This window comes from Nilaparvata lugens, chromosome 7, assembly GCF_014356525.2.
Source record: "Nilaparvata lugens isolate BPH chromosome 7, ASM1435652v1, whole genome shotgun sequence".
In the NCBI taxonomy this organism is placed as follows: Eukaryota; Metazoa; Arthropoda; class Insecta; order Hemiptera; family Delphacidae; genus Nilaparvata; species Nilaparvata lugens.
This window is the reverse complement of record NC_052510.1, coordinates 41,012,073-41,156,251: the sequence shown is the minus strand read 5'-3', so window position 1 is coordinate 41,156,251 and position 144,179 is coordinate 41,012,073. Positions and strand designations below refer to the sequence as shown.

At 33.8% G+C, this 144,179-nt stretch overlaps 4 protein-coding genes across 5 annotated transcripts; all 4 read left to right on the top strand.

Moving 5' to 3' along the window:
* The first annotated feature begins 27,301 nt into the window (after nt 1-27,301).
* Nucleotides 27,302-60,539, top strand: LOC111051810 (excitatory amino acid transporter). Its single transcript, XM_022338372.2, has 11 exons — nt 27,302-29,067; nt 41,777-41,900; nt 47,231-47,429; nt 48,605-48,812; nt 49,870-49,933; nt 50,559-50,649; nt 51,903-52,029; nt 52,504-52,737; nt 53,911-54,105; nt 55,326-55,460; nt 56,385-60,539. The coding sequence occupies exons 1-11, from the start codon at nt 28,991-28,993 to the stop codon at nt 56,629-56,631; spliced, it is 1,701 nt and encodes a 566-aa protein (XP_022194064.2). The 5' UTR covers nt 27,302-28,990; the 3' UTR covers nt 56,632-60,539.
* Nucleotides 60,540-63,998: 3,459 nt separating this feature from the next.
* Nucleotides 63,999-84,729, top strand: LOC111051814 (ATP-binding cassette sub-family E member 1). Its single transcript, XM_039432790.1, has 10 exons — nt 63,999-64,142; nt 64,621-64,855; nt 66,923-67,138; nt 68,788-68,995; nt 71,376-71,562; nt 72,532-72,653; nt 78,348-78,514; nt 80,985-81,218; nt 82,038-82,234; nt 84,360-84,729. Exons 2-10 carry the CDS (start codon nt 64,643-64,645, stop codon nt 84,712-84,714), a joined length of 1,899 nt encoding a protein of 632 aa, XP_039288724.1. The 5' UTR covers nt 63,999-64,142; nt 64,621-64,642; the 3' UTR covers nt 84,715-84,729.
* Nucleotides 84,730-86,814: 2,085 nt separating this feature from the next.
* On the top strand, nt 86,815-99,015 carry LOC120352204 (ATP-binding cassette sub-family E member 1-like). The gene is made up of 5 exons (XM_039431936.1): nt 86,815-86,841; nt 86,956-87,189; nt 87,978-88,174; nt 96,358-96,507; nt 98,646-99,015. The coding sequence occupies exons 1-5, from the start codon at nt 86,815-86,817 to the stop codon at nt 98,998-99,000; spliced, it is 963 nt and encodes a 320-aa protein (XP_039287870.1). The 3' UTR covers nt 99,001-99,015.
* Nucleotides 99,016-118,761: 19,746 nt separating this feature from the next.
* Nucleotides 118,762-143,412, top strand: LOC111051815 (cytochrome P450 4C1). Of its 2 annotated transcripts, XM_039432789.1 has the most exons (14): nt 118,801-119,055; nt 122,031-122,179; nt 127,084-127,252; nt 129,639-129,742; nt 130,452-130,542; nt 132,705-132,893; nt 134,033-134,102; nt 134,399-134,525; nt 135,294-135,369; nt 135,681-135,790; nt 136,669-136,737; nt 138,297-138,468; nt 140,773-140,952; nt 141,967-143,412. In XM_039432789.1, exons 3-14 carry the CDS (start codon nt 127,090-127,092, stop codon nt 142,122-142,124), a joined length of 1,509 nt encoding a protein of 502 aa, XP_039288723.1. In that variant the 5' UTR covers nt 118,801-119,055; nt 122,031-122,179; nt 127,084-127,089; the 3' UTR covers nt 142,125-143,412. The 2 variants fall into 2 exon arrangements, with proteins under 2 accessions (XP_039288722.1, XP_039288723.1); XM_039432788.1 differs by lacking the exon at nt 122,031-122,179 and having other exon boundaries at nt 118,762-119,055.
* The last annotated feature ends 767 nt before the right edge of the window (nt 143,413-144,179 follow it).

Sequence of the window (144,179 nt, the reverse complement as noted above, 5' to 3'; positions counted from 1 at the left end):
CAAATAAATGTCCCCTTAAGAAAACGTCTAGAGGATTGAGGTCAGGTGACCTTGCAGGCCATGCTACGGCAGTAAGGGATCCTTGGCCAATCTATCTGTTTGGATATGCTTCATTTAAAAATTATTTTGTAATGTGTAATGAGCTGGAGCTTCATCCTGCATGAACCACATTTTGTTGCGTGTGTATAGTGGCACATCTTCGAGTAACTCATACAGATCAGTCGTCAAGAAGTTTAAATAATTTTTACCATTGAGTGTATCAGGTAGAAAACGAATAAAAATGTTATCACCTATACAAGAGTAGCAGCCCAAATACGTTTATAGAAAACTGATATTGGTGACGGTTCTCTAAAATAGCACGTGGATTTTCAATTGCCCACATGTGAGCATTGTGGGTGTTAAGAATAGCCATTCTTAAAAATTCTTGATGAATTTCTTCAATTCATCCTCTACGAGCTCAGATGCCTAAAATCCATCTTGTATCTCTTTTCCTTATCATAGAACAGCCAAAACCGTTAATATGAGAAAAGTATCTACAGTTTCCGGATTTTTTTCAACAATCAAATCTCACTTTACGGACATATTTTTTCATGAATCGTTTACAGCAGATGAAAGAGAAAATTCTATTGTACATTTCAAGATCAAGTAATTATTTTTGAAATGAGGGGTTACCGAGATACATAGCTTTGAATATGGAAATTGGCCATTTTTTGTGTACACTCAACAATAAATTTTCCATTTTTCGACCGAATTTGACGTATGATGCATAACTTTAGACCGCCTCGACGAGCCGAGAAGAATGAAGTGTACTACGATGAAATCTGAGCATTGTGTCAAAAGTTATAGGTTTTTGAAATTTTGATCCTTTAGGTGTCCTTAAGCGCGCCTCTCCACTAGGAAATATTGAAATGAAGTGCATCTAATTGGTGAATCTCATAGAACATAATCTCATGAACTTATGTCATTGTGTGAGATATCAATGTGAGGACAATGTAGTTGGTGATGATGGTTGAAGCTGAAAATTAGGTGTTTTTCACAATACAAGGAGCATTGTTGTCAGGTGTACCTGGAAATCTATATGAGATAGAGCGCTCCACCTGATCTCAGATTGTAGAGCACAAAAATATGCCCAGAGGGATTTTGAATTATACATCTTAATGGTAACAATCGGAAGATATTGTTGATCAAAAACTGAAATCCATCAAAATTGATTCTTTCTTCAAATTTCACTCGTTTTGAAAAATCATAACTCAGTACTCATTGGAGATAGAGAGTTCCTTTCACTCGTTTTGAAAAATCATAACTCAGTACTCATTGGAGATAGAGTTCCGAATGATCTCATTCCATTCAGAATTTTATAATCTGAAAAAAGGCTGAAGCAAATTTTTCTGTCCGATTACGAGATTTGGCAGAAATAGCTGAAAACTAGAAAATGAGCCGAAAATACGAGGTTTTTGGGCCACTCTGTATCTAGCACAAGGAAATTCTGCATGAATAAATTGGTTCTAGACTTCTATTATGTACCCAAATAATATATTGAAAAATCAGAACTACAATATAAATTGCACGCACACCCCCTTCTTCATGTCTATATTGCCTGGACTATAGCTGAACACGAGGAAAGTAACTCATTGATTTGTTTTAATCCAAACCTTTCTTAATTTCAATATTACATTTGTAGAGAGCTGCGTTTTTTAAGGTTTCGTTTGTTCATTATAGATTCATTCTACATCTTTCTCTACGAAATTGAATTTTCTACACATTCTGTAAAAATATTATGTGTTTATTGCACATTTAACATAGAAAATCTGCTTTAAACCTTAAAGAAACTTGTTTTACTGGAGGACGTTTCGCGTATTTCGTTACATATATTAAAAACTACTGTAGCTACAGGTCTGAAAACGGTTTAATTTTCCAGCTCATTTTACATGAAGTACACTAAATTGTGCATCTTAATCAACAGCCCCGCAAGGGAACTGAAATTCTGACGAAATCTTTCATCCTGTTTAACTTGGCAACCAAGCATTTTCGGACCTATGTTAATAAATTGGGACGTTTTTTCTTCTTTTGATGTGAGAAATCACGCCCTGAATTATGGGCACCTTTTTCAGAACACTTTGTATGATACATACGTCATGAAAAATGTGGATTTACAATAAAAATGCAGTTCTATAAAATAATACTATGAATGTATATTTGGTGTACATAATAACATGAGCACACGGTTGTAAATTCTGTGCTCACTCGTTAAGATGGCGACAAACTTTCTATTTATGTATGCTTATCAACACTATATTTTTTGAAGGAATGAATTGGCTTAGATATGACGCCATTATTCAAGTATCGTCACCAAGCTAAAACGTACTACATTCACAATTGACAAAATAGTCAAATGTTTTAATCTTGATGTATCCCATACGATGCTATCTGTATCAATCCCTTCGCTCTCTCTTACTCACTCCCTCTCTCTTTCCTTCGGTTTTTCTCATCCCTTCAATTTCATTTTCTTATTATCTACCTCATTTTATGCACCGGATATTTACTACTTTCTTCTAATATCTCTCTCTTCATCCACCTTTTTAGACAATAATCTTACATAATCTATGTGTATTCTCACACAGCTTAGTCCTCTCTTCACATTCTTCTCTCTAACAACCGTCAACTGCAATTTGAAATCAATCTACTGATTCATATTTCTCGTTCTTATTTTCCATCTCTCTGTACACTGTCTTTTAATTGTCTATCCTCTTAATGATACTCATATACTTTCTGTACTTTTTTCTGCTGTGTTTCTGCTGGAGTTTTCTTTCTGTTTTCAGACCTGGTTCCTGTGACTTCTCGCACGCGCTCTCTCTTGCCGCCGCCCTGGCTCCCTGGCACCTGCTCGCTCCCATCAGCATCTACCACTGCAAACTGCCCACCACATTGGATTATCTGCTGGACTCTGACATGAATAATTGAATCTGAATCTGAATCTCGCTCTACCTCCACTTGGACCCGATTCTTCCACTACCGGATACCTACTCGCTCTATCTCAACTTGGACTAGATCTCCCACTACAAGTTCTTCCTCAATCTTCATCTTATTCACCATTAGGATTATTCATCACCGGAACTCCACACATCTACATATTATTGTGTTTAGTGAATTTTTTGAACTAGTGCTATAAATAGTGAAGGGAGCCGAACTGCCAAGGCATACTGAATGCACTCGAATCAAGAGACTTTTTCATTTAGGTTAAGTTTTATCCCCATTTTCCCCGTCATGTGTCGTTCTGAGGTCGGTTCACGATTGGTTTGCTGCTTCCATGATGCCTCTCACTGACACGTCAGCTCACTCGCCCTCAAGTAGGTATGATTATTTCAATAATAGTAATAATGACGCAGGTATGTTTCTAGCAAATAAGCTCCACTCTTTCAAAAAACTTTTCAAGGCTGCTCACCTTAACGTACAATCCCTCAGCTGCCACATTGATGAACTCAGAGCAATCTTCCGTTTTCAGGACTTCAATATAATCGGAATTTCCGAATCATTTTTGAAGCCTAGTATTCCATCAATTTTGTTGCTTTGCCTGGATATAATCTTTTCCGGAATGATAGATTAAATAAAGCTTGTGGGGTTGTAGCAATTTATGTGAAAGATGGTATCAAAACAAAGTTTCAATCACATCTAAACAAGAGTATTGTTCCAGACCAGAGTTTATGCTACTTGAATTATCCTTATCTAGTACTGATAAATTACTCGTTGGTATCTGTTATCGCCCACCAAAAATAGGTCATTTCACAGATTTCGAAAGTGCCTTGCTTTCTCTTATGCCTTGTTTAACCGTATACTAGTTATGGGGGATATGAACACCGACTTGAACATGACAAATCGGAACTTTGACTACTTTCAACTGACTACAATTTTCCAATGCCTAAACATGACTATTTTACCTCTCAATCCAACTCATCATACTAATGAATCAGACACACTCATTGACCTTCTCATTGTTAGTGATCCCAATGAGGTTGTTCAAGCAGGCCAAATCTCAGTCCCAGCTATTTCTAGACATGATTTGATTTACTGTGTACTTTCCCATAAGATACCCAAGCCAGAACAGAAAATTATCACTTATAGAGACTTCAAAAACTTTGATGAAGCCGCCTTCCTGACTGATGTGGCTCAGACTCCATGGCATCAAATTGAAGCATTACCCTCAGTTGATGACATGGTCAAGACTTTCGAGAATTGGACTTTGACTTTGTATGACAAACATGCACCTCATGTGACAAGGAGGATTAATAGAAAACGACGAGTACCGTGGATGACTGAAGACATACTTAAGATGATGGGACGTAGAGACAAAGCACATAGAAAATTTAAAAGACATTTGACTTGGACAGTTTGATAGAGTATAGGAGCCTTAGAAATAGAGTTAAACAGGAATTAGGGAACTCAAAGATTAGGTACTTGAATTCGTTTATGACAAACAATAGACAAGACTCTAAATCACTTTGGCAGGGGATAAAAGAATTCGGGCTTGGCAAGCAGAAATCGAATCCACAAATTGACTTACCATTGAACAATGTAAATGACCATTTCGTTTCACACTCTAACCAACGCGACGAAGTTGTCATTGCTAATCATATCGATGATCTTGAAGAGCAGGTTACAAACTTAGATTTACCAATTACTGATCAATTTCATTTCCATCCAATCTCAAAAGAAGACACTTTCAGAGCAATTCAATGTATTCATAGTAATGCTACGGGTGTTGGCAAAATTCCTATTAAATTTATCAAGAAATGTTATTTGCTGTTTTACCAACCATTACATACATTTTCAACAAGTCAATTGAAGAAGGCATTTTCCCTGAAAACTGGAAGTTTGCTCTGGTTCGCCCACTAAATAAAGTTCCATCACCCAATAAAGTTGAGGATTTTAGACCAATCAGTATTTTACCTGCATTGTCCAAAGTGCTAGAAAGACTCATTCATGGTCAAGTTGTAGAATTTCTAGACAACAATAGTAAGCTTCATAACTTTCAATCAGGCTTTAGAAAATTCCATTCAACTGAAACAGCTCTGCTTCGTGTCACTGATGATATAAGGTTAGCTATGGACCAAAGAAAATGCACCATCCTCACCCTATTTGATTTTTCTAAAGCATTTGATACTGTTGATCATACAGTCCTTCTGAATAAGTTGGCTATTCTTGGTTTCAGTCACAACTCGTTAGTTTGGTTTAAATCCTATCTATTAGGTAGGAAACAATGTGTATCTGTCGGTGACAAAAAGTCTACTTGGAAAAACGTTATGCATGGAGTACCACAAGGTTCAATTTTAGGCCCTCTCCTCTTCACTTTGTATGCTAATGACCTTTCTTCCATTATCAAATTCTCCAGTTTCCATACTTATGCAGACGACCTTCAAATATATTTAAGCTGTCCCATAACAAAAATTAACGAAACAGTTGGAATAATGAATCAGGATATCAATTCGATAGTAGAATGGACAAAGAAAAATGGCCTTAAGCTTAATCCCATCAAAACACAGCCCATTATAATTGGATATTCTCGTCTTATAAACAATATTGACCTTGAATCGATTCACAAAATTAGTGTAGATGGTAATGACATTCCTTACTGTAGCTCAGTTAAAAATTTAGGCATTATTATGAATAATACTATGACATTCTATACTACAGTAATGACATTCCTTACTGTAGCTCAGTTAAAAATTTAGGCATTATTATGAATAATACTTTTGACTTGTCAGGACAAGTGAACAAAACTTGTTAAAAGGTATTCTCAGCCATGCATGCATTGAAGAAAATGCACGATATTTTCCCTAGAAACATTAAATTATTATTGTTTCAATCTCTCATCTTCCCACATTTAATGTATTGTAATTCTGTTCTTAACGATATGCAAGTCACTCTGAATGATAAACTACAGCGTTGCCAAAATTATTGTCTACGTTTCGTCTACTCTCTCCAACGCCATGATCATATCACCCCAGCCCACATTGCTAGTTCAACATTAAAGCTTCCCAATCAAAGGCTTTTTCGAATAGTCAAGCTTGTTAGAGATATCTTGAAATACGGTAATCCGAACTATTTTAAAGATGATTTCAAATTTGTCTCTGAAGGTAGGAGGATAGATGCTTCACATACTAGAACCGGAGAAAGTACTTTAAGGATACCCAATCATCGAACTACTATTTTCACAAAATCCTTCTTAGTCAGTGCCTGTCGTGCATGGAATGCACTTCCTGTTCTATCAGGTCCATCGAGAGCCGAGCGAGCTTCATCCTGACTTTAAAAAACATCTTTTGGAACAAATGACTGAAACTGTCCGGCCCTAGAACGATCACATGACAACCATCCCCCACCCATCCCACAAATACAAACCTTTAAACCTGTTATAGAACGAATTGTATATATATATATATATATAAATATATATATATATATATATATTAAATAAACTCATGTTATTTCAATTATCCACTGCATACTGATGTATATTACTGAAAGTTGATTACCCTGATCTACTTTCAGCCTACTTCATTTTATTAATCAATTATTTGATCTTATCTACCTATATAATTATTTTACTTTATAAATTTTCTGTTTTTTTTCTCTCAAATATTCATATTGATTAAAACTTTCACAATATTTCCATTAAAAAATAAATCCTTAGTTTAAATAATGAAATTAACGTTTTGGTAGAGAGTTAGTGGGGAGGATATTTTTAATATTCTTCCCGAAGAATGGACATTGATATGTCCAAACCTCCGCCAATTTATGTAGATGCATAACAATATAATTATTATCTATAGTTATTATATTACAAATTGCTTTTTCATATCATATACAGTTCAACAATTATTTTCTTAGTCTATATCATGTAAATTCATCTATAATTTTGCTGTATTGTAAGCTATTGTATATAAGTGTATAAGACAGTATATATTGTAATCTACATAAAGTACTAAATCAATCAATCAATCAATCAATCAATACGAAATACACGTTTGATGCATCATCACGTCTGAACTGATTAACTTCAATTGTCGCAAAAAGATTCTTGATTTACCATGTATGGTTATAGGCATTTTTTCATTTTTATTGATCAATCAATTATAGTTTGAATAATGAAAACGAATTTACTTAATTTGTTATACAAAGTTTACGTAAGATAAAAACCCAATCGTATATTTTTTCTATTGTAAATTATTACAGTTAATACTTTTGATATCAGTATGGAACTGCAAAACTTAATTCAATCTATTTGTTCTTTTAACAGAGCCTTGCGGAGCACGTATAACACCTGCTAGTACTAAGATAATACTATCATCTGTCAAGTGTGCCGTGCTATGAATTTAGAAAGTTAATTTGGAATTTAGAAGCACACACAATATAACTTAATAAAAGGGATGCTTGATAAACATACTTAGTGCTAGAGAAAGGGAATCCAGAAATGACAAAAGAGACAACGAAATAGAGAGAAGATATCAAATATATTGTCGCCTCTTACAGTTGAATTCAACAGTCAATAAAACAAAAATTAAGTTGCATCATGAGAACCGAAAATAGAATCACTAAATTTAGAAAGTTATCTCCGATATAGCTAATTCGGTAGTAGCCTACTCTGTCTGCTTTACATTGAAAACGTTTTAGATTGAATCATAAGACGCTTAAAGGACTCTAATTTCAGAAAGAAGAATTGGAAGTTATCATAGATATTTCTCAGAAGTTAATCATAAATAACAATAAATATTTAAAAGAAAGATCAACATGAAATTCAGAAAACTCCAAGTGAAATACTATCAAAAATATTATCAAATATCAATAATCCTCGATAATATATATTATGTCTTTATATTATGAAAGCAGCAAAGAGAAATATTCCTAAAGTACCACATCACGGAATTCTACATGGGAAGATTATTCAAAAAATATGTGACATCAGAATAAATTTAGAAAAAGGCTAGGGTCCTCGAAACTTCAATCGATTCTTCACAACTTTAAGACAAATCATTTTAAAACATTTATCAATAACGGACCTTTAAACATTTCATATACTAGTTCAACTCCAAGTAGTTTAGTAGATTATAGAATATAAATTTGATATTAATTAGAAGAAAACTGGAATTCCCAGCTGGATCCTTACAGAGAAAATATGGCCACATATTTCAATGTAAAGATACAACCGAAAATCTACTATTCAAACAAAAATAAAATTTGTAATCTAAAATCTCAAAGTTACGATTTAACAATAAAATAAGAGTCTAATTCAGCACGTTTTAATTGATTAAATGGTTTACGTTTTAACCCCCTTTGAAAGTTTATAATCACTGAAACCCATTCTGCCACATCCGGAGTTCCTGGAACGTTTGTTTAGTTTGAAAAAAGTTGTTACCTCAAAGCTGTTTCGTCAATTTAAATCTGGGATCGGTGATTGAACTCTACATGTCCAGATGGGACAGGAGACAGCAGACCCCAAGCTTCTAGGACTGCCATCGATTCAGAGGCATCTCAGCGGCTTAAAGACACACGTTCACAAGACATTCATGGACCCGTACATTGATGAACCCGTACATTGATGGACCCGTACATTGACCGCTGTTAGAATAGAAAAATATACTAGGATAATGCAAATTTACTTAACTTCAGATATATCATAAAATCAACATTATTTAGGTTCAATAACATTAGGTAACAGGTGAGTACATAGTATTCAATACTATCACTTTTCATAATAAGGTCTTTCGAGTATTGTTGTTATTTTCTTCAGTCTGTTCTCTTACATAAATTACATATAGTGTAATTTAAAAGATAAATTACATGATAGGTGTTCCTCAAGAATCAAGAAAGCTTTTCATTAGAATCAGCAAAACAAATAGTATCTATATCACAAAATACATTCATTTAAATTTAGGTTAATAGCTTCCTCTTCAGAAATAATATCAAACAAAAATATCTTAATTCCTTCTAATAGGTACTCTAAATTTCTACAAAACATACCGTTCATTTTCTTCCATTATTGACAAGTTTGAAAGACTTTATAAAAATTACAATTAGCATCTTCCATAACTAGAGAATCGAAAGAATTATTTGATTCACAATAAATTTAACCCTTTGATGGAAGCTTTCATAATTACTCAAATTATATTATAACCTTATTTCACATACCTTAGTAGCGGTAATTGGAGGAAAATCTCCATCGTAAATTTAGTTGTCCGTACCTTAAAAGGCGACAACTTTTGATACTCTCTCTTCTTCTTACATATCGTAATTAAAGCATTTACTTTTGAAGAAACTTATAAAACACAAGCGAACTGAACATGTTACTGCAACAGAAGGTTGCACAGCCAATAAAAGGAAAGACTAAAGCAGCGAAATAAATGTTCATAACAGGCTGACTTCTCATGATAATTCGCATAATCCTCATCATTCACAATTTGAACAATGAATATTGTTACACAAGACTTCCAAGTGAAGGGATTCTCAAGTTTTTGAGGATCAAGACTTCATAGTGAAAATCTTATAGATTAAAAACTTATTGACTATTCAGTAAGACTCATTTTTTGCGGCGAGGTCTAGAAAATATCATTTGTTTCCACAAATATCACTTGATAATCTTTGTATCATTATCATTGATAGAAAATTTTACAATGATAAGCAAAATGCAGATCTAAAACAAACTTAGTGGAATAAAAACTATCAAGTATAATCTCAGCTAAAGAGTTAATGCAGCCCAGCTTCTACTTGTATATTATAACTGAAACAAACAATTATTGATAGCCTAGACTCGTCAGGGGAACATCCCAATCTGCCATATCACCACACAACGTTTAGCTACTGTACAATATTATCGTCTCATCTCAATCGTCCTTGCATCTAATCTAAAAGCGTTGGACGCGTTTCAAACGACCGGCGGCCGTAACTGTGATTGATGCTTCAAGTTAGGGACACACATTTCTGGGGTACCTTTTTCAACCGCCCTCACCCACCACTTCTCTAATCATGAGGTCAAACTCAACAGGATATTTTAGACAGTAGAGGGAAAATGGTTGGTACTTCTGTAGTGAAATCAGCTTGAAACTGTCAGCATCAATTTAATGGGTGTTATTCTGAACGAATGCTGCCAGTTTAAAGTGAATTTCTCTACGACACCGCTTTCAACACCCTCCCCCCTCCCACTCAATCACGAGGTCATAGACAACAGGATATTTAAGATCCTGAGGGGAAGAGTGGAACACTTTTACAACCGGATAATAAATATATATGAGTAAATACAGTAGTAGATATATAGCATTAAATGTATAGCTGGAGGAGGCTGTAAGGCAGTTTTACAACAGGATGAGGGGGAAATTGTACGATGGAGGGGAATAGAGAGGTGGGAGAGACGTACTGTTTGTCCGGTTTCCACGTTAATTTAGTAGTGGCTTAGAGTGGTGGGGTGGAGAGGAGAGTCAAATCAAGTGGTAGCTTCCTGTAACAGTGCAAAGGTATTTGTGCGTGCTTGTGTGATCTTGCGTTTGTGTGAGTGTGGACTAATATTAGTGATGGGTCGTTGATGATTAGGATAAGGTTGAGGTTATGTAGGCCTATTCGTCAACGAAACGAAACGGTTTTTGTAACTGGCTATTGAGAAATTGAAATGTTGCTTCAACAAAAAATATGCAGGGGTGAACCACCCACTCACCACCACAGCTTATCAACACACTCCCCATCGAGATACAGGAGAAATTCTAATAAAAAACAATAACATGCTATGATCAGATTTATGTCGTGAAAGTTGAGAAAGGTAGTGGAATTCACAAAATAACGTTCAAAGTGTACAGAGATTATTGTATACAATTCATTATTGTATGTTGTGGCGTCACTTTTGGGGTGTCCAATATTGATACTATAATCCCTATCATGCAAATAAATTTGCAGAAATTGAAGGCCGTACGGCTCACAAATATAATAGGGTTCTAGCCACAGCTCTAGCTCAGTGATAAATGCATGAGTAATTTTATAATAATGGACCATGAATGGTCTAGACGACTGATATTTGTCAAGTCTTACTGCCGCTCTCTTGAAGGTATTGTAGAATACCAAGAAAGAAATCAAAAAGATAGTCGGTGACTGGAATACAGTAACCATATATCCAATCAAGAATAATGAAACTCAACTATTATTTTTCTAATTGAGCTTCAAAACACTCAGCATGAATATGGTGTGCACCAATTTATCCTTTTGAAATTCTTTATTACTTACGACGCCAGTTCTGGAAGATCTCTGGAACCTTATGTGATATATAGCAGATTTATTATAAAATTATCAATAAATATTTGCTGACTGAAGAATGCGACTATCATCAAAGGATGATAAGTAATATTTGCTCAAAATGAAACTAATTTTTAACGATTCATTAATTGTATATGTTGCACAACAAAAATGCTTGGTACCAAGACAGCACAGACTGTATATCACGAGATGGATCAGGTTAAGAATTAAAATTTCTTAAGACTTTGTATGCTGACAAAAACACAAATATATTCCCATAAATAAACACAACAATAAAATATACCAATGCAAAATGAGCTTTCCAATATTTTCAATATCACAGGAGCTATTATCATTAACAAGTATATTTGCTATAAAAAATATTCTTAATACTGATATATAAATTCGGATTGATTCAGAATTTAGCAAATTTGAACATGTTCAGTTCATAGATTTGATAAATATATTTCAACCAATTATGAATAATCAAAAAAAAAGTGATTGCTTCGAATCTCAGGGGCATGAATTCGTGCTATGCATGGAAATAAGCTTCCTACATATTTCAAAATATATTTATAAAAAGAGTTCTTAATAAATGTATTATAATGTCTAACACATTGCGAAGTATTCATGCTTGCATCAAAATTTATATAGCACTTTTGAATAATTCTCCAATTCACTAAAAAGGCCTTATTAATGAGCTCATTAACTATCACTCACTCAAAAGACGGTCGCAGAAGTTCTCAATGAATAATTAATTATCTCTGACAATTAATTAGCCAAATCCTTTCGACTCTGCTGGGCTAAGGTATGGTCCAGATCATGAATAATTTTTCTATCAGTATTAGCTCCTGAATGTGAATAATCTACAGTTAAGAGCTCATAATATTCATTGAGTTCACAAATAATCAAAGAGTTAATATACATCAATAATTTGACATTAAAAATGGGCTGGCTTGTTAATTTAAAATACTTGGAAAGGAGCCCTATTTTCTGATGCATCTATCTTCCACGATATCTCAAGCCAGAGAGATTTATTCCTAGCAAAATTCTCATCTTCTTCCTCTAAAATTTGTAAGCCCTTGCCTGATTGGTTTTCAAGTCTTTGTAAGACGTTATATGATTGGCTATTCAAGATTCAGGGTTTCCCTAGCTCTTTGTTACACAACAAATATATAAAAAATAACTATCATCAATTATTAACATTTATTGTAGGCTACTAAATTGTAGAGTAGGCCATAAGAATTACAATTAAAAGAATATTATTAAACAAGGGTGCAGAAACTGTACAAATTCCATACATTGATCTGTATATGATCTCTAGTTACTCTTGTTTTTGTGGTTTTGTAGATACCAATAAGTATTCGAATTATCACAATAATCGATGTCTTCATATTTACATTTAATATTCCCTTCCCTTCCCTTCCCTTCCCTTACATTTAATATTTATAATAACAATTATATTGAAAATAAAACATATTTTTGTTACAATAACTGGTTGGTCAGTCAGCTGATTAATTGAGCATTAAGTTGAATAAACTGTCGGGTGAACTGAGATCATGTGACCTACAAAATCATAACAAAAATTCCAACCTCCAAATTACATTAATGTTTTATTCTTGCGTCTGCCACGAAGAAATCACAATATTTTCCATAATTTTATTGACCGAATGAAGTGAAGTCTAAGATTTAAGTCGACGGTTTGGCATTTCTCATAATGTTTAAATGTTTTATTGTTTGGCATTTGGAGGTTTGGCATTTCTCTTAATGTTTATATAAAATGAATAAATAAATAAATAAAATGTTTATTTCCCAAAAAAAACTAAAAATACAACATCAATTACACAAAATATTAGATAAATTACAATATTACATACAATAGTTAGTTACAAAAAAATTTTTATAATGTGTCCTCTACTTGTTTAGTTTTTTGTGTGGAAATTGACCTACTCCACTATGGCGCACCATGTTCTAGAGTAGGTTTTGTTACTTTTTTTGTGCATATTATTTAATTAGTTAGTGTTTGGTAAGTCATTAGACGGTTAGTTGTTATTTGAAATAATGTTTTCTATGTTCTGTCTTCCTTTGCTCATCAACCAATTGTGTACTATTGTTTTGAACTTTCTGGGATGATTAATCTGTTTAAAGCTTGCAGGAAGTAGATTATATAATTTTGGTGCTAAATGATTGTAATGTCTCTGGTATAGTGCCTTCCTTGCAACACTGGTGATGAGAAGATTCCTGTATCTGGTGTTGTGGTTGTGGTTTCTGGTTTGGAATGTTGTTGGGTTCTTGTGTAATCTGCATAGTATCTCCTTGGAGTAAAGCTGTCTTGGATCCATCATGTCAAATTCATTGAATAGCTGGTCTGATGAATAGCGTGGAGGCTTCTGGTTGATGACCCTCATGATCAGCTTCTGTACCCTGAGGAGCGGTTCGATGTGCAAGAAGCTTGCACCTCCCCATCTCACAATCCCATACATCATGAGGGACTGTGCTAGAGAGAAGTAGATAACTCTTAGACATCCCTTGTCGACCAGTGTCCTCAGAATCCTGAATCTGCAGATAGTCTTCCTCAGTCTCCCGCATAATTCATTGAGATGATGATCCCAGCTCAGAAAAGAGTCCATTTTAACTCCCATGTATTTCTGTGACTGTTTCCTGCGAACTGTGTATGAAGTGTTATTCCATTGATTCTTGATTACTATCTCATCTCCTGTTGGCTGTCCATGTTGAGTCGCCGAAAAGGTCAGAAAGAAGGTTTTCTCATGGTTCAATGTTAGCAATTTTCACTCAACCAGCGAGACACCCTCTGAAGTCCAGTCTCGGCTTCTCTCCAGGTCATCTCCCAGGTCGGCTCAGAGAACAGTAGAACAGTATCATCTGCAAAGGTGGTGATTGATCCATTGATTTCCATGTTGCATAATGGATTTATGTAAAGAAGAAAAAGAATTGGTCCTAGTACAGTTCCTTGTGGCACTCCAAACTTTACAGTCAGCTTGTTGCTTATACATCCATTGACTCTGACACATTGTGTTCGGTTTGATAGGTAGCTCTTGAAAAGATTCCATGCGACTCCTCTTATTCCATAGTTATCAAGCCTTGAAAGAAGAATGTCATGTGACACTGTATCAAAACCCTTCTTCAAATCTAAGAATACTGCTAATGGTTTCTCTTCAGTGTTTATTTTATCGGCAATCTGAGTGGTCACATAGTGGATAGCATCATTTGTACTGCGACTAGATCTAAAACCATATTGGTTTGGCGATAGAAGATTATGTTTTTCAAGAAAGCTGATCAGTCTTGTTTTGATACACTTTTCAAAAATTTTTGATAATGTACTTAGTAATGATATGGGTCTGTAGCAATCCATATCTTTCTTATCTCCTGTTTTGAAGATTGGACAAATGACAGCTTCCTTAAGACACTGTGGAAAAACACCTTCCTCAAAAATTCTGTTTGCAATATGTGTTAAAGGCTTGGTAAGTATAGTATTATTCTGTTTGAAAAAATCTGGTTTTAAATTATCGAGTCTAGGTGCACTATTAGCTTTAAGACTATTAATGATTTTTATCATTTCGTCCTCACTGACAGGTGTAAAGAATAATGACCGGCAGACTATCTGATCAGCTGCCGCATGCTCATCTGCGCCATTACAATCGCTATTTAGAATGTCCTGGGCCAGTTTTGATCCAATACTAATAAAAAATTCATTGAAAGAATTTGCCATAATTATCTTTATCATCATCTCCCAATTTCAATTCTCTCCCTTCCAAGTTGATTTGGTGGATTTGTGTTCTTGGCTGTTGCACTTCAGTTATTTCTCTTATTACTTCCCATGTTTGCTTAGAGTTGCTGGAAGTTTCAAATCGCCTTGAAAAGTATTGTTTCTTCGCATTCTCTATGACAGTTGTTAGTAGTTTTCTGTACCTTCTATAATACTCTCTAAGCTGTAGATTCGCTGTATTATTCTTGCTTTGTCTGTGTAATTTATCTCTCTTCCTTATTGATGTAATTAATCCATTTGTAATCCAAGGCTTAATTTTTCTTTTTGTGTGCAATACTCTATTAATAACTTTACATTCTTCTGTGTATTTCTTCAGTATTTCTATCATTTTCTTCAAAGCACTATCAGCGCATTCCTGCAGGTACACGGAATTCCAGGTCTCATTTGTTAGTGCTAATGAAAGTTTATTATAATCAATACTTTCATAGTAGGGTTTTCTTCTGTTGTGATTGTGTTCCACCGCATCATATTTAATTCCCAGAATAGATATAAAATGATCTGTAATAGAATTTGAGAAAACTATTGGTATTATATATTTTTAAAGTTTATCAGAATATGATCTATACATGAAGCGCTATTATTTCCAATACGAGTTGCCTGCTTTATACAATGTGGGAATCCATATTCACTGAGTAGATTATCATAGTCTTCCAGTTGCCTGTGCTGATTTGGTTCTTTTGTGTTGATGTTCAAATCTCCTAGAACGATGTGAAAATACTTCCCATTATCATCCAAAATCTGCCTCAGATCAATGAGAAATTCTGTTAAGTCCAAGTGTGATGGAGATCTATATAACGCTGTTATAACAAAAGTATCTTTCCCAATTTTTAAATGCATATTCAGACAGTTGGCTTGCCCACCTGCAATTTCTTTTATTTCGACAAAATAGTCGGATTTGACATAAATTATTACTCCATCATTCTGTAGAATATTGTTTTCTGTTTTGTGGCAGGTATAATTATTAATTGATTTCAAGGAAACACCACCAGCAATCCAGCATTCCGTTAAGACTATCACGTCGAAATCCACGTTCAGGTCTTCCAGTTGAATAAGAAATTCTTCAAAGTTTTTATTGTAGCTTCTGATGTTGAAATTGATGATTTTAAAGTTGAAAGGTTCTATTGTATTGTTGACATCTTGTGAATTTGGAATCGAAAAGTCTTCAATGTCTAATAAATCCAAATCCTCCATCAAATCAGCCATTTTTGTTTCTGTGTTTATAATTATTTGTTTGCCAATTGTAAATATCCTTGTCATCAACTGATTGTATTTTTTGAGTTAATTACAGCATGAGATCTTGCTGGACAGCTTCATCGATGAATACGCGCTTATATTTTTTGTGGCAGCCATTAATTGGAAACGAAGTCACGGTTCTGTAATTTGAATTGATGATTGAGTTGAATTCATTTCCGTGTTTCTCCTGTATAGTTGATCTTATTCCTTTGATTGCGGCTCTTGTTTGAGTTAGTATGAGGTCTTCCATTGGTCGATGTTTATCAACAATTAGATGTGTTTTTCCGCTCCCTGGAACTCCATCAATCCATCTGATTCTCGGTATCTTGCATCGAGATATATCAATTTTCGAAACAGCATCCAACAGTTCCTCATTAAGCATCACTTGAGTGTCTCGACTAACCATAATATATTTTTCATTGGTTCTAAATCTGCGAGAACTGTTGTCAAATGATATGTAAGCTCCGCCTCCCTCCATACTGAATCCCATTCTATATTTTGAAGTAGTTGGTAGAAGGAACATTTTCAATAATTCATTATCATAAACATTCATACTCCTCAATTCAATTTCTCTGAAGACCGACGATGAAGCATGAAGATTTTCGGTTCGAAGTGTTAAAAGAGCTTCTTTGAAAATATCTGCGTTTATTTTATCATATTGCTGTAAAAGATTTTTCAATTCAATCATGCAATTTAGAAAGTTATGGTGCTTGCTCTCTTCTGGTAGATAACCTCTTGGGCATACTTTTTCTTCTGGCCGATCTAGTTCTGGAATATTGAGAAAATTCATGCTTTTAATGCCCCTATGATAAAATATATATTTCAAATGATTAGTTGATAAGATAAAACTGAGTAAATCAATTGAGGATAAATCTGCTAGCTGGCTGAATTCATCTATGCCTACGACAAGTGGATAATTCATTGATGCCCATTCATTTATTTCCAATAGCACTTTTTTAATTTCTTCTAGAGCATTATAATCATTTACGGGCAACAAGTAATTCCGAATTAATTGTTTACTGTCAGGCGTGTTGATCGTTTTCAGTAAGATCGCCGAGCATTTATTCTGTAGACTAATTGGCTCAAGGCTACACCACTCCTCTGGTGTCTGCGATTTTAACTTTAGTATGTGCGAGAATCCATCTGAGACTCGAATCTTATTTTCTCCTACGTAAGCAAACGCTAAATTAATATCGGAATATTCACCGTGATTCTGAATTAATGATACTCTACTTTTTGACGTTTGTTTATTTACATGTAGCTTATTTATCTTTTTTAGAGATTTTTCAATAGTCGACGGCTCTCTTTTATTGATACTAGGCTTAATTAGAGTTTCTTTTTTCAATATCCTATTTTTCATTTTTTTAAGCAATCCCATAGTTTGTTCTATCAATAACTTGTTGCAGTGCTCTTCTATAACATGGGCAATTTGCATCATTGGCTTTATATTCTTTTTGAATATAATAAGCTGGCTTATTATTCTTTTTACAATAAACACAAGTTGGAATTTCCTTTTCGGAAGGGCAATTTTTAGAGTTATGTCCTATAACTGAACAGTGCCCGCAGACATCCTGTTCTTTTTTACAATGCTTCATCACATTTAAACCCATGGCACCGGAAGCATCTCTGAGCTACAGTATAGTCGCTGGCTTTGCAGCATGTAAAGTCGATAAACAGCTTTACCTTGTTAATTATTAGCTTCCTTATTTCAGGATCGCATTCAAACACCCAATGAAGGGTATCTTTATCTCTTGGGCCTAACTTGAATGATGGGACGCAGCCTTTGACAAAGTCTTCTTTTTGGATTCCAGAGTTATAGAAATTCTTTTCATAGATGATCTCTGACAGCTCCTCTTTATTTACATCTGATGGGACATCGTACAAGATTATCCTTGGCTTCTTGTTTGCAGGCTCCGTGATTTTTATCCCTCCTTTTTGTAAGATTTTGTTTGTTAGTTTTTGTTTCTTATCATCCAATGTATCCAGAACAATAAGAAGGCCGCCGCCTTGAACATTAACATTTTTCTTTACTCTTATATTTTCTTTCTTTGGAATGTTTTCCTTCAGACTTTCCCTTATTTTTTCACTACTCTGCTTCTTATTATCTCCTACCAATTCCAATTTTGTTGGTTTTAGAAGAAGTACATGCTCTTTAGGTTGGATTCTTCTTACGTTTCCTATTTTTTCTGCTGTTGATGCCTTCTTTGGTAACTTAATCACTTCAGCAAAACTGGGTGGTTTATTACTGATTTCCTGCATTTTTTTATTTAAGCTGACTATTGTTTCTTGTAACTTTGGCGCACCTGAATTGAGATTTTCTGTCAACTGACTGATAGTAATAGCCCTTGTTTCGATTCTAACGACAGATTCCGTTGTTTCAACTAACATCTCTGAAAATCTATCATAATCTACTCTTAAAAGTTTCTTTCTCTCATATTCAACTGCAGCCCATTTTTTAAAATCCAAGAGTTTATTATATAGTTCCTCAATATCCTTTTTGAATTCATTGGCCATAACTTCACTTATAGCCTTTAGCTGCCTTTTTGCAGCTCCACCTCCTGGTTCTGTTTCTGCTCCAAAGGGCTGATAGTAACGTTTTGTTGAAACGCCTCTCCTTCTTCTTTCTCCTCCTCTTCTTCGTATTCTGGAATCACTCAGAATTCAGAGTGAAAATTTTATTGTGAGAAAGATAATGATATTAATTTTAATAATATAAGTCATGAGCCAAAGTATGTTGTACGCTTTTTAGGAGTGAAGTAAACTTTTTTAGAAGTCCAGTTTACAGTGTACAGTATTAGGCCTACGTGTATGCTAAGTGTTATCAGTCAGGCCCTTATGTTGAACAATACGCAATGGCCGAGAGCGTAAAGGCGTAATACATCAGAACTCAAAGCTCAGTGAATAACAAACATGATCTAGGTTCGAATCTCGGTCAATGACTTTTTTTTTTGTCGATGAATTTCGACTTTTATTACCTATTTTTTATATTAGTTACCGTAATTTAAATTTCAATCAATTTTTTAGATATATTTTGAAACAAAACTGTGAAATATGCAATTATATTAATTTTTCATCACATTATTTCAAAATAGTAATGAAAATTCTATTCATCCATCTATCCATGATATATTGCACCGGGTGCAATGCTTGCGCCTAATATTAATAGTATAAAAATATGGTCACTATTGTAAATTATTAATTAGTAATATTGAAATTAATTGACAGTAAAAGTTGTAATAACCAAGATTCAAACTTTTAAAATAGGCTGTTTGAATTTTATTTATTTTTTAATTTCTTATATATTGGGAAGTTTTTTTTGGTGTGGCGAAAAATAGCGTTCGCACCATGGGCAAAAATGCATTTTCGGCTCTCAATCTTTTCTAGTCCTCGGCCTACGGCCTCGGACTTAAAAACCGATTTCGAGCCGGAAATATCTCATTTTCGGCCCTAGGTGCGAAATATACTATTACATGTTGCGCATTTACGGCGAAACGCGGTAATAGATTTTCATGAAATTTGACAGGTATGTTCCTTTTCAAATTGCGCGACGACGTATATACAAGGATTTTGGAAATTTTGCATTTCAATGATAATATAAAAGGAAAAAGGATCGAGCCTCCTTCATAAGCCAATATTAGAGTAAAAATCAGACTATAGAATTATTCATCATAAATCAGCTGACAAGTGATTACACAGATGTGTGGAGAAGCCAGTCTATTACTGTATTTGTATAAGGTATATAGTTTCAATCAAATGGACAAATCACCTGCGCCGTATGCCACCAACTCGTCTTCCACTACAAGCTTGGAAGTTACAGTTGGATGGGAAAAGGGACGTCGGAAGACCGAGGAAGCGGTGGACACCGGAACAGGCTTTACAAGCCTAGTCCATGATGGATGATGATGATGATGAGTTTCAATCAAAGACCTTGAAGAGGTATGCATCTTTAAGCTGGGTTTACACCAAAGCTATTAATAAAATGGTTATAACTTAATCCTTATAGATTCTATTAGATTGAACGGAAGTTGACAAACACATATGTTCATCATGTGTATGATAAGTTATGTTCAATCTGATATAATCTAAAAGGATTGAGTCATTAACATTGTTTTAATAAATTTGGTCTAATCGCAGCTTTAAGGTATTTGGTTTCAATATTTTGTTTTGCAGTCATGGTATTATTATGCGTGCCCATCAGTATCAATATTCTCACATTCGAAAAAACTAATTCAATAGGTGAATAAAAATAAACAAATGAACTAGATAATGCTGGAGGAATTATAATATTTTTGATTCTAAAAAATTAATTTCCATCAGATAGAAAGATCATTACGGAACTGGATGAATTATACCATATGAAATACAAATTCAAACGTGAACTGAGTTTGTTAACATTTAAAACAGTTGACATCTGGTACTTGTGGATGAGAATACTGCGTGAGGTCTACTGTTCACAGAACTACTAGTTTATGCCAAAGAGTTTAGACTAGCGTATAATTAGATCTTTCATAGATCTCTTATCGCTTTATCGATAATAGCTGTACCTCTTATCAAAAAAGAAGATTCGATTTTATAATAATTCTACCTTGACTAGGCTGGTCGTTTTCAGTTCGCTAATTCTTTCTAGGATAATTTGTTTTATTCAATAATTACATCGTGAGTCTTACGTGACGTCACAATGTCCAGTGTGCTTGCTGACTGACAAACTTACACAAGAAAAGTCAGTGTAATGCAGACAGACGTAGGGATAATCTCTTTCCAGGTGTTCGAGCCGGGGGTTCAAATATAGCAACGCAATGCAGATGTCTGTCAGTCTGCATGCGGACGTTCTATATTTTTCCATTTGTGTGCTTACATCTGTCGTAGCAGCAAACAGACGTCTAAAGACTGATGATGGAGAAACACACATTCCTAGGTGTTTGAATGTTGCAACGCATACAGACCATCTGTCACCATAATATATGTCTGCATGAAGACGTTTGATTTTTTATCCGTATGACTACAAACGTCTGTCTGTCTGCATACGCTTTGTGCGCTGGTCTCTACGCCCACAAACGCACTCTTCAGATGCCTTAAGCTATGCTTATTATATCTGTATCTTACTTCATGCACTCAGCAGCAGACATTCGTATGCATACAAATGGAGGAAAAATAAAACGTATGCATGCACAAGAGAGCAGACATATAGAGGAAGATTAACGTCTCTGTGTGCGTTTCAACATTCGAACAACAGGGAAAATTTTCTCTCTGTCTGCAGACGTCTATTCTGCTGCTATATGGCTTATAGACATATAATGTGTTGAGACACATGAGTTTGAGTTTGTGTTGAGACACATGTGTTTGGGTGTTCAGACACTTAGTCCGATAAATGCGTTCGCTTCAAGCCAGTAGACAGCTATATAATTACTATGTCTAGTGGATAGTATAGAAAGAAGCAAAACGTGTTACGTCAACTGGTTAAGCAAATGCAGTTGAATCGTTGACCAACAATCAACTAGTCTGTTTAGATAACGCTTATCACTACTACATGTGTGTATGTGTGTTAGGCTAGTTTTCAATCACCGGTTTCCTGTGTATAGGGGCACACTCCCCAGGGGGATAGCAGAAGGAGAAGAATGAGAAGGAGCGGTGGAAGAAGGAGGAGGAGGAGGAGGAGGGAGCGTTTCACTACATCCTGACATCCCAACACGATGCATTCACGTGTTTGTTTGTTTCAATATAACATGTAGTTAAATTCATTGTCACCTTCCTCAGTCTGATAATAGTAGGCCTATGCTTTGGGAGGGGTGAGGTTGTTCCATTCATTTTATGTACTGTATAATAATTGGGAGGGGACAACAGGCTCAGTTTAAGACTGCCCCTTACCAGAATTTTGAAAGAATCAAAAGATTTCAAGAAAGGGTTGTTTCCTCTTTGAAAAACTATCTAATGAGGGTTTCTGGGTTTCCCGCTGATTTCTTCACTTACGGAAAGGAACTCTTCAAAACGAACTCTATAATGATCTTTGCTCTTTAGGAAGATGGAATGAACTAGAAAGAATATTCGATTTCTATGTTTATAGCACTGAACGGATTAAGATATTCCACTTCATGCATCACCATATACTAGAAAATTTTTAGTTATTCATTCTATCTCAGTCTATGAGGAGTGTGATGTTGGATTCAATTTTCTTGCAATTTCCTCATTAAAACCCCACATTGCAAAATATTCTCAAGCTACATAGAAAATGTGTAGGTATATAAACCTAATCATAATTAGTTCACACTCAATCATATTTAGGTATTAATATCATTTATTCGTATTTGATTGAAGGGATGCATTATTTCATATTGACGTAGCTACTAGAGACATGAAGTTTAAAGAATTGAAAAACACAATACTGTTTATAGTTGGCTAATCAACTGAATCCATTTTATTATGTGGAGAAAATATTTCAAACAGACCTTTAAACTCTACAGATGCTGGACCCAAACTTTCTCATGAAGTTATTAGAAATAATGAATAATATGAGAATATTCAAATCAGAAACTATTTGACGCACACTACAAAATCAGCTTTTTTTCAATTTGTTTATGTAGAAATGAGGGTTTTCTCTTAAGAATGATACAATGACTGAATAAGGTAATAATGAAGTAAAATAATATCATATTATATATATATATATCATATATATATATTATATATATATATATATATTATATATATATATATTATTTTACTATATAAATAGTAAAATAATATCACCCCCAAAACCACCGACAAACACAACCTCCCTGGGGTATATAAGCTAAAATGTAGCGATTGTGAAAAAGTGGACGATCATTCAAACTTAGATTTAAAGAACATATCAACGCACTTTAAACCAAGACAGAATCAGCTTTTGCATCAGATTTAAATGAAACCGGGCACTCCTACACAAACATAGATACCAACCTTACAATATTGAAAGTAAAAAGAAATGGACATGAATTAAATACAACAGAACAGTTTGTAATTTATAAAGTCACCATCCTAGACAGTAACAACATACTAAATGAACAGCTGAATTTCAAATCCAACAAACTTTTTGATCACATAATAAACACAAGAAATCTTCCTAACCATCAGAACATTTCCGGTCTACACTGTTGAAAATGATCGCTAGACGATTGAAAGTACTCCAGTCAGTAAGTAAAAGTTTTTAATATTTACTTAATAATCGACTGCATGTCGTGTTCAAATACATAGAAAAAGTGTGTTTATACAAAGCAGGAATGGATCAAGAAACCATCACCTTTAAAATAATATTCATACAGTCATTTGGTGATAAATTCGAAATAATATGAGTAGGCTTATCTTACATTTTTCAAGTGATTGTATTATTCTACAAGACTACACAATTTCTACAACATTAAAAAATGAATGAATAAATAAGACTATACAAAAACCGTGATTCCACTCAACACCAGGCTGCTAGATATGACCCAGATTTTTACAAATGTGTATAGCCAGAACACTATCGTATTTTCGTATGTGCACGTTAAATTGTTGGTCCTAGTTGAAGTAGAAACCTCTTTTGATCCGACTTTAAATTATTATAAATAGATTATATTATGATTATCGACTTGAAGTTATAGATTCAGGCTAGGTAGAACCTTCTCGTAAGGGACTCTTGACTAACAAAAATCACACAGATATATTTTTTATTTTTATCAAACCGCTCTATAATCTATACATCTAGAGAGTGCAGTACTATATTTCTAATATTTCAACTAAACACTAGACTGCTCTGTATCTGTACCACTCTAGAGAATAAAATGAATTTTCTTCGGTAGAACGATGATTCACTTCTAACTGTCAGCTATAGTTGAACGGGATGGATTGATGATGTTTAAGAGGAATGTGGGAAGTGTAAAATAAATCTCACTATAGCCCCAGGGAGCCGGGAACTAAAACCGTTGTCAAGCCTTTAAAATAAGCATCACGCTTTTTCCGCGTTCGAAAATTCTGCCAACAATGCTAAAAACCCGAGATGGAGCCGGCTCAACAAGCGTGAAAAGATGCGCAGCCTGATAATGAGAAGCACGAAAATAAGTGAATGTGGTTGGAGAGAGAGGAGTAAGCGGCAAGTATTATGAGGGGGAGAAGAATAAATGAAGAGGAAGAGGAATGATAGGTGAGTCATTCAAGGGAAATCGAGTAGCAGCGAAGGAAAGCTCTCACTTCCTTTCTATGTCTCACTCAGAATTTTTTTCTCTTTCCATTTTCACTCCGCCTTCCCTCCTATATTACTTATCCTTCTCTTTCCTCAACTCATCCTTATTCACCTCTCTATCTTATTTCCTTATCTCTTCATCTGTCAATGAACTTCACTCTGAACTTTTTATCAGAATCTACTCGCTTTCCTGCTTTCCTCTTCTTCTTTCTTCTTTTTCATCATCACCTTTCTTTTCCTTCTCCATCTTTCCCTCCTTCTCTACCACTACCTCTCATCTATATTATTCTGCCAGTAACTACTTTTCTTCCCATCTACCATTGTTCTATCTTGTCTGTTAATTATCTTTTCTTATCTCTTATATCTCTCATCTTCTTATTATAATCATTAAAGCTATTTTTCTTCTTCTATATCAGTCGTTCTCCTCGTCTAACATTTACTTCTCCTTCCTAACATTTTCCCTCCTTGTCTATCACTCTCTCACTTCTTGTCCACCATTCGTCCTCCTTTTCTAAAGTTCTCTCTTTCTCTCAGGTTTCTCTGAAAATTCATCGGGGAGCTGAGTAATGGTTGCTATGGAAACCGTCAAAGATTCCATCAAAGAGCATCTGGCTGAAATTGGTTTACAATGAGAAGAGAGGAGAAGACGAAATAGAAGGAGGAGGAATAGGAGCTTTGAAAGCCATCAGCCAGTTTGTGCTGATATTATGGACTACCGCGCCGCATCTTTGAAGGAGAAATTTTTGATGATGCTTGATTCAAATGGAAGCGTCCACATAGCGAGCAAAGGATCAGAATTTTGGTCACCATGGCAACAGGTTGGGGCGCCCACACACACGCCGCCGATCTTCAAACAGCAAATCAGATTTCCAATAGCCATGCGCTGCTTTCAGTTTGTTACTGAGTTTGTGGAACATTCATCTGTGCTCAAAAGCTGGATTTACAGTGAAATTCATAATGAAATATCAGTGGAAATGATAGAGAGGCATTGCTATTATTTTTCTTTTTCCACCATCCTCTTATGTGATTCAAGTTATCCCGGTAAATATGGTCTGATATCAATTGTTGAATCTTGTTGATAATGATATTTTGGTAGTTCATCATAGTTCTACTTAGACTTCAAACAATGTAACAACTATGTGGAGTTAAAAAAGGATACCTATCTTTTTTGTCTAATGACAGACAGGGATAGCGACACCAATGTTAATCAAGTGATGACTTCATAACGTGAATCTTCTCCCTGTGGAATTGAATCCCGAGAAAAATTATTTGAAATATTTTATAATATTTGCGTAATACTTATAATTTTGATGGATGAGTGTATGTGAAGTTACTCATTTGTTTGTTTCAAGTCAGTTTCCAGAAGATTTAGAAGCCAGTAGATTTTTCAAACTGATTGTAATGAACGTTCCATTTTCAAATGGATAACGTTATAAACTTATTAATATAAACGCAATAATCATTACGTTATTATTGTATATTATATTCTAACGGTGATTGATTAATGATAACTCCCAGACTCATTGAGAAATATCTGAATCCTTGAAGGCATTCCATTAATGATCGGATATTTCCCATAATATAAATAATAATTTGACCAAAGATTATGAATAAGTACCACATCTCATACACTTTTCCTCTAACTGAAATTACGGACAAAATGAATTCCCAGAAACTGTTTTAGAGCATATCTTCTCAATGCTATCCCCACCCCCATTCCACCAACATTCTCATCTACTAATCTACATCCTCACGTCACCCTCCTTCATCAGTCCTTCTACTCAAATCTTCTATTAACGCTACTTCTCTTCAATCTATTCGGAAAGGAAAATTTAATAAGGGAAATTATTTCTCCCTCTCATTAACCTCTTCATCATGCTTCCCCGCCTGTCTTCCCACTCACATTCCCCGATTTTTCCAAGCAATGTTTCTATTCGTCTACTTCACGATCATACTTTCTAAATTCTCGTATTTCTCTTTATTCCAGCTACATTCCTTTCTATCATCCTTCTCCAAATAACTTTTTAACATTTTCATGAGCTCCCTTTACTACAACATGTTACCTCCCTCTATTTATTATTTTCTCAGTTACAAAATTCTGCTCTCCATCCCCTTCAAATCTCTTCCTATTCAAATTATTTCTGCCCTCCGTGATATCCATTATCTGCACCTTTCTTTCTCCATTTAATCTGTCTTCCAATCTCTTTATCTTTGATAATATTCTCCCTCATTCTCATTTCATTCTTACTAATCTAATCTTCTCTCTTTTCAAATACCGCCACTCACATTCTTCCTCTCATCATCTTTATACCTATACCTATTTCCGTCTCACTCATTATTTCTCCCCTCAATGTTCGCACACGTCATTTGCAGCGGCGAGAAATTTGTCCTCCGGCGTGCCTCCTCTTACTCATCCCTCTCTTCACCATGCTTCGCCACTCCCATCTACTACAACTCTTTCTCCTCATTTTTTCTTCTTTTTATTCTGCTTCTTCTTTCTCTTCTTCCCGTCCTCTACACTTCTTCTACTTCCTCCCTCTTTCTTTTTTCTTATTCATCTTTATCATCGTATGCTCCATCTCATTCCTATTCCCTTCTTTTCTATATTCTTCTTTGTCGTTTTCTTTTCCTCACCCTTTCCTTTTCCTGTCCTGGCTCATATTGCCCTCCTCATACTCTTCGATCACCTCCTCATTCTAGCTTTCTCGCATCACGCATTCTCTCTCCACCAATTCCCCTCCTTGTCACCTCCTCATCATAGCTATCTCTCGTCACGCATTCTCTCTCCACCGTTTCCCCTCCTTTTGCTCGCATTTCCCCTCTGGTCTGAGTTGACTGGCCGAGGTCGGTTGACGCTGCGTTACGTAACGCTGCGTCACGTCACGTCACGCGGCCGCTGCTGCTGCTGACATGGAAGCCACCACGCGTCTCTGAAAACCCCGGGAAACTCCGAAAAAACCCTCGGAAAAACCATAATTTTAAACCGTGAACATCACATACAGCGTGACATCATCCGGAGTTTTGCAAAAGTAAAACGTCTCAAAATGTGCGATTCAAATATGGAATAGAACAGGAATTTGTAACACAAATATAACAACTCAGCAATAGATACCAAAAACGGGATTTGACAGTTTCAAAGTTACAGGAAGTTCGATTTTCAACAAGTAGTGGTATTCAACAGGTGTGGAGCAACGCTGATAATGTGCGGTTCCGTCATTATGTCGTATACAGGGATCTTTTCATAGATCATTTGATCATTTCTTATCATTGTTCATATTCATGATTAGGTAGTAATCATTCTCATCAAGTCATCCTTCATCGACCATTATTTTAAGGATAACTATCATATAACAGAAGACAGTCACAGGTCGCAAACTAGTAGTATTCAACAGGTTGAAAGTTGCTGGGGAATAGTTGGATTTGAAAACTATCCAATACATGCTAAAACAGCTAATGATTTGGTAATTTTTTAAGGGTTTTGGAAATAAATATACAAGTGGAATAACAGATAAGTGTGAGAATAGTAGTTCCATTGATCGATTGGTTGGTATTTGACTATTGAAAAATAACTGGAAAAACTGGAACTGGTAATGGAAATTGCAAAGTAACACTGGAGAGCTAGTAACTGATAGTCTGATAAGCATGATATTGGAATACTAATACTAATCAGTGAAGATTCAAAAAACAATTGAGTGATAAGTTGATCACCTCAAATATAGTATTGTTTGCAAACATCAGGGGTGGAAAGGTAAGGCTACAAGCTATTCCCACAACTACATTCTTGACTACAATAGTAAGCTATCCACTGGAATGGATACGAAGTAAGCAGTGAATAAAATTGCAAAAATCGGCCTACATTTGGAAGAGAAATAACAACTTCAATTGGATACTTTATAAAAACCTATAACCATTGTTGGCATTAAATATTAAGAAGATAGTCCTAAATATAAGAGTATACGAGCCAAGTGCAGTACAAATTATAGAAACAAGATAGAATTAGATGAAATAAGGTAAAACATATTATGTGGTTACCATGAAGGTAGAGAGCAGGTTCAATTCATGAGTGAAGAAGAGGATTTCTGTATAAATGTGCAATTGAAAGTATAGAACAAGTATAAGTTGGAACTATTTCCATAGAAATATCCAGATGCTAATGATGAGAAGTTCAAGAAACCCATTTAAATAATATAGAATGCTTAAAAAATGGTAAGAATTGCTACACAAGTAAAGTAAACAATAACTTCAAGAATGCAGGAGAATAATATTGCGGTATAAGCAGTTATAGTGGAACCTGTGATAGCAGATCAGATCAAAGCAGAAAATGGTAGTACTGAAACTTGAATAAATACAGTGAAAATCGTTAATATACAGGAATTTTGAATCGGATGAAACTCAACAGTGGGGAATCAACAAGTGGATTCTCTCACACCAGTTATCACAGCTACAGTTTTTTACCCTTTTAACAGTTTGGATTTTGAGTGAATTGAAGGGGAACTTTAAGAAGTGATAGAATGTCAAGTTCAGAAAAAAAAGAATCAGCGCCAGTGGAGGAGGCTACTATTGAGGAGCAAAATACGGCTGCAAGTGGGTGAGTACCAAAGCTATTTATCTCCCAGAGTTACAAATGTTTTTCAAGCTATATTAAGTAAAAACTTAGGAATGATAGAGCTTTGAATACATTACATATTAAATCTATGAAACATGTAGGATAGCATTTATTAACTATTTTCAAGAACAAAGTCAGCCAAGTCTGTTTTAGTTGTCTTCAGTCAAATTCACTCCATCATGAGTATCGGTTGGCTGGAAAGCATTAATGTAATTTTTAATAATTTTTGCTGACAGTTTGGAGTAGGACTCACTACAGGATGTTTGGGGATGGGGATTCTGTATTATAAATGTACAGCTCTACATGCAAGAACGTATTAATAAACGAATTTTAGAATCGAACTTAGTCAGCTTAGGACCATATGCACCATCCACGATTAACGCTAAACCACGTTTACTAGTAGATATGGCTACATTATTATTATAATGTTTTTCATACGGAGTTTAAACGAACAGCTGACATTTCTCCGTTCAAACCGAGTATTTGCATACGGGCCTTAGCCAAGTATGATAATTATAAAAAAGAAAATCCAATCAGCATTCTATCAAGGGTTAATGCACCCTGAAGACTTATGCAACTTTAAATATTGGCAACAGGAAAGAGCTTTGATGAGTATTGGAATTGAAATGCTGAGATATAGGCCTAGTGGTTTGCTATCAATAATTGCAGTCGAAGTGATAGCATGTCAATTTGGATTATTGTTCAATGATCATTATTTTACCTTATGAATTAGAATAATACAGCGATTGTAATAATTGTATTGATAAGCATTTGAGAAATTGCAGTATCATATTTCTTTTCATTATAAGTCAAGTATAAATTGATTGTCCAGCAGGAGCCAATCAGAACAATCCTAGTTTATGGTTGTCAGGCACACAGAGCACATTTGGCCAAGTTCGTACTTGAGAATTATTGTATGTGCATATGTAAGCTCTGAAAAATACATGTGAGATGTGTTATCCAATCAGAAAACTGCAAATCTAGAGTTTCAATTCAGCTGATTTCTAATCAGATTTCTGATTGGTTGATTTAATTCACTACTGATGACGTTGCAACCTAGACGTAAAGCACCCTGAATTGGATTTGATTTGGGTGATTGGATTTTTTTTATAATTATCATACTTGGCTAAGGCCCGTATGCAAATCTCGGTTTGAACGGAGAAATGTCAGCTGTTAGTTTAAACTATGGCTTTGTAACCTATTCGCAAGCTATGGCTTTGCAAATCTAGGTGGTAGAGGTTTAGCTGAATCCCTACATATCCGTATCATTGTATCTTCTCCCTTCTTCCTTTTCTCTCCTCTTCTTCTTCTTCTTCTTCTCTTTCTCTCTTCTTAACCTTCTTCTTCTTCTCCCTTTTCAACATTCTTTTCAGTTTTCTATAATATATTATTTTATTGTGATGGAAATTTCGTACAGTATCAAGTTACCTTCCCACACACCAATATCCGTGCGTCTGGTATAAGGAAGATAATATGATTCTCATGATTTCTAATGGGACTATTGCCACGCAGCCCGGCCGAGCAAGTATGAATAGCCCCATTAGGAATCAGTGAAATTATTCTCAATGTACCGGATGCGTCCACTGATACTGATATGTACGAATCCAGCTTAAGAAATGAGCAAACTAGACAGGTTATAGTGATTTGTTAGCTAGTGTGTGAAATCACTAACACAATTCCCCATTCGTCATTTCCCAATATGTTCAATTCAACTTTGATATTCAGTTATTGATAAATTTGAATTTGATCATTCTGCTGGAAAAGTAATTTCATTACATTTGAATCATTCCACACATTATCTTCTTTGCGAAATGCAGACTGAACCACTGTCTGAATAATTAGAGTTCATACTCAATTCTTAATACTTATTCACTTGAATACTTCATTACTAAGTGTCGGTTGCACAAAAAAGTTAAATTTTAACCGTGATTAATTCCAGGAGAGCCAATCAGAGAAGGCTTCTTTGATAATACGGCTACTCTAATTGGTTTAGTGAAATTAATCACGGTTAAAATTAAACTGGCTTTGGGCAACCGGGCCTAAGATGTATTAATACAGAGGAAAACATGAGTGGCGTGTTGATTATTAGGTACTGAAGCATGAATTTGACATTAAGATATTGAGAGGAGAATTAATTATATTTTTCCAGTTTCAACAATAAAACATGTACACGAATATAGAAGAAAATTCCATTGTGAATGTAATAAAATTTGTGGATATTCCATAAGCATGATGCGTTACTTAATCTTCCGGTAGTCGCGCCCTACTCAATCACACGAGCATGCGCGTGTTGTATTTTGTACAACATCCAATTTTCCAAGTGTTATTATGTACTCTCTTTACTGTCAAAACATATTAGTTAATTATATAATTACTTTTTCCATCTTCTTGGATTATTTTACGCCTATGAACATTTGGATCATTACCATTTCATAGCCCAATAAGGTATATCTAGCAAAGCCATCAATTCTGTGTTATTGGTTCGTTTACAGTCCCCTAGACAGTCTTTCCTATCTTATGCACTGTCGCGACTAAATGGCCCCTAAAGACTGAACCATTGCTCAGTTGATACTGCAACTCAGTGATGTGATGGAGGGAAAGCTTTGGAATGCATAGGTGACTCATTCACTGATATCCACCCCATTCAATAGTTTTGTGCAGCAAAAAAACTGACACTGTTGTCCTTTTTACAAAAGCGCGACTGCCGGAAGGTTATTCCTCTTCTGCTGATCAGAAATATAATGCAATTGGTTCTTATGTTCTTGTGAACATGTTCACATGTTTCTGTATTGTTATTATAAATATTTTGAACGATCTTTTCAAACTAAGATGGATACTAATTCAGTATTATCTCTGACTCTGTCAGTGACACTTTGTATTATCTCTGATTTTATATTATACAATATTGAATAAATAACTTTACCACTATTCCACGTTGATATGCGGAGTAACCTTGCGCACAAATGCATTTACGTGACACTGTCAATCACTGTCCAAAAGCAATAAGGCTTTCTCCCGTTGCACCAAAGCAATTTAAACTACATCTCCAACAATGCAACTCCAATTGCATTATCAACAAAGCAGTTTAAATTGCAATGCAACTGAAATTGCATTATGTAGGCTACACTGGAGTGCATCTCGATTGCGGAATAAACGTCATCACTATCATAGTCATAATCATCGACATCAACAACAACAGGATTGTGAACAGAATTGAATCAAACAAGTGAGCTTCACTTTGAACAGTTAGCATTGGTTGAATGAGAAGCATTGGAATTGAGCTGACCGTTTGAAGTGGATCTCATAGACCGAAAGGCTGCGTTGGCCTTCATTCAATTATAGACCGAACTGACATCAAAGTTCTATGCAATAGAGGTCAATTTTGTATGCAGCAGTTTGTCGAAGCTTGCTTCTAAAGTTTGAGTTTTGTAGAGGAACTTGAAGTGAAAACTTTGTCAATAGAATTTAGGAACCTTCGAAAGTTTTGCTTGGGAAACTTTGAAATTTGTTTTTTGGAAGTGAGGCAGTATTCCAAAGCTTTTTCTTATACGTTTGCTTAAGCAACAGAACCTATTTCAGAGACTTTTACCTTATAGGTTAATAAGGAAATCATTATTTTCTTTAGAGAGAATTGAAAGCAGAATAACTTTTTTTAATGAAAGCACCATCTTTCGACTGTAGATAGCTTCAATCAAACTGAGGATTCAAGCTTTTCTTGTCGTGGGCCTGTTACTTTATGATCTCATTTTCATTTTGTAATGAAGGCCAATAGAATCTTCAATGTGAATAAAGGAATAAACATGATGATTATTCACTTCTGAGTGGATTTTCACTTTCAAAAAGAATGATATCATAGCTTTCAAATGATCTCTCAATTTGGAATCTGATAAATATTGGTGGTAAAATATTACAATGGTTATTATTGTTATAATAATAAAATACTGTACTACAGTAAAATTGATGTAATGTAAGAAACATACGTTCATATAGGGTTTTCATAAGATGTCATAAGATATGACATCTTATATCATAAGATATAACTGTGGATCTCTTTGAAAATGGGTTATATAACTACAATCTAAGTAATGTCTTTCTCTACACGCAGTATTAGTTGGAAATAATTTTTCATTCTAGACTGAATGAAATGATCAAGAATAGGAAAATAATATCAAGTTCTTCAATGGTACTAATGGAATAGATGAAATGACTTGAAATAGACTCAAACATTTCTCTTCAAATCAAAAAACTATTATCGAATTCTTGTTTCATAATCTAAATCATCAATTCCTATACAAAATTACACTGAAACACTTTGAAAGTAGCGAATAAATTCATAGGAAGAGATTGACACTGAAAGCTGCTTGTTTAAATCAATATTGTGGGATTCAATTTTTTTGTATATGCTTCTGAACTGTCAGCGTTGATCTATATATATAAAAGCGAAATGGCACTCACTCACTGACTGACTGACTCACTCACTCACTCACTCACTCACTCACTCACTCACTCATTCGCAGAACTAAAAATCTACCGGACCAAAAACGTTTAAATTTGGTAGGTATGTCCAGTTGGCCCTTTAGAGGCGCACTAAGAAATCTTTTGGCAATATTTTAACTCTAAGGGTTGTTTTTAAGGGTTTAAAGTTCGTCTTTTAGCATGTATATTCTTCTTCTCCCAATCTCTTAATTATAATTGGAATTTCCATATCATATGTTACTATAGAACTATAATCTAGATAGAGTACCTCTTCGAAACAGTTGTTAACTGGCAACTAAATTAATAATTTTGTCAGGTTGGCATTAAGTTGAGTTGACTTTGTTAGGTTGGCACCAAGTTGAAGATTTAAATGCATTTATCGCGGAAAAATTGATTGGGCACTGCTACTTCAATCCTGGGAATATTATATTACTAGCCGTCAGGCTCCCTTCGCTCGCCATATCCGTTTAGCAAGACGTTTAGTCTGGACCCCCGACTTGATTCTCCTAACATATGATAAAAATGCTCAAATGAAAAATGCAGGCGAGCGAAGCGAGCCTGCTGTTCTCATTCCTGAACGATCCAGACGGTGGTCCAGAGGGCGGAGCCCCCTGGCTAGACGGATATGGCGAGCGAAGCGAGCCTGACGGCTAGTTATAAATAAAATCAATATCGATGCTGCTCAGTCAATCGACGCCAACAGTTTAAAGAGCGCTCACCTCCAATGAGATTGGTAGATGCCAACTCTATCGCCAACTGCCTTCTTGTATGTCAACCAATCAAGTACAAGCAGTCATTTTAATTTGCTGAACGCTAATTGGCTGAGAAAAACTATCATTTATACTCTATTTCTAAGTACAGGAAAAACCATGCTGTTACTTTCTTCTACGTTTGAGTGTTACCTAAACTGAATTTAATACAATTGCACATCAATGGAACTCATTTCTGTCAATGAATTAATTTACTGGAAAATTCTGGAATGACTAAATTTAATAGATTAATCAGCTTAACTAGATATTCTAGTTACCATAATATAACTATAGAATCATGTAATTCTCCATCAGTACCAACTTTCCAATTAATTCCTACTCTGCTGATCAGAAATAAAACAGATTGGTTTATACATGAGTATTAATACATTTTTTGTTGTTAACACTTGTTGTTTAAGTCGCAATTATCTTTGTATTTTCTGTTAGAATTTAAACTAAATTATTGCGATCCAATAAGAAGTGAAGAGAGCTCTCATTATCATAGAACACCGGTTCCCAACCCGTGGGTCGTGTCCCACGAATGGGTCACCAAGTCATTTTTTAAGATATCCCAATCATGCTTGATATTACTAAAATTCTTTAGTACTTTTGAAATTACCCCAGCTTTTTTATGAATGTCTTCGTTGAAAATGGATCAATTTGTTATTGAGAGATTGAGTATAATATGTATATATAATGTTCAGTGTATGTGTGATGAAAAGGCCATGAAGTGTTTCAAGTTCTCAAGTAATAGATAGTTGGATAATTTGAAATTAAATAATATATGGGCAAATAAAATGTGTCTCGCACCTAGCATAATATGTATAATGATGACTAATAGCTGGAGAGAGAGGGGGTGTTTAAATGGGTCGCGAAAAGTGACATATACCCAGAGCTTATTCGCCAAAAAGAGAATTTGGTTGGAAACTTGTGTCATTGAACACCAATTCCTTGCTAGCATAACTGTTTACCTCATTCCAGTCCAATCCAATATCTGTATCACATCACATCATCTACTAATGTTGTGAGATCTATGCTTTTGAGTCATGATTAACATTGGTTTGCTATCCTTGTCTGTCATTAGACAAAGCAGTTAGCTCTATCCTTTTCCAATTCCGCACCATTGCCAAATCGTCTGTAGCCTCAATCATAGAAAATTTATATTTATCTGGCAAATTAAATATGTTTGAGGTATAAGTAATCATTATTGATTAACAATAATCAACTAATCGAATGAACGCTAGCGAGTTTTTACTTTTGAGTTAAGGCCAGAATCGTTGTCCGTTTGTGTGTCTGTCTGTTTGTATGTTTGTCTACCGAATGTTTACCAATAACTTTTGAACAATTTTATCAATCAGCTTCAAATTTTGAACACGTATTCTTCGAACCTCTTCACATGTCAAGTTCGTTGGACAATGAAATTAGCTCACCACTTCGTCCTTTTTCGACATAAATAACAAAATAACATTGAAAATGAATAAGAAAAAAATTGTTTGGGATTTATCATCCAGTCAGCTGGATTAATAAAGTAATTTCTAAATTTTTTTCCATTCATTTAAAACAGCTTATGTTATTTGGGAGTTATCAGACTGGCTGTGTTTTATGCGCCGAAGCATGATTTCAGCTGAAATCTAACATAATAATTGACCGAGCGAAGTGAGGACTAAGATTCAAGTTGACGGTTGGGCATTTCTCTTAATATTTAAATGTTTAAATGATTAAATGATTAAATGTTTAAATGTTTAAATGTTTAAATGTTTAAATGTATAAATGATTAAATGATTAAATGATTAAATGATTAAATGATTAAATGTTTAAATGTTTAAATGCTCAAATGTTTAAATGTTTAAATGTTTAAATGTTTAAATGTTTAAATGTTTAAATGTTCAAATGTTTAAATGTTTAAATGTTTAAATGTTTAAATGTTTAAATGTTTAAATGTTTAAATGTTAAATGTTTAAATGTTCAAATGTTTAAATGTTTAAATGTTTAAATGTTTAATGTTTAAATGTTTAAATGTTTAAATGTTTAAATGTTTAAATGTTTAAATGTTTAAATGTTTAAATGTATAAATGTTTAAGTTTAAATGTTTAATGTTTAAATGTTCAAATGTTTAAATGTTTAAATGTTTAAATGTTTAAATGTTTAAATGTTTAAATGTTTAAATGTTTAAATGTTTAAATGTTTAAATTTTAAATGTTTAAATGTTTAAATGTTTAAATGTTTAAATGTTTAAATGTTTAAATGTTTAAATGTTTAAATGTTTAAATGTTTAAATGTTTAAATGTTTAAATGTTTAAATTTTAAATGTTTAAATGTTTAAATGTTTAAATGTTAAATGTTCAATGTTTGAATGTTTAAATGTTTAAATGTTTAAATGTTTAAATGTTAAATGTTTAATGTTTAAATGTTTGAATGTTTAAATGTTTAAATGTTTAATGTTTAAATGTTTAAATGTTTAAATGTTTAAATGTTTAAATGTTTAAATGTTTAATGTTTAAATGTTTAAATGTTTAAATGTTTAAATGTTTAAATGTTTAAATGTTTAAATGTTTAATGTTTAATGTTTAAATGTTTAAATGTTTAAATGTTTAAATGTTTAAATGTTTAAATGTTTAATGTTTAAATGTTTAAATGTTTAAATGTTTAAATGTTTAAATGTTAAATGTTTAATGTTTAAATGTTTAATGTTTAATGTTAAATGTTTAAATGTTTAAATGTTAAATGTTTAAATGTTTAAATGTTTAAATGTTAAATGTTAAATGTTTAAATGTTTAAATGTTTAAATGTTTAATGTTTAAATGTTTAAATGTTTAAATGTTTAAATGTTTAAATGTTTAAATGTTTAAATGTTTAAATGTTTAAATGTTTAAATGTTTGAATGTTAATACATTTTTGTATTCTTCCAGTGTGTGAATACTCCCATAAGCTCTAATAGTATTCTTTTTCTGCCCTACTGGGTAGCACCCCTTAATGTGGGATTATTCTGCATTTTTCAAGACTTGTTGTTTGAGTCGCAATTATCTTTGTATTTTCTGATAGAATTTAAACTAAATTATTGCGATTCAATGAGAAGTGAACAGAGCTCTCATTATCATAGAACACCGGTTCCCAACCCGTGGGTCGTGTCCCACGAATGGGTCACCAAGGCATTTTTTAAAATATCCCAATCATGCTTGATACTACTAAGATTCTTTAGTACTTTTGAAATTACCCCAGCTTTTTTATGAATGTCTTCGTTGAAAATGGATCTATTTGAGAGATTGAGTATATGTATATATATGTTCAGTGTATGTTTGATGAAAAGGCCATGAAGTATTTCAAGTTCTCAAGTAATAGATAGTTGGATAATTTGAAATTAAATAATGTATGAGCAAATAAAATGTGTCTCGCACCTAGCATAATATGTATAATGATGACTAATAGCTGGAGAGAGAGGGGGTGTTTAAATGGGTCGCGAAAAGTGACATATACCCAGAGCTGATTCGCCAAAAAGAAAATTTGGTTGGAAACTTCTGTCATTGAACACCAATTCCTTGTTAGCCTAACTGTTTACCTCATTCCAGTCTAATCCAATCTGTATCACATCACATCTTCTACTAATGTTGTGAAACTTATGCTTTTGAGTCATGATTGAAATTGGTTTGCTATCGTTGTCTGTCATTAGACAAAGCAGTTATCCCTATCCTTTTCCAATTCCGCACCATTGCCAAATCGTCTGTAGCCTATAGTTCCATGGATTCACATAGGCCAACAGAATTGGTGAAAATTATGGAAACAGCTAAATATTTCTTTTCCAAAAATAATTTGACAGTAGGTTTCATTGACGATCCTATTTGAATTGAATAGAAAAAACATTTTTCTGTAGCTTCAAAATTTGGATCGGCATCTTGGATCCGGCATATTGAATTAAACTTCATTTTTCAAATGGGAGGGTTGTCAATATTGTGTACAGTAAATTGTTCCAGTTCCAATCGTAAATTGTTCCATCACGTGACTAATGCAAAATGTTCCCATCGAACGCCATTTCAAAATCGTTGGTCCAAGCTTTTGGCGCGCACATAATTATAAAGTTGATTTACACTAAAATGTGTCGTTTACTAGCTGCGTGAATGAAGAAAGGCTGTTTTACAAACCTACCGTTTAGAAAAGTGCAAATTTATTTTATTCCATTACTTTCAAATTTTCTATTGAGAAAAATTCATTTAATGAATGGTTATCAAAAATCATATTGTTGGTTATGTATTCTATGCTATACTATGGTGAACAAACTATCAGCGCATGCGCAGAGAAGCAAGCAGACTACAATAATCGACCAATGAGAGCTCAGATAGTTGGAACTGTACCAGGTCGGACAATTTACCACATTTCGACTGTGGGGCAGGATTTTGGAACTGGAACAGGTTTCTAGAACAGAATCTGTCAAAATTCCTCCCATGGAACGCGGAACTTTTTACTTGGTAAATTGTGAATCAGACAATTTACCACATTCCATGTACACAGAACGGGCCCATTAATACATGATTAAGCTGGGTTTACACCAAAGTTATTAACAAAATGTTAATAACTTTATCCTTATAGATTCTATTGGATTGAACGGGACTTGACAAACACATATGTTCATCATATGTATGATAAGTTATGTTCAGTCTAATAGAATCTATAAGGATTGAGTTATTAACATTTTGTTAATAACTTTGGTGTAAACCCAGCTTAAAACAGATTTCCAAGAGAATATGGATTGTAAGAACCGCACATCAATCTCTCAAATATATTGACATTCAAAATACTTGGAGAAATGGAATTATGAGTACATTAGAAATACAACAGATAATTTTTTTCAAAGTGTTGAAATGAAAGTTGAAGTTACTATTGAAAAAGCAAAAGACCGCAAAGGTTATATTGAAAAAGCAAAATAAGATAGTTGATATACTTAGATTTTCAATGTACTCATTTATTCAATTTCTCTATGATTTTATTGGTATTTTTAGGGCCGGTTTCCGAACTTGGGATTTAACTGAGTTCTAAACTTTGAACAGATAAAGTCAGAAAATTGGATTTCCGAAAAGGGGCATAGTCGTAGTCCACGTTTGAATTTCGAAAAACTATAAAATTGAACACAAAATAAAATAAAGAGAAAATAGTGTAAAGTTTCAGCTATTTTGAATTATTTAGGAATGTTTCATTTCGTCAAGGAAAAACGTTTCCAATTATTATGGAAATGAGAAAATAAAGTTTATCATAAAAACTACGACTACGCCCCGCTTCGGAAAGCCAATTTTCTGACTCCAGCTGTTTAAAGTCTAAAACTTGGCTAAATTCCGAGCTCGGAAACCGGCCCTAAATGTGAATATCTTTGAAACGATTTGAGATATCGATGTGCGGTTTTCGCCATTTATTTTCTCTTGAAATTCTGTTTTTAATTATGTATTAAATTATTCAAAATGAAGCTGGATTCAAGATGAAATTGGATTCTTATGAGAGATCCAAGATGACGGACAAAAATTTTGAAGCGACAGAAAAGTTGTTTTTCTTCTAATTCGAATACGATCCCCATGAAACCTACTGTCAATCTATCATTGGAAAAAAAATATTTTAGTTGTTTCCATAATTTTCATTAACTCAGTATAATTACAAGTTGCGGATAAATATTTTAGTTCTTTGCATAATTTTCATTAACTCCGTATAATTACAAGTTGCGGATTTGAAAGAACAATACAACAGTTCATGAGCCAGTTCTCCAACCCAAGGTGTCACTGGTATTATATAATATCATAGAGAAACGATAGCATAAGTAGATATCGCATGGTATAGGGCGTTTATGTCGCAACTCTTACTGTTATCTCAAGCCAATAGATCATGTAATTCTTTCCCGTGAAGCTGAGTGACACTGGTAGTCTCTCATATTGTACCGTTCATACACTCTCACCCCAACAAAACAGTGGTGAAATTCGACAATAATCAACAGTAATCGGCTTGAGATAAGCTTAACAGTAAAAGTTGCGACATAAACGTCCTATACCATGTGATATCTACTTAAGCTATTGTTTCTCTATGATAATATATACCGATATACGGTATGACTTGGATCACAGCTACCTACTATAGAAACGTGGCAATTAAGCTGTCCTATCATTTCTATTGACTCTGAATGTCACTACAGTAAGTTAAATCCGATGTCAACCTAACTTACTTCCTTCTTGTCTCTTATTCAATTTTCTCAGCCATTTACTCGATTTCTTCACTCAATATCCATCCGATATCCTGATTATCTACTCATCAATATTTGCAATCAGCCAAGCATTAGCCTGTTTACATGGAGTTTGTCATTACAGAAGCTTCCTTTCAGCTATGTAAAAGCATTCAACCAGAAGCATGGAGTTGAGAAGCATGAAACCTCTCTTCTTCATCATCATCATCATCATCATCATCTTCTTCTTCTTTTTCTTCTTCTTCTTCTTCTTCTTCTTCTTCTTCTTCTTCTTCTTCTCTTCTTCTTCTTCTTCTTCATCTTTTTCTTCTTCTTTTTCTTCTTCTTCTTCTTCTTTCTATAGTACCTCCATTTCCATATGAGACCATCTTGTTTGTTTTCGTCAACAATTCCTCATTCATCTCCCTTATACGTTATACATACTCTCGAGTCTCCTTTATTTTTATATAAACCTTTTCACCCATCTCCCCTTCCTCCTCATTATCCTTTCCCCTTCACTCCTATCTCCCTCCAATCACCATATTTTTCCTCTGTCTTTTCACTTTTATTTCTCCTTTATCCTCCCATTTCTCCGCCCTTAACTTCTTATCAATTTTTCTACTACTCTACACCTTTCAGTTCTCTCTCCTAATGACTTTCTCTCATTCTCCGGTTTCTTCTTCACTCTTTCTCACTTCTATCTCACCTTCTCCTTCCCCTCCTCCTCATCGTCTCTTCCTTTAGACCTGTCGAAATCATATCAAGTTGGAGACTGATGCTTCGTGCTTCGTGCTTGGCGTTTAGCCCCTCTAAGTAAGCGAACGCAAAGCAATTAATTTGTCATGACATTATTGGCAAGCACTCACCACTGCAGATCCTGACAAGTCGATGTTCATCTCATGCTTTCAACAGCAAGGGTGAATGAAGAGTGGAAAAGAAGAAAAGAAAACAAGCCAGAAAGAGATAGAACGAAAATCACTGAACACTGAAATACACTGAATTGAAACTCAACAGCATGTATCCCTGTGTATCCTCGAACTAATTCACTGCTAATATTACTAGCTATAGTACAATGCAATTCAGTATTCACGTAAGCAATGGTTGGATAGAAATCCCCTACGTTATTTACAAGCAATGTTGACAGCTCATCTCCATATAGACTAAGAATTTCCTTTTGCCCTGCCTTTGAAGCTATCTGACATGTTATTGAACGTGTTTTGGTATGTTTACTAGATCAACATAGAATAATGAATTTTCCAATTGTTTCGAATTGCAGGAATGACCAAAATGCCGGTTCCTCTGGAGGAGGCAAAAGCTCTGCTACATCCTCAGATAAGGAGAAAAAAGGAAAGGCACATGTCATCCACATACAATTACCTGATCTGAGCAGAGCCGATGTGGTAAGTGAGATTCTTTCAATTCAATTTTCATCCCTTCAAATATTATTAATCTCTATGACCTCCAAGATCAATTCATAATTCTTTACTTGATTATACAGTGAGATTAACCTCCAACTGTCAGCATTCCTTATGGATATCGCAAACGCTTCGCTTCAAGAAATGCTGACAATTTTAAGTGAATCTGATTATAGATTTTTCTATTCAACTCAGACCTAGATTGATCGTGATTTCTTCACAGATTAAAAGTTAATTCTTTAAAATGTATTCCATATTTACTCGAAGATTATGAAGATATGTCTAGGAAGATTGATGAATGGATAATTTCCATGAATCTATGACTCTTCCTCGATAATTTTGCCTTCCAATGCTCATCTATTCTGAATTCTACTTGGAACGTCTCTTCCACAATAATTGTGATTAAATTGATTTGTTCTATCTTACATACTCTAGATTGAGTATTTTCTTTTCATTTTTCCCAATACTCTTATTTACTTTAATAAGTTTGTTTCTTATTTAGTTGGTTCATGTGTGAATGTGTTTTGTATGAATGTTGGTAATAGTATTATAAAATGTACTTTTGTTCAAAATGGAAGGTACCGGTAGCTGTAGCTATATTTTAGGTATAGATGAAATAAATTCATCCTCCTTAGCAGAAGATGGTAATAGAACCATAGTGCATCAGAATATACGCAGTATAAATAGAAATTTCGACGATTTTATCACTTATATTAATTCTTGGAAGAAGTTACCATCAATCATTGTTTTGTCTGAGACTTGGCTTCAATCTTGTCATGATCATCGATTATTTAATATTGAAGGTTATGAGAGTTTCCATGCTGGTAGTGATTTTACTGCAGCATCAGGTATAATGGTTTATGTTTCAGTGGAGAGTGGCCTTCGATGCTCTAAAATTGATAGTATAATTATTGATGGATCTGACTCCATTTTCTTAGAGTGTGAACTTTTGAATTATAAATTTAGTATTCTGTGCTTATATAGATGACATGGAGTTGAGATCAGTCAATTCTTGAGTGGCCTTGTTGCTTTCTTGGAGCAACATCGTGACTCGGATTCTTTGATGATAGGCGACCTCAATATCAATATAAATGATATGAATAATAGTAATACGCTCGAATATCTGGAAATTATGATTAGTAATGGATATAAATCGCTTATTGATATAGACACCAGAGTGACTTCGTCAAGCTCAACATGCATAGATCATATCTTCTTCAGGTCAATAAAACATAATCATGAGTTCAGTAGTTATGTTATTGATACTCTGCTAACCGATCACCGAGCTGTGTCGATTGCTATCTCAGAGTCAAATGTTCATAAAAATAGCCAAGCTGATTTTTAAAAAGATAGAATTGATTATGATAAATTAATATCATTGTTGATGCACCATGATTGGGATCCCATTTATTTGAGTGACAATATAAATACTAAAATGTCTTTATTTTTAGATGTATTGAAGAACTATTTGAACCAGTCCAAACGCACAGTGGTATTAAGTCTCCTTATACCCGACTTGAAAAGCTCAAACCTTGGATGACAGACGGTTTATGTATAGCAATAAAAAATCGTGATAAGATTTTTAAGGCACTAGCTAGGAATCCTAATAATAATAGGCACAAAAATTCGTATATTGCTTTGAAAAATAATATAAAAACATGGATCAAACTAGAGAAAACAAAGTACTATTCGAATTTGAAAGACCTATCTGTAAAAAATCAATGGAGGGAAATAAATAACTTATGTGGACAGACCTCGAAGAAGAATCAGACTATTGAATTGAAAATGGATGATGCGGTAATATCTGATGAGCAAATGATAGCTGAGTCTTTCAATAATTACTTCATTGGAGTTCCCACCAGACTAATCTCTTCAATGAGTCCATTGACTCAAAATAATATAGATAATTACAAATCTTGTTTCAAATCAGAGAATGTCTATAATACTATTTTCATAAGACCAATAGATTTCCATGAGATCCTTACTGAAATAAATTCTTTGAAGGATGGTAAGTCTCCTGGTCCTGATTGTATCTCCTCACATCTTTTAAAAAAAATTGCCGTACCATTGGTTCCAGTTCTATATGATATCTTTAATGCAAGTATATATACAGGTATTTTCCCTGATCCCTTGAAGATTGCCAAGGTGATTCCTGTATTTAAGAGTGGGAGTCGTTCGGATCCTTCAAATTACAGACCAATATCTCTCTTGTCTGTGTTCTCAAAAATATTTGAGAAGATTGTGAGGAGGAGAATTTTTCACTTTTTGAAGAGTAATAACTTTTTCTATAGGAGTCAGTTTGGATTTCAGGAGGGATTGAGTACTGAAATGGCATTATATAACTTCATTTCACAGATTTATTCGGGATTGAATGCAAGAAATGTAAAGGTTTCTGGACTATTCCTTGACATACAGAAGGCATTTGATACGGTTGACCATTCTATTCTACTTAAAAAACTAAATACTGCTGGTATCCGTGGCCGGGCTTCAGAATAGATGAAATCATACCTTGAAAATAGGGAGCAGTATGTTTCCATTGGAGGTGTAAACAGTAACATTCTTGGTATTAGCAATGGTGTGCCCCAAGGATCTGTTCTTGGACCCCTACTATTTCTTGTGTACATTAATGACCTATTCTCTTACAAGTTCAATGGCATTACAACGTCTTTTGCTGATGACACTGCATTTTCTTACTCATCTAAAAATGTTGAAGAACTGCAAGTGATGATGCAGCAAGATCTTGATACACTCCGCCTTTGGTTTAATTACAATAAGTTAACACTAAATGCTGCAAAAACAAATTACTTAACTTTTTCTTTGTCATCACCACTCATGTTGAATGTCCCTATTTTCTATCATGAAATTGACTGCAATAGGATGCAGTGTAACTGCATTGTTGTAGAAAGAAATCCGTCTATAAGATATCTTGGGTTGGTTGTAGATGATAAATTGTCATGGAATATCCATGTTCTGGGTCTAAGGAAGCATCTATTCTACTTGTTAAGAGTTTTCTATAATCTAAGGCAATTCCTTCCCCCAAATATTTTGCGTCAACTATACTTTGCTTTCCTTAACTCCAAATTGGATTATGGGATAGCATGCTGGGCTTCAACCTACATTTCTCACTCCAAATCAATAATTACATTACAAAAAGCAGCAGTTCGAGTTATATTTGGAGTTCACAGACAAACCCATTCTTTCCCTTTCTTCAGACGGATAAATGCATTGCCTTTCAGACATATGTACGTCTTCAAGGTCCTAGCTCTATTGGTCAGCCCATGGTTGAGGGTAATCATTCCCAGCAAACGCGGCAGATAACTCTGGGATTGGTGAGATGCCCTAAAGCAAGCTGTACTCTCTTTCAGAAGTGCTTTCTATTTCTTGGGCCGAAGTTCTACAATATTCTGCCTGCAGAAATTAAAAATTTGAGAACCTTCAAAAAATTTAAATCAAAACTAAAGCCTTGGCTTTTCGAAGCTCATCCAAATGATGTTGAGGAATGGTTTATTGTGCTGCATTGAGCATGATTATACACCCTTTGAATAATTTTGTATCTCAAAATTCGAGTCCTATTAGGCATTTATAATTTTTTTAATGTGTGAATGTGTGTGTGTGTGCGTGTGTGTGTGCGCTTGAAGAACCAAACGACTCCTGCTTGCACTCAAGTGATATTTCTCTCACTTTGCAAGCTAGTATTTATTCCACTTGCATCAATATGCATATTATGCATTATTTTTTGGTTGTACAATGTCAATAATTATAATATATTTGTATTTTCGAGAAGATATATTTTATGTTCATTTGGTCATAATACAAAATTCCCTTCAAATTTTTAAATTTACAGTTTATTATTATAACAAATTATAGTATAAGTATAAGTATATTATAACAATTTACAGTTTATTATTTATATGAACAAATAGGTGATATGCTAGTTATGTATTATATACTTTTTATTTATTTATTTTCAAATGCTTTGTAATAATATTGTTTAATGCATAAATATATACTATTTACTATATATTCATATTGTATTGCATTTTGAGCAAGTGAAATTAAATTTATTCTATTCTATTCTATTCTATTCTCTAGAAGATGTATTGTACATCAATGTATTTTCAATTCCTGGCAATAAGAATTCAATTAAATCAAGAGCTTTCCTTCATTCCTTTATTCCTTTATTATTTATTGATTGAAACATCATCGAAATGTATTTTGTAAAGCTGTTTCACTTTGAAAAATATCATTTTCTAACGGAAGCTGACCGCTTATAGAAGGGTTGAGGAGTATAAGGATTTATAAGTAATTTGAAAAGTGAAGGAGTTACTCTACTGTTCTTATAATTAGCTTAGAATTAATCATTACATAAATAACATAATAATTATAGTCAATAATCTTTTCTCAAACTTCACTTTGAACTCATCCCCAGTACATACTTGTTCTGGCAATAAGTTATAATAGAGCCAACACTCTTCACTGTTTTCTCATAAATAATTCAACTGGTCCGATGATTGTCATCTCTCAGGTTTCATCTTTTTCTAGTATTGATTGGAACATTCCACCTTTGTTGAATTCATTTTTATTTCTATCAATAAAGTAGAGGGCTTCAAAAATCAACAAGCTTGGTAGTGAAAGAGTATTTGGATTTTTATAATGAGCTATACAGCTTGTGCGAATGAATTCTCTCATATTTCATGATTTGTCATTGTCCATGTTAACATTCTGAATATCTGAACTGCATGGGTTGAACTAGGTAGCTACTCAAAACACAACTTTTTATGGCAGAAGTGAATGGAATAGAGCAAAGTAAACATTTTCAAGAGCTCTACTATCTGAGACTGGCCACTAATTGTAGGACACGCATGATAAATATGTTTATCATGCACACATACACATGTTCATCATACATGTTTTGCTATCATCGAGAGGCTTCTAACATAAAATAAACAATAAATAAACAATTGGAAAATTATGAATTATAATGATAGAAAAATAATTTTTCTTCAAGTAGAGCAGCAAAGAAAAAAACAACGAAAAATAGGAGATAACTAGCCTCGGAAAATTTTGTTTGAATTCTTTCGTTGTGATGACATAGCAATGTATGACGACATGTGCATCATGCATATCCTACCGTTAGTGGCCAGCCTAACGAACTCATTCAGCTTCTTAGAAAAAAGACTGCAGAGCTAGAATGTCTGATATAATAATTGAGTCTTCATATTGTGTTGATTAGATTCCACTTTGCAAGATTCTTGTCGGACATTTGTGGGGCTAATCTTTATGTCTTGTCTTTGACAAAAGATTTGATGTTTCAGGTGTTGGAATGGATGCGCCTAAACATCCTACTGGTGCTAACCATAGGTGGGGTGGTGCTGGGAATGCTGCTGGGCTTCATAGGGCGATTGGCTCAGTTGGAGGATGACACCATTATGCTCATCTCATTTCCGGGGGAGATTCTCATGCGGCTCCTCAAAATGTTCATTCTGCCGCTTATCATATCATCACTAATAGCAGGTCTGTCAGACATTCATCGATCATACACTTGAAATTTTCATTGATAATTCTAATTCCAAGTAATCTTAGATCTCTTGGAAACTCAAAAATAAACCTGAGTTAAGCCCATGATACATACCCAATAATAATAAATTTCAAATTCTTGAATTCCTAAATAAATATACCAATATCAATTTGAATCAAGTTTGTATAATTGAATTTAATTGGAATATTCGGAATAGCTTATTCAAATGATAATACACTGTCTGTTATTCTGATCCATTCCAACTACTATTTATATTCTGCTCAACGGTGATTGAGTATCTATTTACAGGATATTGATATTGGATTATATTAACATAATAGATAATACATGATAGAATATATAAACAAAATCTAAATACTCAGTAATGTATTGATGAAAGATTATACTCGTAATAACAAAATCTAGATACTCAATTAACAGAAGGCTTTGTCAATTTCAAATTTTCATATTTTAGATGGAAATTTTTTTATATTCACCACACTATCATCTACACTACCACACAGAACGTTAATGAGTGACATCATATCACAACTTTTGAAATGTAACATTTGCTTCGTCCTCAATTGGTATCTGACAACTTTCACATGTAAAGGAAAAATCATCACTTCTAAGAAGTCTGAGTGTAGTCTTATTTATCCTCCATACTATGAATAGAGAAAAGTAATCTAGGTATGTTATAAACTTTACACTAAACACTATCACAGTACAGGCAGAATTAGGAATTTTTCAGTTGTAAAATTGAAAAATAAATACAAATACGGTAGTCGATTCATTCCATTAAGTAATCAATATGTTATCATTGTAAATTGGGAAAAATATTGCTGAAGGCTTGTGCATGTATAACGAGAAGGATGATGTGTAGATGTGATGACTGTGTAGACCCACTCGCCCCGAACCACATTATCAATAATTGTATCACATGTATTATCAAGTTATCCATCAGTATACATTTATTGTAGGTAATCGATTTATTGCAGGTAATACATTTATTGTATCTATTAAGGTACAGATTTAGGTGTACTCCGAACTACATCATCAATAAATTGTTTCAAATTCATTAATAACTTGTCGATGAGTGTACATTTATTGTGATGTAGTCATCATTAACGCCTATCTATACAATCAGTATTCAACAATTTTGTTATGTTAGGCATGGCCCAGCTGGACGCGCGCTCGTCAGGGCGCATGGGCGTGCGTGCGCTGGTCTACTACTTCACAACGACCATAATGGCGGCCATCGTGGGCATCATCCTGGTGCTCATCATCCACCCGGGCAATCCGCACATCAAGGCTAACATGGCACGGCCTGCCGACCACACCAAGGTCTCCACTCTCGACGCCATATTGGACATCATCAGGTGCCATTCTAAGCATACATTACAACTAATGCCTGGTTGCACAAATCCTGTTAAATTCTAATCGTGATTAACTGCCACGAGAACCAAATGATTACGAACCAATCGGAGGAGCCTTCTTTTCGAAAAAAACCAGGAATGCTGGAGAGCTATTTCTCATGCACTAGGCCTCCTGGTTTTGAGCTCCCCCGGCAAATCTGAGTGGCACTTAACAGAATTCGATCTCAACATGAGAGATGCAATGCATTTTTCAAATGAGGACTTGCAGACTCCCCACTATGTGACTGTGGGGCGATGGAGCAAACAGTGCACCACATCATATTTGAATGTGAGAGACGTGCCTACCTGGACGAGGCAAACGACTATACTGTAGCCAGTCTCCAGGCAATACAGTACATTTCAACCCTTCACGTGCACTTATAACAGTGTGAAATCTTCCAAATTTGACAAAGATGACATACGCTAAATAAATATAAAATATTTGAAAAAGCCTTTTGCGATTGGTTCTTGTGTCATTTAATCATTATCAAAATTCAACAGGCTTTTGAGCAACCAGGCCCTGGATCGTTTAAAAATACACAACTATTCCAGTACATTATAACTGTATTACTATTGAATTATTAGTGACACATTAATTTGATGAAAACTTTTCAATCACACACCGCAGCATTAGAGGGTAGTAAATCAGTAGTTAAGGCGTTGACCACATGGTTACACTGGTATCTAATCGTTTTTATCAAGGTCGATAAATACCTTGATAGACCTCGTATTTTTATAGACCTTGGTTTTTATAATTCAAGATATATACCTTTAAGGATCTGTATTTGAATGCTGATCATATTCATTTGTATTAATATAAATATCATGTTTATTTATTCAATTTATATTCGTATATTTTGACAACCTAGACATTGTAAATTCAAGTTGTAATGAGTAGAAACCATTAGTATCAGAAGTGTGATGACATAGCTCACATTGAGAAAATAATTTTTTACCAATTATCTAGAATACAATGTCTTATATGAGGTACGTACTAATGTTTTATATTTTCTGTTTATAGGAATATGTTCCCCGACAATTTGGTTCAAGCATGCTTTCAACAGGTTCAAACAACATACAAAATGGTAAGACATATTTCAATAGATTACCACAGTAACACTACTTGTTAATAATCAATAAACTTAAATCACAATTAAACAACGTAGTATCGATTGTAACTTGGAGTTTGAATTTGAAAGCTCAATATCTCTGCACCAGAAAGCTTACTTCAATTATAGTGGGGTGTATATTTATTCATTGAAATTATAATTTATTCATTGTTGAAACACCGCTGATTTATGTAGTTACATTACAATACTATATTATCAATATTCTAATGTTTCATTCAATCTTCATTGTAATTAATAAGTTTTCATAATATGTGAAATGTGTTGCATAGTTAGCTGTTGTACTGTAATTTATTGTGGATTCGTGTATAAACCAGAATGTATTGTAACTTACTTACTTGAATAAATAAATTTGAATTTGAATTGTAACCAAAAGTCAAACTAATGTTACTTGTAAACTTGAAGTCATCTTCAGACCATCAAATAGACCTTTTGAAGATTAAAATTAAATCATTTAAGTTGAGGAAGGATACGAAAATTTATTATTATTATTATTATTATTATTATTATTATTATTATTATTATTATTATTATTATTATTATTATTATTATTATTATAAATAATATCTTCATCATTTTACAGATAAACACACCTGCTGTAAATGAGCTTGAAAGCAACAATACAGTGCAATTCAAAAAAGAGCTTGTTTATAAGGATGGAACCAATGTTATGGGTAAGTAGACCTAATCACAATTTTATTATATATTTTCTCTCACATTTCATTTACTTACTTTAATACTTTTTTCTCACATTGCAACTCATTTCACTGTAATTCGTTTTCATTAACTAGTCATAAACTTACTGAACTTTTACCAACTTACCACAGAACATATTGTTTAACAACAGTCTAGATTCTCATATCATAATGAATTTCCCTTAGCTCCATATTGTTCATGGAGATCTTAAAAAAATTTGTGAATAAAATCGAATACTCCACTTGATCTAATTCCTAAATCTAATTCCACTTGACTCTACAGTTTAGTCTTACTATACTCAGCTTGCAACATTTTTACTTCTTTACAGTATGCCTCTACTGTATTAATCAATTTATCTAACCATCAATAAATCCATTAATGATTTAATCGATCATCATCCATCATTGACTAGGCTTCTAAAGCCTGTTTCCGGTGTCCACCACTTCCTTGGTCTTCCTTCCAGCGTCTCTTTTTCATTTTTCCATCCAACTGCAACATCCAAGTTTATAGTGGAAGGCGCGTTGGTGATTATACGACATAGGTGATTTGGCCACTTCAATGTGTATTATTTTATTATTTCTGCTGGTGGTTGCACATTGCACTCACTTCGGATTATTTCATTTTTTATGATCTCGTATTGAGTATCCTTGAATGCTGCGCAGAAACCTCATCTCTGATGCCTGAATTCGTGAGTCATCATTTGTCCAATTCGTCGTATTTGTCCATACCACACTACCGTATGTCATTAAAAGAATAGCCATTGTTCTATAGAACTTAATCTCTGTCTCTTTTCTGGCCTAACCCTTCAATGTTTGGTAAAAGGCTCCACAAATTGAGTTAAACTTTGATATTTTCTGAGGTATATAACATTCTCTGTCATAGGATATATCACAGCCGAGATATTTAAAGTTGCTATCCTGTTCCATTAATATATTATTCAAAACTATTTGAATTGATTGAATAATAAACAAATTATGATATGGTTATGTACTTTTTAAATTTCTAATTGTAGATTTTCTGCAATCTGAGAATTGGATCTAGTGCACTATCAGAATTCACAACAACGCAACAGCAGACTCACCCAACGATATTTTGTGCTAAAAAGATCATTTGCAAAACAAAACTCTGAGTTCTGGGAGTGACAGTGATTGCATATTATTTTATTCGCTGCTACTTTTGATATTGTCTGTTTTTTTAGTGTTAGCCAATAAAAAATCGCTGTGTGTTACAGGTATGATTGTGTTCTGCTTGGCATTCGGCCTGCTGGCTGGTCAGATGGGCAACAGAGGGAAGCTGATGGTCGACTTCTTTGTAGTTCTCAACGATATCATCATGAAATTGGTTGGAGTCGTCATGTGGTGAGTATCAATACTACAACTTCAAACTCAATGCACTTCTTCTTTCACTTCCAATCTCTTCTTCTTCTCCTCCTCTCTCATCATCTTACTCTTTCTTTCTCCTCCTTTCTCCGTCTTCTTTCTTCTCCTTCACCTCTCCTCTTCTCCGCCCTTCTTCACCGCCCTACTTCTTTTCCTTCTCCTCTCTTCTCCTACTTTATATCCTTCCTTCTTCTCTTCTCTAATAGTTTTACTTCCTCCTCTCTTCATCACCGCATCTCCGTCACCTCTCTTCTTCTTCTTCTCTTCTTCTTCTTCTTCTTATAATTTAATTTTTTCTTCTTCTCCCTCTCTCTCACATTGTTCTTTGTTTATGTAGGTTCTTTCCGTTCACTCCTCAATACAATAAATGGATTGATGAATCGTTATATACTTCTCAAACGTAGAACAGAGATTCACATTGTTCTTGTTTTTTTTGTTTTTTTGTTAATTTAGGTACTCTCCGTTCGGCATAATGTGCCTGATAGCTGGCAAGATCATGGGCATCGCGAACCTGGCATCAACCGCCCAACAGCTGGGCATGTACATGGTGACCGTGATTGTGGGCCTGCTCATACATGCAGTCTGCACTCTGCCCACTATCTACTTCCTCATCACTCGCAAAAATCCGGCCTTGTTCTTCAGGGGAATGTTGCAGGCCTGGGTCACTGCTCTGGGAACTGCTTCCAGGTACGGTACCTGACACAAACTATTCAAATAATGTCCCTCTCTACTTCTCTTCTTATAATTACTACTACCTATTCAGATTATTACTAACTGTTCATTACTAACTCTCCATAACTTATTCAGACTATTATCAATGCAAACTGTTGAAAAAGTTATAGAGTAACTGGTTCAGATGAGACCAAATCAGACTTAATTGATTCCTAGAGTCAAAACGAGTAGAGCGGCGATGGTAGAAGGTATAGAATAGGAAGTGATAGAATAGAATGACTTACTGGTTTGATGACGCGTCGAAATTCGGACAGTAATCTCCAATAAACCACGAAAGTATTTGAGGAAGTAGCTGAGAGCATTAAGAAGTAATGGATGTGTTCAAATATGTCAGACCATAGTGGAGCGGCGAAGGTAGAGGGTTTTCGGAAAAGAAGCTGAGAGAATTATAATGTGATGCATGTTTTTAAAAATGTGTCGGAACATGTTGGAACAGCGAAGGTATTTGGAAAAGCAGCTGAGAGAGTTAAATGTAATGCATTTGTTCAAAAATGTGTCGGAGCAAAGTGGATCGGCGAAGGTAGGGTAGAAGGTAGAAGGAAGCGGAAACATTCAGATACATGCATTCACAGCTACTACCTTCTCTGCTACCTTCTTCACTGATACCCTCTAACTCTGCCGATCCACTAATAATGGTAAATTGAACAAGTAATATTATATTTTTAATTATCATGAAATAAACTGGAAACATTTTAATGGATAGCATCCTATGCTACTATGTAGGAAGAATTCATACGTGAGATTCTCAATATTACTTCCCCCCATAACCATCTTCTACCTTCACCGAGAATAAATCAGATGCTGGAAGTCGATATAGTTACTTCTCAATCATCATGATTATTATATTTCTATCTGATTGATCTTCTCAATTGTATGTGTTTCAAGTGCATGATTTGAAATGTTCCATTATGCAATTCATATAATATTAGAAAGATAATTCGATTTTTCAATATTTATTACATAAATCCTATTCCAAGAATGAACTTGTTGAAATTGAGTATCATTGGATATCGTTGACTATATTGCAGTTTATACTTTGTGATATGCATTGATATGTATTCATTGCCAGTGAAACATGCATCTATTGAGCAAATGCAATGTAACGCGGTGATGTTGTGTGTTGGACAGCGCGGCCACCCTTCCAGTGACGTTCCAGTGCCTGGAGGGCGAACTGGAGCTCGACTCCCGGGTGACCCGGTTCGTGGTGTCGGTGGGAGCCACTGTCAACATGGACGGCACTGCCCTTTACGAGGCGGTCGCCGCCATTTTCATCGCACAGATGAATGGCATTCCGCTCGGATTGGGCGAGGTTATCACTGTCAGGTCGGTTCTAGTCTTTAGAGATAGCAATTTAATGAAGACTGTTGAACAAACCCTTCATTCATCGACAGAGATTGTTTCAATTCGATAGAAGTATGAAGTAGAAAATGGTGCTTATAGTTTGTGTGAAACAAGTTGAGACTTGGCCCTCCATCCGAAGAAATTACAGGGTTGCCAAATCGTGTAAAAATGCAACTTTCTCAAATTTCCAATTCAACGTCAGAATTGGATGTATAATATCATCACCGATGTACCATTGGATGTATCATGCTGATGTACCATGAATTATATTGTGGAAATATACAGTAATATTGTAGAAATAATGCTAGCTCTTTCACATTCTGAACACTGTTCTATAGATTGTATTTAATGCATAGTCCTTACTGTTTCCTAATTTCTATTGAGTTCTACTCCTAATTTAATTCGATAAAAAATACATTACATATTTTAGTTTTAACTCCTCAATTTATGTGCTTGAATCTGATGTTTTTATTAAATGTGCTGCTGCCATTTGAGAGCAAGCCACATATTAAGCTCGGGACACATACAACCGCACCAAACCCGTGCGGAGGTACGGCCGAGCTACGTCCGCGACACGGTGATGGTGGAAGGAGAACACACATATCCCTGCGACAGCCGAGCGGCAGCAGTGTCTCAGTTCTGTAGTGCTACTGTGGTCTGATTTCTGAATGTGTTAAACGATTGAAAGCACGTTTGAAAGCATTTGTTTTCTCACTCGCCGTAGTACGTCCGTCACACGGCCGTGCCGCGGCACGGGCTCGGTGCGGATATGTGTGTCCCGGCCATCGCTTAGTTGGTTTGGCCCTTATTATCTCCTGTTTCACTTTTTTGTTATCACCTATTTCACCCTGCAAACCGGTAAACCAGAGTACATTACTCATCTAATCTGAATGATTAGTTGTTGACTTCACTGCATTGAGAAGGGATGCATGATGCATGTAAATAATACTAGAATATATATCAATGTAATGAATATATAAACATTAATGACTTCCTAATCCAACTGACCATTATGAACTTTTAAATCTCTTAGGGTACCTAAAACCATTCAACGACTGAGAAGGGCCATCTTTCATCATGATCTCGTCTGTCCCATAATACATGCGTAGAGCTCATTTACAGCTCAGTTTACACCAATAAAAGTTGAATCTATAGAAAATTGTATTCATTTAACCTGGCTTATTTTTCTATTATTTTGGCAGTTTAACAGCAACCTTGGCCAGTATAGGAGCAGCATCAATTCCCAGCGCAGCTCTCATCACAATGCTACTGGTTCTAACAGCTCTGGGTTTGCCCACTTCCGATGTTTCGCTGCTTTTTGCCGTTGACTGGCTGCTGTAAGTCAACAATTCAAGCTTCTCAAGCTACAACTCATTCGATGAATAATATTCACTAACTGAACAATTTTCACTACATGAATAGAAATTCTGTTAGTGCTCGATAATAATAATAATAATACCGAGTGACCTGGCGTCTGGTGTCAGAGTTTTCAGGTCGCAACGGATCAATTTTAGAGCCTCTGTCATGACCTAACGACTGCTTTTTAGGCAGCCGGGACCGACGTCTTAACGAAACACGAGAATGGCCCGAGATAAATATGTTGCCCGGATCAATAGTACTCGATGAACAATTGTTAAATATAATAGGCCTACAATGAGTTGGCTCAATACTTATTACTTGGAATAATACTTGAAGATGATAAGTTGATGAAGTTGTATGGATATTTTTTATATTTCTATAGGAAATCGATTACTTTTCATTTCAAACTGGTAGACATTGTTGGAGATGTTATTGGAGACTGATCATATGGAAGTAGAGTACTTTCTTTTAAGTGGTAGAGTACTTTTTCCACTTCCCCCTCTCGAATCCCTCATCTATATCCCTTATCTCCTTCTTCCTCCACTATCTTCTTCGCCACTATTTTTGTTATAACTTCTTTTTTTCACTCTCCTCATTCTTTTTTGCCTAATTCTCTAATTAAATGCTGAACTAATATCAAGCTCTCACATAAGTTACATACAAAGAAATAGGAAATATACATTGTATAATATTATGTATGTACCGGTAGGCATTTGAGACTTATGAGATTTATATGTGTTTTGTATCTCAATAAATAAGTTACATGGAGCTGTCATAAGTGTGTATACTTCTGTTGTGTGTTAATCAATCAAAACTGATCAATTATAATCTGTTGCTGTCAATATCTCTCTGTCATAAAAAAAGTATTTATAAATATTTGTCTCCATTGTGAACGTTTTCAGGGATCGCATAAGAACCTCGATCAATGTGTTGGGTGATGGATATGGAGCCGCCATAGTCTACCATCTTTCTAAGGACGAACTGGATAAAATGGACGCGGAGAGGAATGTGGAGAGAGAGGGGGAGAATGGCGAAGGAACAAGGAGAGAAGTAGTACTCAACATGGAGTGCGATCCTGTGTCCAAGTCCATCATTGAAAATCCCATACAAAGTCAGCATCATGCTATGGTTACAGAGCTAAAAATGTAAACGCATGAAGAAAAAGATCCCGATTTATTTGATGAAAAAGTCGTTTTTAAAGCATTTTTCAAAAGAAAAACATGTATTTTTGGAGAACCACGTACCATACCGTACTTTATAATACAGTTGTAAGATCATTATGATTCAAAAACATGAAAACATAATTTTATAGTAGCCTATTAATTCCCCCATCAATCTTTTTTTTTAAGTAGCATTATATTTCAGTACGGTGTACTGTTGTGTGATTATTATTGCCAAAGATTATAATATTGTTTCAAAACAGCTAAATATTGATAAAATAACATTGAATATTATCACTTTGTAGAATGTCCTAAGCTACAGGCCTAATTTTTAAAGCACATTAATAACCTGTATTCGAATAGATAAGGCCTAATGTTTTGAGGCTTCTTTGAAAACCTCTTTTCAAACAAATCTTAATCAACCTATAGTCTACTGTTTGTCTTTTAGTCAACTCAAATAAAAAATTACAGTTTTCAGGATAGAAGGGGAGAAAATATATAATGTCAGCAACCAAATTCCTAAAGAAAGTGATATATGTTGATAGTGAATCAAGGGGATCAAATCCAAGAAAACCACATGAAAAACGTACCGTATGCTATTCATTTCTACAACCATTTATTATTTATAAAGAACTCTTGCAGCTTGTGAAACAATGATCTAGGCATCTATATAGTACCTATTTGAATGTAGGTGATAGAAAAATATCAATATTTTTAGAGCTAGTTTTGGGCTGCGAAATAATTGAAATTTTGATTGCATTTTAATAAATAACTTTACCACTAATATATATCTGCAAAGCATGCCTATGTAGCTTCTATAATATTTTACCCGGTCTATAAAATAAAGTAGTCTAGTGTAGTAGAGAAGTAATTATTGTAAAATCTTTAAATGATGCTGTGTTCCCGTAGATCTTAGAACTGAAGATTGTTTTCTTCTCACAATTTATCATGTTCTATTCTCATCAACTAACCCCAAACAAGAATTCGTCAACCTGTTTCTATATTTAAGACACTTTTGCTTACCCTATTTATTCTCTGCAACAGTTCATCAGCAGCATTTCAACGCACAAAGCGTATTTCCTCTGTGAAATATTTACAAAATTTGGATACTATCCGACAATATTCTAGTCGGGTAATTATTATTGAGTATTCACCCAAATATTACTGACAGGTTTATCTAGATATTTACTTTTGAAATTATACTACTGTAACTGAAACTGAATGTGTTCAATTTATACTCTACAATTTTTTAGCCTACCGTATACTATTTTATCACAAGTTCAGCAGATTATCAAAATACTGATTCTAATAATATACAAGTTCAAGAACTCACAGACTGTTATAAATTCGAGCTTACAATGTGTTTTGAAATAAGAAGGGGCCATTTTCTTAGGAGAGAAAATAGTTAGATTTGGATAAATATAGAGGAAAGTTTACCAAAATTAGTAGATAATTAGCTATTCAAAAATTCAGTAATATTCTTGTAGCATATTTAGTTAAAATGGAGAGGAACTCGAAAAATGTTTACAAGAGTTGTAAAAACAATAAAAAGACAGTATAGTGTTTGAGTAGATACGGTAGTTTTCAAAAATTTTAGGCTACTTCAATTTTTTCTGGATAGACAATCTCTATTGAGATCTTAGCGAGAGCTTGAAGAAATTATGTACCGGTAAATCAAATAGAAAATCAGTGATTTGACAATAAACTAATGCATTTACAATAGAAGACTTTGTACGTTCACCTTTTATAATTACTTGGATTATATAACTCAAAAAGGATTAACGATATCAGTTTCGAAGAATTTTTGTGCCAATTGGAAGGTTCAAAGTCGATATGGAGAAAGTACGGTATAATGGGAAAAATAATATTTTTAGTCTGGCCTACATTTTTATATCATGAGTTACACCCTAAAAACAAGGAATGTTCAGATTATAATAATACCTATACGCTACACCTCATACTCCAAATTATAGTATGCTCTAAAATATTAATACTTACCACAAATTCAAATTACATGTAGGAAAAGTGTTGGATGTATAAATCTGATATAAAGCTAGATCCCACCAAATTACATGAGTCACAAAATTCCATATATTCAAAATAATGCTTTTGTTTACTCAAGAAATCACACAGTTCTCAGCTTTCTATAATAAAATATGAAAGCATATCATAAAAATTATCATCAAATAGAACATCTCATAAGCAGTTTTCTGTCATAGAAATTTCATTCATCAAATGAATCTAAAACCCAATTTTCTGCAAAATCAAAAGAAATATCTCTTTAGAGTATTCTACAAAATTCAATTTATCAATTTTGGATTTATCTTGAATGAAAAACATATATAATCCTCAATGAATTGATAAAATATTTCATAATATTGCTGTATTGTCTTATATATTTTGACAGACTATTTTTCACTTTTGGACCATGTAGCCCTAGTAATAATCTCATAAGAAAATAATATCTATATTGATGTACGTTATTACATGTGTGTTCAGTAGAGTTAATGATAACTTCACATTACATTCAAAGGTGTGATTAATAAAGAAGATAATTTAAGATACCTAATACTCTGATGAACTCCCCTAAAAGTTTATAGTTGGTTAAGAATAAATAGGTACTACTAGACAAATTATACTGTATGCTTATCAGCTTTGAAATCGGAATTTCTTTCCATGAATTGTAGCTTTATTCCATAGTAGTCTATTTTGTAGACTATTTGAAATAGAGTATTCTTTAAAAGTGAATTTTCCATTTCGAGAGAATCAAATAAACTCTTAATAAATTCCAAACAGAATTTTTTAGATATACATTCCATCAGAATTCGTTTCTATTATTGTAATATACAGTACATATTATGTTTGCAGTGGATATCCCCTTATCTCATTTAATTTTCCCCTTTGATTCTTTTTTGTTTCAATTTTCATCACTTTTCCCTATTTTATGTTTAATTTTTTCAGTTCTTTTATTATCGTTTCCGACTATTTTTTCCATAAGCAATTCTACTTTGATCATCAGTATTATTTTTATTTGTTTTATTTAATGCTTTGCACACCATTATTTTTTCATTTCACGTTCCACTCTTAGACATAATTTTTCCTGAGTTTTTATCTTCATTTTATCTTTATGTTAATGATTTTCTTCTCGACCTTTTGTTGTCAATTATTTCACTATATTTTATTCAGAGTTATTAATCAAGGATTAGTTTCAATTTACTATGCACATCTAAACAATTATATGTATTATTAGTGTAACACTTACACTTGTAAGTGTATTACAAACTATACTCACTCCTATTATGATATTTATATTATTCAAAAAACATATATAATATTAGCTTATATAATCATATCCTTTTAGAAGCATTGTAGCATGCATGACTCAATATATATGAGTGTCGAAATGTAGGGTAATTCATAAAATAAATATCATAAGTACATTTAAGTCAGTGTTATTTTGTGCTCCACATGTTGATAAATATTATGAAAGTAAGTTGTATGTTGTGTCTACTAAATTATGTAATATTATTGATATTGATAATTCATTCAATGTTTATGATAATATTATAGTCCTACTATAAGTAGTGTTATGAGTGATTGTTGTTGTGTTTATGTTTGTTATAGTTTTATACATTGATTGCCTAATCATCTCATCAGGAATTCTCTATAGATATGTTATTATTATATTGAAATAGTTTATCATTGCTTTCTATAAAATAATCCTGTTAGTTAATAATCGATAGTTGAATTATTTAAGTCATTAGTTGATTAATTGAGGCGATTAATGAAAATTGGTGTTAATCAGAATTCCGTATTTATTCAATTGCTGAGTCCGAGTCGTCTAGTGATTCGTGTAAAAAGTGTTTTTAATAATAAACTATTTTAAAAAGTTGGGAAGTTGTGGAAAATTCATTTCTCTCCTCAAGGGTCTAATTATATTTAACCTGAAGAATAACACATTATATTATTTCCCATAATTATATAGAACATTACTTGAATGTGTCATATATGAGTAACAAATATACTATCCTATTTTATGAATTTACGTTTATATTTTCTTCCATCAGGAACATTATAAGAGAAAATGATAATAATTATACAATATATTATCTTGAATTATGGTTATCATTGATGATGGAATAAATATTTCATCTTATACTGTATTAGGCTAGGCACACACTAGTTAGTCAAGACAAGACAAGACATGATGAGACACGTTCTGTCACAATATTTCACATAGTTGCTTATGAAGACATATCTAATTGCAATGACTAATCAGTGTGAGTTGCGTCATAAGCAACAATGTGAAGAATTGTGACTAAACGTGTCTGATCATGTCTTGTCTTGTCTTGACTAACTGCTGTGCGCCTAGCCTATACATGATCAGAGAATGAATCTTTAAATTCCTATCAAGGCTGTTCCTATCCTCCTTTCATAGCTTTTGATAGAAAGGAAGAGAAAAAGAAAGGAGAAAGCTCTTTCTAGGTCTGTATCTAATATCAACAAATGAACATGATTACACAACTCATCATCGTGTGATATAATAATTTGAAATTTCTTATAATATAAATACATCTTTCATTAAAAAACATACTAACTTTTTTGTTAGTTACCTCCTCCCAAGGCTATCCATCCTACTAGCCAACTATATTGTAATTTACCAAAATATAAAAATGAAATTGAATGTAATCCTACCATAGCCTTTATAAAGCATGTCGGGCATGTTGCTGCTATATACTAACAAATGAACTTGGGGCTGGTTTTAGATAATTGGCAGCCCCAGTCAAAGCACTAATAATATCAAGTTTGACAATAATTATTGTTAAAAACGTTTTGCAGAGTAGTAATATAATGAGAACAACAATGATTGAAAAGTTTAACAGGCTCTGGAAACTGTAAGATCAATTCTCAATGAGCCATATGGATTTAATCTGCTGTTAAATTCATTGAGGGAAGGGGGGGCATCCTGCACAGAAGGCTTATATCAGTCAGCGAGTTAAGATATCGTTTCCTAACATAATTTTATTATTAGGATGTATTTCACTTTGCTGCTGAACCCTTCTCAGATTCCTAAAACGAAAATGTTGTAAGTTGCAAGTACCGTATTTATCTCTCAAACAGTTTACCCTTGATTTGAATGCTAAAACTACAAGATCGTAATATTAGTGTATTAGTTATGTTTACCGTATGTAGAGACTGGGTACTCACATCACCGAATACACATATCACATGGGTGGAATCATTTTGGCTTGCTAAACATCAGCCTATAAGCACCCTATCTCGAGACACAAAAAGAGAATGCAAAGCCCTCCATGAATCCATGGACAAGCAAGGACTCAAAGAAACAATAATTATTAGCAGAAGCAACTGTATCCCAAGAGAGCGGCGTATCCAGAAAAATATTTTTTCAAGGTGGATCATAACATTGTACAAGTCCTAGAAAGCACTCAAACTGTGAGGAAACACGAGAGGGTGTGGATGGTATGGAATACGCCTACCCACAAGGGGATCCAAGAGCCTTCCCCTAGAAAACTTTTAAAAAATATCTTCAATCAGAGGCGATTTTAATCAATAATATTAGTACATTATTGCTTGGCAGTTCAACAAATGCACCCATGCATTCCTCGTGAAAACCCCTCTGTATTCAATAAGGGAGTTTTTTGATATCCCATCAAAAAATTTTATTCATGAACTTTATGAGATACTGTTCTTTTTTCATGTGATATTGTCTTTTTTGCACCAAAGACTTTTGCATGAAAAAGACTGAGAAATTGTCAAAAACCACTGATTTATTGATTATTAGAAAGACTGGTTTCGGTTATTACACCATTGTCAATCTCTGATAAACTCAATAACCGAAACCGGTCTTTCTAATTATCAATAAATCAGTGGTTTTTGACAATTTCTCAGTCTTTTTCATTCAATATGAATAATTACCACAATATCAACTTCTCAACTACACAAAAAGTAAAAGGAAGACTTTTGCTTTTAATATAGGCTTTATCAATTTCTCCTTTGTTGATATATATGTTTTGTATGCTTGTTTTATGACGAACCAATTGCTACAATTAGCTTACAAGGTAATAAAGATCATTTATTCATTAAAAACCAACATCCTAATTATGTTATGTGCTTAGTCTAGGTATTGTATCTACTTATTACTGTATCAATCATAATTATTATTAGTGGCTTGTATTAGTTACATATTACTTGTATTAGTAAGTGGCATAATAATTGTATTAGTTACAAGTAAGTAAGTAAGTATCAAGATCTGGCAACAAAAAATGTAGGTCTCTTCTCGTGAGGGGGAGGGATAAATATCTATATCCCCCCTGGATGTGCCACTATTTCAAGACAATCATACTTATCTACCTACTGATTTTATTGCATATTGCTGCTGTGCTCAGATTTTTAGGGCGGCTTGAGCAATGTTTTTTTATTTGTATCTGAGTGTGTTGTCTTGAACTATTGTCTATTATATTATTGAGTGTATTGAATTGAAAGAACTTCTCATGTACATGGTGATCGGCAAAGTATTGAGTAGAATAATAAAAAATAATACTATGATAATAATAATATAATTGATCATACCATGTTGCCACAGCTTGGAACAATATTACAATGAGAAAATATCCAAGTATTTCCCCCTTGCTGCTGAGATCAGGGATGTCTGGAAGCAGGAAAAAGCTACAATTTTGTCCCTATTATTATCTCTACTATTGTAGTGATCAGGCACAAGGTTTCAGCGAACCTCGGTCGCCTTGGCACAGAACAGGTTGCCTTGGTGTCTCAGGGAGTGCAAAACATGGAATTCAAAGGGCGGTTGTACTCAGCACGGTATCAATGATTAGATCCTTTTTAAATTTGACAGAATAGAGATGTACCAAAGTCTTGCCAATGGCCGACTTAGGTTGTAATAAAAAATGCTCACTTTGAAAGTGATGAAATTATTGAATAATAACAATAAGATTATGTGGTGTTTCATGTTTTTTTTTTGTTTTACGGCATCTTTCTTGTTGATTGAGCAAATGTTTTGTAAACTTTCCAATTGCAAATTAATTATTCAAATCAATTATTGTCTCTATAATCTATAAAATTCAAAGTAATAAATTGTATTTGAACAATTTAGTAACCCTATAATATTTTAATCTATCGTAATAGAATTTGATTCAAAAAATGTGGCTAAAGAGATAGTCTACCAACCTTAACTCAATAATGTTTTCCAAATCTTCTTCCCAATATATCAAGATCATTTGATTGAACAAATAAGTATCTTTGGATCTTGATTGAATTGACGTATTCTAATTTTTCTCTGAGAATAAAGAAAACATGTTCTATTAGAATAATTTTTCATAATTTAATAATGATGCGCTGGCATACCTGAATGCTGAATTCCACATAACCTCCAAAATCTCCATTACAATTACAAGTTTGTAACTCAACGTATCAACTGCATAGGCCGCGTGGTTTGGCCAATGCAAGAAATTTTTGTAGTTCAACGTAAGTATTTCATTTGATTAATCAACAAATTCTATAAATTTAGAATCTTATTTTCTACTTTCAATGATTTAAAAACGTTTCAATAATCTCAATCCAGTAAGATTGCCAATCATTGATAGAATATGTTTTGGTTGTGACATTTAGGTTATGACAAATATCTAAGCCGATGCTAAGTAAAATAATATTGGGAACAGTGACTTATTTTAGTGAAAAAGAATTCCTAAATTTTAGGGTATCTTTTCTATGAGTTACTAATCATAAACGACATTTATTTGATTTTGTGTAAGTTATCAAATACAATAACTTACTCAAAAATAAACTCTTTTATTGAAATAGTTTTTCATTTGAAAAGTCCATAAGAATGTACATTCTATCATTGGTAACTAGAATTGAGATACAATTATGATATTATTTCTCATTTTTTGAGAAATTTATTTGATGAAGTTTAGTTATAACTCGATTTGATTTTTGTCAACAGGTAGATAGTTACCGGCTTTAAAATGCCTCGCAGTAAAGCAACAGAGGAAACTGACAAATTGACTAGGATTGCCATTGTTAATTCTGACAAATGCAAGCCTAAAAGATGTCGTCAGGAATGCAAAAAGTCCTGTCCTGTTGTGCGTATGGGCAAACTGTGTATAGAAGTGTCACCAAATGACAAACTCGCATCTATATCCGAAGAACTCTGCATTGGTTGTGGTATTTGTGTAAAGGTTAGTATTACATTCTTTTTATGTGAATCATCACTTTGGAAAATTGTGAAATATTGATAGAAGAAAAGCAAAAAATCTTGGAAAAATAATTGGTTTATCAATGTATATTGACTAATGTCCATCTATTCAATCTTGGGCATCACAGAATCATACTATTTTTATTAAATTGAACTCCATGTCTACCATGAATTGTTAACTATTCAGAACAAACAGGTGTTAACCGCTCTCCGCCATAGTCTGGAAGAAACACAAATGAATTAATTATAGCTTCATGGTAAAAATTGGAAGTATTATCTTAACAAATATTACAATAGAAAAAACAATTATTGTTAAAAACTCGTAGCGAAATAATATGGGCTTCGAACCGGAGACCTCATCCAGAACCGATCACCAGAGTCTGAGAGGTTTCATCTCGGTCACGGCTACACTCAATACTCTCACTATTGTAACATACGTAACTCGAAACTTTGCATAACAAATTGAATAAATTTGTTTTAGCCTAATTATCAAAATTAGAATTCTAATTTTATTAAATTAATACAAATATAAAATAATACATTGTTAATTAAAAATAAAGATAGGTCTATCTATAAAGATAGGTCTAAAATAGGAAAAATAAAGATAGGTCATCCTCGGTAAATTCAGAATCTTTATGTAAAATGTTGAATAATCAGTTCAGAAGTGATAATGCGTTAAACATGTAGGGCCTACTTGATGTCGTCGCCTAGAACTGGAGTTTCCAGATCGGCAGTGTTATTTGGAAACCCAAAGTCATCTGGGTTATGAAGGCGCTGTAACGCCAAACTCGCTTCTCATTCAACTCCTGCAGCGATTACAGGGGCCTATAAAGCAGCCTCTTCCTCAGTTCCGAGCTGAATTTTTTCATTCCATATCATGCACTTCTCTTTAAAAAATGGTGAAGCATTCTATGGCCCCCGCGTTGGGAAGCTACTTTGGGTCCCCGCCAGTCTGCAACGAGGTTTATTCACACTTTGCAGTCTGGAAGTAACACTACCAAGCTGAGCTAACTGTTCCTCAGGTAGGACTCCACCATCTTTAAGACTGTGCCACTCTGAAGTTTGATGATCAGGGACTCATGGGGCACACAGTCAAAACCTTATTAAGGTCACACATCGCCAAAGCAAGAGAGTCCCCAGCATCAAAAGCACTGATGGGGATCGTCCATGCCTAAATCCATGTCAGCAGATTGTTGTCTTCAAAGAACTTCACCAGTTGTTGCTCCATCTCAGTTTCTATAACCTTTGAGAATACTCAAACTATAGAGTTTGGTATATAGTTTGCAGGGTTATCAGTATCTCCTTGTTTGTGTATGGGCACCGTCCTGGCCACATCGAGGATATCAGGGTACCTGTCAGACTCAAAGTATCTGTTTATGGCAGCAGTCATTGGTTCCGCTATTATTCCTGTATTTCAGCACAAAAGAAGACAATCCCTGTATATCCTGCGGTATTGAATTTATCAGTTTCCCATTGATTTTTGTGACTCGCTCAGCTGAAATGGACTTCCAGGCCTCCAACTAAGTATTTCCTATCCCCGACCATGTGTTTTTTAAATGTGGAATTTTATAATATTATAAATTTATGAAATCTTCATTCCAATTAATTACGGAGTGGTATAATCAAAATAATATTCACAATATGAATTATAATTTTACAAACTTTACTTTAGTATTCCTCTATAACTAACTTTATTTCTAAAGGCCTATATTTGAAAATTTCCCATATATAATAATAGAATACCGTAATAATATATTATAAAGAATAATTTCTATACTTAATTCTATACCCTATGTCACTGTATTAGTGAAGTCGATTGAAACCTCAATACAATCTATGTGTTTGATGAGCGTTTTACAATAAGATTTATCTATTTTTTCACTTCACATTGCAGGGGTGGATCAATTGTAGGTAGCCTACAATTAATTTTATTTCCACAATAATTATTTTTATATACTGTCAAAAAATTTCAATAGAAAAATTTACCCTCTTCTGTTGATCAGTATTAATTACATATATTTATTTTCTCGGTTGTTGTTTTTTGTTGTAGAAATGTCCATTCGAGGCGATCACAATTATAAACTTGCCGAGCAACTTGGAGAAGGACACGACGCATCGTTACTCCCAGAACTCATTCAAGTTGCACCGGCTGCCGATTCCCAGACCTGGTGAAGTTCTGGGATTGGTCGGCACCAACGGAATTGGCAAGTCGACCGCACTCAAAATCCTGGCCGGCAAGCAGAAACCCAATCTGGGACAGTTCACGGTTTGTGTCATTCAAAATTATACAATGTAAAAAATCACGAAGTGGAAATGATCGAAAATTACAAGTATAGATAGTTGAATACGAGAAAAATATTGAAATTTCAGCTGCTTAAGCAATAGCAGTCGACCTTTTTCTCTTGACTGAACCATTTATTAATTTAAAATTTGAAGATCATAAATCTATTCACATTATTTCATAAACCCAACGTTGATTATAAATTTGAAATTAATTAGGAATTACTCTGTTTCGTTCATGAATTCATTGTAATTAAATTTTGACTGAAAAGAAACTATTTTTTGGCACATTTTCAATAAACTTTTCCTTTTATCAAATACGGTATACAACAGTAGAATGTACATTATTACAAGTTGAAAAATATACAATGTAGCCTAAATGTGGCTCCTATTGTGTCACAATCAATTATTAAAATGTAGGTTAGTTGATAGTTTGTAATTTTCAAGAGAAAACTTCAGATTTCTCTCAAATTATGTTTATTCAATTGTTTTTCTCAATATTGGCTCCTATTGTGTCACTTTTTTTATTTTACTGTTTCTAATATCTCCCAGAAAGAATTCATTGACTCTTATAGGAGTGTTCACAGCCTGTGACTGTAGTGTGAGAGACGTGCCTACCTGGGCGAGGGCGAGGCTAACGACTTCGCTGTAGCCAGTCCCCAGGCAATACAGTACATTTCATCCCTCGATGTGCACTTATAAAAGTGTGAAATTTTTAAAATTTGACAAAAAATTCCATACGTTAAATATAAATATAAATAGCCTGTGAATGTTTGAACATTCTCTTAAGTAGCAAATGTATTGTTTCTCGGCCGTCGGCCGCGATCGCATAGGCAAAATAGGCATTGTATTTCTAACTGGACAGTGAATAGACTGCTTGAGCGAAATAGTTATAGCGCGACACCTGATGGAGCGCGATAATTTTGCGAAAGCAATGAAGAAGTTCGAATTAAATATGACATTCTTTCTACAACTGCAGTATGGGACTACTAAACAATAAATACAATAATACATTCATCATATTGTAATCGTTGTTGAGATTAAGAACATTAGCGATCATGAAACTTGGATGACCGGTAAAGTAAAAACTGTACTGAGCATGTGCATTGAGCGTAAAATAGATTATCGTTTACCTACCCAAAAATCAACTATTTTACGTTTTGTTTGCAGTACGTAAAGAAGTGTTTAACGAGCAGTTGTAGACAAAAACTAGATTGATCAGAATGAAAAAACTTAGATTGTATCAGAATGCTCCTTGAAATGGGTTTGAATATAATTCACTTTGTCCTATCTAATGCGAATTTCAGTCAATTTACTTTTTATATATATAGTTTTACTAACTTTTAGTCATTAATTATAACTGGCTGTTTCTGCAGCCAATTATTTGTTTTCTTCCTACAATATCAACATTTACTCATATCATTTTTTTTAATCTGTATTTTTCTCAATTTAGTTTAATATAATATCAATTTTCATAATTTAGTTTATCGATTTTAAATTCAGCGAATCACGCCAGGCCCTCACAAACACAGGCTTAAGCCTACATGTGAGTCTCTCATAACATAAGGGTATATATAAATGTACTGTATTATTTGTAAATTGTGAGAATAAAATTTGATTTGATATTTATTACAGAATCCACCCGATTGGACGGTAATTCTTAACCACTTTCGAGGTTCGGAACTGCAAAACTATTTCACAAAAATCCTGGAGGACGATTTGAAAGCTTTAATAAAGCCGCAGTACGTGGATCAGATACCAAAAGCTGTCAAGGGTACCGTTCAGCAACTACTAGACAAGAAGAACGAGAGGGACAATCAAAATCTTATCTGTGATTTATTAGGTGAGTCGAAATTGAAAGCATTTTAATGAGGGTTCAAATCAATTTGAAACCTCAATTCACTCTCAGATTGCATTTAACAGCCGTTATTCTAACCATTTAATTCAACCGCGACTAAATGACGTCATCTAATAAAATAGATGCATTAGAATTCTTTACCTATGTAAATACATCATAATGCCTTGTTGGTTATCCATCTTGTTTCCACTATTATTATTACTATTGTATTTTAATATAACTTTAAAGTGAAAAAACACTCACATTCTTTGGTGTGGCGACGACCGTTTCGTGCTGGTATTGCACATTTTCAAGCCAGACAGAAACTAAAGTATTTAAGGTTATGAGGTTGAGTATTTGGTCGGAGTGGGGGTCGAGGGGAGTTTTGGCGGTTGATGGAGGTGGATTTAAATGAGTTTGTCGAACAGGGTGTGGGTAGAAAAGTTGATTTGATCATTGAGAATATTGTTTGGCTGTTGTTTGGTGTAGGCTACTTGTATATTTCAATAGTACATCTAATTTTCTAGTTTGAAATATACGAGTATAAAAAAATATACAAATTAAATTAATTGTGAAATATACAAATTAGATGTATTGAGGTACTGGAACAGTTTGAAATATACAAGTATACCAAACAACAGCCAAACAATATTCTCAATGATCAAATCAACTTTTCTTCCCACACCCTGTTCGACAAACTCATTTAAAACCACCTCCATCAGCCGCCAAAACTCCCCTCGACCCCCACTTCGACCAAATACTCAACCTCATAACCTTAAATACTTTAGTTTCTGTCTGGCTTGAAAATGTGCAATACCAGCACGAAACGGTCGTCGCCACACCAAAGAATGTGAGTGTTTTTTCACTTTAAAGTTATATTAAAATACAATAGTAACATTATAATGCTTGCTTAATGCACTAATTCATGATAAATTACAACTATAATGAGTTATTCAATAATTTTTACAAAGTATGAAGATTTAACATTCTGTGTTGTTGTGAAGGTGATGCAGATAAATGAACAGGTCTTGATTTTGTCAAAACCACCTATTTATTAAACCAATTTGAAATACTAGTTTCAGTTTTTACTTGAAGATAATTGTGTAATAACTGAGGTAATGGTAGTAAACTGAGTTTCCTAGAGATTGATAATTATGGTCTAACAACCGAAACTAGTATCTCAATTTGTTTTAATAAACCAGTGGTTTCAACAACATCAAGTCGCTTCTATTTAGTATGAAAATTTTGTATGATCGGAATGCTTCAGAACCAATGAGGGAAGCGGAAATTATTTTACGGTGGTTGAATCGAGTTGGCACACAGAGAGCGGTCAGGCGTCCCGGGTTCTGCGGTTCACTTACGTCAAAATGGCGAGAGTCAAGCGTTCTAGTTGGATATCTCAATTGAAGATAAATTTAAGGAAAACAATATACTATCAGAGAGAGAGAGCTGTCATCTGTAGCTTCAGTATCAGTAATTTAAAGATCAACTTTTCTCTTTCTCGTGTTAATTCAATTAATTATAAACTTTAGTATCCATATAATTATTTGGTTTCCAGGAACCTGGTACGCCTGACCACTCTGTGTGTGCACACACCCTCACCCTCAGGGTATGATCTCATTGGATGCACTTATGTGCGAGTGCTCGTGAGATCATGCATGACCAAGTACGCAGATGATAGACAAAATGTGGAAAGAGCCATAGGAACACTCACACTAAACGCGTGCATTTGGTGTTGGCGTTCAGTGTGAGTAGCTACAGGCAAGTCGCAACGGCTCTTTCCACATTTTGTTTATCATCTGCGTACTTGGTCATGCATGATCTCACGAGCACTCGCACATACGTGCATCCAATGTGATAATACCGTTAGTCAATGGCATAGAGGACATTGTTTTCACGCTCGAAGGAACCATGGTTTCACGCCGCTTTCAAACTCGCAAGAAAGCACGAAATTATATTTTCAGGGCTTATAGTTGAGCTTTTTTTCCAGCATGGATGTTCGTGAACACTAACCGTGTGACCTTGAAAACGATCCTGTTGCAGCTTGAAAATAAGCTTGTGTGTCTTAATCCAATCACATTGAATGTTGCCCATTCGTGAGAAATCAAGCTGTGTTCGCGCATGAAAAATTGCTCGTATGGCTACATACTAAGACCTACTTGAATAGTTCATGAAATTGTAGATTTACAAAAGATTAGGAACCTCGTGATAAAGAAATTGGGCTTGGTTTTATTTGAATGGTAAACGGAATGGTCAGTTTTGTTTTATTATTCAGGATTTACAAAAATCAGGAAAAATGGTTTCGTGAAAGACGATTAAAAGAGGTTTTGAGTCTGGTCATAAATATTATGAACATTTGAAATCTATTTTCATTTTATTCTTTTAGATTTACAAAAGATCAGGAACCGGTCGATAGAGGACTTGTCTGGTGGTGAACTGCAGCGGTTTGCGTGTGCCATGGTGTGCATCCAAGATGGCGACATATTCATGTTCGATGAGCCGTCCAGCTATTTGGACGTGAAGCAGCGTCTCAAAGCCGCCTCCACTATCCGATCCCTCATACAGCCTGATAAGTACGTAATCATCAGTTAAAAGTTTTCCAATTAAATTTCAAAATATTCGCATTATTAATTTGGGAAAATTGTTTAAAATTTTAGAAATTGTTTAGCTTTAGCGAGTTCTCACTTTTGACTTAGGTACTGAAGTCCAAAGTCGTTGTCCGTCTGTTTTTTTGTTCTACAATAACTTTAAAAATAATTGATCAATCATATTTTAATTTTGAACACATATTCTTCGAATCTTTTTACAGTTCAAGTTTGTTGGACTACAAAATTGACTCACTCCTTCGTCTTTTTTCAGGATATGAAAATAACATTGAAAGTGCATAAGAAAAAAAATTGTTTTGATTTTATCATTTAGTCAGCTGGAATTAATTGCATACAATTTCTTTAATTTTTCCATTTATTTGAAAAAGCTTATGCTATTTGGGAGATAGGCTATCACACAGACTGTTGAAATGGAAAATATGTTGTCTCTTCCACATTTAATGTGTTACGGACACATTAGTTTCACATGTAACATCTTAATATCTCAATGATTCTTATTCCATTGGAGGATAAGTCAGTTAGAACACAGAATAAGAGTCGAGAAATTTATTTTTATTTTCTCTATTGTTAGACAGGTTTTAATCAATAATAATGATGATAATTTATTTGCCAAAATAATATTACCTAAGAAAACTTACAATAATTTCAATTTTACAATACAATGAAATCAAATAAGCTTTTTACTATAGAATAAAATAAATATTACTGGTTGGCACAGCCGGCAAGGAAAACCTGAGCGCATGCTACAAGTTCAAAGCTAAACATAAACTTGCACATTTGTCATCAATAAACTTTAGAGTAATATTTATAAAATATAATTGATAGATCGAATCTGCTGAGAAACTTACTGGTTCATCAAGAGATCAAGAAGTTTCATTGTATGTAGTTTTATTAGAAATTGAATTGCACGAAATGTATGAAAATGTATTGTTTCAGGTTCATAATAGTGGTGGAACACGATCTGTCGGTGCTTGACTATTTGTCTGATTTCATTTGCTGCCTGTACGGTGTGCCTGGAGCATATGGAGTGGTCACTATGCCTTTCTCGGTCAGGGAAGGTCAGTTCAACAAATCATACCACATTAAAATACCTTGTAAGCGACTGGCTGAGTTGGTATATTTGAGACATACCTTAATGAGACTGTCATTAATGGTTGAATGGGGACCATTAGTGTTATTCATACACACACACACACACACACACACACACACCACACACACACACACACACACACACACACACACACACACACACACACACACACACAGCGCCAAGGGCCGCTTGTTTTTTTTTTTTAATTTTGCTGTCGGTTTATCCAATAATCTATCTAACAATCAATTCAAAGCATTAGAACTAAGTGCCTGTTGCACAACAACCGGCTAAATTTTAACCGTGATTAATTCCACGAGAACCAATCAGAAATGCCGTCTTTTCTAAAACGCCTTCGAGAACCAATCAGAGAAGGCGTTTTTGAAAATAAAACTTCTCTGATTGGTTCTCGTGGAATTAATCACAGTTAAAATTTAGCCGGCTGTTGTGCAACCGGGCCCTAGTTGTCAGAAAGCTACGAGTCAAGACCACCATCCATTCTCACATGATAAAAATTTTAAACCATTATTGGTGTTTCATCTTTACTTTCCCTGCCCTATTACCATAGGTAGGCCTAATTGCTTTCCTTTTTTTTGAAAAAATTAAGATACCTCAATTTGTAAATTTCTATACGTTTCAAGTTCCCCTGAGTCCAAAAAGTGGTTTTTGGGTATTGTTCTGTACGTGTGTGTGTGTGTATGTACGTCTGTATACACGATATCTCATCTCCCAATTAATGGAATGACTTGAAATTTGGAACTTAAGGTCCTTACACTATAAGGATCCGACACTATAAATTTCGATCAAATGCAATTCAAGATGGCGGCTAGAATGACAAAAATGTCTTCAAAAACAGGGTTTTTCGCGATTTTCTCGAAAATTGCTCCAACGACTTCGATCAAATTTATACCTAAAATAGTCATTGATGAGCTCTATCAACTGCCACGAGTCCCATATCCGTAAAAATTTCAGGAGCTCTGTCTGCCCCATCAATGCAAAGTTTGATTTTAGATTCCCAATTATCAGGCTTCAGAAACAATTTAAACTAAAAATTTCAAGTGGAAAAGATTGAGCATGAAAATCTCTACAATTAATGTCCTGTAAATTTGAAATACGTCCACCTAAAATTGAAAATAAGCTCGAAATTCAAAAAAATGTGATTATTAAAATGCAAACTTAATGAGAAAGGCAACTGTTAATTCTATTAAATCATTCACTGGAAGAGATAGCAGAATTTGATCTCGTCAGCTGAACAATTTTAAATTATATTTCCGAAAACTCGACTCTTACGCCGGAGACACACGAGACGGTTTTTGCCGAAATTTTCATAACGGCAAGGAAAGTTGTGTGAGTGCGCCACACCAGATTTTTCTAAATGCAAATTGAACCTGCAAAATAAAATAAAAATTGAAGAATAGGAAGGCTAACCTATGTTTTGATACACATCGTATGTAATGTAGTCCATTGTAACGTGAGGCGTTGTAACGTTATTAGTTTTGGAAAAGTCTTTCGTGTTTAAAAATTGAATAATTACAGTATCTCATTTTTCCTTCCATCCTTAGTCTGCTAGTTTTGTCCAAAATATCTGCAAAAGATGAGAAAAATCTTAAAACTTATGAAATTACCTCATCAAGTCTTTCAATGCATAATAATTTCAGTATCTCACACTTCTCCAGCTTCAGTCGACTATCAAGAAATAATGAGAAGAAACTTCTGAAATTATCTCGATCTCAATTCATTTTATATAGTCTTGTTTTAGAATTTCATGGCTTATTAACTTGTTCTATCTATCACGTACATTTCCCTGGCCCCCCACCTAGCCCAAAGGCGATTTGAGCTTGTACATCGTTTGTGCACACTTTTTAAGCAAGGAAGTGGGTCATCAAAGGAGTGAGGTATAGTACAGTGGTCAAGGGGGGATGGGGAAACGAGAGCCCCCCACTCATCGTAATTGCGATTTGAGCATTACACATCGTTTGTGCACGAATGTGCACGACCACTCTGCGTTTGTGCACGCAAACTGGACAAATTATTTGAAAATTCTATTAGGGGGCTTGGGAAACGAGAGTTTGTGCATCGTTTGTGCACGTACATGTAAAGTTTGTGCACACTTTTTAAGCAAGGAAATGGGTCATCACAGGAGTGAGGTAGAGTACAGTGGTCAAGAGGGATGAGGAAACGATAGCCCCCCCACTCATCGTAATTGCGATTTGAGCATCACACATCGTTTGTGCATCATTTGTGCACATAAATGTAACGTTTGTGCACACTTTTTAAGCAAGGAAATGGATCGTTGCAGGAGTGAGATGTAGTACAGTGGTCAAGGGGGGGCTGGGGAAATGCTATCCCCCAAACAGTCAAAACACTTAAATTTTCGACTCAATCGTTTGTGCACGAATGTGCACATACATGTAACGTTTGTGCACACTTTTTAAGCAAGGAAATGGATCGTTGCAGGAGTGAGGTACAGTAGAGTGGCCAAGGGAACGTCCCCCTCCCCCCCAAAGTGATAAAAAACAGTAAATTTGGGTCAACCGTTTGTGCTTTGAATGTGTACAATGTGCATGTACTTTCTCCGTTTGAGCACTTATCAAAATCATCTTCAAAAGCCTGTAACTGGATATGGGGGCTGGGAAAATGCTATCCCCCCCGAACTGTCAAAACACCAAAATTTTCGGCGACATGTAGGCTACTACACATGAAATAGTTAACAAAAATTGTATCTAAAAAATAATATCTTCAAATGATTATTCCGCTTGTGTATGAAGTAGAGTTTCAATTAGGGATGGGTATCGATACATTGATGTTTAAAAACATGGATGTTTCTACATCAAACATCGATGTTTACTTCTACTGTTCGATGGTTTTATCTAGACATCGGTCATCCGATGTTTTTCCCAACTAAAAAGAATTTTTCAATCAGGCTCTCTGTATTTTTATATGAGACTGTTGGATACTCTTGAAGATTCACATAACTTCTGTAGCCCTTGTCAAGGTTAGATACTTATTTAGAATTGAATAAGAGATCAGATTCTTTGTTTCTTAGGAATATAGAGTTTTTTCTTATTACAAGAGATTTCCTCAACATACGTTCAACACCAATTAATCTAGCTCTGGAATAAAGGTCCTCGTATTGTAAGGAGTGTAGATATCCATCTAAAAAAACTTAATTTATTTTCATTCCCTAAATAAAACTATCAGGTATTGAATGAATACCGGTACGATATGAGTATCAATGATTGCTAAAATTAGCTTAGGATGAAATTCCAAGACAGAATCTTCGAGGATATCCCGGGAGGTTTCTGACTTAACTATGAAGATGACGAATCTTGTGAGCTAGAATTAATATATCTTTCTAGTCACAACCTGACTTCAATTATTCGAAAGACTGTTACTTGAATACCACAAGTCCAAAATTTCTGTAATTCCAGTTAGTAACTGTTGAAATATTGAAACAATAGCTCCAGATAAAATTGTAGTCACTTTAGAAGTATTTTCTGTACTTTTTAAGTATTTCGAGATTTATGAGATTATACCAATAAATCAATCAACTTCCGAAATAATTGACAAATATCTATACAAAATAATAAACTAATAGGCTAATCTGTGAGCTTAATAACAGAAGTGATGTGGGTTCAATCAAATTGATTTCACCCTGTTTTATCATTTTTAGAAGAATAAGTAGTGTAAAGTATCATATACAGTACATTATATCATTTTCACTTTATTATTACTAATAAAAATCTATCAATTTACTAATTAATAAACGATCAATTTCTTTGCTTAAAAAGTGTGCACAAACGTTACATGTATGTGCACACTCGTGGACAAACTATGCTCAAACGATTGAGCCAAAAATTAGAGTGTTTGACTGTTTGAGGGATAGCATTTCCCCAGCCCCCCTTGACCACTGTACTATACCTCACTCCTGCAACGATTCATTTCTTTGCTTAAAAAGTGAGCACAAACGTTACGTTTGTGCTCCACATTCGTGCACAAACTATGCACAAATGATTGAGCCGAAAGTTGGAGTGTTTTGACTGTTTGGGGGATAGCATTTCCCCAGCCCCCCTTGACCACTGTACTATACCTCACTCCTGCAACGATTCATTTCTTTGCTTAAAAAGTGTGCACAAACGTTACATGTATGTGCACCACATTCGTACACAAACGATTGAGCCGAAAATTGGAGTGTTTTGACTGTTTGGGGGATAGCATTTCCCCAGCCCCCCTTGACCACTGTACTATACCTCACTCCTGCAACGATTCATTTCTTTGCTTAAAAAGTGTGCACAAACGTTACATGTATGTGCACCACATTCGTACACAAACGATTGAGCCGAAAATTGAGTGTTTTGACTGTTTGAGGGATAGCATTTCCCCAGCCCTCCTTGACCACTGTACTATACCTCACTCCTGCAACGATCCATTTCTTCGCTTAAAAAGTGTGCACAAACGTTACATGTATTTGCACCTCTTTCGTGCACAAACGATTGAGCCGAAAATTGGAGTGTTTTGACTGTTTGGGGGATAGCATTTCCCCAGCCCCCCTTGACCACTGTACTATACCTCACTCCTGCAACGATCCATTTCTTTGGTTAAAAAGTGTGCACAAACGTTACATGTATGTGCACACTCGTGCACAAACGATTGAGCCGAAAATTGGAGTGTTTTGACTGTTTGGGGGATAGCATTTCCCCAGCCCCCCTTGACCACTGTACTATACCTCACTCCTGCAACGATTCATTTCTTTGCTTAAAAAGTGTGCACAAACGTTACATGTATGTGCACATTCGTGCACAAACGATTGAGCCGAAAATTGGAGTGTTTTGACTGTTTGAGGGATAGCATTTCCCCAGCCCCCCTTGACCACTGTACTATACCTCACTTCTGCAACGATCCATTTCTTCGCTTAAAAAGTGTGCACAAACGTTACATGTATTTGCACCTCTTTCGTGCACAAACGATTGAGCCGAAAATTGGAGTGTTTTGACTGTTTGGGGGATAGCATTTCCCCAGCCCCCCTTGACCACTGTACTATACCTTACTCCTGCAACGATCAATTTCTTTGGTTAAAAAGTGTGCACAAACGTTACATGTATGTGCACACTCGTGCACAAACTATGCTCAAACGATTGAGCCAAAAATTAGAGTGTTTTGACTGTTTGGGGGATAGCATTTCCCCAGCCCCCCTTGACCACTGTACTATACCTCACTCCTGCAACGATTCATTTCTTTGCTTAAAAAGTGTGCACAAACGTTACATGTACGTGCACCACATTCGTGCAAAAACGAAGCACAAACGATGTGTAATGCTCAAATCGCAATTGGGCTTGGTGGGGGGGGGGTCTGGGAAATGTAGGTTGTTTTATCTGCATGGTTTTTATATGCTGTTTCTTACTATCGCACATTTTATTGTGCATCTTTATTTATTTTTACATTTAATCATACACAATACATTCAGATAATTGGGAAACGAACAACATTCTCATTTTTAGGTAGCCCAAAAATACTCCTTCCCCAAATTTTGATAAAAATAGTTCCAAAGAGTAGCTTAATATTTTCCTTTATTTTTATCAATTTCAGTTAAATTTTGTGTACATAAATACACAAATTAAATCTTTGTTTGTAATCTTACTAATTGGAACTTATCTATTGTCAGGTATCAACATATTCTTGGACGGATTCGTTCCGACGGAGAACCTTCGTTTTCGCGATGAGTCACTTGTTTTCAAAGTGGCCGAATCTGCCACTGAGGAAGAAGTGAAGCGTATGAACCACTACGAGTATCCGGCCATGACTAAAACCATGGGCGACTTCCATCTCGAGGTAAATTCAATAAAAGTTAAAACTTAATTCTATTTGTTTGAATAAATAAATAATTTCTATAGTGAGATTTACGTTTTAAAGTAGACATTGATTTACGTTGATCATTACTTGATTAACATTGGTTTACTACCCTTGTGTGTCATTAGGCAAAGCAGATCTTGAGGCTGTGCAAAGGCTAAAAATAAACTTTCTACTGGTGATATTTTTCATAGTTTCTCGATTTGTATATCATCAATCTATCAAAATGAAAAAGTTTTCTCAGGAAAATATTTTTTCCGATCATTACTTTTTGTGATATGAGCGCCTAAAGTTCAAATTTTTGGGACAACATTTCAAATTCGGTAATAAATAAATCCATGAGATTTAGTAGATGAATTCTTCATGGTATTGATGATTGAATAAAACAAAAATTTCCTGAAAATATCAATTTTTGATAAAGTTATTCAAAATGACCAAAAATAAGTAAAAAAATAACTTTTTTTAAGTTATTTTTGGTCATTTTTAGTAAATTGAATAACTTTATCAAAAATATTTTCAAAACATTTTTGTTTTATTAAATCAACAATACCATGAAGAATTTATCCTCTGAATCTCATCGATTTATCTCTAACCGAATTTGAAACATTCTGTCCCAAAAATTTGAACTTTAGGCGCTCATATCTCAAAAATCTGGTGTGGCGCACTCACACAACTTTCCTTGCCGCTATGAAAATTGATCAACTGACGCTAGTGTTCCCGCGCATCTCAAGTCTACTATTCAAAGATCTGAGCCAGCTGGTGACAGGACAATAACGCTGGATACACCTGAGATCTGCTATCTCTTCATAGTGAATGATTTAATAGAATCAACATTTGCAATTGAATAATCACATTTTCTCAAATTTCAAGCTTATTTTCAATTTTAGGTGAAAATAATACTGGACATTTTATGCTCAATCTTTTCCACTCTGAATATTTCGTTTAAATTATATCTGACACCTGATAATTGGAAATCTAAAATCAAACTTTGCATAGATGGGGCGGAGCTCCTGAAATTTTTACAGATATGGGACTTGTGGCAGTTGATATAGCTTATCAATGACTATTTTAGTTATAAATTTGATCGAAATCGTTGAAGCCATTTTCGAGAAAATCGCGTAAAACCCTGTTTTTGACAACATTTTCGCCATTTTAGCCGCCATCTTGAATTGCATTTGATCGAAATTGTCCATGTCGGATACTTATAGTGTAAGGACCTTAAGTTCCAAATTTCAAGTCATTCCGTTAATTGGGAGATGAGATATCGTGTATACAGACGCACATATATACACACACACACACACCACACACACACACACACACACCACACACACACACACACACCACACACACACACATAAAGACCAAAAACCAATTTTTGGACTCAGGGGACCTTGAAACGTATAGAAATTTTGAAATTGGGGTACCTTAATTTTTTTCGAAAAGCAATACTTTCCTTACCCATGGTAATAGGGCAAGGAAAGTAAAAAGTAATGATCGGGAAAAAAATGTTTTCCTGGAAAACGTTTTTATTTTGATGGCTTGATGATATACAAATCGAGAAACTATGAAAAATATCACTAGTAGAATGTTTATTTTTAGCCTTTGCACAGCCTTAATGGACAGAAATTCACGTTCTATGTGAATAGAAACCTCGAAAAAATGTATTCGAAGCTTTTCGCTATTGACACAACTTGTCTATCAAACATGTGTGTCCACACATGTTCAACGCTTGTCTTGTCCGTTGGTGGCCGACCTTACAAATAATATTCACAAACCGATTAACGAAATCTTTACGCCGACGTCCAATACTGTACTGAATCGGACTGAATACCTTGTCTATAGAAAAAATTTCGTCTGGCAGTCTATGTAAATTCTGTTTGATGACCACATATTTGGAGAATTGGTTAGTGATAGTAAGTATACTGTATAGCATAGTATACTGTAATATTATTATCTTCCCCTCCCGTATTATAAAATTAAAAAAAATAAAAACGAATTACAGAGAGTTGTTCCAAACAAGACTACAAATTAAAGAGGATTTTCAGGGTTGAAACGTCTACTAGAAATTAAAGAGGATTTCGAGTTATAGAGGTCCGAATTATCGAAGTTACTTAATCTTATAAATTACCAGGGTTACATTTAGTGATAAAATAGAACGAATATAATAACCTAAAAATAGGTGTTTAAAGTTTAGCTGCGTACAGACTTTTGCGCCATGAACAGTGATTACAGTGATTTTTCATCAGCTGTATACAATACATCAGTGATTATATATGTATTTGTACAGAAACAGTAAGATACAGATGATATGGGATTCGCTGATGGAAAGCGAAACGCTTGTGTATAAAAGGGCACTATATTCGGTGTTTTTAATTACTTATTCTTGTACAATTATTGTATTTTTTTTTTCTTGTTTTAGAGAATACGAGTGTTTGGATTATTTGTTTAGGTACGACAGGGTCAGTTCACCGACAGTGAAATCCTGGTGTTGCTGGGCGAGAACGGCACGGGCAAAACGACATTCATCCGACTGCTGGCCGGCAGAGACCGACCCGACAGCGGCTCGGCAGACGTGCCCGTGCTCAACATCAGCTACAAGCCACAGAAGATCAGTCCCAAGTACAATGGCCAGGTCCGCTCCCTCCTGCATGACAAGATCAAGGACGCCTACATACATCCACAGGTATGTTAGTAAAACGCCCCCCCCCCCACTCCTATTCATCTATTATTCTTGTTCTTTATATGTTTCTTCATCCACTTCCTTGACAAGAAAGTGGACAAGAATGTAGTACCTTCTACTTGACTAGATTAAGGATGCCTACATTCGTTCGATCATTCTTACAATCGATGCCTACAATCATTATAATATACATCGGTTTATAAATTAAAGCTCCTATTTATATGTCCTCCATCATTCTTTTCTCAGGGCCTTATTACATAGTTATATCTAGTATCTTTATGTGCTCGCTACCTAGTATACTAAATATTTGTCAGTTCATATATCTTCATTATCTAGTCGAAGGTCTTTTAGTCGAATATTTGTCTATCGAGTTGAAGTTGAAGTAATGAATCCACTATTATAATCTTGATTTGAGGTTATGTTGGGTTGCTATTTATTTAAAGCAGTTAAAGTTTCATATTTGAAGTCATGGCTGGGAAGTTGACATATATTTATAAATAACTAGGATCGTTTCGAAGGTTGATCACTGAAATGCATCAAGTTACTAGTTCAAATATAGCCTATAGTATCATTAATATTGTAATCGCTATCTAGTGTCGAATCTCGATCGAAGAGCTGTTTACTAATGATGTTCCACTTTCATGTTCCTTCTATGTTGAATTTGTCATATTGACTCCAACCTAAATTTCAACCAATTTGTGTTGTTTCTATGCTTTCTAATGGTGTTTAATAGTAATGTAACTCAAGTGTCTTGCTTTTGGCATAATTGATTTTCATGCAATTTGTGCATTGTAATATGGGCGTTGGTTTTGTTTGGTGTAGTTTGTGACAGACGTGATGAAGCCGATGAAGCTGGACGACATAATCGACCAGGAGGTGCAGAATCTGTCGGGCGGGGAGCTGCAGCGTGTCGCGATGGCACTCTGCCTCGGCAAGCCGGCTGACGTCTACCTCATCGACGAACCATCCGCCTACCTCGACTCCGAACAGCGCTTGGCCTGTGCCAAGGTCATCAAGAGGTCAGTGTCCAACTTATAGCTTGTTTCAAATAATTGGAATAGGACTTGATTTGACTAAATTATCGACATTTCCAAATACCCCTTCCGTGGATAGTAGATTGGACTAATAGTAATAATAATGGTATCTAACTTATAGTTTGTATTATAATAATTTAAATAGAACTGATTTGGCTACATTATTGACATATCCAATTACCCCTTCCGTGGGCGGTAAATTGGACTTCTATAATAATTATAGTATCTATAGTTTTTATAAAATAAATGAGACTTAGCCCTCCACCGGAAGAAACAACAGCGTTGCCAATATGTGTAAATTGCAACTTTCTCAAATTTCGAATCTAAGTACTGAATTGTATGCAGAATATCATCTCCGATATTCCAGTAGTGCTAAAGTATATAAAATTAATTAATAATTTTTTCAATTTGTGATTCAAAGTTTACGTAACTATAAAAGCTCAACCAAACCGGGTTTTCTCGAAATGACTCCGTTGCTCAACTAAGCAACAAGTAGCTCAGTTGTTGGCGAGCGCGGTTGATGAATCAAAGGTTGTGGGTTCGAGACATATCAACGCCATTTTTTCACTATAAATCTTCAACTCTTATAAAGATTATCCACGTAAGGTAATTTTGAAAAAAAAGAATAATTATTTCATTTATTTTATGTTTCGTGGACATAAGGAGATTGCATTTTACAACACCAAATGTTCCTAGTGCAAAGCACGGGTTACATGCTAGTATCAAAATAAAGAGGAGAAGGCTCCTTTCTATTGGTGCTATTGGTGTCTGGATCATTTTCATACGACATATAGTTATTTACCAATTAATGATTACGTTCGTCAATGGTGAGACATTTTGAGCAAAAAACATGGAATTTTCAACATGCTAGAAACTTTTTGGGATCAAAATATATGTGGTTCTCCGATGAAATTTGTTTAAAGAAGATCCTATGTCAACTGTAGACGTGATGTGTTTCAAAAAGAATGCATGATCTTACAGTTTATTGAATGTTCTAGGCTGGGCCCACATTGGAACCGACTAAGGTAGCTGTGTTTGTAGTATGATCAGAGACAAATGATTACTAAAAGTGAAAATGAAAATGAAATTTATTCTCCTTTTTCTTATACAAACAAAAAATTACAATATTTTATCTTAGAATTAAACTGACAGCAATTGTTTATAGGCGCTGCCAGTATCATATATTATAATTACATATTTCGAAGTAGCACAATGACAATGATTACGGTATCTTTACTCTATTATATGATCGAACAGTTGTTTTTTCTTCCGTCCGTCCATCTTCAACCGACCCTAGTTGACGGATTCAATGTAGGTCGAGCCTAAGTCATTCAAGATACTGTGGGATTGAGTACACTCAAAAGTACATAAGAATATCTTCTTTTCTTTATCCTTACCTTTTCCCGTTATTTAGAATCTACATTCCCAATTCAAATTATACTTTTCATGGTAAGGAGAAAATATTTGGCATTTAATTAGAGACCGACTTCCACCACACACTAGAAGTAAGAGATTGGCCAAACAAGGCCGCACAGAAAAAATGAAGTGAAACAATGAAAATTTGAGAAAAACATCAATACATTACACGTTCAAAAGTGATTAAAAACTTCAGACAGGACACTTTGAGGTTGAATATTGAGCGTTTTGACTTCAATATGTCTGCACAAAAAAACAATTATTACAAAAACAAGTCATCCACAAACTTCCATAACCAGTTTAAATACAAATAAAATTTAGTGAAAGTGAAGACCTAAAAGACATAGGCCTAACCTTATTTTGGACTTTGTAATCTTATGTGAATTCAGGAGAGTAATAGCAATAGTAATAGTAATAGACTTATTTTCTCTCTCTTGATAATTTTAGTAACAATACACATTTCAGTGACAATCGTTTCAATGATTTTATTTAGTGATCATTTTAATGTGTTGGTTTTTTTGAAAATAATAGATGAAGAATCAGTCCAAATATGGGGGAAAATACCACAGTATAATATAACTGCTTCGATTCTATACTTGGCTAAGTTTGATTAATTTATTGTTGGACATTGAATCCAGTATACAATTTATTCTTGATCATCCAGTATGCAATGTTTCTGATGCATGTGCTGCAGATTCATCCTGCACGCAAAGAAGACAGGCTTCGTGGTGGAGCACGACTTCATAATGGCGACGTACCTGGCCGACAGGGTGATCGTGTTCGAGGGCATCGCGTCGGTGAGCACGACGGCGCACTCGCCTCAGTCGCTGCTCGCCGGCATGAACCGCTTCCTCGAACTGCTCGGCATCACTTTCCGTCGCGACCCCAACAACTTCCGGCCTCGCATCAACAAGGAGAACTCGGTCAAGGTCAGTGCCGCCGCCCCACTAACTCAGTCAAGCTCTAGCAACTTAAATCCTGATTTCTCAATGGTTTTATTCATTTTTATATTATATTTTCATAAACATCATTTATATGCTTCGCACTAGCCAACTTCTGTTTATCTGTTAATTTCCGCCTTTGTTTACCTAATAAAATCTATTATATAATAAAGGAAAGAATTGAATAAAAATAAAAATCTTAGTACCCTTTTTTTAATTATATTTTCACAACATGTTTCAATGTTTCAAGTGATATCACTTGAAATGGCATCAATGTTAAAACATGTTGTGATAAAATAATTCAATGAATGGTTCCAAGATTTTTATTTCTATTTACATTACAAGTAGCTCTATACAGAAAAGAGACAGGAAAGAATTAGCTTATACATGTAGCCTACGGGATCGGAAATTCACGAATGACGCATCATCATGTCGGAACTATTGGACTGATTAAATTGAAATGTTGCATATAAATTCTTTATTTACCGCAGCACACTCAATTTTTACAGCGTTAGTTTCGTCTCGAAAACCACTGATTTCCGATCGCAGCCCTGAAATTTCGAATTCAAGTTTTTCAAATTTGATATCAATCTTCTCACTGAGGTTTTTCATGGCCTCGGCCAGTGCACCGATATTAGAATCACTTTTTGAAACCGAAGTTTTATCCGATTGAGTAGAGTCTTTACACTCACCGCATTTCCAGGTCTGTTTCCTGGCACCCATCTTTCGAAGATTAGAATAATAGAATCAACATTTGCAATTGAATAATCACATTTTCTCAAATTTCAAGCTTATTTTCAATTTTAGGTGAAAATAATACTGGACATTTTATGCTCAATCTTTTCCACTCTGAATATTTCGTTTAAATTATATCTGACACCTGATAATTGGAAATCTAAAATCAAACTTTGCATAGATGGGGCGGAGCTCCTGAAATTTTTACAGATATGGGACTTGTGGCAGTTGATATAGCTTATCAATGACTATTTTAGTTATAAATTTGATCGAAATCGTTGAAGCCATTTTCGAGAAAATCGCGAAAACCCTGTTTTTGACAACATTTTAGCCGCCATCTTTTGATCGAAATTGTCCGTGTCGGATACTTATAGTGTAAGGACCTTAAGTTCCAAATCTCAAGTCATTCCGTTAATTGGGAGATTAGATATCGTGTATACAGACGCACATGCACATACACACACACACACACACACACACACACACACACACACACACACACACACACACACACACACACACACACACACAACACACACACACACATAAAGACCAATACCCAAAAACCAATTTTTGGACTCAGGGGACCTTGAAACGTATAGAAATTTTGAAATTGGGGTACCTTAATTTTTTCGGAAAGCAATACTTTCCTTACCTATGGTAATAGGGCAAGGAAAGTAAAAAGTAATGATCGGGAAAAAAATGTTTTCCTGGAAAACGTTTTTATTTTGATGGCTTGATGATATACAAATCGAGAAACTATGAAAAATATCACTAGTAGAAAGTTTATTTTTAGCCTTTGCACAGCCTTAATGGACAGAAATTCACGTTCTATGTGAATAGAAACCTTGAAAAAAGGGGTTCGAAGCTTTTCGCTATTGACACAACTTATCTATCAAACGCATGTTCAACGCTTGTCTTGTCCGTTGGTGGCCGGCCTTACAAATAATATTCACAAACCGATTAACGAAATCTTTACGCCGACGTCCAATACTGTACTGAATCGGACTGAATACCTTGTCTATAGAAAAAATTTCGTCTGGCAGTCTATGTAAATTCTGTTTGATGACCACATATTTGGAGAATTGGTTAGTGATAGTAAGTAAACTGTATAGCATAGTATACTGTAATATTATTATCTTCCCCTCCCGTATTATAAAATTGAAAAAAATACGAATTACAGAGAGTTGTTCCAAACAAGACTACAAATTAAAGAGGATTTTCAGGGATGAAACGTCTACTAGAAATTAAAGAGGATTTCGAGTTATAGAGGTTCCGAATTATCGAGGTTACTTAATCTTATAAATTACCAGGGCTACATTTAGTGATAAAATAGACCGAATATAATAACCTAAAAATAGGTGTTTAAAGTTTAGCTGCGTACAGACTTTTGCGCCACGAACAGTGATTACAGTGATTTTTCATCAGCTGATTATATATGTATTTGTACAGAAACAGTAAGATACAGATGATATGGGATTCGCTGATGGAAAGCGAAACGCTTGTGTATAAAAGGGCACTATATTCGGTGTTTTTAATTACCTATTCTTGTACAATTATTGTATTTTCTTTTTCTTGTTTTAGAGAATACGAGTGTTTGGATTATTTGTTTAGGTACGACAGGGTCAGTTCACCGACAGTGAAATCCTGGTGTTGCTGGGCGAGAACGGCACGGGCAAGACGACATTCATCCGACTGCTGGCCGGCAGAGACCGACCCGACAGCGGCTCGGCAGACGTGCCCGTGCTCAACATCAGCTACAAGCCACAGAAGATCAGTCCCAAGTACAATGGCCAGGTCCGCTCCCTCCTGCATGACAAGATCAAGGACGCCTACATACATCCACAGGTATGTTAGTAAAACGCCCCCCCCCACTCCTATTCATCTATTATTCTTGTTCTTTATATGTTTCTTCATCCACTTCCCTGACAATAATGTAGTACCTTCTACTTGACTAGATTAAGGATGCCTACATTCGTTCGATCATTCTTACAATCGATGCCTACAATCATTATAATATACATCGGTTTATAAATTAAAGCTCCTATTTATAAGTCCTCCATCATTCTTTTCTCAGGGCCTTATTGCATAGTTATATCTAGTATCTTTATGTGCTCGCTACCTAGTATACTAAATATTTGTCAGTTCATATATCTTCATTATCTAGTCGAAGGTCTTTTAGTCGAATATTTGTCTATCTAGTTGAAGTTGAAGTAATGAATCCACTATTATAATCTTGATTTGAGGTTATGTTGGGTTGCTATTTATTTAAAGCAGTTAAAGTTTCATAGTTGAAGTCATGGCTGGGAAGTTGACATATATTTATAAATAACTAGGATCATTTCGAAGGTTGATCACTGAAATGCATTAAGTTACTAGTTCAAATATATAGTATCATTAATATTGTAATCGCTATCCAGTGTCGAATCTCGATCGAAGAGCTGTTTACTAATGATGTTCCACTTTCATGTTCCTTCTATGTTGAATTTGTCATATTGACTCCAACCAATTTGTGTTGTTTCTATGCTTTCTAATGGTGTTTAATAGTAATGTAACTCAAGTGTCTTGCTTTTGGCATAATTGATTTTCATGCAATTTGTGCATTGTAATGTGGGCGTTGGTTTTGTTTGGTGTAGTTTGTGACAGACGTGATGAAGCCGATGAAGCTGGACGACATAATCGACCAGGAGGTGCAGAATCTGTCGGGCGGGGAGCTGCAGCGTGTCGCGATGGCACTCTGCCTCGGCAAGCCGGCTGACGTCTACCTCATCGACGAACCATCCGCCTACCTCGACTCCGAACAGCGCTTGGCCTGTGCCAAGGTCATCAAGAGGTCAGTGTCCAACTTATAGCTTGTTTCAAATAATTGGAATAGGACTTGATTTGACTAAATTATTGACATATCCAAATACCCCTTCCGTGGATAGTAGATTGGACTAATAATAATAATAATGGTATCTAACTTATAGTTTGTATTATAATAATTAAATAGAACTTGATTTGGCTACATTATTGACATATCCAATTACCCCTTCCGTGGGCGGTAAATTGGACTTCTATAATAATTATAGTATCTATAGTTTTTATAAAATAAATGAGACTTAGCCCTCCACCGGAAGAAACAACAGCGTTGCCAATATGTGTTAAATTGCAACTTTCTCAAATTTCGATTTAAGTACTGAATTGTATGCAGAATATCATCTCCGATATTCCAGTAGTGCTAAAGTTTAAATATAAAATTAATTAATAATTTTTTCAATTTGTGATTCAAAGTTTACGTAACTATAATTTATTTATTTATTTAAAAGCGCTGCCCATTAAATGACGTCATTGTATCTGAAACCAGCCCGGGTAGTTCACCAAACACCGCCACTCTAGCGCTAGCGCTAGCTGGCTACTCTGGGTTCACCAACCTTCCACCACGCGCTAACTGGCGCTACAGTAGAGTCAACTCGAGGTCATTGAGCCATCGCCGTATCTAGAAATAGATCCTATGTTGCCACATTGAAGCAGCTGTCGCGGTGTTGCCAAATTTCAGCCTCTGTCTCATCAAAACAGGTTTCTACATTTCTTGCAGGCTGGCCAGTATTTACAACTCCAAGCATACCCAGCTCCATAGTAGATATTATGATGAAGGATTGGGGAAGATGATTGAGGGTTTGAGTTAGATTTTATTATACCCCAAACCATCTGACATTATGAAAAAACGAAAAGCATCCCCTATTTTTTGTAAACCGCGAAATCTTGGGGTAGTGTTTTGGAAAATTTTTGTAGTAGAAAGGATGCTGTAAACAGTGGAATGGACTATTCACGATTTTTCACATTTTTGGGGTTGAAATTTAGGGGTGAAAAAAATGAAATCTTTGTTGTTTAGATATCAGAAAAATTCTTTTTGTCATTCAATTCTACTCTTTGACAGGATTTTTCATTTTATGATTAATGGTTAGGGGGTGGTTAACAAAATAAGGGTAGTTTTTTCGGAATTCTCTGTTGATGCAATTTTTTGGGGAATGGTAGATAGTAGTTAATAGATGAAATTTTTTTCAATGGTTGCTGAGGGTTGAAATCGTTAAGGGTTGACCATTTTTAAAACTTTAAATATCTGAATCTTCGAAAAATTATTTTTTCCATCAAGTGTTTTGTATTTTTTTCATTAATTTTTGTAGTAGACAGGATGCTGGAAACAGAGGAATGGACTATTCACGATTTTTCTCATTTTTGGGGTTGAAATTTAGGGGTGAAAAAAATGAAATCCTTTGTTTTTAGATATCAGAAAAGTTCTTTTTGTCATTCAATTCTACTCTTTGAGAGGATTTTTCATTTTATGATTAATGGTTAGGGGGTGGTTAACAAAATAAGGGTAGTTTTTTCGGAATTCTCTGTTTGAGGCAATTTTTTTTTTGGAATGGTAGATAGTGGTTGATAGATAAAATTTATAATTTTTTTCAATGGTTGCTGAAGGTTGAAATCGTTAGGGTTGTCCATTTTTAAAACTTTAAATATCTGAATCTTCGAAAAAATTTTTTTTTCCATCAAGTGTTCAAAGAGATGAAGAAACGTATTTGATGTTTTGTTCTAAAATCACCCCCTACTTAAAGTTAGAACTTTATTAACATTAAAAACCACCCCTAAAATGGAGTGTTTTTTAAAAAAAAAAATTAAGTTGAACTTGGAAGTTTTTGGTGAGCTTGAACTTTTCAAGCATAACAAGATGATGAAGCATAGAAGAAAATCCAAGTATTGCATGATTATAAATTCAAAATGTAATGATATTTCTAGTATTTACTGTATATCTTGTGAATTCCACTTCCATAATAACTAGAAATTTCACAGTTTGCATAAGTATTTTATTTTAGTACATTGTAGGTTTATAGGAATATTAACATAAAAAAATATATTATAATACATATCATATTCATGCTTAAAGTGAGAAACACATGAAATTTTAAATGTTAAATACAATTACCAAAAACTGAATATTATCGAAATGTGTTTGAAGGTTTATAGATTGCTTTTCGCTTTTACAAGGTTAATTTGAGTGGTATCCAACTATTTCAGTCAATAACGTTTTGATTGAATGAATGAACAATTACGTAGAAATTGAATAGAATTATAATATAATAAAAACACTCCAATATGAAGTTAAAATTCAGTCTGTCAACTCTCAGATTAAACTATATAGGAATTGATAAAAAATAAACAAATTTCAAAACAAAAAAATCAACTAATAACATAAAAAATACTGCAGTAAAATAGCAAGATGTCAATATATTTGGTGCTTTCACTGTCATTTTATAATTGCCCACGCTTTCTCCCATTTTCACTGAGATTAAATCATATTTATCACAGATATATAATGATATTTTTCACATTATATCAACACTGGAATCAAGCAATTCAACTGTTCATATAACAAGTATTATATATGCAAATAAGAACACGTTACAATAAGAGCTGATTAAATGGAATAAATAATAATAATAATAATACTGTTTAGTTTTCGGGAACTGCATTATCTGTGTTCGAGGGAGAACAAAAAAATTGTACAGGTCATTTAGATAAGAGTTCTGGAATGTCAACAGAACCAGCCTTGAGACAGCTCGTCGTCCCCCCCACCACCATTGCAGTCTGTTTGCACAGAATAAAAAATCGAAAACGGCTCTGACGATTTCCTTCAAATTTATACGATGGATAGCTATTTATAAGCCCTATCAACTGACATGTGTCTCATTTCTGGTAAAATTGCAGGAGTTCCGTAATTCTTGAGAAAAATGGCAGCTAATAACTAAAGAAACATGTTTTTCACGATTTTCTCAAACATGACTTGACCGATTTTTTAAAATTCATACCCTGTATTATCAGCTCTATCAACTGGCATGAGTATTTTTTCTGGGAAAATAATGGGGGTCCACCCCATCTTTGAGAAATTGACATTGTAACCTCATTCTCGTGCATGAGGTAGGTAGGTAGAGCAGTTTATAAAAATCTGGTGTGGTACACTCACACAACTTTCCTTGCTCATTGAACTATAAGCCTCATTATCAAACGAGAATAATTTAGGGGAATAACATAATGACGATTGACGGCAACATATTTGCAACTACGATCAGACTACTGTATATGTGTATATACAATTGTTTTCAGAGTACTTTTTCCTTTATGTAAATTGTGAAATTCGATGATTTTTTTTGAAATTCGTCAAAACAGCTGTTCTACAGATGAAATATCTTGACTATGACTGTGTTCTTTTTATAAACTGCTCTACCTACCCACGGTATATGGAAGAAGAAAAGTAAAAACCGTGTACAAACCTACCTCATGCACGAGAAGGAGGTTACAAAGTCCATTTCTCAAGGATTGGGTGGACCCCTCATTAGTACCCCAGGGAAAAGACTCATGTCAGTTGATAGAGCTAATAAATAACTATAGAGGGTATGGATTTCAAAAAATTCGTTAGAGCCGTTTTTGAGAAAATCGTGAAAAAAATGGTTTTTTAGTAACTGTCATTTTTCTCAAGAATATTACGGAGCTCCTGCAATTTTCTCAAAGATGAGACTCATTTCAGTTGATGAGGCTTATGAATAGCTATCCATGGTATAAATTTGAAGAAAATTGTGGGAGCCGTTTTCGAGAAAAACGTGAAAAACATGGCTTTTTAGTCTTATCCGCCATTTTTCTCAAGAATATTACGGAGCTTCTGAAATTTTCCCTGAAATTAGACTCATGCCAGTTGATAGGGCTATAAATAGCTATCCATGGTATGAATTTGAAGAAAATCGTTAGAGCCATTTTCGAGAAAAACGTGAAAAACATGGTTTTTAAGTAATTATCCGCCATTTTTTTCCGCCATCTTGAATTGAATTTTATTGAATTCTTATTGTCGGGTCCTCAGGGTATAAGGACCTTAAGTTTAAAATTTCAAGTCAATCGGTTAATAGGAATGGAGTTATCGTGTTCACAGACATACACACATACACACACACACACACACACACACACACACACACACATATACACACACACAGACCAATACCCAAAATCATGTTTTTGGACTCAGGGGACCTTGAAACGTATAGAAAACTTGAAATTAGGGTACCTTAATTTTTTTTGGAAAGCATACTTTCCTTACCTATGGTAGTAGGGCAAGGAAAGTAAAAAGAACACAGTCGAGATATTTCATCTGTAGAACAGCTGTTTTGACGACTTTTAAAATCATCGAATTTCACAATTTACACAAAGGAAAAAGTACTCTAAAACAATAATAATATATAGTTCATCAATAGCTGGGATCAACAAAAAAAAATACAGAACGATTGAAAATTCAGCAACTGCAAGCCACATGATTGTATAATAGTAAAATGACAACCTCGCCTCGAATAATCCAAGCAGTGTTTCATTACAGCCTTATTTCTAGAGGCAATCAGCTGCTACGTTTGAAATAATTCAGTCAATATCTCGTAAATTGCCAGCTTTTAGCATACAATTTGGTACACAATGCATTCATGCAGCCGCTCTCCGAACTTTAAAAGTCCTTTGAGACCAAAATACGATCTTCCGACTACTTTTGACAATTGAAAAAATAATTTCAATTATTTCTGAAAAACTTTCGCGCTTTCACCACCCTTTATCTTTTGAAACAAAAGAGGTTTCCAGCATGTCGAAAATTTCATGTTTTCTGCTTGAAATGTCTCGACATTGACGAACATAATTAGTAATTAAAAACTAGTAGTTCTGCGAACAGTAGACCTCGCTCATAAATACAACTTTCAATCTATAATGAAAAGGGCCAGTACAATAAGTACAGAATATTTTGAAGATTTAGTCATGTCATCTATTATTTTCTTCATTGAAAGTGCTAGAGCCACTGGACTTATCAAGGAGGTACCTTTATATGACATTCTTGCTCACTGCACAAAGACCTGCACAAAACCAGTTCATTATTACACAGAATTTTCCAATTTCAAGCTTACACGTATACATTGAATTATTGGAATGAATAAATAAATAAGTTGATTGAAAAACCATTTTATGATAACACAAATTTCATTTAAATTTCCAAAATCTAAATTATAATTATAAATTAGAATATAAATATCTGCGAAAACAAAAAAATCTAATGATTGCTTGTAGTTACCTTTCGTATTCCAGGGAACGGTACAGGACTATTGAATGTGAATGTGGCTGACGTACTCTCAGTTTGGAAATGTTCAGGAAAGACAGCATGTGCAGCTGTTTTGAACCAAACAGAAGCTGAAACATATAATTGAAATTCAATTTTATTTCCTATCCTATTATATTAAGCGAGCAATTTCTGTATTTTTATATCTGGTTATTTATGTTCAACGGATCTCGAAAACGGCTCTAACGATTTTCACGAAATTTGGAGCATAGTAGGTTTATGATTAAAAATCGGTTGCACTAGGTCTCATTTATTTATTTATTTAATTACAATATGGGCGCATACAGGGCAAGCCCCAAAATTGCTCCCCATCAAAACAATAGAAAATACATCAATTTCTTAAAAATATTAATTTAACACAATAAATAAAATATACTCCTGAAAATAAAAAAAATAACTAAAGCAAACTACAAAACTGAAGAAAGTTATAAAACTAAGCGTGATAACTAAAAAAAAATTAACTAATAAACTAAAAACTAATAGAATAAAATAAAAATAATAAAATGATAATCAAAATCTGAATAATATATGCGAATTTAGATAAAATAATTGAAAAAAAGAGATGCAAAAATAAAATCATTACTAATAAGAGGAAATTTATATAAATTTTATGAGAGATGAAGATGCTGATGATGATGATGATGATGCTGGAGATGATTCTGACAATGAAGATGATGATGATGACTATGGAGACCAGGGTGAAGAGAAAGAAGATTCAAAAAAAAGATAATAACCTACATAGAATTACCGGCGGAAAGATGGTGGGTATAGGGCTGCACAAGCTTTCTTGAACTGCAAAGTTGACAAATGAAATGGATCAAGATGAGCTCCACAAAGATTAAAAAGACACATCATACGATAACTGGAGAATTATAGTGATTATTGGTTTTGCACTGAGGAAGCTGGAACCTAAAACTGGAACGCCGAGCCACTTGGGGGACATAGATGTTAAGCAAAGAAAGAAGGTAAGAAGAATCAATCCTTCCATTTAAAAGATTATACAGGAATACAAGCAATCTGCAGTTACGCGATGCCCCAGGGATTGCATTTGAAACATTACTCTCAGATCAGAAGTTGGGTAATTGAAAGGACAAACTGCATTGAAGTGTTTAAAGTACAAATATCTTAAAAATTTATTCTGGATTTTCTCAATCTCCACACTCTGAGAAACTAGATAAGGATGCCACACCTCGGAGCAATAATTGAGCAAACTTTTAACAAGTGAGTTGTACAACAGAATAAGACTGAAATTTCATTGAAATGAGAGCAAGTTCTGCGAATAAATCCTATTTGCTGGCACGCCTTGGAGCATAAATTTCTCAATGAAAATGAAACTTAAGCTCAGAATCAAAATACACTCCAAGGTCCTTAAATTGATCAACACGCTTGACTACTAGATTATTGATAGTATAAACAGGAACCTGGGGGTCTCTCTGCCTTGTGAAAGTTACAGTAGCGCATTTATCAATGTTGATCTTCAGCTGGTTTTCACTGCACCAGCAAAATAAGCCATCCACATCACTCTGAAGCATTCGACAATCATCCTCCGACTCAATCACCTTGTAGATTTTTACATCATCGGCATAGAGAAGGCAAGAAGAATGCTTTAGGACTCCAGGCAAATCATTTATGAATAGCAGGAAGAGTAGAGGACCCAGATTAGAACCCTGCGGAACGCCTGACGAACTAGTATAGAATTTAGACTGGTTACCACCAAAAGAAACAGATTGAACTCGGTCAGACAGATACGAGGAGATAAGCCCAACACTTGGAATGGAAAATCCAAAGAGTGACAATTTATTGCACAACACCTTGTGGCTCAGAGTGTCAAAAGCTTTAGAAAAATCAGTGTACACAGTATCAACACGCAAACCCCTATCAAGATAGGCTGATACCTCACTTCGGAAATGCAACAAATTGGTGACAGTAGATCTCCCAGGCAAAAACCCATGCTGATGTTCAGTCAGTAATGGTTAACATGACCAAAGATTTTCTTATAAATACATTTTTCAAAAACTTTAGCAAAACAGTTTATTATAGAAATGGGCCTGTAGTTATTGATAGCTTGTCTACTACCAGCTTTGAAAATTGGAATCACTTTGGCCTGCTTCCACAGATCAGGGAACGTAGATGTCTTTAGTGCTAAATTGAAAATGAATTGAAGTGGTTCCAAAAACAATTCACAGCAACCCTTGACAATATAAGGTGGGATACCATCAGGGCCAACTGATCCTACCCCCTTGAGACCTCTTATGGATAAATAAATATCATCTGACGAGATTGCATCAATGTGAAAAGGAGAGTGATTGATCAGGTTGTCTCGTGCTTCAGTGTTACTGTCACTTTTGCTAAATACAGATGAAAAGTATTCAGCAAAACCATCCGAAATGTCATTGCCAATGAAAACTCTATTATTCCACTTCATCACTTCTCAGTACGTCTCATTTTACGTTTATTGTTAATGTAGGTCCAGAAACCTTTCATATCACCCTTAACGCTCAATTGAACCGAATTTATATAGTTATGATAGGCTGCGGAAATTTTTCTTTTCAAACCTGAACGTAGTCTCCGGAACTCCTCATCATGATAAGCCGAGACTCTTCTCCTCCTGGCACATCTGTTCTTTCGCTTTATGTCACTAATTAATCCTTGGTAAACCATTGGGGATACTTACCAGTTGCATTAGTAACAGCTCTCTTTGGAACAAATAAATCAAAACAGAATAAATAGAATGATTCGGTTGCCCCATTGACATCTGAGGACAAATAAACTCCAGACCAATCAGCATCTCTAAAGATTCATAAAGACCAAAGAAATCAGCTCTCCTGAAATTATAGTACAGTTTGTACAATTCATCAAGGTGATCAGATCCAGCGCAAATTATTGGAAAAGAAACAGAAAGAGTTGGATGATGGCTACCTCATCGACGAACCATCCGCCTACCTCGACTCCGAACAGCGCTTGGCCTGTGCCAAGGTCATCAAGAGGTCAGTGTCCAACTTATAGCTTGTTTCAAATAATTGGAATAGGACTTGATTTGACTAAATTATCGACATTTCCAAATACCCCTTCCGTGGATAGTAGATTGGACTAATAATAATAATAATAATAATGGTATCTAACTTATAGTTTGTATTATAATAATTTAAATAGAACTTGATTTGGCTACATTATTGACATATCCAATTACCCCTTCCGTGGGCGGTAAATTGGACTTCTATAATAATTATAGTATCTATAGTTTTTATAAAATAAATTGAGACTTAGCCCTCCACCGGAAGAAACAACAGCGTTGCCAATATGTGTAAAATTGCAACTTTCTCAAATTTCGAATCTAAGTACTGAATTGTATGCAGAATATCATCTCCGATATTCCAGTAGTGCTAAAGTTTAAATATAAAATTAATTAATAATTTTTTCAATTTGTGATTCAAAGTTTACGTAACTATAAAAGCTCAACCAAACCGGGTTTTCTCGAAATGACTCCGTTGCTCAACTAAGCAACAAGTAGCTCAGTTGTTGGCGAGCGCGGTTGATGAATCAAAGGTTGTGGGTTCGAGACATATCAACGCAATTTTTTCACTATAAATCTTCAACTCTTATAAAGATTATCCACGTAAGGTAATTTTGAAAAAAAAGAATAATTATTTCATTTATTTTATGTTTCGTGGACATAAGGAGATTGCATTTTACAACACCAAATGTTTCCTAGTGCAAAGCACGGGTTACATGCTAGTATCAAAATAAAGAGGAGAAGGCTCCTTTCTATTGGTGCTATTGGTGTCTGGATCATTTTCATACGACATATAGTTATTTACCAATTAATGATTACGTTCGTCAATGGTGAGACATTTTGAGCAAAAAACATGGAATTTTCAACATGCTAGAAACTTTTTGGGATCAAAATATATGTGGTTCTCCGATGAAATTTGTTTAAAGAAGATCCTATGTCAACTGTAGACGTGATGTGTTTCAAAAAGAATGCATGATCTTACAGTTTATTGAATGTTCTAGGCTGGGCCCACATTGGAACCGACTAAGGTAGCTGTGTTTGTAGTATGATCAGAGACAAATGATTACTAAAAGTGAAAATGAAAATGAAATTTATTCTCCTTTTTCTTATACAAACAAAAAATTACAATATTTTATCTTAGAATTAAACTGACAGCAATTGTTTATAGGCGCTGCCAGTATCATATATTATAATTACATATTTCGAAGTAGCACAATGACAATGATTAAACGGTATCTTTACTCTATTATATGATCGAACAGTTGTTTTTTCTTCCGTCCGTCCATCTTCAACCGACCCTAGTTGACGGATTCAATGTAGGTCGAGCCTAAGTCATTCAAGATACTGTGGGATTGAGTACACTCAAAAGTACATAAGAATATCTTCTTTTCTTTATCCTTACCTTTTCCCGTTATTTAGAATCTACATTCCCAATTCAAATACTTTTCATGGTAAGGAGAAAATATTTGGCATTTAATTAGAGACCGACTTCCACCACACACTAGAAGTAAGAGATTGGCCAAACAAGGCCGCACAGAAAAAATGAAGTGAAACAATGAAAATTTGAGAAAAACATCAATACATTACACGTTCAAAAGTGATTAAAAACTTCAGACAGGACACTTTGAGGTTGAATATTGAGCGTTTTGACTTCAATATGTCTGCACAAAAAACCAATTATTACAAAAACAAGTCATCCACAAACTTCCATAACCAGTTTAAATACAAATAAAATTTAGTGAAAGTGAAGACCTAAAAGACATAGGCCTAACCTTATTTTGGACTTTGTAATCTTATGTGAATTCAGGAGAGTAATAGCAATAGTAATAGTAATAGACTTATTTTCTCTCTCTTGATAATTTTAGTAACAATACACATTTCAGTGACAATCGTTTCAATGATTTTATTTAGTGATCATTTTAATGTGTTGGTTTTTTTGAAAATAATAGATGAAGAATCAGTCCAAATATGGGGAAAAATACCACAGTATAATATAACTGCTTCGATTCTATACTTGGCTAAGTTTGATTAATTTATTGTTGGACATTGAATCCAGTATACAATTTATTCTTGATCATCCAGTATACAATGTTTCTGATGCATGTGCTGCAGATTCATCCTGCACGCAAAGAAGACAGGCTTCGTGGTGGAACACGACTTCATAATGGCGACGTACCTGGCCGACAGGGTGATCGTGTTCGAGGGCATCGCGTCGGTGAGCACGACGGCGCACTCGCCTCAGTCGCTGCTCGCCGGCATGAACCGCTTCCTCGAACTGCTCGGCATCACTTTCCGTCGCGACCCCAACAACTTCCGGCCTCGCATCAACAAGGAGAACTCGGTCAAGGTCAGTGCCGCCGCCCCACTAACTCAGTCAAGCTCTAGCAACTTAAATCCTGATTTCTCAATGGTTTTATTCATTTTTATATTATATTTTCATAAACATCATTTATATGCTTCGCACTAGCCAACTTCTGTTTATCTGTTAATTTCCGCCTTTGTTTACCTAATAAAATCTATTATATAATAAAGGAAAGAATTGAATAAAAATAAAAATCTTAGTACCCTTTTTTGAATTATATTTTCACAACATGTTTCAATGTTTCAAGTGATATCACTTGAAATGGCATCAATGTTAAAACATGTTGTGATAAAATAATTCAATGAATGGTTCCAAGATTTTTATTTCTATTTACATTACAAGTAGCTCTATACAGAAAAGAGACAGGAAAGAATTAGCTTATACATGTAGCCTACGGGATCGGAAATTCACGAATGACGCATCATCATGTCGGAACTATTGGACTGATTAAATTGAAATGTTGCATATAAATTCTTTATTTACCTAGGATGGTCATAGGCCAATTTTAAATTCTTCAAGATTTCATTAGATCAAGTTTTCAGTTTGTCAGGTTTTTAATTAGACCCTTGCGGAGCACGGGTCACCTGCCAGTCTATAATAAAATAAAGGAAATAATCGGCTTATAGCCTACATGTTCGGGATAGGAAATTCACGCATTATCACGTCTGGCCTATTTTACTGATTAAATTGAAATTTTGCTTATAAATTCTTTTTTCAACTTACTAAGGATTGTTATATGCCTATTTTCAAACCAAGTTTTCAGTTTTTCAAGTCTCTAATTGGCCCCTTGCGGAGCACGGGTTACTTGCCAGTCGTTAATAAAAATGTATATTCTTCCAATAAGGGTTTATAATAATACTAGCAGGTAACCCGTGCTTCGCAAGGGTCTATTTTAAAACTTGACAAACTGAAAACTTGACTTAATGAAATCTAGAAGAATTGAAAATAGGCCTATAAGAATCCTCGGTTGATTAAGAATTTATATGCAACATTTCAAGTAAATCAGTCCAGTAGTTCAGATGTGATGATGTGTCGAACATAATTTTCCTATCCTTTACACGACGTGTATACGTGTTTAAGCCAGTTCTATACTATAATAAAGGAAATTAATGAGAATAAATTTTGAAAGGTTTGAGATATCGATGTGCGGTTTTCACCATACCTTTTCTCTGGAAATCCTGTATCGGAATCATGTATCATATGCCCACCTTTCAATTAAAAAAAAGAAGTTGAATTCAAAATGGCGGAAAAAACTTGAGTGCGACGGAAAACCTGTTTTTATCATTCGAAAAGGATCCCCAATCATACCTATCTTCTAATTTCCTTTTTAAGAGAAATGTTCAGCTGCTTCCATACAACAACTGCAAGCATTAGAAACTTGACAAACTGAAAACTTGATGTAATCAAATCTTGAAGAATTAAAAATATTTCTATAACCATCCTCGGTTAAGCAAGAATCTATATGCAAAATTTCAAGTTAATCAGTCCAGTAGTTCAGACGTGATGATGCGTCAAACATAATTTTCCTATACTACTTTACACCTGTATACGTGTATAATCTAGTTCTTTCCTTTATTATAGTATAGAAGATAATAGATGGATGGATAATCATTGTTATTTTACTAAAAGATAGAATAAGTTGAATAGTTTCCCTTTCAGAAGGAGTTTTGCTAACCCACAAAACTTATTTTTCATTTGAAGATATAACGAAAAGGTGCATAGGACCTTATTTTTTTGCCCAGCTTGCCAAAATACCCCTCATTCCATTATTAAAATTTTCGACTGACTGTACAGTGAGTCAGTCATTCTTTCAGGGCTCGAATAATTTTGAAATTTTAATTAAATAAAAATGGAAGGGAATAATTTCTTTATGTAAATATCAACACCTTTATTCAAAGACATATTAACTGTATGTGTCTTCATATTGCCGATACAGCATTGATGAAACTGTAGACGTTTATTAAGCACTTTGTCACAAAAAAACAGTTCTAGCTGAAAAATTAATAATCCATGCCACATGTAGGCCTATACATTGCATCAGGAAATAGTATATTTCGCACCTAGAGCAGAAAATGAGATTTTTCCAGCTCGAAATCGGTTTTCAAGTCCGAGGCCGTAGGCCGAGGACTAGAAAAGATTGAGAGCTGGAAAAACATTTTTGCCCGTGGTGCGAACGATATTTTTCGCCACACTACAGGTATTGCTGACAAAATAAATAAAGAATACTCGTTAAGCTATCGTACCTATCTCTTGATTTTAGTGGTAGAAGATTTGCAGTCAGGATTTCAGATTCTTTTAAAATTTCACTTGGAATACCACAGTCATCTTCAAGCATTTTTGAAAATTCGGAATGCACTAATCAACAATAAATAATTGAATAAAACTGGTTGCGAAGCGAATTAGTTTGATTCGAAATAATCAAATAATTATTTATACATTTTATGTTCTGACAGCCAAAATTTATTTTTATAATAATATTGGTTCTAACTTGTGGCTTTCTGATCATAGTAATTCAACAATTTTTAATGTATAACATATTTTTACCGCAATAAAATTCATTTTCAACTAAAACTGATTAAAAAGAATTTTTTAAGTACGTGTATGTAATGAACCTACAATTTTCAGTGAATATTTGAGACATGAAAACAAATTATAATACGCGCACTCTTTTCGATTATTAAATAACCTTTATTTTTTCAAGTGAAACCTGTAGGAGAAAATTATTCAACTATGAATATATTATGATAATTATTATAATTTATTTAATTTAAACTATTGATGCTATAATAGGTGGAGTAATTTTGTTTTATTGTTTTTAATAAATAGATTTGTCATTTTCGAAATATGTTTTTCATTTCTGTGCCAGTAACCTGTATTATGTCTCCAGTTGATGAGAACCTTGGTGACATAATTAAGGGCCATATTGGTAACGATTCTTAGTCTTAGTCAATCAAGCACTCTTTGGTTATCCAGGAACCAATCTTAATAAGTATTGATGTATATGATTTCTAAGTAACCAAATACTATTAAACTTTCCAGGCTTAACGCTCTTATGTAAGGATTTACTTCGATTGTAATGATCAAATAATTTTCAAGTTAATGCATCACCCATTTCTATACTGGCTTTAGAAAATATAAAATTAAGTTTAACAATTGTTTTCTTCAAAATTAATTATAGATTTAGATTACAATGAGAAAATCACTTCACTTTTATGGGCTACTTTATTAAAAAATATTACAAACATAAAGAACCCTTTTATTTAAAACATTTCAACTTTTGAAAGTTTGAAATGTTTTAAATAAAAATGTAAAATTCAAACTTTCAAAAGTTGAAATGTTTTAAATAAAAATGTACTTCATGTTTTTACATTGTTTTTAATAATTACAATAAGAAATATGCAATTCAATTGTTTTTAATATAATATATTTTAATACTAATATTGAAGCAAAAATAACGTTACATTGTGTTCTCTAAGAAAAATAATTAAATTTCTTCATTTACATTCAAATCATCCAACTTGTCCAGGACTTCCCTTCTCGTGTACCTTTTCCTGGAATACTCTCTGAAAAGCTGATTATTCTTTTCCTCATATCTGAGAATAATATTTGCAATCTTCCTCAATGCATTGTCACTTTCCCCACAAATCTCGTTGAAAGTTCTATAAACAATAGCCACAGGCTCATTATCACATTCTGTTTGAGACTTGGACACTTTGGCTTGCTTTAATTTGCGACTAATAGCATCTTTTTTGAAAAGCCATAAAGAATCTTGCAAACTCCACGGTTTGCTTTTGACACATCTCAGGAAATTGTCTGGGAAATAATGGGATTCTAGGTTCGTGTATGGGGTGATAAACTGTTGAAAATAGTTCTCAAACAATGGATATTTGAGTGTTTTAGACTTCAGTTGTCCACAGGTTGGATTACTATTAACGATAACATCTTTATTTTTAGTTTTGTTCTCAGATAAAATCAGATCCACGTCGTCTTTGTGCACAAATTCATGACCTGAAAAATCAGGATTGACAACAAAATACCTCTCAAACTCACTTCTAGGTACTTTTTTGTAGAAATAGAAATCCCTAGCCAAATACTCGGAGTTGTTGGTGACTAGTTCCAAGCTATCATCCGAGGAAGGAGAAGCTATTAGTTGCACATCTCCATCTTTGTGAATTAGGAACGCCTTTCCAAAACTATCAATAGTTTTACAAAAAATTGGTGGTTTTTGAGATTTTTCACTCAGTCCTATCGTTTTAGAAACGCTGTTGATCACGGTTATGTTCTCTTTTCCGCTAGATCTCAGGAGACCACACGAGAACACAATGTTTTCTTTTGAAAATATTACAGTGGTTATAGAATCAACATCGATTATGAAATCGTTCAAATTTTCCAAAACATATATGATTATTCCGCCTGGTAGAGTGATTCTGATAGCACATTGTTTCACATTATACTCTACCCTAGCATAAAGAGGGTGCTCATATAGAGTCATCAGGTTGAAAATAGTGAAACAGTCATCATTATCATCATCTAAAAAATCTTCGTCTAGAAAAGCTCTCGAATAACATTCAACTGACTCTCTACAGTAGATACTAATCAGAGAGCTGTTTAGATCCAGATCTTTACACGGCTCAGAAATGTTGAGCACGTTATCTGGTATTGTAGCTATTTTCGTTCCGTCTGAAAACGTTGATAGCAGACTTCCATCTGCAGTGTACAGTGCTTTGTAGCCGTCACTCCTGTCTATGTAGAGAGTTTGATAAGGTTGAAATATTGATCTAAGACTGAAATGCTTTTTCGGTTTCACAGTTCCGTTGTCAAACATAGATCTCTCGCCATATTCTGTTGTTACAGTTTGTTTTGAAACTGTGAAAGAGTTTTTATTTTCACTTTTGAACGTTTCTAATTCTTGTGTTAATCGCTTATCATTGCTTTCATTTTTCGAACTCTTTTTCAATTTTGTTTGTATTTTCTCACCATTCTCATTTTTTTTCTTCTCTGTTTGTTCTTTGTCGTCACTATTTTTCTTCAATTTGTGTTTCTTGTCTAGATTTTCCTTCTCTAGTTTTTGTTCTTTTTTTATATCTCTCTTATTCACGTTCTTTTCTTTTTCAACTGTGTTTCTCTTGTTTTCTTCAGATTCTTTGAAATCATTTGTTCCGTTCTCATTAGTTTGTTGAAAATTATCCACAATCTCATTACAATCAACTATTTTCCCATTACTGTATATAATTCTAATCCGACCACTTTTGTAAAAAACTATAACATGTCCTGCTTTCGAATAACATCTATATTTTTCATTCTTTATCGACTCGGTTAATTTAGAGTGGAAAACATATTTCTGTTTTACATAGTAATCACTTTTGGTTTTCACAACTTGTATACTCAGACCTGAAGGAAGAACTATTGAAAAGTTGTAGAAAAGTTTCAAAAATCGTTCAGGTAGATACTTCTCCTCAATATCTACACAGACCCTGGTTCCGTTTGGGAGATTTACGACAGCGTCTGAGAAGATACTGGTCTCCCGTTCCTCGGCTTGTTGCATATTTTTATGATAAACCAGCTCAGTATTTTGTTTCTTGATTTTGATTTTCATAATTTTTGACAAATTTAGCCAGTGGTCAATTTCCAAAACAACAGAAGAACTATCTGCCGATATGAATGATTGTGTTGAAGTTACCAGTTCCATTTGTGATCCCCATAGGTCACAAACTTTTATTTTTGGTGATTCGCACGTTTGTGATAAATTTTTACTCGAACCAGATCGATTTCCCTCTACAGAACAAGAATCACCATTCTCTTCGTTATCAGTATAGTAATCACAAACTTTCTCACTTAAATTCGAAACACAAATGCTTTCCTCCATCATGGTATTTCTGTAAAAATCTCGAAACCCCAAAAAACTCTCAAGCTTCAACATATCTTTTCTACTGGAAACACCTGGATCATTGTGAAACCAGACAAGGATTTTGTTGGATGGTTTGAATAGTAGCTTGTCACACATTTGGAAGTTCAAACCAAGCTTTTGCACAGTTTGTAATAGACAAATAGGTGATAAACTTTCAGCGTATTTAAACAGAGAATCATCCTTGTATGATATTAATTTCTCGACAGTCTCATCCTTCTGTACAAGTTCAACAATGTCCGGTATCTCGATAATTTTTTTGAAAATTTTCAAGTTTTCTTTCCTCAATGCATTCACGTGTTCTACCGACATGGAGGAGAATCTTCTCCACTTTTTCACTTGTTTGAACACTACATGTTTTGTTCCTTTTCTTATTCTAATCGAATCTCTGAACAGTCTCGCACGGCTCAGGTAAGAGCACAGTGATACATATTTTTCTTTCTTCACACGTTTTACTTTCAATTTATTTTTTTCCATCTTCATACGACACAGAATGTACCAGTGTAGGTATAAATCAAACCGATATCGGTCCAGGTCTTCTCCAAGTTTGTGCAAACGTTTCAAGTGGAATTTGTTTAGTTCGCTTTGCTTTTTACTCATTCTATTGTCTTTAAATTTCCAAGAATTGAACACAGGATTTGTTGCGAGGTAGTCTTGGAGCACACAATGTATGTCATATTTCATATACTTTGTGCAAAGGTGGAAAGTTTCCAAATCGATTGTGTTGTTGTGGTTGATGATTTTTGGAAGACTTTGTATTCTTTGTCTAGTATTTTCTTCAAATGTTTTCTCTATTTTCTTCTCATTGTGCCACACTGATACTTGTTCTACCATATTGTTCAGCACAAAACTAACATCTGAACATTCATAAGGTAGCAAACTTGAAAGATGCAAATAATGTTTGGCTTCACTCAAAGGTCTGTATTTGGCTTCCATATCATAGGTTTCAATGTTACTCAAGTAACGATTGTACACATCTAGGGCATACAGTATATGAGTTGACAAATTTGACAGAAATCTATTGATATTTAACTTTAGATCTTTTTTCATGTTAGCTGACATAGCTTTACCTCGATGTTTTGAATTTTCTAGAACCACAGCAATTGGCTCAGGCAGTTCAAGATCAATATCAGCAATGTCTTTTGATTTCAACATAGGCATTTCTTTATCACCAGCATAGGACCAAAATTTGAAAAAATCAAAATTAAATTTCTTACTTGTGAGTTGGAGATTAAAGTTTTTAGTTTCTATTTCTAGAGACTGATTGTTTTCAAAACTACGTTTTTTTAGTGCCACTATAGCTCTTATAGGTAGACCTAGTTTAGCCATTTCTACAGGTAGCAGAGGCTCGTAAAAACCAACGAATATCAAACATTCTGGTAGCTGAGGTTCCTCCTGTTTATCTAAAACTATTTTTTGTTTTTCGCCCTTACTTTGATTATTTTTTTGGCTACTTGCAGTCTTTTTAGAACTACCTTTTTTATCCTTTTTCAACATTTTCTCAGCAGCTTTTACATCCTTTTTACTACTTGAACTATTGTAATTTTCCAAAAGTCTTACCTTCAACTTGTTCATAAATTGTTTGACGATATTTGCCAAAGAATTTGGAGGTAAATTCAGGTACTGATCCTTATTCGATTTGAGAAGATGCAAAATAGTATTTTCATCTTGTTCCAGTTGTTCATCTCGTGGTGGTAATAATTCACCCTTGACAGTTTTTTTTGGAGATTTTGCCCTGCTACTTTGTGTTGAGATTGGTGTTGTTGGTTTGCTTTTTTGTTTTAAATCGTTGAGAATCTCTTGTTTTTTGATCATACGTATGCGTTGATCCCTGATTTCCGTTTCATTCAAGGTTGAAATAAAACTGTTACTTACTTGATCGCATTCGACGAGGAAAATAATGCAATATTCCCATTGGAATTCGGAAAAACTAGCTTTTAATGGGGATCTTGTTTTTTTATTTTTAGAAGCCATCAAAGTGAAGTATAAACAAAAACAAGGTTATACTTATAATAGATGTTATGTGATCGTCATGCCTCAAGTACGGTATAGTATTCGTATAATATTATGCTTCATACCTGAATAAATCTCTCTGTTTGAAAATTTGTAAAGTAGGTAGGCTAACCGTCAACACACATAAGGTGTTCCAATCAGATACTTTTGCTAAGATAATAAATTGCGTTGTTTTTTTTTAATATAGCATTAATAATATTATGATTCTTGTTTTTATTAAAGATTACGACACAAAAAACAGGTAATTGCATGATTGTGCAGCTGACTTTATTAAAAATTGTTTAAACGCATGGTAAAGTAATTTATTTAAATCTTTTTATTTACAAAGCAAAAAAAATATTAAAATATAACCGAAATAATATTCTTAGATTTTCATGTAGAATTGATAATAGAGTGAAGATAACAATATCTATGCTTTCTCTATGCCTTTATAAGAGGGACTAGCAGGGCACCCGTGCTTTGCTACGGGAATTGAAAGATAAGATTATTTTGTGAACCATTTACAATCTAAATTCTACAAAAATTGTTATAATCGTTTTTGAGATTAGGCCACAACTTGGCATGAAAACTATTGAGTCAAATCATTCGATTAATAATTGATGTGTTGGAAGTGCTCTGTAGAATAGTAGTTTAATTGCAGGGAATTTTGTAGAATATTGGGCGGGGTTCAAGAGTCAACCTCGACTTTATTCATTGGCAATTAATATTTCCCGTTGACAGTTATCAAATTAGCAGTGATAATGTTATTTTTGTTTTTGCTTGATGCAATTGAAGATTAAATTCCAAATAAAGTTTATTCGGAATTTAATGACTCTGGTATCCATGGATCTCTTACTTATTCTGGAATTTTTGGCATAGCCTGTCGCTTACTTTTCGTTTCACTTATTTAAAAGTGTAAAAGCTGCCAATCCACTGATTCTTTCTTCCATTGAAGCCCATTCATACATAAGAGTCCATTCATAATAGTTAGTATTACATTTATTGTAGCTGATTTCTCATGTCCTAAACATTACTATCATAAATATTGAAGTGGAATCATTTTAATGTGAATTTGCATAAATCTGAATAGAGTTCATTCACTGATAATTGACTACCATTATATGATTTCTTTTTGATCTTAGATTGAAACCAAAAGCTTAGGGATGAGAATTTGGATGTAAACTAACATTCAACTTAATTTTATTTCTATCCAAATTGACAACTTTAGTATTTACTTGTGATCTATCAATATCAATAGGTTTGTCTTGATGTGTCATGTAATGACATCATGAAGGGAAATGGGAGCAGCTGATGGGATATTATGTTTTTTTTTCGATTTAGTTTTCAGCTGATTTTGAAACATGAAAATATCAGGCCCAGTAGCACAAAACCATGTTCAATTTCAATCAGGATTAAATTTTATGAGAATTGATCAGAGTAAGGCTTTTTTTAATAGATGGCTTCTCTCATTGGTTCTCGTGGTATTTAGTCCAGAATAGGAATTAACAGTGCAACTGGCTCTCTCAAGGCCATGGCTGCGTACAAACATAGAGCAATAGAGGAACAATACAGCAGAAGCTGAAGAGATTAGTCGCATTTCTATCACCTCACAATGAACATTACATTCAACTAACATATGTTTGGAGAGATCGATTATAAATTTCTTTTGCTATCATCCTGTCACTTTCTGAACCTATTATACCAGATGTTCCAAGAATACTGCAATGTTTTAAAATAAGGTCGCCAAATTTGGTAACTCAACTACAGCTATTATAATCTTTTTCATTTGCTCACTCTCTCTTACATTTTCAACAGACTATGAGAAACTTTTTTCTGATCAGCTGCTACTTGAGGGATCAATAATCCTTTCTCAAGGAACTTCAGCGAATTTTCCCAAAGTTTATACCTGTTCCAAAATAATGTTTTTTTTTTTTGCAAACCCACTATATTCCTGATTTAATCAAAATCGTTAGAGCCGTTTTCGAGATCCGTCTGACATACATACATATCCACACATACACATATTAAGCCGATCTCCTAGGTGACAAATGATTTTGTCGGAGAAGGCTTAGTTGTTAAAATTGTGCTAGGCCCTGAGGTCTGGGCACTTGAATCGTATCAATAAAGTGATCCTAATTCTAGTGGTTTGAGGGTCTTGGAAGTAAAAACATAGATATGCGGTCTCCTGTTCAGGTCTCCAAGTCGACCAAATCAGGCTCAAAATTTAGGTATCAGGGCTAGCAATATTATACATTAAAAAATACCAAATTACAAAGGACGTGGTGGGGACGACAATAATTTCCCTCAATAGAACGAGAAAGGAATAAAACTAACAAGGACAGAATACAGGAAAATTCCCTCAGTCAAAGTAGAACTCAGCAATAGAATGGACGTTCAACTGATTTTTCATGATGATTTTGCGTCTACAACAATTCTAAGTACTCAAGGAAAACGTTGGAAAACAATAGAGGAAATATTAGAATTTAATTACGTAATGTGCTGAATTACATCATGAACTACTCCAAGTTAATCCAGCACTCTAATAAAATTTTATCTTGAAAAAGTTATAATTTTGAAAAAAAAAAAATTCGGCACAATATTCAAACAGAAATTGCTTAGTAAGTATAATTGACTTCAATGATTATGATTTCATTCAATGAGAGCTTATTTCACAAAAAAATATCAAAAGCAAAACTGTCAAACATGATTAAATTGAAACAGTAGCAATCATCAACATTATTATCTTCATCTGATATGAAGTAACCAAATTATAGTAAGATTCACATCAATTTGTCAGCATTGTTTGAATGGGGAGCATTGATGCTATTAATGAGAAATGCTGACAGTCAACGGACAGTTATGCATATTCTCCAATATTTATAACGAAAGCTACCTTCTATTACTTTCCTTGCCCTATTACCATAGGTAAGGAAAGTATTGCTTTCCAAAAAAATTTAAGGTACCCTAATTTCATGTTTTCTATACTTTTCATTACTTTCCTTGCCCTATTACCATAGGTAAGGAAAGTATTGCATTCCGAAAAAAATAATGTACCCCACTTTCTAAATTTCTATACGTTTCAAGGTCCCCTGAGTCCAAAAAAGAGGTTTTTGGGTATTGTTCTGTATGTGTGTGTGTGTATGAGTGTATGTGCGTCTGTGTACACGATATCTCATCTCCCAATTAACGGAATGACTTGAAATTTGGAACTTAAGGTCCTTACACTATAAGGATCCAACACGAACATTTTCGATCAAATGCAATTCAAGATGGCGGCTAAAATGACGAATATGTTGTCAAAAACAGCGTTTTTCGCGATTTTCTCGAAAACGGCTCCAACGATTTTGATTAAAGCTATACCTGAAATAATCATCGATAAGCTCTATCAACTACCACAAGTCTCATATCTGTAAAAATTTCAGGAGCTCCGCCCCATCTATGCAAAGTTTGATTTAAGATTCTCAATTATCAGATACAATTTAAACAAAAAATTTCGAGTGGAAAAGATTGAGCATGAGAATCTCTACAATTAATGCCCAGTAACATTTTTACCTAAAATTCGCACGAAATTAGAAAAAATGTGATTATCCATTTGCAAACTGTTGGCAATTGTTGTTTCTATTTAATGATTCACTATAAAGAGATAACAGACCTCGTGTGTCTCCAGCGTTATTGCCCTGTCAACAGCTGGCACGAGTTTTTGAATAGTAGACTTGAGATGCGCGGGAACACTAGCGTCAGGTGATCAATTTTCATAACGGCAAGGAAAGTTGTGTGAGTGCACCACACCAGATTTTTTCTTTGGTAAAACAATCAATGTTTGAGAATAATATAGATGCTTGGGAAAAGCGCCTTACTTCTATGGAAGATATTAATTTCTACATTAGGAAGAGGAACAACAGCTATTTGGCCGTTTTAATTTCCCTTTCTTTCGCCCGAATTAAATTTTTTGCCGAATTTCCTCATTTTCTGCAAACAGATTCCACAATGGACACTTCTGAAGTTTTAAAAATACCCTTCATATATCATACTGAATTATTAAAATTTCATCGAAATTAAGCAGTTACCGCAATCGGATAAACTAACAAAATTAAATTAGTCTTGATAGAATAGGATCAATAATTATTGATAGAAGCAACTCCCATCATAAAAGTGTGTTTTATGAAAAATAAAAACTATCAGGAATAAACTACTCCCAGGAATAGCTCCGATTGAAGCAGCAGTGCCCAATCAATTTGTTCTCGATAAATGCATTTTGATTAGTTCTTCAACTTGGTGCCAACCTAATGAAGTCATCTCAACTAAATGCCAACCTGTCAAAATTTCAATTTAGTTGCCAGTTAACTACTGTTTCGAAGAGGTACTCTCTCCAGATTATAGATCTATAATAACATATGATATGGACATTTCTATTATAATCAAGAGATTGGGAGAAGAAGAATATACATGCTAAAAGTCGAACTTTGAACCCTTAAAAACCTCCCTTAGAGTTGAAATATCGCCAAAAGATTTCTTAGTGAGCACCTAGGACGTTCAAGGAAGCTATATTCCAAGTTTTGTTGCAATCCATCTAGTAATTTTCCAGAAATCGTGATCAGTGAGTCAGTGAGATAAGAATTTTATAAGTATAGATTGATTAAAACTTGAAATGGGATATTATTACATTTAAATCTTGTAGAAAAGTTGCAATACTCAGCCCTATACATTATTGATAGTCCACTGCTAGGCCTATAGTTTATTCATTAATATTTTGAAGGCAGGCTACAAAGGTATATAGGTACCATACAGACATAAGGTGAATGGATTAATAAAATGATTATTTCATAAAATAATATACCTCTCCACAGTCGTTATAATTTTATCATATAGCTTTTGGTTATTTTTGCCATTTCATAAATAAGCTTATTAGATGAGTCTTACTAGAGCTGATTAAAAGTAATACAAACATTTCTTCATTATTGTCATAAATAAGTAGCCTACCTACTGAAGGTAGAGTGAGGTCACTACCACCTATCCAGGTAGGCCTAGTAGTGGCGTGATCCACGGTATTTAGATGAATATACCGTTGTGTGGTTCACGATATCTATATATTTAAAAATGAATGTCTGTTTGTGTGTTAGTTTGTTTCCCATAGACTCGAAAACTACTTGAAAGAACGGCATGAAACTTTGGGATTATGTTGTGTAAATATTGGGGATGGTTTCTGACCAGAAATTTCAATAGGGGGGCTAATAATAGTTATTCATTAATCCATTTTAAAGACCTATGTTTTCGAAATTGTCGGCCGAGCGGCTAACGTAGAACGGAAAGATCATCATGATTCAAGATCATGTTGTGATAATATGAGTTAGCATCTAAACTTACCAGCTGTAATAAACACGTCACTCTGTAATAAAATTGTTTACTGGTATTAAAACGGTAGTTTTAAGCACATAGAAAGTCCGTATTGAGATGTGAATGAAAATATTGATTGTCAGATAAATTTCATGATTCACCAAATAAAGTCAAGTATGACATGAGATACATTGACTTTTTGGCGGTACCTACGAAGTTCGCCGAGTAAGCTAGTAATTTATAATGGCAGTGAAGAAAGATAGGAGAACAACGTTGCTTATTCTGTGCCTTGCCAGTTGCCACTGTGTTCTATATAGTATAGGTGATACCGGAATATCTTGATGTGTAATATTAATATTGTTCATTAATGTTGAAAATAATCAATTATATTTTAAGAGGAAAGAAAGTATATTTTTCAATGATTAGTTAATAAATTTTTATAATTGAGATTGAATATTTTTTAAATTATTATTATTTAAAACGATCTGGCAACGTTGCGGAGCTAGAAAAGTTTAGTGCTATCTGCTCTGTTGAATGATGGACGAGAATAGAAACACCAATGTCAATCAAATAAGCCAGTTAAACTAGGTTTACACTATGTAGCAGAGCTATAGAGCTACATGTAGCTCACCTATATAGCTCTGCTACAAGTTAAAAAAGTGACACTGGAGATCTGCTATATAGCAGTTTTGAGCCTATTTTCTCAGCTATATAGCAGAAAATGAGCTATCCAAAATTGTCGGTAAACATCAAAGAGAATCTGAGCTATAAGTAGCTCTGCTACATGTCAATTTTTGTTGATAGCACAGCTAGATGTAGCTGCTCTGTCCTTGAAGGAAGGCTGCCGCAGCTGTTTAGTGCCTGCTGGGTTTATTCATTTTTTATTTATTCATTTATTGTATAAAACACTATAATCATAATACAATTATGACATTGGAGGAAAAACTAGGCTGAGCCTGTACTATTTCTCTCCAAAAATTTTGATAAAATGCTCATGTTGTCCAAAAGTTAAGGTTATGTAATCACACACTGCTTCGTCACTTGATTTTCGGTCCAGGAATAATGAATTTAAAATTTTGAAGGTTGATGTTATATATACTCTAAATGAATCACAGAATGTAACACAATAAATAGAAACTTTAAAAATATTGCACTTATTTGAAAAATTCGAATACAAAATCAAAAACCTACTCACAATCAGGGGCGCCCAGAGGTTAATAGGCGCCCTGGGCGAGATTTTATATGCGCCCCCCTAGTATTGGGGGTATACTTACCCCCCCCCCGTGGTAAGTTAGTATTTAAAAGTAGAGCCACATTGCTCTTCCAGGAGGAGAACTTTCATTATGGGCTGCATCCTTTCCTTGATAATCATGCTATAGTTTTTGTAAGCAGTGTTTAGCAAGCTGATTCCTCTTTAGTTGTGACAGGAGCTTCTTAGTCCAGTCAATATAGATATAAAAAGGGGGTGTGCTTGCAATTTATATTGTAGTTCTGATTTTTTAATATATTATTATTGGATACATGAGAGAATTGCAGAACAAATCTCTTCATGCAAAATGTCCTTGTGCTAGATTTGTGTTTCAGTTCATTTTCCAGTTTTCATCTATTTCTGCCAAATCCAGTAATCGGACAGAAAATTTTTTTCTTGCCTTTGTTTCAGATTATAAGATTCTGTATAAAATGAGATCATTCGGAACTCTCTATTGACGTGCTACCAATTTATCCTAATAGGTTGGTTAGCCTTCACCTATACTCTAAGGAAAGTCATCGGTTCCAAATAAGCTAATATCTTGATATATCATGAATGGATCTAATGCTTATGAATAAGAAATCCAGTTCAGAGCAAATCAAATTATAATTTTTTAATGAAATGATTCAAAAATTTCAGTTTACACCAGAACAAATAATCATACATGGATCGGACATAGATTGAACATGATGTGACTAATATTCACTAATATTGATGTGACTAATATACGAACATTGAGGTGACTAATATGATTGTTCTGTTCATCAAAATAAGTTCCAACAGCTTTCACAAAAACTCAGAAATTATTGTTTCAAATCAATATCAAAATATATAACTTATAGATTAAGAATACTTATCTATCGTTCACAGGTTTCAAAACAGGCGTATGGCTTTCAACATTAAACGAGAAATTCAGCACAAAATGAAAAGAAAAATTGAGATCTACATTTCAATTTCTTTGAAATCTACATTTCAATTTCTTTGAAATCTACAAATCTACATATGTTCAATAACATCAATAAACTTTACAAAAACATTTAAATCACAAATAACACATCTTAAATTTCAATTATTTAGGAAAATTTCAACAGAAGCCAACATCCTAACATAAGCCAGCCATTAAAAAGTTTGAGAAAGATCAGAACAAGAAGCCTTTCCGGTGAAGCCGAGACACGTCATCATCGATTGCCAATTAGCAAAGAAAACAAGTTTACAAACATTATATCTATTGTTTTCAATAAAACTTTATTTTTAAAGTTATTTTAAATTTAATTAACCTTTATGTTGTTTAGAATTATCTGTTTATTCAGAAATAGAACTTTGTTACAGTGATCCAGTGGGATGTTCAACACTAGTATATACAAAGTGCGGCAGAAAGGATGAACGATTTTCAAAAAAGTAATATGTCGTTACCTATGCATAAAAAAAACATTTATTTACAGAACAATATTCACATTATTTTACAATTTTAGAAAATTAATGTTTGAAAACAATATCTGACAGGTGACGGCCGTTTTCAGCAATGCACTTTACAAGCCGCTCTCGGAAGTTGGATTGTACTCTTTCTAACATTGCCCTGCCAATTTGTTCGACTTCCTCACGAATTGCTCCGTTTAGTTCTTGAAGTGTACGTGGTTTATGCTGGTAAACACGTGACTTCAGGAAACCCCACAAGAAGTAGTCGCACATGGACAGGTCTGGAGAACGAGGAGGCCAATCAATGTCACCAAACTGAGAAATGATGCGACCACGAAAAACAGCCCGAATTGCTTCCATTGAATTTCTTGCTGTGTGAGCTGTCGCCCCGTCCTGCTGAAACCATACTTGCCGGATAGGAATACGTTTCCTTCTTAATTCAGGAAGGAAGAATTCAGTGAACATCTGTCTATAACGTTCTGAGGTTACAGTTACAGTGGTCCCATTGTCGTCTTCAAAAAAGTATGGACCAATAACAAATATACTGCTCACAGCACACCAAACTGTCACCTTGGGACTGTGTAATGGTCTCTCATGCATTAATTTCGAATTTTCATCTGACCAATAACGATAGTTCTGCTGATTAACGGTACCATTCAAATGAAAATGTGCTTCATCTGTCGTAAACAAAATGATGTTTTCATTTTGGTCAAATATGGCCTCCATTTCTCGAGCAAAATTAATCGCCAGGATTCAATTGTTGAACCATGGCCATTTTGTAGGGATGAAGTCCTAGATCTTTATGTAAAATACGCCTTACTGACCGATCACTGATCTTCAGTTCAGAAGAATGTCTCCTAGCAGATCGATTAGGACTACGGAGTATGGCTTGCCGAACTCTTTCCACATTTTGTGGAGTGCGTACAGTGCGATGAGCCCCTGGTGGTCGTTTATTCATTACTGTTCCTACTGAACGAAATGATTTTACCCAACGTAAAATGGTGTTACGAGTGGGTACATTTTCATTCCTCGCAAGATTGAAATGACGACGAAACTCGCGCTGAACTGTAATGATACTCTCATTATCACGCACAAAACTGTCGTAAGTAAACACACGATGTTGCACATTCCACGAATCCATGATGCCGATTAAACAATGACTAGAAAAAATGGTATGATCTACCGAACACATGTTCACTTCAGCTCGCCCAATCCGACTACCCAAATCAGAATACTATCTGTTCTAAAAACATCCACCCTTCCTGCCGCACCCAGTATGATAAATCCCCTGTGAAAAGTTTAGTCCGTATGTTGATTACACCAATATTTGCTATCAAGTTTTATTAATATTTTGAATATCGAATTTAAGATTCAATTTTAATCTAGAAAAAATGTAATATTACACTATCTCCAATAACTACTGAGCTCTGTACTAAGTACTGAAATCAATTATAATGAATTTTGGTTTTTGATCAACAATATCTTCCAATTGTTATCATTTAGATGTATATTTCAAAATCTTTCTGGGCATATTTTTGTGCTCTATAATTTAAGATTAGGTAGAGTGCTCTATCTCATATAGATTTTCAGGTACAAAGATACCTGATGATCTACCAATGATGGTTGAAGCTGAAAATGAGGTGTTTTTTACAATACAAGGAGCATTGTTGTCATATGTACCTGAAAGTCTATATGAGATAGAGCGCTCTACCTGATCTTAAATTATAGAGCACAAAAATACGCCCAGAGGGACTTTGAAATACATCTACTGTAACTAAATGGTAACAATCAAAGATATTGTTGATCAAAAACCAAAATTCATCAAAATTGATTTTTTCTTTAAAATTTACTCATTTTTGAAAAATTATAACTCAGTAGTCTACTTATTGGAGATAGAGAGTTCCTAATGATCTCATTCCATTCAGAATTTTATAATCTAAAACAAATGCGAGAGCAAATTTTCCGTCCGATTACTGGATTTGGCAGAAATAGCTGAAAACTGGAAAATGAACTGAAAATACGAGGGTTTTGGGCCACTCTGTATCTAGCACAAAGAAATTTTGCATGAAGAAATTGGTTCTGGACTTTTCTCATGTATCCAAATAAAATAGGTAATATATTAAAAAATCAGGACTACAATATAAATTGCAAGCACCAATGTATATAGTGACTGAATTATATCTCCCTTCTTAAAAAGAGATTTGACTGTAGCCACATTCCAAACTTCTGGGATCCTCAATTATTGTCTCCAGTACATATTTATCAAATGAAGAAAGTCCCCCATTTGAACATTGGTTTGAATCCCCCATTTGGTTTGAAGAGGAGTCCCCCATGCATGAACAGCTCCATATGTAAACCATCCGGCCCAGCTTCTCTTGAAAAATGTTCAACTTAGGAATATCAAAGGAAATTTAAATAGGTTGTAGCCTGCAGAATACGAGGTTAGAAAAGAGTATAAGATAAGAAGTTTTATCACCCAGCTTGGGACAATGAAGCGACCAATGACGACTTGCAGGTTGCAGGAGCAGTGGGCGCTCACATGTTCACTCAATGACTGGAAAATTATATGCCTATGCTATGCGTAGAGTGACTGTATTTAGGAAAGTCTAGTCAGTGAACGTCAAGTTTTTTTTGTCTATGCCACAATTCACACTACACATATAAGCATAGCCACCTCTAATAAAGGTACTCTGTATTATAGGTGGCTATGGTTATACATAGAAATGGATTGATAAGAAAATGGTTCAATACTTTTAACGTGAAGGTGAAATAAAGGTACTTGAACCGATAATGTCGGGGCGGTAATCATTATACGACCGCGGCGCCCGGAGCGACCGCCCCGGATGCCCTGCCCTTTGGGCGGCCCTGCTCACTATTAGTTATGTTTTGTGATATTATAATTAATTGTTTACACCAGATTATACTGTATGTGTACCTACTCATTTGTTGTCAGAGTGCTAGTAGGTTACTAAGCATTGCTAAGTCACTAAGTATATATTATTGTGCAATGATGGAGAGTGAATTTGACTGGAATAGAGACAAAATTATCCAATATTTTCTTTCTCCTTTCTGTGATAAAAATATTACAGTAGCTACGGCGAAAGCCACGGCCAAACCTTCTTCTTCGGCATCTGGCTGGGATCTGAGCAGTGAATAGGCCTACTGGTTTTATTCCAAACTATATGTAGCTCTGCTACAAGTAATGGCATCAAAGTTATAATTTATTATAGCAGAGCTACATATACCTCCGCTACATAAAATTAAAATTTTGTAGCTGACAGAGCTATATGTAGCTTAAATTTCATATACCTAGCTCTGCTATAGCAGTCGAGCTACTGTATTTATAGCTCTCCTGCTACATACGGTAGTGTAAACGTAGCTTTACGTTTACACACGCATCGATTTTTGGACGTACGATTTACTGCTGTCCTTATAAGTTATACCATATTGAATGAAACTTGACAAACACAAGAGGACACAACATGATCACATCAAGAGAACTTAAAAAATAATTTTGTCAATTTATATACAAACTAGTAGAATTTATAAGATATCAGGAATAGAATAAAAATTCTAAAGAATGTCAGATAAAATAATGGGTGAGTGCGTAAAACTTCAATTTTTTTCAATTACCTACATTCAAAGAAAATGTGTGATTATTACGATACTCGTATTATGTTTGTTAATTTCTTTTTTAATAAATGAAACTCGACTGAAAACATAATTAACTTAAAAAATTCAAATTATGCCGCGTCAGACTGGAAGGCTTGTTGCCAAACTACCAATTACTTTTTCCCTAGTTCTGCTTGGATTGAAAATCAAGAATAAAAATTGAAAATAAGTTTCAGTTGAAAATAAAATATTGAAGTGCATAATTTTTATCAATTATCAAAGCAATTTTATAGGATCAAATTGATAAAATTCAAAATTATTCAAAGTAGACGCGCGCATTCTCACTCAGCTGCTTGTAATGTAGGTTAGAGTTTTGTTTTATGTTTGAGTTTGAAGTTTTTTGTTTGCTGTTTTCATTTTCAGACATCAGACAGATTCCACAATCTTTTTGTCTTTCTCCTATTAACCTTATTGGGTTTTATTTAATTAAAAACAAGGATTCGTTGTATTTTTATTCTTCAGTTGTTTAGTTAGTCCAAAATAGCTGTATATTTTAAGAATCTGACTCATAATTCTGGCTTTTAGTGTACTATAAAATTTTGGTTGAAAATTTTTCAAACTTTCTTGAGTTGATAACGTTTATCTGAATCTGGTAAGTAATTCAGTGCTTGAAGAAATATTGCTAATACTACCATACTGACTAACTAAAAAAAAATTACCTATATAGTCTAATTTTTACGATACATTGATTGGTGTGTAAACGAGGCTATTATCCTTAAAATGCAAAATTTTCAAAAACAGTGTATATACGTCGACGCGCAATTTAAAAAGGAATAACTGTCAAATTTTCTTAAAAATCAATTGCCGCGTTTCGTTGTAAATGCAAAACATATAAATATAAATAAAGACATACATAAAGAGAAATGCAAAAAAGTCGACTTGAATCTTAGACCTCACTTCGCTCGGTCAATAAATTTGTATTCAACTTTTGTGGCCCTTAATCTACAACCTACTACCAAAATAAACCAGATGCTACCAAATAAATAAAAATGCCGGCTATAAAAGTATTAGGTAGTCTTTATTGAACTTTTAAAGCCCATCGAAGTACAGTTCAGCTTTCTACTATAGTGCGGTCCACGTTATAATGGCATAGGATAAAGATAGAAGAATAGCGATGCCGATTCTCTGCATTAATTAATTATATTTCTACACTGTCAAAAACATACTTGGCATCGTTGTGGACCTGGAAAAGGATAGTACTACCGGCTTTGTCGAATGATAGACAAGGATAGCAAAACCAAAGTTGATCAAATACTGTCATTATAACGTGGACTATAGACAGATATTACGTCTGGTTGGCCTCGAACGGTGTCAGACAAGTCAAAATGCTAGCAAAAAAGCAAGACAACACTTATGTTACATGAAATTCATATCTAGTTACTATTTGTCTTTGACTCTGTTACAGTAGTCAAAATAGTCCTTCAGACTATAAAAGCACGCCTCCTTTAGAAATGATTTCAAACTTTGTTTAAACCCCTTTCTCTTTAATATTTCCCGCAACCGAATTAGTAGGTAGGTAGTCATTTTTTCTACTAATATAATATTAGGTTTTTCTTCATACAAAGTCAGAGAAAGTAATCTTATGCCGTGTATAATAGGCCTATTCATGCGTCTTGTTCATAGTCTGTAGTGAACACATAATATAAATTATAACTTACATACATTTACAAAATATAGAGACAGGGAGCACTGAAAATTTCCATTCAAATAAAATAATCCCTATAATGTATTAGTGGATGCAACCATTTGTTAGTACGCAGTGCTATCTTTTGACAAATGAAAATTTGCTGGATACTCTCTCTAGCTCCCCATGGAGCTACTGAATAAGTAATATATGACTCTACCAAGCAATGATAGACCGACATCAATAGAGTTATATAATTTAATTTACTTAAATTTAAGACAAAAATTACACTCGCTATTTTACTCTCAAACCTATCCAATTGTTCCCACCTACCGAGCTCAGCCCTTTTTCCAGTTTCAATCCCAAGAAGAAGTCCGTCGAGCTTGAAGGATTCTACCTATAAAGGATGAAAAAATGATTATTTTCATAGCCATAAGCCTTTTTAAAAACAAAATACTCTCTATAAACGTCTGCATTTTAATATTTTTACACACATATTTGGCCTCCAGATACACATTCAAAACATAAAATCTTTGGGTTTCAGTCAGCGGTCGCCACTGATATTTATTTATTTATTGATATGTGATGCTTTTTATTTTTTTATTAGTTTTCCTTTCTGAAAGAAACACAGTCGTAATAGTCTTAACTCTCAAGACATCACAGTAATTAATTGTAATATAACTTTATCATAAAAGTTAGTATGTAGTTGGCCTATACTTATATGTTTTTTCTGATCTTTTGCAATTTTTATATAATAGGTATAATTCTTTTTTCAGAATTGATCAAGTTTTAATTGTATATCATTTTCTACTTTTGACCATAATTAGAATAAAACTAACTGTGACTCACTACCAACACACAAGGGATCTTGTATAGCCAGTGCCTAAAGTTAAATTGATTATATTGTACTTCTTCTATTTACTGCTAGGTTTTTAAATACTTATGTTACAATGGCTATTTGTATTTTATACTCTGAACATTTGTTGCACAATGATATATTATTAATTTTTACTGGCATCAATTCAATTATTATGCAGGTAGTATAATAAATTGTAGAATTTTAAATAATTTAATGTAGCATTATTTCAGGATTCAATTTTATTTAATTGGAGCTATCACCGTCAGTTGAAAGCAGAGTTCAAAAATTTGTCTAGAACTCTTTAAACTTTATTATGGATGTTTTAGTTGAAAAATTTTACCCAATTTAAATCAATTTAATAAATCAGATGTTGATTAATAGCGGCTTTAGCTACATTATAACCATAGCCTACTATATAATTATAGATAGAGTAAGTCATGTTATAACTCAACCTACTGTATTCAAATTATTGGTTTTACTTTCCTTGCCCTATTACCATAGGTAAGGAGAGTATTGCTTTCCGAAAAAATCAAGGTACCCCAATTTCTAAATTTCTATACGTTTCAAGGTCCCCTGAGTCCAAAAAAGTGGTTTTTGGGTATTGGTCTGTATGTGTGTTGTGTGTGTGTGTGTGTGTGTGTGTATGAGTGTATGTGCGTCTCTCATCTCCCAATTAACGGAATGACTTGAAATTCGGAACTTCAGGTCCTTCCCCTATAAGGATCCGACACGAACAATTTGGAACAAATACAATTCAAGATGGCGGCTAAAATGGCGAAAATGTTGTCAAAAACAGGGTTTTTCGCGATTTTCTCGAAAACGGCTCCAACGATTTTGATCAAATTCATACGGTACCTAAAATAGTCATTGATAAGTTCTATCAACTGCCACAAGTCCCATATCTGTAAAAATTTCAGGAGCTCCGCACCATCAATGCAAAGTGTGATATTAGATTCCCAATTATCAGGCTTCAGATACAATTTAAACAAAAATATTTAAGTGGAAAAGATTGAGCATGAAAATCTCTACAATCAATGTTCAGTGACATTTTCACCTGTCATTTTACCCTTACGTTCATCCATAGAAAAATTGACCGTTTTCACACTTAGATACCGATTGTCGGCTGACATATTTATCGTCAAGGCACCCAGAATGTTCTTCGATTGGCCAATTCTCGCCAACAGCGAATTCTAAGCAAATCGGAGGACATTTTGTCGGTGAGAAGTCGGTACGGTAAGTGGAAAATTAGCCAAATTGGTAGGCTAGCCGCTTATCAATCTAGTTGTAGCTTGTTTTTAGCTTGAGTGTTCACTTTCATGGAATCCATGCTCTTCTATCATTGTAGCTTGAAACTCATTCTCAGGTCTTTGTAGCACTGTCAAACTTTTTTAAAATAGGATAAATCTAGCCTGGTTTGATAGAAAATCTTCCAATTCTAAACATTCCAAACATTAAAGTAACTATTGACATTAACGGGGTTTCAGGTGAACGCCTGTTTCCTTGTTCCATTATGTAGTTTTATTTTAAGGTTAACAAACAAATGAATAATTTTTTATTGTAGCTTCATATTATGTGTTATTCAAGTAGGTAAATACAGTGAGGTTGAATTTATATTCCTTTTACAAAATTTGAAGAAATACAAATTCATAGCCTGTATAAATACACCGACTATAAATAATTTTAATTACATCAATTATTAGTTATCTTACTCTTCAATTCAATGACTGAATTACAGTGATGCTAAGCTAGTGTTCACATAATTATATTGCATGCGGACTTGGAACATAGAATTAGCGTGGGTTGAAAAAGGATGAAAAAGTTTTTTGAACCGAATGTATGATTGACTGGTTATCCTTGGATCAAATTGATGGATAGCATCTTGAAATAAAAAGCATCTAAATTATGTTGTACAAAATGTATCACATAGAAAATATTTATTGCAATGACAATATTATAACCTTTGATGTCAAGTAAGAATAGTATTGATGGTTTTTATTACCTTTGATGAAGAGTCTTGGGTTTTCTTGCTCATTTTCAAAGAACCTAATCTATTATATTGATATTGAATTTATTTGACATAGTTTTGTTTCAAAATGAAGTTTCAAATTTTCAAACTCATATTCACATATTTCGCTTTAGCTTATATTAAACTAAGATAAATCTCGACTTGAAATTATCCGTGGTTTTTTATTGGAATCTCGAGGAACTCATTTCGATTGTTAAAAATTATTTAATAAATCTAGTTGATCTCCAGTTAACCATTCTACATTCAGATATTAATTTGATTCTGTAAAAACAAAAACTAGTTAACAGATGGAAATAAATCAGAAGTCGCATTTGTTCAAATGCTAATTAATGAATAATTATTATTAAACGAAAACCCCAATTAAATGCTGTAAATCACCCAGAATACTTCTGCTACTGCAAATATTGACACCAGGGTAAACAGCTAGATGGAAATTCGAGTTTCTCTCATTTTCAACCTGAAATAGTTTTGTTCTATGTTGATTCCCACCACAATATCATCTACACTACTATAAAGTAAGTCTTTTCCAGTTGATAACTTATTGTATCATTTATCTTATGACTTCTTTCTCAGTTCCATATAATTTGTACAGTATATGAATTCAAAAGTGGATTGTTTCTTCCATACATTCTCAATCTATAATGATAATAATGTAATCAGATGTATAGTCAATACATTTTCTATTATATATTTTACAAATTAAGACTGAGAGTATCAAGAATCTGAGGTTGAAAGGATTCATCCACTTTATGTATTATTATTCACTAGAACAGTATTGAGTTATCTACTTTCACCTGATGACTATATTATTTGCTTACTATCTGACATTTCAAGAGAATATAAATACGAACAAAGCTTCAAAACTTTCATGTAAAAGTTTTTCATAGAAGAAAATTTGAATTTTGTTTTCTTCTCAGAAAATAAGATACAATTTTGAAGGAAATACTCTTAAAACTAGCTGGCATAAATAGTATGACATCTGGGATTATAGCGTCAAAATGACGAAATTTTTTTAATGAAAATTATCTAACTTATGGATCCATGACTAGAATTAATGATGTGTGACTCCATCAAATTTTAATTAGAGGAAAGGGAGAGAGATCCACTTTGAACTGTGAGCATTACTCATCAATGCTGTTGATTCAATCAATGCTGCCAGTTCCACTATTATTGAGGCTTTCTATTGATCCAAGCATTGCAGGCTGCTTTAGGTAGCCTTGAGACTTAATCGAGCAAAAAAGAAAGTGAAAACTACCAAAAAAGACGTTTCAAAACTCACGTTGCTAGTGTTTTTTTCATCAGTAATGATTATTCCAAAAACCTTGGCATATGATGCGTTTTGCTGCTATTTTTAGTCACTGGGCTCCATCTTGACTTGCATGCAAGATCGAATAATAATGAATCTGCTTTTGAATTCAATGGAAACAAATCAGTTCATACAACGCAGTAAAAACAATATATATATATATATATATATATATATATATATATATATATATATATATATATTTATATGAATAGAATGTAGATATAGAATGATATAGATATATATGATATAGAATGAATCACATACAGAAATGAAGCTATGGATATGAAATTGTAAGATCGAAAGACCATTTTTAATTTTCGTTTAAAATACATGAACTTACTAGGATAATGAAATTGTAAGAAATATTAATAAAAGTGTATATTCAATACAACAATATAATCGTTAATCTCCTGTGTTGTGAAGGTAAAGTTGTTGTCAAGTTTGTTTATGATTTGTGTCTATATTAAGTTATAAATTAATAGATAAATGAATTCTACCATTTCATTTTGTTTTATTTGTGTTTATTTATCTTACTTCAGACAGGAGATTTAACATTAGATCTCGCCTTATCAGGGCTTCACCAATTTCTATTTACTGATAAATAAAGTGAAAATAATGACAGTAGTCTATTCACATGAAATGTGGGAGTGAAAATGGTGGGAAGTGAAGAAACAAGTTTCAAAACCTAAAGATGATTTATTTTAACTAGTTGTTAATTTGTGTTTTTAATCTGTTATTTTACATTTAAAACTTTCCAAAAATAGGGTAATATATATAAATAGGTACTATGATGTATTATTGTTTATGTATTATGATTTATTTAATAAATAAAAATAAGTAGCCCTGACTGAATACATGCCTTTAAAGGAGGAAAGTAATACTAATTTATTTGAAACGCTCATAATTTATTTTCCTTGTTTAGTGATATAATTTTAATTATCTCACTCATACAATAAAATTATAAACATAAGGGAAGTGGTTAACCAGGCAAGATAATCTTATAGCACTAACAATATTATAGCGTCTTGGTTTCGGTACAGCCGTTGGAAGGGTGCTTGTTTGAGGCCGGTTCTGCTAAAATACGTGTTTAAGCTGTAAAATTACTACCCGGTTTTTCGGAGCCCACCTAAAACTGCAGGTCCTCTTAATCATCTCTCTCATTGCCCGAGCACAAGCCAAGGGGTTATATGGGTATCGTGCTCTGGAAAACCGTTGGATACAAATGCATGATGTAAAGATCATTATTTTCCAATTACTCATTCGTCTTATTCAAGGTTATTTCTATATTTACACGTTGTAACTCAGTTATTAGTATTCCGCTTGTTTCTTTCTATAACTTAGAGAGACTACCTTCAAACTGCCTGCATTGCTGCAATGGCAAACATTAATGTTTTCTATTATGAATGCTATTGTTTTCTTTTTTACAAAGTTGTGCCTTTGTTCTTAGAATTCAGTTCTCCATCATGTTAATTCTAGCACTAATGCCCGATTGCACAAAAGCCAGTTAAATTTTAACCTTGATTAATTCCACGGTTTTTTTGATAAGAATTTTTTAAAAAGGCTTTTTTGAAAAGACGGCTTCTCTGATTGGTTCTTGTGGAATTAATCTCGGTTAAAATTCAACCGGCTTTTGTGCAACCGGCACTAAGTAATGAAGAACTCACAAAGAGGAAAACAGCAGAATCTATTTATCTTCTTCCAAGTAGGATGACAATAATAAAAATCATATTACTATATTGTGAAAAGATCAAATGGTTTAAGGTAGGCCTATGCATTGGTTGGTTTTCAGGTAGGCTAAAAAATACTGGAGAATGAACAACCTTTTGGCACTGACTAATAAATGACCTTGGAATAGTAATGTTGCTTGGAATCTCGTCAACTACAATGTTCTACGATGTATTGCTTGAATCTCTTCAATTGGATTTGATGACAAAAATTTAAAATCATATCACTGTTGCGTATATTTATAATGTGGACCCCTCTACTGATATCTTTGAGTTTCGGCAGACTAATTAATATAGAAAAATTAATAATGTTGAAGCACTTATTTATTACACAAAATTATTACCGGTATGATGAGACTATTTTATATTTAGGATGAAAGAAAACTAAACAAATTTCTATTTTTTTAATTACGATCATTAAAGCTATGGATGGATAAGAATTGGTCTAAAACGTTTTATCTTTCTAAATTTAATCAATCAAATCATTTTTATTCATAAAATCTACAAGTGGTACATTGAATAATTGTCAATTTACATATATATATATATATATATATATATATAATATATATATATATATATATATATATATATATATATAACAGAAGACACTTCAAAGTTTGTAATATAAATTAAAACAGGAGACACGATATAAATAGATATTGAAAACACTTAAAAACTTACATTAGAAATGGGGGAAAATTTCGGAGACTGTGTCTCCTTTCTCAACCGAGAAGACTTCACACAATCTATTTATATCGTGTCTCCTGTTTTAATTTATATATATATATATATATATATATATATATATATATATAACTAAACACTTTAAAAGAACAGATCAATACAGTCGAATGCAAGCGTCACTCAAAATCACCACTGAACAATTTCCTGAAAGGAGTACAAAGACCACTTTCCTTCAGATTAGCTTTAAAAAAATCAATATACTCCAATAAATTGTCTAAAGTAGGGTTCATTGTTTAATATATACTATATTTTCTTATATCCGTTCTACTATTTAATAATTATTGAATATATGTGACACATAATCAAATGTATGCATCTTTTCAATTTACAGGTGAAAATGTTATCGGCAATACTGCTGTGCCTAGTTAGCGGACTTGCATTCGTGTGGTACAACTTGTTCTCGAATGTGGCCCGTATGAAAAGAATCGCTGCCAATATGCCAAGACCGAAAGAGTTCCCTTTTATTGGAGCGGCTCTAGAGTTCGGATCGACGTCTGATAGTAAGTCAAACGGGCACTTTCTAGAATAAGAAACTTCACTGTATACAGGTCATACCATAGAGAAACTAGAAAACTTGTTTAGCGTCAGTTTGGTATTTGGTCTTAACTGTAGGCTAATCGAAGTATAAAAGTATGTTAGAGTTATCGTTTGACAGCGAGTAAATTTATTCAAGTTTAACGTCTTCTTACTTCAACACTTCAACCACAGATGATAATAATAATAGTAGACTTCATTTAATATAGAATATTCTAGAATAAGTAGAAATTGGTGAGTCATCGTCTAATAGGGAGTCAATCTTTCTTATGTATATTGATTTCTTACTTGATAATAGTTAATAAATTATCTCATACTTGTAATAGTATATATGTTGTAGACCTACGTTGTAGTATAGTGTAGAATATTATCTAAGTTGAGAATTATCGTAGAGTTGGGTCAACGTCTGATAGGGTAGAGTCGGGCTCTTATCGTTTTTCCACTCTACCATAGATAATACTTCCTAAAATAGACCACAAAATCCAATAATTGACCAGATTTTAGAGAGTCTGTACTATCTTTGTGAAGGTGAAACTGTGGTAAATATACCATTGAATTGACAAATCAGTGGTTTTGACAATATCAAATAGTTTTCATTCAGTCTGAACTATGATCATTAGAATAGTTCAGTATAGATTATAGATAATATAAACGGTGTTTCAAAATCGATGACCTAATTACAAATAATTAATTAATAATGCAGTGTGCAGATTAGATGGTTATGGAAAAGGTTATAACATTGGCAAATGATGAGTTAATGGAAGCTTAGATGGATAGATGCAAATCGCAATTTTATCGTGGCCTAAAATGGTTATATAACAATCTAAAAGGGTATTTCAATTAATAAAATTCAATTTGTTTCGTTTTCTTGATCATATACTAAGTTACAAAATACTGAAATTTGTGAAAATGCATCATTAAGCTGGATTCACACATATCAGTGACAGTGAAAGTGTCCGGCACAGTGAAAATATAATTCTCATGAGTTCTGATTGGACTGTTCCCACTCAGCACGGCCGAGCGTGTATGAATAGTGCCACTAGAACTTATGGGAATAGTATTCTCACTGTACCGGTACCGGTCACTTCCACTCTTACTGGTGGGACTGTTCCCACCACTGATATGTGCCAATCTAGCTCAATATACAGCTAAATTCTGTTCAATACGCTATTGACCGAACGTAGTGAGGTCTATGTTTTAACTCGGATCTTCTTTTGTCTGTCTGTATGTATACAATGTAAAATTGTGGCCAAACGCGTTGATAGAATTCGATGAGATTTGGCAGGAATATTGCTTTTTCAAGGGCGCGTCGATGTATACACAAGGTTTTTTAAAATTTTGTATTTTAAGGATAATATGAAAAGAAAAGGAATAATTCTTCCATACTCTGATATTACTATATATATCATCTACTTTGAAGATAGGATAAATCAGACTATAGATTCATAATCAATCAGCTGACAAGTGGATTATTCATTGCATGCATTCTGGCCGTGTTTATTTCTATAAGGTAGGGTTTCAATATTTTTTAGGATGCGTGCGCATCAGTATCAATATTCTCACATTTGAAAAACAAATTTAATGGTTGATTGAAAATGAAATAAAAAAATGATTAAATGAACTAAATAATGCTGAAGAAATTATAATATTCTTGATTAAAAAAAAAAAATTAAAGTAGTTGAGAAATATTTTTATCAGAGGGAAAGATTATCACGGAACTGCATAAATTTTCACATGGGATACATATTCAAATGTTAACTGAGTTTATTAACATGAGTGAGTTTTTGATCTTGGAGAAAACAAATAACAGTTTTTAAGAGTAAATTATGATTCAACTGGAACAGGTGACATCAGATACTTGGATGAGAATACTGCGTGAGGTCTACTGTTTACAGAACTACTAGTTCACTGAGGCCCATACACACCATCTTGGTTTAGACGGAGTTAGATCAGCTGGAACACATTATAATAAATGCGACCATATTTACCATCTACGATTACATGAAAGTATGAACGTACATGAAAGGAATCGTAGATCAGAGTTAAACATAGATGTTGCTGAGGGCTTCAAGAGAACATACGACATCTATAATGGAGCTCACTTTGACTTATCAGCATTCTGTTGGTTGAAAGAGAAGCGATTGTGTTATGTATAAGAAATTCTATCAGTTTTAAGTGAATCTCTTACCTCATGCATGGAATAAAACAATCATAAGTATAAACAAACTTATACAATCGTATTATTTTTCTCTGCTGGAATCCTTCAGACTTCACACTTTTTCTAGGTTATATTATTGATCCATTTTTCTAATGTCAGTTTTTTATTGCAATTTGAATTGATTTTTCTTACAGCAATATTGCAAGCCTACTTTCGATTTTCCAAGTTGGGCCCTGTAGTACAGTTATGGATCGGACCTGAACTCTATGTGCTGCTCTCCGATATCAAAGATATTGAGGTGATATAATTAGAGTAATCTTATTATTACTTACTTCAATTTTGTAATTTTCATAAAATTATATTGCTATGTTATGCCGTTGAAAATTTCTCTAATTGATCGAAAGAGCTTCTCAAATCTTTTAGTGTTACTACAAACTAATCTTTTTTTCTTATTTTTGGAATTCATTCCTACTATTAAAACTCATGTAATTATGATTTGGAGAGAGTAACAAACTTAGTCTATATATTATCATGCTATTTTGGTTAACAAATGCCTATTAATCTCCACATAATTCTGAATTCACTGATGAAGTCGATGCTAATCAATTTTTCGGCTAGCATGTATTTTATTAGTACATGTATTAGGACTAGCTTGTATAAAGCACTACGAGTACTCTTAAATGTTTTCTTCTCGTGGTAACCCTGTAACTGCCAGATGTTTATAATAGTACTAATAATACTATACTTGAGTATTAATGTTTAGTTCAGTGCTGTGTTACAGAAAGAAAGCATGATTTGACTGTTTTTACATTGATATTCTGGGATTGAATTGATGATGTCCCGACTTCTTTTGCTGACTTCTACTACACAATTTTGAAAACATTGTTCTCATGCTAAACCCGTAACTGCTTGTTCATATTGGCGTGAGAGGTTTATTGTTTGGAGCTTCAATAATCACATCGATTGATTGAATTATGGATAGTACTTAAATACATTTTTGTTGACAGTTGATATTGCAAAGCAATACGTTATTGAAGAAAGCTCACATCTACGATCTACTCCATCCATGGCTTGGCAATGGACTTTTGTCATCAACAGGTCAGACTTATTCAAAAGCTAGCAGGTAACCCGTAGGGTCTAATTAAAAATTCACAAACTGAAAACTTGACGTAATGAAACAAGTGAAGAATTTCAAATAGGCCTATAACCATCCTCGGTAAATTAAGAATCAATATGCAAAATCTCGAGTCTATCAGTCCTGTAGTTCAGACGAGATGATGCGTCATTCGTGTATTTCCCATCTCGTACGTGTATAAGCCAATTCTTTTCATTATTATCTAATAGATAACTGAAGAAGACATAATACTTGAAAACCTACCAGTATCATATTAATTTTTTTCAATACATCAATTTTAGTATCGATTAGATCCTACTTAATTTGAATCAGGTAGCTATTTGTTTCCCAAATACCGGTACCTAACAAAAACCCTACAATACTAAATTGAAGACAGTTTGGACTGAAGACTACAGAGTCTTCCTGGTTTTTGTAAGAAATAAATAGTATTCGTTTCCGAATTTGTGTCTGATAGTACATTATAACTGAAGAATATAAATTATTACTGATTTTATTGTGATTATTCATGTTTATTCATGTTTTTCTTATGAATTCCATTGGTACAGCATATGCTATGTCCATTCCATTTGTACTGGTTGCAAAGTTTTACATTAAATAATTATTTGATGAAATCTAAGTTCGATCATAATGAAAATAACTTCCATCAAAAATAATTTATAATAATACGTTTCAAGGGAGAAAAAATCAAGTACAAAAAAAAATTGGATGGAACCGGGATTCGAACTGAGAAACTTTCGCTTCAAAGTCGAGTACTCTACCGCTAGACCACGACTGAGCTCTAAATTGATTGTCTTGTAACAACGCTATAACCTCCTTATAAACAAACACATTTTAAAACTACAATGAACAATGTATGCCACATGAAACTTCATGTCCCATGAATGGAATTTATACATTAATTCTGAAAAATCTAGAAAGAAAATTGAAATTTGGGCTTCGAGGTGCACGAGATTGATATTTTTAGAATCTATGTGCAAAATTTGTAGATCTAAATCATTCCCGTTTTTCCAGTATGCAATCCATAATTTGATTTGTTTTTATGCGAACAAACACAACCCTACTCTCTCTTATTATATAGGAGAAGATTAATCAAGTCCTGAATCAAGAGTCGTTGAACAATGTATATTCAGTGAAATATTGCCAGAATATTGAAATTCAGAGTATATTTCTTTGTTATATTAAAATAAGTTTTAATGTTGAGTACAAGATAGGTTTGTCATTATTTGATAATATTATAGAATATCTCTTGTCTGTCAAAATATCTTTCTTCATCACTATCATTATAAATTATAATATAAAATTTATATACACCTTGATAAATTTATATAAATTTTACATCTTGAAGATTTAACAACACCTGCCCAAAAATCCTGTCAAATATCTTGCTTTTTAAAAAGCATTTTCTCTTTTTTCATAATAAACGTCAGAATGCATTTACTCACAGATATGAGCCTAGTAAGCTAAGCCCACCTTGTATGGGACTCTCTAAATTTCTATTCCTGAGTTGAGAGCCCAGTCATGTAGGAGGAGGCATTCGACATTGTCGTGCGTCCCCGGCTTGACAACACTCTCAACACTAAATAAATATAATTCTAGAAGTTTATTATAGAATGTCGTCTCTTGACCTTAATCCGCTTATTTATGTAAAATATGTAGTATTTTTATTTCATTATTTTTTTATTATTTATTCAAATTCAAATTTATTCCACAAAAACGTACACATTACAAAATCAAAATACAAGTTCTCAAAACAAAATAACATGGTTATTAATATACATATTACACTGTATTATTTATTTTACATTACATTTTCATATAACTAAAATTATTTTATTAGCCTACTTATAATTTACCTTTATAAAGTCATACTATCATTTTCTATTCACTATTCTATTCTATTTCCATGACCTGTCTCATTTCAATTCCAATATAATTATTTCATTGGTTATTATTTCTAATTTGTCTTGTGTTTCAATTTAGTTAGTATAATTCAATTTAGTTGGCCCTCTTCCAATCATTTTAAGGAATAAAATGATTAAGCACTCAATAAATTAATTATTTCATTGTTTCTAGTAAGCTAGGATATTTGAATGTATGTAAAAAATGTTTGTCTTATCCCAATCAGGTGAAGTATGGCGAAAACAGCGTAAAATTCTGACACCAGCCTTTCATTTTAAGCCGATACTGGAAGAATTCTGCGAGGTTTTCCATCACAACATCGAAACACTGGTGGGAAAAATAAAGAAACAAGTTGGCAGTCCTGGTTTCAATATTTCACCCTATATATCGCTCTGTTCACTGGACATTGTGGCAGGTATGTTTATATATACTTCTAGATTTGGGGATTTTAGAAATGTAAACATTTTAAGAAGATAGAGTTTGGAGAAGTCTAATTTTTGAACGAGCCTAGCGAGCTTTTAGTTCAGACTCCAGGCCCATAGTTTTTATATGTTCGTAGATAACATGCGATCGAACGCTTTGACCAATCAGTTTTAAATTTTTAACACTATAGAGATCGGAACCATACGTAAATATACGGAACCATTATACAGATCAAGTTCGTTGGCTAATCAAATTGACTCACTCCTTCGTCTTTTGAAGCGAAACTGGGTACCATCTGAAATATATCCATTCTGCCATTCATATCATTAATATATCATGGAATATTATAATGAAGCATCATTTGAGATTTCTATTCGATTCCAATATTGTATTTTGTACATGCAATTCACATTTGAGATTTATAACTTATTGTGCAACAAATATTTATGAAAAAATCCATTCCATTACTTGAAATAATTTGTGGACTGTGATATTGATAATCTTGAGTCCGTTTGCAAATACTCGGTTTAAACGGAGAAATGTCAGCTGTTCGTTTGAACCCCGTATGAAACACATTATGATAAATTCAACCATATTCACAAGTAAAAGTGGTTTAGCGTTGAACGTAATGTCAGCATATGACCCTTAATCTGTGAAATTTTATCTTAATGAGATTATTGTTATTGTATTGATTGTCGAAGCCCATTGCATTTTTCTATATCTAATGACTAATTAAATTGCTATTCTTATTCTAACAACTGAAGTATCACAGATTAAAGCAGTAGTGTCCCGTTACACTCACAAGAGCGATAAGCGATCCAATACCTATTTCTTGGAGTCCAATCTGAGGTATAGATATGATTCCTCATCTATGTATCCTATAGGTTCCTATATCTATATCTTAGAGAGCAATCTATATCTAAATCTTATTCTTGGAGAGAATTCTTATATATAGATAATATATAGGAATCTATAGGATCGCAGATAGCTCTCTGAGTGGCCGGGCCCGTCGAGCTTAGTTTAGTTTACCGTGAATGTGGAGAACGGCTAATATAAGATGGAGAATTATTATTTGTTTCATATCAAATTGAATTGATTATATAATCTGATACATTATTGTCTTTGTGACAGAATCATCAATGGGGACCACAATAAATGCCCAGGTCCAGAGCGATAGTAAATTCGTGACAGCCATTGGACAGTAAGTAACAAAATTCGATAAAAGGCCAATAAATCAGTAGCGTCAAATAAAATTAATGCTTCCGAATTCATGGAGATACTTATCCTATTAATATTAATTGAAAAATGATGTGTACAAATTTATGATATTGTAATCTATTTGAAAGAATATATTACACCTACAGGTAGGATTCATTGCACAGTAACTCATTGCAAAAACGCCTTCCTCACATTTCTACTAACTTCAAACCCTGAGTCTCACTGTAACACTATTCACGTATTTCAATAAGCACCTTAAATTTTTGGTTAATGTTGCAGTGCAGCTTTCATCACATTGTACAGAGCCTTGAGGCCTTGGCTGCTGCCTGATATCTTATTCAAATTATCTCCTAGTGGACGTCTCTATTATGAACAAGTCAAAGTCATACATGATTTTGTTGATCAGGTAAATAATATCATTCAACTATCTACGGTACCGCATTATATCACATTAGATCAAATGCTACTGAGATAACTGTACGATGCCAATGATGAACTAACTAATCGAGTTTTTTTATATAAAATTCAAACAATATTTATCATACTGTGATTCATTAAAGAAAATGCCAAATAAGTACTTTTTAATCCTCTAAGGGCCGTTTGCACAGTCAAAGCTTAAACTGAATTTAACCAGCTGGTGGCTTAAACTCAAAATGAACCACATTATGACAAACGAGACTTGATACTGATTTAATCCAGTTTAAAATGAAATCTAGTTCAAACTGTCACTGTGCAAACGGCCCTAAGACTTTTATTGGAAGACATTAACAGTGTTGGGTAATTCTGTTTTGCAAAAGTCTTCAGAGGGTTGTTCAAAATTTATTTGAATTTTCGTTCTATTAACATCATTGTATTCATTTAGCATGGATTCGATTTAATATCTCTAGCTCCTTCAATATTCATCAATCTGGAAGATATATAAGTTGATACGAAAATGAATATAAATATTCCTGTTTAATGTTGAGACGCAAGCAAAATTAACGACAGTCATTGTAAACGTTATACCGAGTCAAATTAGAAGCGGTTAGTACTGATACTAAGTTTTGTGATCCTAAATGTTCAGTCTATTTGTATACTCTGTTCACAAAACTCACTCTATCAATTTCTTTGCAATTTAAATTTTGAAATTTCTGTTCCACTTTTTATCAATGTTCTTATTCATTTTCTGTTTTAGGTTGTTCGTAAACGAATTGAAGAGAGAAAAGCAGGAATTAAAGTAGTCGTCGATTTGCCAGGGGAATCTGTTTATAGTACGTATTTTTCGATTAATATTCACCCTACAAAAAATATTTCACAAATGATTTTTCAAGGTCCATCAATTCACCATTCAATTAATTCACTTGTCAAATGCCTTCTTATTAGCAACTTTATTGTTTAGGTTTTTCTGATTTTTTGCTAAATTGAAGAGTTCTTGTTTGGATTGTTACTAATCTGTACTGTTACTTATTAACCTTCACTGTAATACTATTACTCTGTACTATACCAATTTGAGTGTTGCTTGTTCTGATCATCTTGCATGATATTATCAATAAATACAGTTATTAATTGCTATCAATTGCAGGTAAAAAACGAAAAGCTCTTTTCCTTGACACCCTTCTAAACTACAATGACAATGGCATAGGACTGTCAGATGAGGAGATTAAAAATCAAGTCAACACTATCATGTTTGCTGTGAGTACTTTTAACTAGCAGGTAACCCATGCTCCGCAAGGTTCTAATTATAAACTTGACCTACTGGAATCTTGAAGAATTTAAAATAAAAAGTAGTGAATTTCCTATCCCGTACGAATATAAGCCAATTTTTCTCTATTATAGATTTTTCATCAAAATCTATGTGTTTTCAAAATATATTCTATCACTCCCAATTGTTTTGGTATAATCACTGTGATATTACAATTAATTGGCAGAATGACTTTTTAAATTCATTCTAACCTTGAAATTTGATTTTTTTTATCAAGTATGATGTACACATGAGACCCGAATTTGTGTGCGAATAATGGTGAGAGATATTGGACCTACAATATTGTAGGTGGGTTCCGAAACACCAGGAAGTCTTTTGATGCTCATAACTCATATGATTTTATTTTTTCTTACCTGAGGATGTTGTTACGTGTTTCTGCGTGAGTAATGTGAGGAATAAGGTGATATATGAGTTAATCTTTAATTTTAGGTGGGCGCTGTAACACTTGGAAGTGATTTGAAGCTCAAAACTGTCTGCTAACATAGCTGGCCTCAATTAGACACCCTTCCAATGGGATAACCGAATGCACGGCGCTTATCCCAATTTGAGCGATACAGTAAACAATCATAATGCTGTGTTTCTGGTTCATATCACTTGCTAAAATAAAAAAATTCCTCTTCAATTATTACTTGTTAGTAGAATCTTTGTTGATATTGTGAATTCCATTACGAATGAAACCACTTGAATTCCTCAAAAATGGAATTGCCAATGTTCAAATCGTTCCATTTATTAGAAGAAATATACTTGAGGAACACTCAAAAATGAAATGAATTTTTTAGTTTGTGATAACTATTTGTTTAATTTTCAGGGGTACGATACAACAACGTCTTCTGTCTCGTTCATCCTTTACGCCCTAATGAAGTATCCAGAAATACAGGTAAATTTATTTATTCAATCTATTCATTGATAATTTTATCATATCTGATACGTTCATCCAAACTTACAGCAAATAGAGAATTACAGATCCATATTATATTTTAGTTGTCAAAAAATTTGTAATGTGAAATTCTCAGCTTCAATATTATCATCGAAATTTTATACTTCTTTGCTTTTTAATGTGAATTTGTGTTTAGAAATAAATTTTCTCAATTTTAAACTTTATAGAATAGAAGAAACACAGGAAGTGGAAGTGTAAATTTTTAGTCATAAAACTTAAAGAACCCAATATATAGCCTATAATCTTCAGTGTACATAGAAAATGACATTTGGTAATACGGCAAGGCAGGACATCCAAAAGAATCTCTGCTGATAAAAACCACATTAATAAATATCTGCTTGAATCATTATCCTTAAATTTAATCCTGTTATCAGATATTTTGCAGAATTGTTCCATAATTAATGTATTTTCATAGTGGAAGAGATATCATATTCTGTTTTTATTTTATTATAAAACATTTTTTGTCAACAAGCAGAAAGATTATTATAACAATTGAAAATGAATTCGGGTAAAACCTATCTGGATGGGGGCATGGAACGGTCAGGAGAGAACAATACCCCTCCTTCAACGCTGATGGAATGGAAAACATAACTGTCAACCCATGTCAATGCTCAACCAATATTCAACAGTAGATCTCTTAATGCCCCCATCTAGATAGGTTTAGCAGCATAAAATATATTTTCAAAACCTACTTCGAAATCCACAACTCTGGTCCACAACTTACAACTCGACATAATATGGATCGTTTAAAAAATATCAATTAGCACAAGGAAATTAGTTCCTTGATAATATTAGAATAGGCTCAAAATTGTGTTCCATAATGATGGATTTCAACTATTTTTCTAAATTTAATAAGAATGACTTGAAAATACTGTTTTGAAACAATATGTACATCTCTGATAACCTGATACGAGTTATAAAATCGTTGCAGGGTTTGGTTTTTACCACACGACGAGCATAATATCCTTTGGTTCACAATTCGATAGTACATAAATAAAAACTGGTATATGCTTTCATGGTTGAGATCTTTGTCCCATCTCGATAAGCTCTGCAGGAACTCCATATTTCACCCAAAGCTACAGAGTATAGACTGTCTAAATTGTTGGAAATTATAACTTTGATGGACCTGTAAAGAACATGGAAATGGGAATCCTCGAGTGAAAGTCCAAGTGTGGAATAACGTCACTAAACTTAACAGGATGGGGGCATACGCTTCATTGCACAAGAATCGAAAATGTGCTAATTCTACCTGCCAAAGGGTCTCGCAGTTGTATTGTTCTAGCTTGACCGTCCCATGCCCCCATTAAATAGGTTTTACCCATGAATTCTTACTTGAATACTTTCTTTATAGTTTATATTGTGTAAGATTCTTATGTATGTGAGAATCCAATATTACTGTATCACTTTTTAAACGTTGAATAATGTGTCTTCCATGCAATTTTGATTGTTAATCAGACGAAAATATTTCATTAATTTTTTGTTTATCTTGGATTTTGCAGGAGAAAGTTCACAAAGAACTGACAGATTTGTTGGAAAGTGCGGACAGTGTGGCCACCTATGAGGACTACCAGAACATGAAATACCTTGATTGTGTTATAAAGGAAACAATGAGAATATATTCGATTGTGCCGTATGTGGGCCGCAAAGCAGAGGAGGATGTTGTTTTGCCCTGTGAGTTGTCTTTCAATTTTGTGAATATTTTTAATAATAATTTCTCTGAATGTCAATTATTTGCATCCAGAGGAATTCATTTACAAATAAATAAAATACAGATATCAAATTCAAGGAATTTTAAAAAATAATTTTAATCCCAATTATGATACCCCCAATCACCTTCGTTAGTTTTGTCTTTTATCTTGACATCAGACATTCTAACATACACTATAATCATACTTTACGAACTTCTATTGAATTTGGCCGCAATCGAGCGAATTCATCGTATTATCTTCTGATTCATTCATTGGCTCTCGAGCCATTGGTTTTTTTCAGATGACCTCACTTTTGTTGAATTCAATAGACTTCTGTACCGGGAGTATGTCTTGTCACCCAACCTTTGTAATTAATCCATTACAGTAATCATAATGAGCATCTAGAAAATGTTTAAATATATGGGGCATAAAACCCAGAATTTTTCACAATATTAACAAGTGTCATGTTAACAATAGAAATTAATTATTATTTTTGTATAATAAGTATTCCAAATATCTAATGAAAGCTACATGAATAGAAATAAGAATTTTTGTTATTGCAAATATTGATCGGGGCACATTTTCATTCTTCAAATTTCCTCCTGTTATTTAGTTCTTCGATCAATATCTGCAGTAGCAGAAGTCCTTAGTTCTATTCATAAAGCTTTTATTGGATATTTGAATTTATTATTATACAGTAATAATATTCCAGTAGTTGGTTAACTCTAATTTCTAATAAATCCTCCATCATAATTTATTGCTCACTTTCTATAACTATTGTTGTCATTGTTGTAGGGATATTGTGGAATTTATCTATAATTGTGGATTAGAACTAAATTTGCCATAACCACTTATGTATTAGTACATTACATAACATTATACAGGGTGTTTACCAACTCCCTACCAATACTCTAGGCTAGGGCATCATTCCTGGGTAAAAAACTTATCTAAATATCATATTTAAATTGTCCGGAAGTCTTCAATTACTCACACATCGGCCATTTTGCTTTTTTATCAATATTTTTATAAATAATGGTAAAACATACGAAATTGAAACTTTGCACAATCATTTACTACAACTAGACAAAACTAATAAAAATTATGATAATTTTTCAAATTCATAAAACAAAATGGCGGCCATTTAAAACTTTGTTCCTTAGGCGGGATGCACACCGGAGAAACGCATTTCGTGAAGCCCTCTTTCATCAAACTTGATTCATGCAATTCGTTTCACTCGCGCATGCATACAAAAGAAACGTTCCCTGCTTAATCTTATCAGTCGATTGCGAGCAACTTTCGTGTCACGTTTCCTGAAACTTTTTTCACGAAACGCGTTTCTCCGGAGTGCATCCCGCCTGAAATAACTCAGAAACCGCTGTTTTTACTAAAACTTTACAGGAATAACTTTTTTTAGTAAATTTAATTGCCTATCGATTGGTACCAATTTTTTCAAGACCAATATTGTCTGAGATATGGCAGCTTTAGTGGTTGGTGACCCACCTTTAGAGGGTTATGTAACGTTATTTTATTGTTTGAAATGACCTTAAATCGCTTACCATTCACATTCAATGCATATTGATATTGTTCCAAAACCAATGGACCATTGAATCCACAGGTTCAATGGTCCATTGAATTCAATAAGTGTCCTGTAAACAGGACCTTAGAATCTCCACCAAAAGAAGCTACACGGTAAATAAATTATACATAATGTTGTATCTTTGTAACCAACAATATGAGTGTAATTTAGAAATGGACTTGCTTACGAAATTTGCTCATCTTTTTCCCTATCTTCCTGTCCCTGTCTCCCCTTTTTCGCTTCTATTCACCCGTCATTACTTACTTTTATACCCTCTACCAGCCTTTTACATGGGAAACCATAGTTGGCTGCGTATTTTTCCTTTCTTTCTTTTCAGCACACTCCACCATAAAGTCTGTTTTTTGTATTTTTATTCAAACTTGAATAGTTTTTCTATTTGTTTTTGAGCAATTACTCATACAAATAGGAGTTGCAATCCTAATCAGATACATATCAAATTATTGATTAACAGAACATTTCATCAAAACACGAACTTTACAAAAACCCTGCTGACATATAACAATATTCAAAATTAACATTAGAAATGACACAAAATACAAAAAGTTAGGCTATCATTGAGTGATATAGTATCATTGAAAATTACATTTTTGTATGAATTCGATAGAAATACACGAATATTTATTTTGTGTATTTTGTGTTGAATTGAGTAGAATAATTATTTATTGATTAAAAAAATGATAAATTTTGCAGCGGGTTACACGGTGCCAGCCGGTGCGTCGATCAACATGTTTCTGTACGGCCTGCACCTGAACGAGGAGCGGTTCCCTGATCCGACCCGATTCGACCCGGAGCGCTTCAACGATGAACAATCAACTGATCGGAGTGCTTTCGCCTTCTGCCCGTTCAGTGCCGGGCCTCGCAACTGTATTGGTCAGTGCAACATTAATTATGCTATTGTTTTTCAGTGCATGTAACAGGTCTCTATGAAACTGTTGAAAAAGCGATAAGGGGCGCAGAGGAGAAGGCAGGCCTTTTTATCTATTCATTTTTAACAAAAATCATTTTAAAAAAAACTAGGAGAGAACAATAGAATAAAATGTTTGCATCTCATTAATTCGAGTTCAAAAATATATGAATTAGAAATTTTGAATTCAGGTGGTTAAGATACTACATGAAAACTGAATATCCTATTTAATAATCATCATAATAAACTTATGAATAATTATTATAATAATCTGATATTTCTAAATGCAAAAATGGTTGTGTTTTTCTGTGTCTAGCTATACATGTTTCGGTTGTTTTTCTGAGTCTAGATTAACATGTTTCGGTTCATGAGAGAGGTTTACCTGGACCGTTGCAGCGAAATCAGAAATTGTGTGTCAGTCGTTACAATGGAAGCGGCTGGCACTCATGCTCAGGTTTGCCTAACCAAGTAACCTGTCTAGGGAACCTCTTTGTCAAACTGTAACATCGATTGCAGACCTTATTAGTTGAAACAGTGAGGTTTGACTGACAAAAAAATGTTTGTATATTTTAACTAGTTGTCTCATAATTCAGTGGCAAATTGATCTGGAATGAATTATTTTCACTGGATTTCAGTAAGTATTGATCATAGGCTAGTGGCTAAAGTGCCATCCTAGAGGTTCCGGGTTGGATCCCAGCTATGACTTGAAGGTTTTTCTCATTAAACTATGTATTTTTATTAGAAGAATTGAGTACAATATCTAATTCCACTTTATTGATTGAATATTTTAATTTTTAATAAAGATTTTATCTAACTAAAGATTTTGGTTGAGTGGAACACATGATGAGTCTAATCTGAATGATCTGATTGATGTAAGTGTGACAGCTAGAACTAGTATATTTTTGTTCATGGTTAATTCAGCTATCTCAATATCAAAATTTGTCAACCTCTTCTAATTATAATTTTTGTATGTTTTTCAGGCCAAAAATTTGCAATGCTAGAAGTGAAAGCGATCGTTTCAGCGATTGTGAGGAATTTCAAAATTCTTGCCGCCATTGATTGTCCCGAGCCACTGATTGGCTCAGAATTGGTACTTGTATCAAGAACGGGGATCTATCTCAGATTCGAGAACCGATAAGTCGGTTAGGAAAGTGATTTGAGCAATCCAATCAATGGGCAATCGAATTAACCAAAGGTTTCAATTGAATCTGGAATTTTATGAAAACAACATTGAAGTGAGGAGTTGAATTTATTGAAACGAGTGTAATATTCAGTCCTATTTGAATTCGAGGGAATCAGATTCCAGTGTATCTGTCTTATTTCCAATGACATATTCTTGTCAATCTCAAATGACAAGAATAAGTAAATCCTCCCTACTTCTCAAGATTTTAACGGATATTGTGCTCATTCAAGTATAGTATAACTGTTTCTACTGAGTTAGATAGAAATCAGAACAACTCAATATATTTCAACCTCTGAATTTTCATTTCTGATGAGACTTTGTAATCCAGTAATGTGAAATTTTAATGAATTTTAATCAACTGAGATAAGTTGTTATCAAAATCGATGATCTTGTCTATCAAAATACAAAAATTGTTTTACAATAAGAGACCTCTAGAACTGGAGGAAGAATACTACAGGTGTTTTAATAAAGAATGGATATAGATGTAGAGAACGTGCTATTAAAAATATTTTAAAAATTGATTTATCAGAATTTTGATAGAAAATCAAAACTTTCATAATCAAGAAAGTATTAAGTTTGAATTGAGCGAATCATGAGGCCTGATGTAATGCTTTGAATGTTCACTTGTTTTTATGATTCAATAATTTGTTGAAAATTGACAATTTTTTAAGTTGAACAAAACCTGAAAATATCTTTTAATGTTTTTTATCATTTCTGTAAAATGTATCAAGTGAGTTTTAAATTTAGTCTTTATAAATGTCAAAAACATGGCTCTATTCAGGTGTAAGGTGCGCACTCTACCAAGCTGCAGTAACTTTATAAAACATATAGTTATACAGTTACTGTATACCAAGCTATAAGAAGCGTTATTTAGTTTATGTTTGAATTATCTAAGTTAACAGGTTTTACAATAATTGTGACAATTTTATAGTCTTTAAATCAATACATGTGATCAAGACCTGTGCAAATTTATTGAATTAAATAAGCTTTAAAACCATACCAACCACCAAAGAAACCCAAAAATAGAGTTGAGTAATTATTGCAAGGTTTGTGATTTTTTATATTTGACTGTGATGGTTTTGTATTATAGAATGAAAATTGAATTTACTGAAATAAATAGAATCAAACTTGGAAATGAATAAATTTGAAGTTGGTGGTTTGAAAAAGTATTAATTATTTTATAATTTGAAAATTTTTCAATCAAGAAATAAATTTATTAATTTTAGAAAACTGTAATGAAAAAATAATGTGTTCGTTAAACGAAATTGAATTGAATTTTCAAGATACAGTATTAAATTAAAATATGTAAATGATGTAATGATGAAAAAAGGTAATATTGTCAAAAATCTATTTATAAAAAATGCGTTTGAGAAAAAATATTAGGAGAAGGTTGTCAGTGATTTGCAATTTTTGATGGTGAAAATTTTAAAATTCGAAAAAAATACTTGTGAAGAACAGGGGAAATATTGAAATATTTTCAAGTGCTTGATTTCAAAAATTTTTCGATAAAAAGGTACTGTAATATTAAAAAGTTATCAATAAAAATTATTATGAAAAAAGAATTTAAAGAGTGATTTATATCTAATGATATTTCCGAGCCAGAATAAAATAAAGAAAAAAATTGAAAAATCATAAAAATTATTTTTATTAAAAACGTCCAGAAATGTTATGAAAATATTGAAAACTTCTAAAAGAGAAACCCAAAAAAATATTTATACTTTATTGAACCAGAATAATTATTTTTAAGTTATTTATTGCATGCTTTATAACTAAAATAATAAAAAAATATATTCTCTGATATTTGCTTAACTACTACACTCACATAAATTATTTATAGAACTTTATGTATGTAAACAACTCTCAAAGAGAATAAAGTTATTCATTGCTCGCATGTTAATTACCGTATAACATTTTTGTTCTCATTCTGTTAGTTTTATATAAAATATTATCTCTCTAGTATTAATCTATGTATTGCTTGAATGAATTGATTCTTTATTGTATGGCTGTGAA

Excerpts from the sequence above, each read along its gene's own strand:
- LOC120352204 (XM_039431936.1), top strand. The coding sequence starts at position 86,815 with ATGGGATTCGCTGATGGAAAGCGAAAC. Across the intron at positions 86,842-86,955 it reads TCGCTGATGGAAAGCGAAAC|GTACGACAGGGTCAGTTCAC; the intron begins GCTTGTGTATAA and ends TTATTTGTTTAG. Across the intron at positions 87,190-87,977 it reads ACGCCTACATACATCCACAG|TTTGTGACAGACGTGATGAA; the intron begins GTATGTTAGTAA and ends TGTTTGGTGTAG.
- LOC111051815 (XM_039432788.1), top strand. The coding sequence starts at position 127,090 with ATGTTATCGGCAATACTGCTGTGCCTAGTTAGCGGACTTGCATTCGTG. Across the intron at positions 135,791-136,668 it reads TCAACACTATCATGTTTGCT|GGGTACGATACAACAACGTC; the intron begins GTGAGTACTTTT and ends TTTAATTTTCAG. Across the intron at positions 136,738-138,296 it reads TGAAGTATCCAGAAATACAG|GAGAAAGTTCACAAAGAACT; the intron begins GTAAATTTATTT and ends TGGATTTTGCAG.
- LOC111051814 (XM_039432790.1), top strand. The coding sequence starts at position 64,643 with ATGCCTCGCAGTAAAGCAACAGAGGAAACTGACAAATTGACTAGGATT. Across the intron at positions 68,996-71,375 it reads TCTTATCTGTGATTTATTAG|ATTTACAAAAGATCAGGAAC; the intron begins GTGAGTCGAAAT and ends TTATTCTTTTAG. Across the intron at positions 81,219-82,037 it reads ACGCCTACATACATCCACAG|TTTGTGACAGACGTGATGAA; the intron begins GTATGTTAGTAA and ends TGTTTGGTGTAG.
- LOC111051810 (XM_022338372.2), top strand. The coding sequence starts at position 28,991 with ATGTCAAGTTCAGAAAAAAAAGAATCAGCGCCAGTGGAGGAGGCTACT. Across the intron at positions 48,813-49,869 it reads GCCATATTGGACATCATCAG|GAATATGTTCCCCGACAATT; the intron begins GTGCCATTCTAA and ends TTCTGTTTATAG. Across the intron at positions 49,934-50,558 it reads TTCAAACAACATACAAAATG|ATAAACACACCTGCTGTAAA; the intron begins GTAAGACATATT and ends ATCATTTTACAG.